General features: G+C 44.9%; 4 protein-coding genes across 6 annotated transcripts; 2 read left to right on the top strand and 2 right to left on the bottom strand.

The window, feature by feature from the left end:
* Window positions 1-3,445: 3,445 nt before the first annotated feature.
* On the bottom strand, window positions 3,446-62,461 carry BZW2 (basic leucine zipper and W2 domains 2). 3 transcript variants are annotated; one of them, XM_075271819.1, is made up of 12 exons: window positions 62,378-62,461; window positions 31,491-31,555; window positions 28,057-28,233; window positions 20,857-20,960; window positions 18,313-18,378; window positions 15,845-15,980; window positions 15,212-15,321; window positions 10,534-10,704; window positions 10,006-10,152; window positions 9,642-9,780; window positions 4,388-4,510; window positions 3,446-3,857 (listed from the first exon to the last, which is right to left on the bottom strand). In XM_075271819.1, exons 2-12 carry the CDS (start codon window positions 31,546-31,548, stop codon window positions 3,829-3,831), a joined length of 1,260 nt encoding a protein of 419 aa, XP_075127920.1. In that variant the 5' UTR covers window positions 31,549-31,555; window positions 62,378-62,461; the 3' UTR covers window positions 3,446-3,828. The 3 variants fall into 3 exon arrangements, with proteins under 3 accessions (XP_075127920.1, XP_075127917.1, XP_075127919.1); XM_075271816.1 differs by lacking the exon at window positions 62,378-62,461 and adding an exon at window positions 37,618-37,807; XM_075271818.1 differs by lacking the exon at window positions 62,378-62,461 and adding an exon at window positions 37,201-37,291.
* A 292-nt stretch (window positions 62,462-62,753) lies between these two features.
* On the top strand, window positions 62,754-85,154 carry ANKMY2 (ankyrin repeat and MYND domain containing 2). The gene is made up of 10 exons (XM_075271815.1): window positions 62,754-62,919; window positions 73,304-73,368; window positions 77,742-77,880; window positions 78,809-78,907; window positions 79,835-79,995; window positions 80,378-80,586; window positions 81,025-81,160; window positions 81,349-81,477; window positions 81,721-81,862; window positions 83,982-85,154. The coding sequence occupies exons 1-10, from the start codon at window positions 62,856-62,858 to the stop codon at window positions 84,161-84,163; spliced, it is 1,326 nt and encodes a 441-aa protein (XP_075127916.1). The 5' UTR covers window positions 62,754-62,855; the 3' UTR covers window positions 84,164-85,154.
* A 4,455-nt stretch (window positions 85,155-89,609) lies between these two features.
* Window positions 89,610-107,759, bottom strand: LRRC72 (leucine rich repeat containing 72). The gene is made up of 10 exons (XM_075272024.1): window positions 107,567-107,759; window positions 106,536-106,611; window positions 106,269-106,382; window positions 101,370-101,439; window positions 100,717-100,798; window positions 97,805-97,918; window positions 94,120-94,209; window positions 91,717-91,869; window positions 90,253-90,283; window positions 89,610-89,783 (listed from the first exon to the last, which is right to left on the bottom strand). The coding sequence occupies exons 1-10, from the start codon at window positions 107,757-107,759 to the stop codon at window positions 89,618-89,620; spliced, it is 1,089 nt and encodes a 362-aa protein (XP_075128125.1). The 3' UTR covers window positions 89,610-89,617.
* Window positions 107,760-111,715: 3,956 nt separating this feature from the next.
* On the top strand, window positions 111,716-121,679 carry SYF2 (SYF2 pre-mRNA splicing factor). The gene is made up of 7 exons (XM_075269900.1): window positions 111,716-111,792; window positions 116,041-116,142; window positions 118,149-118,274; window positions 118,355-118,472; window positions 118,708-118,798; window positions 120,443-120,541; window positions 121,284-121,679. The coding sequence occupies exons 1-7, from the start codon at window positions 111,739-111,741 to the stop codon at window positions 121,447-121,449; spliced, it is 756 nt and encodes a 251-aa protein (XP_075126001.1). The 5' UTR covers window positions 111,716-111,738; the 3' UTR covers window positions 121,450-121,679.
* Window positions 121,680-123,079: the final 1,400 nt, after the last annotated feature.

Below are 123,079 nucleotides of genomic sequence, written 5' to 3'. Positions count from 1 at the left end.
TCCGTATACAGGAAGGGTCTGATCTGGGCTCTGTATACAGGAGGGGTCTGATCTGGCCTCGGCTCCTTATACAGGAAGGGTCTGATCTGGCCTGGGCTCTGTATACAGGAAGGGTCTGATCTGGCCTGGGCTCTGTATACAGGAGGGGTCTGATTTGGCCTGGGCTCTGTATACAGGAGGGGTCTGATCTGGCCTGGGCTCTGTATACAGGAGGGGTCTGATCTGGGCTGGGCTCTGTATACAGGAGCGGTCTGATCTGGCCTGGGCTCTGTATACAGGAAGGGTCTGATCTGGCCTGGGCTCTGTATACAGGAGGGGTCTGATTTGGCCTGGGCTCTGTATACAGGAGGGGTCTGATCTGGCCTGGGCTCTGTATACAGGAGGGGTCTGATCTGGGCTGGGCTCTGTATACAGGAGCGGTCTGATCTGGCCTGGGCTCTGTATACAGGAGGGGTCTGATCTGGCCTGGGCTCTGTATACAGGAGGGGTCTGATCTGGGCTCTGTATACAGGAGGGGTCTGATCTGGCCTGGGCTCTGTATACAGGAGGGGTCTGATCTGGCCTGGGCTCTGTATACAGGAGGGGTCTGATCTGACAATGGCGGAGGTAACATGTCACCCCCAAAATGCTTCCTAATGCTGCACCCCTAAATAATGGACATGACCCCAACCTGCAGCACTTATATCACACCTTGATGTCCTTCAGCAGACCCCAAAGTGAGCTCAGACCAGACAACAGACCACCTCAATATTGATATAAACCCCAACCAGTCCTGTATACAGAGCCCAGGCCAGATCAGACCCCTCCTGTATACAGAGCCCAGGCCAGATCAGACCCCTCCTGTATACAGAGCCCAGATCAGACCCCTCCTGTATACAGAGCCCAGATCAGACCCCTCCTGTATACAGAGCCCAGATCAGAACCCTCCTGTATACAGGAGGGGTCTGATCTGGCCTGGGCTCTGTATACAGGAGGGGTCTGATCTGGCCTGGGCTCTGTATACAGGAGGGGTCTGATCTGGCCTGGGCTCTGTATACAGGAGGGGTCTGATCTGGCCTGGGCTCTGTATACAGGAAGGGTCTGATCTGACCTGGGCTCTGTATACAGGAGGGGTCTGACCTGGGCTCCGTATACAGGAGGAGACTGATCTGGCCTGGGCTCTGTATACAGGAGGGGTCTGATCTGGCCTGGGCTCTGTATACAGGAGGGGTCTGATCTGACCTGGGCTCTGTATACAGGAGGGGTCTCATCTGGCCTGGGCTCTGTATACAGGAAGGGTCTGATCTGGCCTGGGCTCTGTATACAGGAGGGTTCTGATCTGGGCTCTGTATACAGGAGGGGTCTGACCTGGGCTCCGTATACAGGAGGGGTCTGATCTGGCCTGGGCTCTGTATACAGGAGGGGTCTCATCTGGCCTGGGCTCTGTATACAGGAGGGGTCTCATCTGGCCTGGGCTCTGTATACAGGAGGGGTCTCATCTGGCCTGGGCTCTGTATACAGGAGGGGTCTGATCTGGCCTGGGCTCTGTATACAGGAGGGTTCTGATCTGGGCTCTGTATACAGGAGGGGTCTGATCTGGGCTCTGTATACAGGAAGGGTCTGATCTGGCCTGGGCTCTGTATACAGGAAGGGTCTGATCTGGCCTGGGCTCTGTATACAGGAGGGGTCTGATCTGGCCTGGGCTCTGTATACAGGAGGGGTCTGATCTGGCCTGGGCTCTGTATATAGGAGGGGTCTGATCTGGCCTGGGCTCTGTATACAGGAGGGGTCTGATCTGGCCTGGGCTCTGTATACAGGAGGGGTCTGATCTGGCCTGGGCTCTGTATACAGGAGGGGTCTGATCTGGCCTGGGCTCTGTATACAGGAGGGGTCTGATCTGGCCTGGGCTCTGTATACAGGAGGGGTCTGAACTGGGCTCCGTATACAGGAGGGGTCTGATCTGGCCTGGGATCTGTATACAGGAGGGGTCTGACCTGGGCTCTGTATACAGGAGGGGTCTGACCTGGGCTCCGTATACAGGAGGGGTCTGATCTGGACTGGGCTCTGTATACAGGAAGGGTCTGATCTGGCCTGGGCTCTGTATACAGGAGGGGTCTGATCTGGCCTGGGCTCTGTATACAGGAGGGGTCTCATCTGGCCTGGGCTCTGTATACAGGAAGGGTCTGATCTGGCCTGGGCTCTGTATACAGGAGGGTTCTGATCTGGGCTCTGTATACAGGAGGGGTCTGACCTGGGCTCCGTATACAGGAGGGGTCTGATCTGGCCTGGGCTCTGTATACAGGAGGGGTCTCATCTGGCCTGGGCTCTGTATACAGGAGGGGTCTCATCTGGCCTGGGCTCTGTATACAGGAGGGGTCTGATCTGGCCTGGGCTCTGTATACAGGAGGGGTCTGATCTGGCCTGGGCTCTGTATACAGGAGGGTTCTGATCTGGGCTCTGTATACAGGAGGGGTCTGATCTGGGCTCTGTATACAGGAAGGGTCTGATCTGGCCTGGGCTCTGTATACAGGAAGGGTCTGATCTGGCCTGGGCTCTGTATACAGGAGGGGTCTGATCTGGCCTGGGCTCTGTATACAGGAGGGGTCTGATCTGGCCTGGGCTCTGTATATAGGAGGGGTCTGATCTGGCCTGGGCTCTGTATACAGGAGGGGTCTGATCTGGCCTGGGCTCTGTATACAGGAAGGGTCTGATCTGGCCTGGGCTCTGTATACAGGAGGGGTCTGATCTGGCCTGGGCTCTGTATACAGGAGGGGTCTGATCTGGCCTGGGCTCTGTATACAGGAGGGGTCTGATCTGGCCTGGGCTCTGTATACAGGAGGGGTCTGACCTGGGCTCTGTATACAGGAGGGGTCTGAACTGGGCTCCGTATACAGGAGGGGTCTGATCTGGCCTGGGCTCTGTATACAGGAGGGGTCTGATCTGGCCTGGGCTCTGTATACAGGAGGGGTCTGATCTGGCCTGGGCTCTGTATACAGGAGGGGTCTGATCTGGCCTGGGCTCTGTATACAGGAGGGGTCTGATCTGGCCTGGGCTCTGTATACAGGAGGGGTCTGATCTGGCCTGGGCTCTGTATACAGGAGGGGTCTGATCTGGCCTGGGCTCTGTATACAGGACTGGTTGGGGTTTATATCAATATTGAGGTGGTCTGTTGTCTGGTCTGAGCTCACTTTGGGGTCTGCTGAAGGACATCAGGGTGTGATATAAGTGCTGCAGGTTGGGGTCATGTCCATTATTTAGGGGTGCAGCATTAGGAAGCATTTTGGGGGTGACATGTTACCTCCGCCATTGTTTATACCCCGCTTTGCAATCTCCAGGACTTGGCACATTTGCTATGGCCGCCCACAATAACCTTACTTATAGGGCCCAGGCCCTGATGAAGAAGCAGCTCTGTCCTACGGCCCGTACAGACAAGAATGGCGCAATACGGCGCAACAGACTCAACCGCTAAGATAAAAAGCCTTTATTCAAAAGGAAAAAAAAGGGGTTAATCTTATATGACACCCACAAGCCGATACTGAGCTACGAGCACACACTATGGACCTGTACACAAGAGTCGGGGCTGTGCTGTTCATTCGGTGCTTGAAAATACTAACAAGTAGGAGGAGTCCATTGAGAAGCGGCGCCGCCCCCTGAATGGCTCCCGCATGGATGGCTTTGCCTAAGATCACGAGACGGACCAGAGGTAGACGTCCAGGTGAAGGATCTATATGCCTGAGTGCACCAGCTCTAAACCGATTCTCCTACATAATACGGACGAGTTGTAGCTCAGACTCCCGCCGGACGCTACAGTAACGCCTCTCGCCTGCCAAACGCCAACGCCATCGCCCATCAGTTCTCTTCTCCTTCTGACTCCGATTCTAGAAGACAGAGAAAATTGATATTGATTACATTGATCGATCAAATCAGCCTCATCTATAACATTGTATGAGTGCTGCCACCTAGTGGTCACTATTGTTATTTATGGATTATATACTTTCTGCCATACAGCGTGTATATATGTATAGCCAGTATATATTTTACTTATACATATACAGGTATATATGTTTTATCACAGCTTGTCCAGATAATGTATAAAAAGATAATATCTGTGATCGCCACTAGGGGGCAGCAAACACCAACAAAACCCACAATTGTAGACCAATGCGATTCACGGTGTCAGAGACCGCAGTACTATGGCATCTACCCGAGCTGTGCCAAGCGTGCATGTGAATAATGCAATGAGGGAACCGGAATTGTGTCACTTATACTCCAATCACACCCAAAGCTGCATTTACAATACTGTCAGCCTGCTGCATTACACAACTGGAGATGTAGTTCAATGCTTAATGCACTCCATCTCCCACAATGCAGTGCAGCAGGACATGCTCCTAAAGGGATGATCTTTTACCTTCTTCTGCATTTTGCAGCCACTCAACAAATTTTTTCATCTGGTCAAGAAAGACGCTTTTCCCTTTGGCGACGTGCGCCTCCTTATACCACTTCAGGATGGCTTCTTCTCCCAGGACATCAGCTGAAAACAAGGACAACATCCGGTAAGTACAAAGCATCAGGTGACTGAGGAGCGAGGAATATTCTAACATCTGCAGCAAATCCATCTATTATACATGTCTCCACTGGTGAAGCTCAAACTGGTGCAAGCTCCGCCCAATCATAGGAATGAGAGAAGTCTGAACTCCACCCCCTGCACCTGACTGATTGTCTTACACTGGTGCTAAAACTGGGGGGTTGGTTTGAGAAATAGGAGGAGCTTAGTGTAGTGTAAGTGACAAGAGGGAGGAGCAGACGGGAATAATATCATATAGGGAATGAAAGGACACCCAGGAATTTAACATCTGCCCCTTATATAGAGCTGTACTATGTACAAGAATATAACTACTATAATACTGCTCCTATATACAAGAATATAACTACTATAATACTACTTCTATGTACAAGAATATAACTACTATAATACTGCTCCTATGTACAAGAATATAACTACTATAATACTGCCCCCTATGTACAGAATATACCTACTATAATACTACCTCCTATGTACAAGAATATAACTACTATAATACTACTCCTATGTACAAGAATATAACTACTATAATACTACCTCCTATGTACAAGAATATAACTACTATAATACTACTCCTATGTACAAGAATATAACTACTATAATACTACCTCCTATGTACAAGAATATAACTACTATAATACTACCTCCTATGTACAAGAATATAACTACTATAATACTACTCCTATGTACAAGAATATAACTACTATAATACTACCTCCTATGTACAGAATATACCTACTATAATACTACCTCCTATGTACAAGAATATAACTACTATAATACTACTCCTATGTACAAGAATATAACTACTATAATACTACCTCCTATGTACAAGAATATAACTACTATAATACTGCCCCTATGTACAAGAATATAACTACTATAATACTACTCCTATGTACAAGAATATAACTACTATAATACTACCTCCTATATACAAGAATATAACTACTATAATACTACTCCTATGTACAAGAATATAACTACTATAATACTACCTCCTATGTACAGAATATACCTACTATAATACTACCTCCTATGTACAAGAATATAACTACTATAATACTACTCCTATGTACAAGAATATAACTACTATAATACTACCTCCTATGTACAAGAATATAACTACTATAATACTACCTCCTATGTACAAGAATATAACTACTATAATACTACCTCCTATGTACAAGAATATAACTACTATAATACTGCTCCTATGTACAAGAATATAACTACTATAATACTGCCCCCTATGTACAGAATATACCTACTATAATACTACCTCCTATGTACAAGAATATAACTACTATAATACTACTCCTATGTACAAGAATATAACTACTATAATACTACCTCCTATGTACAAGAATATAACTACTATAATACTGCCCCTATGTACAAGAATATAACTACTATAATACTACTCCTATGTACAAGAATATAACTACTATAATACTACCTCCTATATACAAGAATATAACTACTATAATACTACTCCTATGTACAAGAATATAACTACTATAATACTACCTCCTATGTGCAAGAATATAACTACTATAATACTACTCCTATGTACAAGAATATAACTACTATAATACTGCTCCTATGTACAAGAATATAACTACTATAATACTGCTCCTATGTACAAGAATATAACTACTATAATACTACTCCTATGTACAAGAATATAACTACTATAATACTACCTCCTATGTACAAGAATATAACTACTATAATACTACCTCCTATGTACAAGAATATAACTACTATAATACTACCTCCTATGTACAAGAATATAACTACTATAATACTACTCCTATGTACAAGAATATAACCAGTATAATACTACTCCTATGTACAAGAATATAACTACTATAATACTGCTCCTATGTACAAGAATATAACTACTATAATACTGCTCCTATGTACAAGAATATAACTAGTATAATACTGCTCCTATGTACAAGAATATAACTAGTATAATACTGCTCCTATGTACAAGAATATAACTAGTATAATACTGCTCCTATGTACAGAATATACCTACTATAATACTACCTCCTATGTACAAGAATATAACTACTATAATACTACTCCTATGTACAAGAATATAACTACTATAATACTACCTCCTATGTACAAGAATATAACTACTATAATACTACCTCCTATGTACAAGAATATAACTACTATAATACTACCTCCTATGTACAAGAATATAACTACTATAATACTGCTCCTATGTACAGAATATACCTACTATAATACTACCTCCTATGTACAAGAATATAACTACTATAATACTACTCCTATGTACAAGAATATAACTACTATAATACTACCTCCTATGTACAAGAATATAACTACTATAATACTGCCCCTATGTACAAGAATATAACTACTATAATACTACTCCTATGTACAAGAATATAACTACTATAATACTACCTCCTATATACAAGAATATAACTACTATAATACTACTCCTATGTACAAGAATATAACTACTATAATACTACCTCCTATGTACAAGAATATAACTACTATAATACTACTCCTATGTACAAGAATATAACTACTATAATACTACTCCTATGTACAAGAATATAACTACTATAATACTGCTCCTATGTACAAGAATATAACTACTATAATACTACCTCCTATGTACAAGAATATAACTACTATAATACTACTCCTATGTACAAGAATATAACTACTATAATACTACTCCTATGTACAAGAATATAACTACTATAATACTACCTCCTATGTACAAGAATATAACTACTATAATACTGCTCCTATGTACAAGAATATAACTACTATAATACTACCTCCTATGTACAAGAATATAACTACTATAATACTACCTCCTATGTACAAGAATATAACTACTATAATACTACCTCCTATGTACAAGAATATAACTACTATAATACTACCTCCTATGTGCAAGAATATAACTACTATAATACTACTCCTATGTACAAGAATATAACTACTATAATACTGCTCCTATGTACAAGAATATAACTACTATAATACTACTCCTATGTACAAGAATATAACCACTATAATACTACTCCTATGTACAAGAATATAACTACTATAATACTGCTCCTATGTACAAGAATATAACTACTATAATACTACTCCTATGTACAAGAATATAACTAGTATAATACTGCTCCTATGTACAAGAATATAACTAGTATAATACTGCTCCTATGTACAAGAATATAACTAGTATAATACTGCTCCTATGTACAAGAATATAACTACTATAATACTGCCCCCTATGTACAGAATATACCTACTATAATACTACCTCCTATGTACAAGAATATAACTACTATAATACTACTCCTATGTACAAGAATATAACTACTATAATACTACCTCCTATGTACAAGAATATAACTACTATAATACTACCTCCTATGTACAAGAATATAACTACTATAATACTACCTCCTATGTACAAGAATATAACTACTATAATACTACCTCCTATGTACAAGAATATAACTACTATAATACTACCTCCTATGTACAAGAATATAACTACTATAATACTGCTCCTATGTACAAGAATATAACTACTATAATACTGCCCCCTATGTACAGAATATACCTACTATAATACTACCTCCTATGTACAAGAATATAACTACTATAATACTACTCCTATGTACAAGAATATAACTACTATAATACTACCTCCTATGTACAAGAATATAACTACTATAATACTGCCCCTATGTACAAGAATATAACTACTATAATACTGCTCCTATGTACAAGAATATAACTACTATAATACTACCTCCTATGTACAAGAATATAACTACTATAATACTACTCCTATGTACAAGAATATAACTACTATAATACTACCTCCTATGTACAAGAATATAACTACTATAATACTGCCCCTATGTACAAGAATATAACTACTATAATACTACTCCTATGTACAAGAATATAACTACTATAATACTACCTCCTATATACAAGAATATAACTACTATAATACTACTCCTATGTACAAGAATATAACTACTATAATACTACCTCCTATGTACAAGAATATAACTACTATAATACTACTCCTATGTACAAGAATATAACTACTATAATACTACTCCTATGTACAAGAATATAACTACTATAATACTGCTCCTATGTACAAGAATATAACTACTATAATACTACTCCTATGTACAAGAATATAACTACTATAATACTACCTCCTATGTACAAGAATATAACTACTATAATACTGCTCCTATGTACAAGAATATAACTACTATAATACTACCTCCTATGTACAAGAATATAACTACTATAATACTACCCCTATGTACAAGAATATAACTACTATAATACTACCTCCTATGTACAAGAATATAACTACTATAATACTGCTCCTATGTACAAGAATATAACTACTATAATACTACTCCTATGTACAAGAATATAACTACTATAATACTACTCCTATGTACAAGAATATAACTACTATAATACTCCTCCTATGTACATGAATATGAATACTATAATACTGCCCCCTATGTACAGAATATACCTACTATAATACTACTCCTATGTACAAGAATATAACTACTATAATACTACCTCCTATGTACAAGAATATAACTACTATAATACTACCTCCTATGTACAAGAATATAACTACTATAATACTGCTCCTATGTACAAGAATATAACTACTACAATACTACTCCTATGTACAAGAATATAACTACTATAATACTACTTCTATGTACAAGAATATAACTACTATAATACTACTCCTATGTACAAGAATATAACTACTATAATACTACTCCTATGTACAAGAATATAACTATTATAATACTGCCCCCTATGTACAGGAATATAACTACTATAATACTGCCCCCTATGTACAGAATATACCTACTATAATACTACTCCTATGTACAAGAATATAACTACTATAATACTACCTCCTATGTACAAGAATATAACTACTATAATACTGCTCCTATGTACAAGAATATAACTACTATAATACTGCTCCATTTCTTCTCACCTTTATAGAAGAGTACTACGATCTTCTGGAAGGCCTTCATGAAGTGGATGTTGTCGTAACAATATTCTTGAACTTTCTGTAGTAAGACGAGCTCGGATTGGCCCTGGGTGCTGAATACAGCCAGCAGTGGAGCATATTGCTGAAAGATGAAGTGATGAGATGTGACCATTTATCCCATAACTTGATTCCTCGGTTAGAGGTTATTACATTATAGACATATGACAGTCAGATTGAGTCACATGACATAAGAGGAGAGGGGTTGTTACGATGTATCAGTAATGGTTCATTTTGTATTGAGCAGGGGGTGTCACTTTGTAACATAACATAGAATAGGTTTAGGGTGGAGTTCCCTTTAAAGTGCCACCTTCAAGTGCTTCAGAGCCTGCTCCGCCACCAACTCTTCCTTCTTGTTCCACTCCACGGCGTTCATCACGCAGGTCCACAGGAGCCCGATCACAGCAGGCTCAGGTAACTCGTTACGTTTCATCTCCTCCTTCAAGTACAGTACTATCTGGAAACAGCGAGACAATAAAGGGGGAAAGGAATGGGGTGAATGTAGCAAATTATCCACAAAGATTTATGATAATCAAAATGGATTAACGTGTATAGTAATAATAATAATAATGATAATAAATTTTATTTATATAGTGACACCAAGCACAAAATGGCGGCACTATGGTAGTTAACTGAAGTATTATGTAGACACCGAAAGCTCCACGGTAGCATTAAGTGGGCATGTATGGTGGCACAGAACGCACATCTATTGATATCAGAGAATGTATTCTGGTACTTTGTTGTATTTCATAGATAATATTAGTATAATGTGGGCACTTTATGGCGGTATTATGTGAGCAATTCTTTTTCTGTGTGTAAATATTCACCACAATGTTACCTCCTTGATTGGACACTCTTGAGATAAACGCTCTTGTAACTCCTTCTGAAGCTCCTTCCGTGTTCCCAGAGATTGTTGGACCCGCAGGAAATCAGAAAGCTCTTTCAGGTCGGCATCAGTGAAATACTTAGAGAAATGTTCAACCGTCTGCCGATTGGCGGGAAAGAGCTCCTGAGAGGACAACGGTGTAACAATCAGAGAGAGACATCTATATACATATATACATACTACAATATAGCAGGACTATACAGGTAAAACATATATTCTTGTACATAGGAGCAGTATTATAGTAGTTATATTCTTGTACATAGGAGTAGTATTATAGTAGTTATATTCTTGTACATAGGAGTAGTATTATAGTAGTTATATTCTTGTACATAGGAGTAGTATTATAGTAGTCATATTCTTGTACATAGGAGTAGTATTATAGTAGTTATATTCTTGTACATAGGAGCAGTATTATAGTAGTTATATTCTTGTACATAGGAGTAGTATTATAGTAGTTATATTCTTGTACATAGGAGTAGTATTATAGTAGTTATATTCTTGTACATAGGAGTAGTATTATAAAATATCAATCACAGGTTTCGTAAGTGTTTCAACCTACTCAAATCTGACCCCAAGGTAATTAACTTGCAGATCAGAAAAGGGGGAAGCTAAATGACTTTCATCAATATTTACACAGTCCGTATCAGAATGCCGTCTAAACAGACTGCCGTCTCTTTAGTGTTAATTTGCTAGCAGACTGAGCGAAGGGAAGACAAGAGTTAAATAGGGGTTAATCTTCTTGTACACATTTATTGTTGTTATACTGATAAGATGAACAAAGGGATCTGTTGTTATTATACTTGTAGACTGTACGAACGGCCAGTGGGGGTTAAATATAAGTTAATCCCCATGTGCAGATTTTTTTAAAATATTTTACTGATAAACTGAACAAAGGGGTTAGTTCTTTTTGTATTAGTAAACTAAACGAAAGGCAAATAGTGGTTAAATAGGGGTTAATCCTTATGTACATGCCACTCGTTCTAAAACTAAAATCGGTGAAAGGATATATAACACTGACCTGCCAATTTTAAAGGCTGACAGTTGCCACCCTGAGGCTACAATCCGGGGCATCCCAGTGGGGGAACTCACTAGGGCCAAGCGAGCATGTAGTCTGCAAGAAGACTACGAGAAAGAAAAAAGGGAAATAGCAGAAAGGCTAAGTAATAGGGGCTACAAAGAAAGTACACTCAAAAAAGCAATACAAAAAGTAGACACAAAAGAAAGGGGAAGTCTTTTTGTGGAAAAAGAAAAAAATGACTCCTTGAGAGACAAAGTGGTTTTTTCAACTAACTATAGCCCACAGTTTCAGAAAATAAAAAAGATCATAAGAAATAACTTACCGATTTTGGAATTGGACAATTCGGTAAAGAAAATTCTAGATAAAGGTGTCCAGTTTGTCCCCAGAAGGGGCATTTCACTAAAGAATGAGTTATCTCCTAGTTTCCTACAGACCCCAACTACAGCTGGCCAGGTTGGCCACAAAAATGGCTTCTATAAATGTAAAAAACCCAAATGTAAGAGCTGTCCCTTCACCTCCAATGTGGACGTATTAACTAGCTTTGCAACGGAATTTAGAGTACATTATAAATCATCATTGAATTGTAATTCCCGATATGTGATTTATTGTATTAAATGCCTTCAATGCAAAGTTGATTATATTGGGAGCACTACCCGCCCTCTTAAAGTTAGGGTAGCGGAGCACATTAGAGACAGTAAAAAAACAAATATGGAAACAATATCAGGTGTGTCAAAACATTTTGCAAGTGTACATGGAGGTGAAGTGGACACTCTCCGGTTTTGGGGATTAGAAACCATAAAAGAAAACATTAGGGGGGGCAATAGGAAAAAGGTTCTTTTGAAAAAGGAAGCTCTCTGGATCCTTAGGTTTGGGTGCAGGCAGCCAACAGGAATGAATGCAAAATCAGATCTGGCTCTCATTTTTTGAATGTAGAGACTTTGCTGCGTAATAGTTATATGAAGGGTTAGGTTACAATGATCAGAAAATAATTTGCATAAATTAAGAATAGGATCATTTGTCTTCTTTTTATAAAACTGCATAATTACAACATACACAGGGACACTCTTAATGAAGGGATGTCAAATTGATACTGTATAATAATTATATAATTATAAGATCTTATTTACCTTGAGTTGAGGGGTACATTGGATATTGTAGTGGTTAAATTTCAAATTTCCAGCACTGGAACAATGATACAATAATCCAAGCCTTAGTGGTATCATGGAAGGTAGAGATTTAGTAGACTTGATTCTATAGGCTAATAATAGACATGTGACTGTTTTATGAATGGGATAACATCGATGGTTTAGTCTATTTCGAGCCTAGTACTTTGTTGACTTGTAGTAGTCACGTGTTCTCTTTTTGTGAATGAAATAAGTCCTCCTCATAAATCAATCTATCGGGGGTGGACTGACATGTCAGTGCAGAGGAATTGATGTTCTCTGGGAAAGTCTTTGTACTATGAGAAGAGCTAGGTGTGTTTGTTCCCAAACATTGGCAGGTCAGTGTTATATATCCTTTCACCGATTTTAGTTTTAGAACGAGTGGCATGTACATAAGGATTAACCCCTATTTAACCACTATTTGCCTTTCGTTTAGTTTACTAATACAAAAAGAACTAACCCCTTTGTTCAGTTTATCAGTAAAATATTTAAAAAAAATCTGCACATGGGGATTAACTTATATTTAACCCCCACTGGCCGTTCGTACAGTCTACAAGTATAATAACAACAGATCCCTTTGTTCATCTTATCAGTATAACAACAATAAATGTGTACAAGAAGATTAACCCCTATTTAACTCTTGTCTTCCCTTCGCTCAGTCTGCTAGCAAATTAACACTAAAGAGACGGCAGTCTGTTTAGACGGCATTCTGATACGGACTGTGTAAATATTGATGAAAGTCATTTAGCTTCCCCCTTTTCTGATCTGCAAGTTAATTACCTTGGGGTCAGATTTGAGTAGGTTGAAACACTTACGAAACCTGTGATTGATATTTTATGGGATACAACTGTAGGTTGATGCCTAGCAAAGCTAGTTTCATGGTATCATATATTCTTCCATCAATTTGAATATCGTATTTTTCTTTAATGTTTTTTCTTTTGGATGCCTGTTATACAATTGGAAGGGCTTGAGTATCTTAAACCTGGCTGTCAGGGTGTTTTATTATGGGTTGGGGTTATTTACCGGCATTGTAAAAGTTATCGGGTGGAGTTTTTTTACCGACATGTAGAAGGCTGATGGGGATTAGACAATTAAGTGTTCTAAACTGGGTTAAAGTCAGTAGTATATAAGAGATCGAGGCAACACATTGTGTAGGCTGTATTCCGCTATGATTAAGGTACACTAAAAATCTGTCCCGAAACGCGTCAGCGGTTTTTTGGTTTTATTTCCACATTTTTCTATCTTTTTCTCACTATGCTCTGTTGTTAAACCTCTGAATGTATTCACCCACTTGGGGTGAGTCCTTTTAAAAGTATGAAATAAAGTTTTTTCGAGTTTTAACCTCCTCTGAGCTGCAGATCCTTCAAACTTTGTTTGAATCCTTTTTGGAATTTTTTTTTTTTCTTATCGTTTTGCTCCAAGAGGTCAAGGAGAACAGGGTCGTGCACCACAGGAGGACAGGTGAATGGAAGATAGGTGAGCTACTTCTCTATTTTTTCTAAAAGTGTTGTTAGTTATATTCTTGTACATAGGAGTAGTATTATAGTAGTTATATTCTTGTACATAGGAGCAGTATTATAGTAGTTATATTCTTGTACATAGGAGCAGTATTATAGTAGTTATATCCTTCTACATTGGAGCAGTATTATAGTAGTTATATTCTTGTACATAGGAGTAGTATTATAGTAGTTATATTCTTGTACATAGGAGTAGTATTATAGTAGTTATATTCTTGTACATAGGGGGCAGTATTATAGTAGTTATATTCTTGTACATAGGAGGTTGTATTATAGTAGTTATATTCTTGTACATAGGAGTAGTATTATAGTAGTTATATTCTTGTACATAGGAGTAGTATTATAGTAGTTATATTCTTGTACATAGGAGTAGTATTATAGTAGTTATATTCTTGTACATAGGAGCAGTATTATAGTAGTTATATTCTTGTACATAGGAGCAGTATTATAGTAGTTATATTCTTGTACATAGGAGCAGTATTATAGTAGTTATATCCTTCTACATTGGAGCAGTATTATAGTAGTTATATTCTTGTACATAGGAGTAGTATTATAGTAGTTATATTCTTGTACATAGGAGCAGTATTATAGTAGTTATATTCTTGTACATAGGAGTAGTATTATAGTAGTTATATTCTTGTACATAGGAGCAGTATTATAGTAGTTATATACTTGTACATAGGAGTAGTATTATAGTAGTTATATTCTTGTACATAGGAGTAGTATTATAGTAGTTATATTCTTGTACATAGGAGTAGTATTATAGTAGTTATATTCTTGTACATAGGAGCAGTATTATAGTAGTTATATTCTTGTACATAGGAGGAGTATTATAGTAGTTATATTCTTGTACATAGGAGGTAGTATTATAGTAGTTATATTCTTATATATAGGGGCAGTATTATAGTCGGTAGTAATACTTATACACTGACTAGTAATCTTTTATCCAGATTGGCTTTTCTTAAGGATGATGTAACAGAGTTGGCGTCCTTCTCTGACATCCATGCTTTGAAGAGTTTTACGGCAAAAGATGCAGAAATACCTAAGAAAGGGGTGAAGCAAAAACTTTATCAGACATTTTGCACAGCCTTCCTATCTTCCTGTTGCCCATCTAACGCCCATTAACTCTCTACCATCCATGGGTTAGAGGGGTCTCCTACTGTGACTGCCAGGAATATTCGTGGGCAGGCAGACACCGAGTGACAATATGACACAGTATCTAGACTCACTGGAGCTAATATGGCTGACACTTGTAGCTCTCTCAGCTTCTTACTCTCCAACATTTTGCAATGTCTTACAAGACTGCATGTAAGGAGTCATTCTGAGCAATAGGAAGCTTTACTATGTAGAATATTCTAATTTCCAGGAGTCTGGTACAGAGCTGAGAGGTGGACACAGACCTGTACAGTATCAGAATATTCACTGCAGCTTTGGGTGTGACTGGAGTAGGATACTAAAAGTCAGTGCTAGAAATGAGTATTTTAACAGTTACTGAACATTTTCTCCGTACTGAGGTGTCTGGAGGTTTCCGTATACACTTCCAGGGGCCCCGGCTCATACTGTACCTTCTTTTACTATATTTTCGGTAAACAGACTTGTTAAGATGGTGGACGGGAGCGTTCCGCCGGCCAGTAATATCCCAGTGAGCACGGCCAGTTTGGTTTGCTCCGCTTCAGAAAATGCCTTGAGAAACAGAAGGAGCTGCATAAAGAGAGAAAACGAATGTACATTATTATATTAATCCCATGGTGCTCTGTACATTATTCTATTAATCCCATGGTGCTCTGTACATTATTCTATTAATCCCATGGTGCTCTGTACATTATTATATTAATTCCATGGTGCTCTGTACATTATTCTATTAATCCCATGGTGCTCTGTACATTATTCTATTAATCCCATGGTGCTCTGTACATTATTCTATTAATCCCATGGTGCTCTGTACATTATTCTATTAATCCCATGGTGCTCTGTACATTATTATATTAATCCCATGGTGCTGTACATTATTATATTAATTCCATGGTGCTCTGTACATTATTATATTAATCCCATGGTGCTCTGTACATTATTCTATTAATCCCATGGTGCTCTGTACATTATTCTATTAATCCCATGGTGCTCTGTACATTATTATATTAATCCTATGGTGCTGTACATTATTATATTAATTCCATGGTGCTGTACATTATATATTAATTCCATGGCGCTGTACATTACATTAATCCCATGGTGCTGTACATTATTATATTAATCCCATGGTGCTGTACATTATTATATTAATCCCAAGGTGCTCTGTACATTATTATATTAATCCCATTGTGCTGTAAATTACATTAATCCCATGGTGCTGTACATTATTATATTAATCCCATGGTGCTGTACATTTTATATTAATTCCATGGTGCTGTACATTATTATATTAATCCCATTGTGCTGTAAATTACATTAATCCCATGGTGCTGTACATTATTATATTAATCCCATGGTGCGATACATTATTACATTAATTCCATGGTGCTGTACATTATTATATTAATTCCATGGCGCTGTACATTTTATATTAATTCCATGGTGCTGTACATTATTATATTAATCCCATTGTGCTGTACATTATTATATTAATCCCATGGTGCGGTACATTATTATATTAATGTCATGGTGCTGTACATTATTACATTAATCCTATGGTGCTCTGTACATTATTATATTACTCCCATGGTGCTGTACATTATATATTAATTCCATGGTGCTCTGTACATTATTATATTAATCCCATGGTGCTGTTTATTATTATGTTTATCCCATGGTGTTCTGTACATTATTGTATTAATTCCATGGGGCTGTACATTATTATATTAATCCCATGGTGCTCTGTACATTATTATATTAATCCCGTGGTGCTCTGTACATTATTATATTAATTCCATGGTGCTGTACATTACATTAATCCCATGGTGCTGTACATTATTATATTAATCCCATTGTGCGCTGTACATTATTATATTACTCCCATGGTGCTCTGTACATTATTATATTAATTCCATGGTGCTCTGTACATTATTATATTAATTCCATGGTGCTCTGTACATTATTGTATTAATCCCATGGTGCTCTGTACATTATTATATTACTCCCATGGTGCTCTGTACATTATTATATTAATCCCATGGTGCTGTACATTATTATATTACTCCCATGGTGCTGTACATTATTATATTAATCCCATGGTGCTCTGTACATTATTATATTAATCCCATGGTTCTGTACATTTGGGGGGTTACATACAGTGCACAAAATATAGAAACAAACACAATACTAACAATGACCGGCTGATACAGTGGGATAGAGGGCCCTGATTCCAGCTCAGGATTTCATGGAATGGATCCCAAACCCCTCGATGAAGTCTATTTATTAGATCATTTATTAATGTTACAAACGCTGCCAAAAAAATCTAAAAACTAGGGAAGCTGAGGTTGGGGAGAAGGGAAGGGGGGGAGGGTCACTACACACAGTTACATCTATAAAATAAAGAACAGAGGATATTAGTTATATAAAGGAAGAGATTCTCGTCCTCCACAGGACACCAGGACGGCAGCTCTACCTGTATTATTCCCAGTATATCAGCAGTTGATACCACAGCGAGGCCTGGGCGCAGCTGCATGTCACTATACCAATCCCAGCTGGTGATATCTCAGGTAGTACTGCCATCCTGGTGTCATATATAAGATGAGAATGGCTTCTTTCATACAACACCAGAACCTCTGTTCTATGTTGTATAATGTCTGGGATAGAACGGTTTGAAGTGACCCCCTCCAGCCTCAGCTTCCCAGCATTATAAAAAGAGTCCAACAACCCCCCCCCCCCTCCCCCGCTATAGGGACAAAGAAAGGGGAATAATACAGAAGGGATGGAAAAAGGATTTTATGGATCCAAAACCTGCTGATAAAGTCAATTACATAATGTATTCATGTCACTAAGTCAAGTCGTTACAAAGTTTGGTTGCACTGTAAGTCTTCCGGCCACTTCTTACCTTCTTTATTTCGTCTTCAAAGGCTTTTTCCAGATATTTGTATCTTCTGATCAGTTTGCTGAAGATCTAGACAAGACAGTAACAAAGAGAATGGAAGAGTCACCAGGCAACAAAGGGTAAAGAAGTATCCAATACACTTATAGGATCAACCAGAGATGGGCAGAGGCACGGCAATGTGGGCACCGCCATGTTTTACCAGCCAGATGGGCAGCTTGATTCTCTACATACAACAATATTACGGTACATTAATCTGGCACTATATGCTCCATGACGTTTTATAATCTGGCAAAAACCATTCTAATACCAGATTACCAGAGGGGGGAGACATCCGTGTAATGTGCCCGTGCACCAGAGTTATGGGGTACTGCCTTGTCTATGCTCCCTGACCAGCCATTGCAACACAAGAAGGATGGATTTGGTGCTTTATTTCTGCACACACACATAGGTGCCACTAGGGGGCAATGGACAGCTGTGTATGTAGCTACCGCTCTGATCGACCTCACACTCCAAAATCAAAAAGTTCTAATGTTCCCTGATTTGCACCAATTAAAAAAAAAAAAAAATCAGGTCTGTTCACAAAATTCACACATGCAATTCCATGTGATGCGTCCTGGAAAGTGCAAACTTTGCAAAAAGGGTTTTTATTTTGCATGTGATCACAGTGACCAGAGAATTAACTTATTGCGCAAAATTCATAGCATATAAAGACAACGTTTTAATTGTTACGTCACAGAAAGTGTTAATAAACGTCAATCACCGAGACGTCTGTCATCTACTATACAGCCATTGAAAGCTACAACTTGTCCTGCAAAAAACAAGCCCCTATATACAGTCCTATGAAAAAGTTTGGGCACCCCTATTAATCTTAATCATTTTTAGTTCTAAATATTTTGGTGTTTGCAACAGCCATTTCAGTTTGATATATCTAATAACTGATGGACACAGTAATATTTCAGGATTGAAATGAGGTTTATTGTACTAACAGACAATGTGCAATATGCATTAAACCAAAATTTGACCGGTGCAAAAGTATGGGCACCTCAACAGAAAAGTGACATTAATATTTAGTACATCCTCCTTTTGCAAAGATAACAGCCTCTAGTCGCTTCCTGTAGCTTTTAATCAGTTCCTGGATCCTGGATAAAGGTATTTTGGACAAACAATTCAAGTTCAGTTAAGTTAGATGGTCGCCGAGCATGGACAGCCCGCTTCCAATCATCCCACAGATGTTCAATGATATTCAGGTCTGGGGACTGGGATGGCCATTCCAGAACATTGTAATTGTTCCTCTGCATGAATGCCTGAGGATTTGGAGCGGTGTTTTGGATCATTGTCTTGCTGAAATCTCCATCCCCGGCGTAACTTCAACTTCGTCACTGATTCTTGAACATTATTCTCAAGAATCTGCTGATACTGAGTGGAATCCATGCGACTCTCAACTTTACCAAGATTCCCGATGCCGGCATTGGCCACACAGCCCCAAAGCATGATGGAACCTCCACCAAATTTTACAGTGGGTAGCATGTGTTTTACTTGGAATGCTGTTTTTTTGGACGCCATGTATAACGCCTTTTTGTATGACCAAACAACTCAATCTTTGTTTCATCAGTCCACAGGACCTTCTTCCAAAATGAAGCTGGCTTGTCCAAATGTGCTTTTGCATACCTCAGGCAACTCTATTTGTGGCGTACGTGCAGAAACGGCTTCTTTCTCATCACTCTCCCATACAGCTTCTCCTTGTCTGTATTGTTGGCCGATGCACAGTGACACCATCTGCAGCAAGATGATGCTGCAGCTCTTTGGAGGTGGTCTGTGGATTGTCCTTGACTCTTCTCACCATTCTTCTTCTCTGCCTTTCTGATATTTTTCTTGGCCTGCCACTTCTGGGCTTAACAAGAACTGTCCCTGTGCTCTTCCATTTCCTTACTATGTTCCTCACAGTGGAAACTGACAGGTTAAATCTCTGAGACAACGTTTTGTATCCTTCCCCTGAACAACTATGTTGAACAATCTTTGTTTTCAGATCATTTGAGAGCGGGCTGTCCATGTTCGGCGACCATCAAACTTAACTGAACTTGAATTGTTTTGTAGAAAGAAATGGTCCAAAATCCCTTCATCCAGGATCCAGGAACTGATTAAAAGCTACAGGAAGCGACTAGAGGAAAAAGGAGGATCTACTAAATATTAATGTCACTTTTCTGTTGAGGTGCCCATACTTTTGCACCGGTCAAATTTTGGTTTAATGCATATTGCACATTTTCTGTTAGTACAATAAACCTCATTTCAATCCTGAAATATTACTGTGTCCATCAGTTATTAGATATATCAAACTGAAATGGCTGTTGCAAACACCAAAATATTTAGAACTAAAAATGATTACGATTAATAGGGGTGCCCAAACTTTTTCATAGGACTGTAGTTACAATGACAGAAGAACACAAATGGTTTGGTCATGAAGGGGTTGATGAGCCCACATAGGGCAAAAATAGGGCAGGGGACGGGACAATCCTAAAAGAGGGACCCCCTTCAGTACTGAGGCCTTACCTGGGCATAATTTCGCATGGTCTCATAGTCCTCATTTGCTCCAAAAACACAGTGACTGGTCACCTTGGTTTTGTCTCCATCATCGATTCGAGTGCCTCCTGGAGCTACAGAGAAGAGGCGAAGGGTTAAAGGGCAGGTAAAGAAGACCTAAAGGGAACCACCGCTGACTTGTAATTACCACCAAAAGAAGAAGTTACCGGTGTCATAAATAATCCCGCCTGACACCACCTGTCAGTTACACCGCACACACGTAATATACAAGATAAGATTTCCTCTTTCCTGGAGCGATGGATTCATGGACAAGGACTCAGAAATACTGTGAAACCATCTCTAGGACGTGTCAGACTTCTCATCACACACACATTACGGTATGAGCGCCCCCGGCTGTCACGTCTCCGCACTCGCCCCCTCCACGGATCTCTGATCTGTATCTCACAACTCCATCTGCTTCTGACAAGGACATCTCACTCCATCTCTGGAGACACAACCTGCTTCAGTATAATACCCACATAACGTCTGCCGGACCGGAGATACATGTATGTATATATGATGTACAGTGGGGCAAAAAAGTATTTAGCCAGTCACCAATAGTGCAAGTTCCACCACTTACAAAGATGAGAGGCGTCTGTAATTTACATCATAGGTAGACCTCAACTATGAGAGACAAAATGAGAAAACAAATCCAGAAAATCACATTGTTTGATTTTGTAAGAATTTATTTGCAAATTATGGTGGAAAATAAGTATTTGGTCAGTAACAAAATTTCATCTCAATACTTTGTTCTCTCTCCTTTGTTGGCAATGACAGAGGTCAAACGTTTTCTGTAAGTCTTCACAAGGTTGGCACACACTGTTGTTGGTATGTCGGCCCATTCCTCCATGCAGATCTCCTCTAGAGCAGTGATGTTTTGGGGCTGTCGCTTGGCAACACGGACTTTCAACTCCCTCCAAAGGTTTTCTATAGGGTTGAGATCTGGAGACTGGCTAGGCCACTCCAGGACCTTGAAATGCTTCTTACAAAGCCACTCCTTCGTTGCCCTGGCGGTGTGCTTTGGATCATTGTCATGTTGAAAGACCCAGCCACGTTTCATCTTCAATGCCCTTGCTGATGGAAGGAGGTTTGCACTCAAAATCTCACGATACATGGCCCCATTCATTCTTTCATGTACCTGGATCAGTCGTCCTGGCCCCTTTGCAGAGAAACAGCCCCAAAGCATGATGTTTCCACCCCCATGCTTTACAGTAGGCATACCTCCCAACTTTTGAAGAACTGAAAGAGGGACAAAATGTGCGGCGCGCATAGCGCGCCGCGGCAAATTTGGCCCCGCCCACTTTTGTGTTGACTCCGCCCACTCGTTAATTTTTCATGTGCCCGCACACAGTATAATCCTCCTACAGTCACCCGTAAATTATGTCCCCCCTCTATCTCTCCCCCAGTTTCATATACACCCTTCATCTTCCCCCAGTTTCATGTCCCTCTTCCATCTCTGCCCCCAGATTCATGTCCCTCCATCTCTGCCCCCAGATTCATGTCCCTCCATCTCTGCCCCCAGATTCATGTCCTCTCCATCTCTGCCCCCAGATTCATGTCCTCTCCATCTCTGCCCCCAGATTCATGTCCTCTCCATCTCTGCCCCCAGATTCATGTCCACTCCATCTCTGCCCCCAGATTCATGCCCTCTCCATCTCTGCCCCCAGTTTCATGTCCCTCCATCTCTGCCCCCAGATTCATGTCCCACATCTCTGCCCCCAGATTCATGTCCCTCCATCTCTGCCCCCAGATTCATGTCCCTCCATCTCTGCCCCCAGATTCATGTCCCCCATCTCTGCCCCCAGATTCATGTCCCTCCATCTCTGCCCCCAGATTCATGTCCCCTCCATCTCTGCCCCCAGATTCATGTCCCTCCATCTCTGCCCCCAGATTCATGTCCCCACATCTCTGCCCCCAGATTCATGTCCCACATCTCTGCCCCCAGATTCATGTCCCTCCATCTCTTCCCCCCGATTCATGTCCTCTCCATCTCTGCCCCCAGATTCATGTCCCTCCATCTCTTCCCCCAGATTCATGTCCCCCATCGCTGCCCCCAGATTCATGTCCCCCATCTCTGCCCTCAGATTCATGTCCTCTCCATCTCCTCCCCCAGATTCATGTCCCCCATCTCTGCCCCCAGTTTCATGTCCACTCCATCTCTGCCCCCAGATTCATGTCCCTCCATATCTGCCCCCAGATTCATGTCCCCCATCTCTGCCCCCAGATTCATGTCCTCTCCATCTCTGCCCCCAGTGTCATGCCGTCCTCTCCATCTCTGCCCCCAGTGTCATGCCGTCCTCTCCTTCATCTGCCCCCAGATTCACGTTCCACCTCCACATTAAACTTACCTTCTCCTCAGCTCCCTCGCCGCTCTCTGCCCGCCTCTCTCACTGACACATGCAGCTGAAGGAGCTGACACAGGTCAGCTCCTCGCTTCGCCGCTGCCCACCTCTCTCCCTGACACATGCGGCTGAAGCTGCTCGCGTGCTCGCTTCGCCGCTGCGTCTTTCTCTAGCTGACACATGCGGCTGAAGCGAGGAGCTGACCTGTGTCAGCTCCTCGCTTCGCCGCTGCCGCCGGCTCCTGGCTTGTACATTGCGTCTACAAGCCAGGAGCCGGCGGCAGCAGCGAAGCGAGGAGCTGACACAGGTCAGCTCCTCGCTTCAGCCGCATGTGTCAGCGAGAGAGAGACGCAGCGGCGAAGCGAGCACGCGAGCAGCTTCAGCCGCATGTGTCAGGGAGAGAGGCGGGCAGCGGCGAAGCGAGGAGCTGACCTGTGTCAGCTCCTTGCTTCAGCCGCATAGGTGTTCAACTCAGTCGAAATCGGGACATAACTCCCTCCAACCGGGACCGCGGGACATGTCACCCAAATCGTGACTGTCCCGCGGAAATCGGGACGGTTGGGAGGTATGCAGTAGGTATGGTGTTTGATGGATGCAACTCAGTATTCTTTTTCCTCCAAACACGAAAAGTTGTGTTTCTACCAAACAGTTCCCGTTTGGTTTCATCAGACCATAGGACATTCTCCCAATACTCTTCTGGATCATCCAAATGCTCTCTAGCAAACTTCAGACGGGCCCGGACATGTACTGGCTTAAGCAGTGGGACACGTCTGGCACTGCAGGATCTGAGTCCCTGGCGGCGTAGTGTGTTACTGATGGTAGGCTTTGTTACATTGGTCCCAGCTCTCTGCAGTTCATTCACTAGGTCCCCCCGCGTGGTTCTGGGATTTTTGCTCACCGTTCTTGTGATCATTTTGACCCTACGGGGTGAGATTTTGCGTGGAGCCCCAGATGGAGGGAGATTATCAGTGGTCTTGTATGTCTTCCATTTTCTAATTATTGCTCCCACAGTTGATTTCTTCAATCCAAGCTGGTTGCCTATTGCAGATTCAGTCTTCCCAGCCTGGTGCAGGGCTACAATTTTGTTTCTGGTGTCCTTTGACAGCTCTTTGTTCTTCACCATAGTGGAGTTTGGAGTCTGACTTTTTGAGGGTGTGCACAGGTGTCTTTTTATACTGATAACAAGTTTAAACAGGTGCCATTACTACAGGTAATGAGTGGAGGAAAGAGGAGACTCTTAAAGAAGAAGTTACAGGTCTGCGAGAGCCAGAAATCTTGATTGTTTGTAGGTGACCAAATACTTATTTTCCACCATAATTTGCAAATAAATTCTTACAAATCAGACAATGTGATTTTCTGGATTTGTTTTCTCATTTTGTCTCTCATAGTTGAGGTCTACCTATGATGTAAATTACAGACGCCTCTCATCTTTTTAAGTGGAGGAACTTGCATTATTGGTGACTGACTAAATAATTTTTTGCCCCACTGTATAATAGTACCGCAAAATGCTACAAGGTACACACAAAACAGAGACGCATCCCAGACCGCGCCATTAATTCACACAGGACGCCAGAGAATATGAAGTAATATCCAACCGGGAGGACTGAAGAAAATAATATAATCTCTACATAAAACAACAGTGTTCTATAGGCGGCGGTATTAGAGCAGTTCTATTCTTATATATAAAGGGCAATATTATAGTAGTTATATTCTTGTACATGGGAGGTAGTATTATAGTAGTTATATTCTTGTACATAGGAGGTAGTATTATAGTAGTTATATTCTTGTACATAGGAGGTAGTATTATAGTAGTTATATTCTTGTACATAGGAGTAGTATTATAGTAGTTATATTCTTGTACATAGGAGTAGTATTATAGTAGTTATATTCTTGTACATAGGAGCAGTATTATAGTAGTTATATTCTTGTACATAGGAGTAGTATTATAGTAGTTATATTCTTGTACATAGGAGCAGTATTATAGTAGTTATATTCTTGTACATAGGAGTAGTATTATAGTAGTTATATACTTGTACATAGGAGTAGTATTATAGTAGTTATATTCTTGTACATAGGAGTAGTATTATAGTAGTTATATTCTTGTACATAGGAGGTAGTATTATAATAGTTATATTCTTGTACATAGGAGTAGTATTATAGTAGTTAAATTCTTGTACATAGGAGTAGTATTATAGTAGTTATATTCTTGTACATAGGGGGCAGTATTATAGTAGTTATATTCTTGTACATAGGAGGTAGTATTATAGCAGTTATATTCTTGTACATAGGAGTAGTATTATAGTAGTTATATTCTTGTACATAGGAGCAGTATTATAGTAGTTATATTCTTGTACATAGGAGCAGTATTATAGTAGTTATATTCTTGTACATAGGAGGTAGTATTATAGTAGTTATATTGTTGTACATAGGAGGTAGTATTATAGTAGTTATATTCTTGTACATAGGAGCAGTATTATAGTAGTTATATTCTTGTACATAGGAGCAGTATTATAGTAGTTATATTCTTGTACATAGGAGGTAGTATTATAGTAGTTATATTCTTGTACATAGGAGCAGTATTATAGTAGTTATATTCTTGTACATAGGAGCAGTATTATAGTAGTTATATTCTTGTACATAGGAGCAGTATTATAGTAGTTATATTCTTGTACATAGGAGGTAGTATTATAGTAGTTATATTCTTGTACATAGGAGCAGTATTATAGTAGTTATATTCTTGTACATAGGAGCAGTATTATAGTAGTTATATTCTTGTACATAGGAGGTAGTATTATAGTAGTTATATTCTTGTACATAGGAGCAGTATTATAGTAGTTATATTCTTGTACATAGGAGTAGTATTATAGTAGTTATATTCTTGTACATAGGAGGTAGTATTATAATAGTTATATTCTTGTACATAGGAGCAGTATTATAGTAGTTATATTCTTGTACATAGGAGGCAGTATTATAGTAGTTATATTCTTGTACATAGGAGGTAGTATTATAGTAGTTATATTCTTGTACATAGGAGCAGTATTATAGTAGTTATATTCTTGTACATAGGAGCAGTATTATAGTAGTTATATTCTTGTACATAGGAGTAGTATTATAGTAGTTATATTCTTGTACATAGGAGTAGTATTATAGTAGTTGTATTCTTGTACATAGGAGCAGTATTATAGTAGTTATAATCGTGTACATAGGAGGTAGTATTGTAGTAGTTATATTCTTGTACATAGGAGGTAGTATTATAGTAGTTATATTCTTGTACATAGGAGCAGTATTATAGTAGCTATATTCTTGTACATAGGAGCAGTATTATAGTAGTTATATTCTTGTATATAGGAGGTAGTATTATAGTAATTATATTCTTGTACATAGGAGTAGTATTATAGTAGTTATATTCTTGTACATAGGAGCAGTATTATAGTAGCTATATTCTTGTACATAGGAGCAGTATTATAGTAGTTATATTCTTGTATATAGGAGGTAGTATTATAGTAATTATATTCTTGTACATAGGAGTAGTATTATAGTAGTTATATTTTTGTACATAGGAGTAGTATTATAGTAGTTATATTCTTGTACATAGGAGGTAGTATTATAGTAGTTATATTCTTGTACATAGGAGTAGTATTATAGTAGTTATATTCTTGTACATAGGAGGTAGTATTATAGTAGTTATATTCTTGTACATAGGAGTAGTATTATAGTAGTTATATTCTTGTACATAGGAGCAGTATTATAGTAGCTATATTCTTGTACATAGGAGCAGTATTATAGTAGTTATATTCTTGTACATAGGAGGTAGTATTATAGTAGTTATATTCTTGTACATAGGAGTAGTATTATAGTAGTTATATTCTTGTACATAGGAGCAGTATTATAGTAGCTATATTCTTGTACATAGGAGCAGTATTATAGTAGTTATATTCTTGTACATAGGAGGTAGTATTATAGTAGTTATATTCTTGTACATAGGAGTAGTATTATAGTAGTTATATTCTTGTACATAGGAGCAGTATTATAGTAGTTATATTTTTGTACATAGGAGCAGTATTATAGTAGTTATATTCTTGTACATAGGAGCAGTATTATAGTAGTTATATTCTTGTACATAGGAGTAGTATTATAGTAGTTATATTCTTGTATATAGGAGTAGTATTATAGTAGTTATATTCTTGTACATAGGAGGTAGTATTATAGTAGTTATATTCTTGTACATAGGAGTAGTATTATAGTAGTTATATTCTTGTATATAGGAGCAGTATTATAGTAGTTATATTCTTGTACATAGGAGTAGTATTATAGTAGTTATATTCTTGTACATAGGAGTAGTATTATAGTAGTTATATTCTTGTACATAGGAGTAGTATTATAGTAGTTATATTCTTGTATATAGGAGTAGTATTATAGTAGTTATATTCTTGTATATAGGAGCAGTATTATAGTAGTTATATTCTTGTACATAGGAGCAGTATTATAGTAGTTATATTCTTGTACATAGGAGTAGTATTATAGTAGTTATATTCTTGTACATAGGAGGTAGTATTATAGTAGTTATATTCTTGTACATAGGAGGTAGTATTATAGTAGTTATATTCTTGTACATAGGAGGTAGTATTATAGTAGTTATATTCTTGTACATAGGAGCAGTATTATAGTAGTTATATTCTGGTATATTGGGCAGTATTATAGTAGTTTATGGCTTACACACAGTCTGTTGGATGATTATTAATAACTTTCTTCTATCAGTACATCTCTGAACACGTCGCCCCTATAGATCCTGTATATGACATAGATATATATAGGACGAGGTTCTTACCCAGCATGCTCCCAGCTATGAGAATGTCAAACAGTGTATCGGCATAGCGGCGATAGTCCAATCGCGATCCGGTGGTGTCTAGAAATTTGGCTACTGCTTCCAAGTCGCTCCCTGCTTCATTGAGTCCCTGGATGATGGTGTCCCGGAAAACTGTAGGTTCAAATTTCTCTTTTTCATCTGTGAAGTGAAACATGGACAGAGAAGGGTTTGGGGATCACCAGATAGAGATCTATGAGAGGGAGGAACAATATAGGGGACTACAAGGGGTTTGTCTGTAGTCATGGAGACACATGGGCCTGTATGTATAAAATGGCTAAATCACAGAAAACGGAGGAAAAAACAAGAAAGCTTTAAAAACCTCAGAGCAGATCATCAATATCAGGCTGGTGACATCTGACAACCGGCACTGACGCCTATTAGATTTTGAAGGGATGTTGTGTTGAGAACAAGCGCTGCAGCCTAATAACTGCTTATTAGAGCCCCCTCGCCCCACATGAGCCGTCCATCCCCCTCCTCCAAATTCAATTTGTCTTTTAATCCTGCAGACCTCACTTGGCGCACTACAATCAGATCCATCTACAGGATACGGCGGCGGAATTTTTTATCATTATTTTAATTAGTTTTGTGACAATTTCATACAAATAAAATATCATCTAAATGCTAATAACATCGGGGCCGGCGATCAGAAAAGCCAAAAATTATTTCAAAGTAAACCTTAAAAAACCTTAGAGAAAAAAAAAATAAGACGCCCCCCTCCCACCACCACCTTCCATCTGCAGAGCACAGCAGGAGCCGGAACGCTCGCAGCGATGGTAGGAAGATGAAAGCGACGGCCAAATAAATATATAAATGTGAAAAGGATAAAGGACGAGACAAGAGACGCAGGAAAGGAGAAGGTGGCCAAGCTCAGCAATTATAGGATCGATGGGGGCCGCTGTGTACTCTATGGAAATGCAACAAGGTTGTAAGAGGGCGCAATCTATAGAGGACCTGAATCTAGACTAGAGGATGCTCATACGTCTGGCTCTGTCTGTAGGGGGAGAGATATAATAGGTGTCCACCAATACAGACCCCTGATCAGACCCCTAAACTAATACAGACCCCAGACCAGACCCCTAAACTAATACAGACCCCAGACCAGACCCCTAAACTAATACAGACCTCAGACCAGACCTCTAAACTAATTCAGACCCCAGACCAGACCTCTAAACTAATACAGACCCCAGACCAGACCCCTAAACTAATACAGACCTCAGACCAGACCCCTAAACTAATACAGACCCCAGACCAGACCGCTAAACTAATACAGACCCCAGACCCCTAAACTAATACAGACCCCAGACCAGACCTCTAATCTAATACAGACCCCAGACCAGACCCCTAAACTAATACAGACCTCAGACCAGACCCCTAAACTAATACAGACCCCAGACCAGACCCCTAAACTAATACAGACCCCAGACCGGACCCCTAAACTAATAAAGACCCCAGACCAGACTCCTAAACTAATACAGACCCCAGACCCCTAAACTAATACAGACCCCAGACCAGACCCCTAAACTAATACAGACCTCAGACCAGACCTCTAATCTAATACAGACCCCAGACCAGACCCCTAAACTAATACAGACCCCAGACCAGACCTCTAAACTAATACAGACCCCAGACCAGACCCCTAAACTAATACAGACCCCAGACCAGAGCCCTAAGCTAATACAGACCCCAGACCAGACCCCTAAACTAATACAGACCCCAGACCAGACCTCTAAACTAATTCAGACCCCAGACCAGACCTCTAAACTAATACAGACCCCAGACCAGACCCCTAAACTAATACAGACCTCAGACCAGACCCCTAAACTAATACAGACCCCAGACCAGACCGCTAAACTAATACAGACCCCAGACCCCTAAACTAATACAGACCCCAGACCAGACCTCTAATCTAATACAGACCCCAGACCAGACCCCTAAACTAATACAGACCTCAGACCAGACCCCTAAACTAATACAGACCCCAGACCAGACCCCTAAACTAATACAGACCCCAGACCGGACCCCTAAACTAATAAAGACCCCAGACCAGACTCCTAAACTAATACAGACCCCAGACCCCTAAACTAATACAGACCCCAGACCAGACCCCTAAACTAATACAGACCTCAGACCAGACCTCTAATCTAATACAGACCCCAGACCAGACCCCTAAACTAATACAGACCCCAGACCAGACCTCTAAACTAATACAGACCCCAGACCAGACCCCTAAACTAATACAGACCCCAGACCAGAGCCCTAAGCTAATACAGACCCCAGACCAGACCCCTAAACTAATACAGACCCCAGACCAGAGCCCTAAGCTAATACAGACCCCAGACCAGACCCCTAAACTAATACAGACCCCAGAGCAGACCCCTAAACTAATACAGACCCCAGACCAGACCCCTAAACTAATACAGACCCCAGACCAGACCCCTAAACTAATACAGACCCCAGACCGGACCCCTAAACTAATACAGACCCCAGACCAGAGCCCTAAGCTAATACAGACCCCAGATCAGACCCCTAAACTAATACAGACCCCAGACCAGACCCCTAAACTAATACAGACCCCAGACCAGACCCCTAAACTAATACAGACCCCAGACCAGACCCCTAAACTAATACAGACCCCAGACCAGACCCCTAAACTAATACAGATCCCAGACCAGACCCCTAAACTAATACAGACCCCAGACCAGGACTTTATATAAAAATAAAGACCCCCAGACCCTAAATAAAGTGGGCTGCTCATATAGAGTGACTCTGCATTCAGGCTAATAAGAGGAGTCCTGACCTATGACATCTGGACAGGGATTTCCCTCCCATATCTGCCACCACACTCTATAAAGTGAATGCTGCATTTTTCGGGAGCCTTCATACAGAGTTTACGCCCATATCACATTGAAAGCAATAGGTAAAAAAGCCTCCTATTGATTTCAATGGTTGCGCATGTATGCCGGCATAAAAATCAATGGGATCCGTTTTAACGCCACTCACTCTGAACGAGTTTACGTTCAGAATGAGCGGAGCGTAAACTCCGTGTAAAGGCTCTCTTACAATTTTTCCCAGAGAAATCCAGAAGAATAAGGATTTGGAGCCGATTCCTCAAGCACTTCATGACATTTTGATGTTCTCTCTACTAGGCGATTCGGTTCCTCTCTTTCCCCATACATAGTAAGAAGAAATCTCAGCTGTTTGGTGTCACCACTAGAGGGAGCTGTGACAATCGCCGAACTAATAATAGGGACACACAGCGCCTGACTATAGGGACACTATTATACTGTTGGACTTTTAGGAATTAAAAAAAAGTTGTCACAGAAAAATTAAAACATTAGTAATTTCGATACAAATATAGAAAATATTAGAATATATTTGCATGTCGGGCCACTTACCCCTCTTTCTGGTTTTAAACCGCTGGCCTGTTAGCACTGGCTTCTGGTGCTTATTCATAAAATTTCTGTAAATACAGCAAAAAAAAAAAAAAAAAAAAAAAAAAAAGCAAAATAAATTTTATTTTAATAAAATATTAGAAACTTACAATAAAGCCGTAATGTTCATACAATACACATACACTCACCGGCCACTTTATTAGGTACACCTGTCCAACTGCTCGTTAACACTTAATTTCTAATCAGCCAATCACATGGCGGCAACTCAGTGCATTTAGGCATGTAGACATGGTCAAGACAATCTCCTGCAGTTCAAACCGAGCATCAGTATGGGGAAGAAAGGTGATTTGAGTGCCTTTGAACGTGGCATGGTTGTTGGTGCCAGAAGGGCTGGTCTGAGTATTTCAGAAACTGCTGATCTACTGGGATTTTCACGCACAACCATCTCTAGGGTTTACAGAGAATGGTCCGAAAAAGAAAAAACATCCAGTGAGCGGCAGTTCTGTGGGCGGAAATGCGTTGTTGATGCCAGAGGTCAGAGGAGAATGGCCAGACTGGTTCGAGCTGATAGAAAGGCAACAGTGACTCAAATAGCCACCCGTTACAACCAAGGTAGCCAGAAGAGCATCTCTGAACGCCGCACAGTACGTCCAACTTTGAGGCTACAGATGGGCTACAGCAGCAGAAGACCACACCGGGTGCCACTCCTTTCAGCTAAGAACAGGAAACTGAGGCTACAATTTGCACAAGCTCATCGAAATTGGACAATTGAAGATTGGAAAACGTTGCCTGGTCTGATGAGTCTCGATTTCTGCTGCGACATTCGGATGGTAGGGTCAGAATTTGGCGTCAACAACATGAAAGCATGGATCCATCCTGCCTTGTATCAACGGTTCAGGCTGGTGGTGGTGGTGTCATGGTGTGGGGAATATTTTCTTGGCACTCTTTGGGCCCCTTGGTACCAATTGAGCATTGTTGCAACGCCAAAGCCTACCTGAGTATTGTTGCTGACCATGTCCATCCCTTTATGACCACAATGTACCCAACATCTGATGGCTACTTTCAGCAGGATAATGCAATGCCATGTCATAAAGCTGGAATCATCTCAGACTGGTTTCTTGAACATGACAATGAGTTCACTGTACTCCAATGGCCTCCACAGTCACCAGATCTCAATCCAATAGAGGAGCATCTTTGGGATGTGGTGGAACGGGAGATTCGCATCATGGATGTGCAGCCGACAAATCTGCAGCAACTGTGTGATGCCATCATGTCAATATGGACCAAAATCTCTGAGGAATGCTTCCAGCACCTTGTTGTATCTATGTCACGAAGAATTGAGGCAGTTCTGAAGGCAAAAGGGGGTCCAACCCGTTACTAGCATGGTGTACCTAATAAAGTGGCCGGTGAGTGTATAACATAACACACATACATATAGTAATATGGGTTTTGGATCCTAAACATCAGAGAGATCAATTCAGTGCATTAACCAGCAGAGGGTGACAAAGAGCGCAGAAGGAGAAGGCTCCTCCCACAGCATGAGACCTGAGCTCTGACTTGAGACATGAAGGGAGTAAAATTCAAAACAAACAAACAAAAAATTTGTTAAAACTTTTACCAGGTCACTTTGGGATGATTTTTAGACCAGTAAAGTCCATATCAATAGTAACTGGAAGTGCCCTTTAAATGCAGCGGTCAATTAAAGGGGGTCTCTAACCAGATCACAGCATGTCAACCCAGCCTGCGGATAGATCGGTTAGGGTCCCCTAAATCATACAGTGTTGTCCCCTTGTGAATCGCTGCCTTCGTTGCTGAGATATCGCCGTTTTTGTTCTATGCAAATGAGCTCTTTGGGGTAACATGGGGGCCGCCATTGCTCTACAGAGCTCATTTGCATAGACTAAAAGTAGCAATATCTCAGGAACTGGGGCCGCGATTTACAAGGGGACAACGCCATTTGATTCAGGTGAAGCTAACCTATCTATCTGTGGGGCTGGGTTGGTATGTTGGGGTCTGACGGACTCCCCTTAAAGGGGTTTTCCAGGATTCCAAAAACATGGCTGCTTTCTTTCAGAAACATGGACGCATGGTGTGTCTAGTATTGCATCTCTCAGAACCCATGAAATGAACGGCTCTAAGATTCCATATAACACGCTACCTGTTGGCTGGTGTGACACTGTTTTTGGAAGAAAGGGTCAAGATTTGGCAATTTGGATTTCTTGAGTTTAGCACCACTAGGGGGCGCACAGTTCTCCGTTAGATTGGGCCAAAGAGATCCTGCGGCCCACTTTACATCTTTCTTATGGCGCTCTTCCTTCTCTCATAGATCAGAAGAGGGAACAAATTGCAACAAAATTTCAGAATGCCGGACTTAGAATTCTGCTTTGGCGGTGACTGGAGGAGAAGACACAATGTGATTCAAATCGAGTGAAGCAACGCTGCGCCAGTGTAGGTTTTGCTTTAACTATGGCAGGCGCGACAATTTGCTACTTATCACCTCCGCCCGGCAGAGCTTTATTCGTTTCGCGCTTTGTATTCACAGTCATTTGTGTCGAGCTGTCGGTAATCCAAGGACAAGACTATGAGAACGTTAATGAAGAGCGCGGCGAGCTCGCCTCACACTTTAATTCGGGAAGATTACCGCTGGGACAGATAACACCATGTTCAGCCCATTAACCTTGTGTGATGTGACTTGTAGATCTTGTATGGAGGAGACGCCGCCATGAAGGAGATCCGCGATCTGAAGGGCTCACATCTACTGTATACGGACTTGTAAGAGGTTAGACCTCGGCCAGTCCTAGACATCTGATAAAGTAATTGAAGAGGCCGATAGAAGAACCGTGTCCCCTGACTATACCGCGCACCCCTAACTCTGCACTATAGCCACCTGGTGCATCAATACAATGACAAAGGAGCCTGCAATTCTTATACACAGTACTATAAAGCAAACTAGCCAGGAGACACCTACTAAAACAGCCGGAAAATCCTGACCTGGGGTCTGTATTAGTTTAGGGGTCTGGTCTGGTGTCTGTATTAGTTTAGGGGTCTGCTCTGGGGTCTGTATTAGTTTAGGGGTCTGGTCTGGGATCTGTATTAGTTTAGGGGTCTGGTCTGGGGTCTGTATTAGTTTAGGGGTCTGGTCTGGGGTCTGTATTAGTTTAGGGGTCTGGTCTGGGGTCTGTATTAGTTTAGGGGTCTGGTCTGGGGTCTGTATTAGTTTAGGGGTCTGGTCTGGGGTCTGTATTAGTTTAGGGGTCTGGTCTGGGGTCTGTATTAGTTTAGGGGTCTGGTCTGGGGTCTGTATTAGTTTAGAGGTCTGCTCTGGGGTCTGTATTAGTTTAGGGGTCTGGTCTGGGGTCTGTATTAGTTTAGGGGTCTGGTCTGGGGTCTGTATTAGTTTAGGGGTCTGCTCTGGGGTCTGTATTAGTTTAGGGGTCTGGTCTGGGGTCTGTATTAGTTTAGGGGTCTGGTCTGGGGTCTGTATTAGTTTAGGGGTCTGGGGTCTGTATTAGTTTAGGGGTCTGGTCTGGGGTCTGTATTAGTTTAGGGGTCTGGTCTGGGGTCTGTATTAGTTTAGGGGTCTGGTCTGGGGTCTGTATTAGTATAGGAGGTCTGGTCTGGGGTCTGTATTAGTTTACGGGTCTGGTCTGGGGTCTGTATTAGTTTACGGGTCTGGTCTGGGGTCTGTATTAGTTTAGGGGTCTGGTCTGGGGTCTGTATTAGTTTAGGGGTCTGGTCTGGGGTCTGTATTAGTTTAGGGGTCTGGTCTGGGGTCTGTATTAGTTTACGGGTCTGGTCTGGGGTCTGTATTAGTTTACGGGTCTGGTCTGGGGTCTGTATTAGTTTACGGGTCTGGTCTGGGGTCTGTATTAGTTTACGGGTCTGGTCTGGGGTCTGTATTAGTTTAGGGGTCTGGTCTGGGGTCTGTATTAGTTTAGGGGTCTGGTCTGGGGTCTGTATTAGTTTAGGGGTCTGGTCTGGGGTCTGTATTAGTTTAGGGGTCTGGTCTGGGGTCTGTATTAGTTTAGGGGTCTGGTCTGGGGTCTGTATTAGTTTAGGGGTCTGGTCTGGGGTCTGTATTAGTTTAGGGGTCTGGTCTGGGGTCTGTATTAGTTTAGGAGTCTGGTCTGGGGTCTGTATTAGTTTAGGGGTCTGGTCTGGGGTCTGTATTAGTTTAGGGGTCTGGTCTGGGGTCTGTATTAGTTTATGGGTCTGGTCTGGGGTCTGTATTAGTTTATGGGTCTGGTCTGGGGTCTGTATTAGTTTATGGGTCTGGTCTGGGGTCTGTATTAGTTTAGGGGTCTGGTCTGGGGTCTGTATTAGTTTAGGGGTCTGGTCTGGGGTCTGTATTAGTTTAGGGGTCTGGTCTGGGGTCTGTATTAGTTTAGGGGTCTGGTCTGGGGTCTGTATTAGTTTATGGGTCTGGTCTGGGGTCTGTATTAGTTTATGGGTCTGGTCTGGGGTCTGTATTAGTTTAGGGGTCTGGTCTGGGGTCTGTATTAGTTTAGGGGTCTGTATTAGTTTACGGGTCTGGTCTGGGGTCTGTATTAGTTTACGGGTCTGGTCTGGGGTCTGTATTAGTTTAGGGGTCTGGTCTGGGGTCTGTATTAGTTTAGGGCTCTGGTCTGGGGTCTGTATTAGTTTAGGGCTCTGGGGTCTGTATTAGTTTAGGGGTCTGGTCTGGGGTCTGTATTAGTTTAGGGGTCTGTATTAGTTTAGGGGTCTGGTCTGGGGTCTCTATTAGTTTAGGGGTCTGGTCTGGGGTCTGTATTAGTTTAGGGGTCTGGTCTGGGGTCTCTATTAGTTTAGGGGTCTGGTCTGGGGTCTGTATTAGTTTAGGGGTCTGGTCTGGGGTCTGTATTAGTTTAGGGGTCTGGTCTGGGGTCTGTATTAGTTTAGGGGTCTGGTCTGGGGTCTGTATTAGTTTAGGGGTCTGGTCTGGGGTCTGTATTAGTTTAGGGGTCTGGTCTGGGGTCTGTATTAGTTTAGGGGTCTGGTCTGGGGTCTGTATTAGTTTAGGGGTCTGGTCTGGGGTCTGTATTAGTTTAGGGGTCTGCTCTGGGGTCTGTATTAGTTTAGGGGTCTGCTCTGGGGATAGCAGATAGTAAAATGCACCACACCTCCCAAAATGAGAATTCAACATGGACAGAGTTCACACAGATCACCTGATTCTAAGTCTAGATCACCAGAACTAGGAGGAACAACAATCTTTAAGTGTTAAAAATGTAAAAGTCTATAAAATGTCAGGGATGACATATCTGCAGAAGTCTGTGCACCCCTAAATGTTACATATATCCTGACAGTAGATAGCATGATGACTACAGTTATATTGATGTATGTGCAGCTTCATGCAACTTTGTAACAAATACATAATAATAATAATAATAATAAATATACATTTGCACCTAAATTTCACACCCAAGTCGAGGGTTACACACAAAAACAACGTAGAAGTAATAGACCCCGGTGTGAGCAGATTACAAGCACCACAAGTGTCTACACCAACAGCTTGTTCTTTCCAAAACACTGAAACAGAAGCCATGGAATACTTGGCCGTCACCCATAAATGTGCTATATATACTGCACACCGCTAACAGCTATTATGCTGCCAAAACATACACACAGGACATACCATGTATACAGATACAACTTAAAGGGGTGTTCCAGATCCTATTGTTAACCCCTGCTTAAACAACAAACACTGTACACTCACCTCTCCTCTCCGGCAGGGGAACAGGAGACGGTCTCCGTTTGGGTCTTTGGCTGTATTACGCTCATGCAGGCTGAACAGAGAGGCAAGTATACAGGGTTTGTTAATATGAGCCTCTGCAGGGGTTAAATAGGAGCTGGAACCTCCCTTTACTCATAAATACACACAGCACCTCCATGCAACTTTGCTGGAAACAAGAATAACAAGGAGAAATCAAAGAAAAATTCTAATTGGAGAATAAAATGCAATTCGAGCAAACAAAGCAGGTCTAAAATAATATCGGAACGGAAGGGAACATTGCAACATCTTGGTTGTTTATGTATCGCCCTGCCCCCCCTTTGTGTATTTGGTAACTGCTCCTTTTTTGGAGCTCGTTTTGTATACAATGAAGCGGTGCTGAGCTGCAATTCCACATCCTACCTGTAGGCAGGTGTGGCGCCGTTCTCTGAGTAAAGCAGCAGTGTTTTTCCAGTCCTGAACAGCCCCTTTAAATAAATATATATTTGGGTAGATGCTGCTGTTATTTTCATTCCTTTTTCTATAAGAAATTAACAAAATTCCAGATGTTCGGGGTGTAATCCAAGCCCGGGCCGAGCAGGTGGCAGGATGTTCATGTCGTGTCAGGTCCGTCTCCTGCCGTAACATTATTTTAAGCGAGCGGCATCTGCACGCGGCTATATTTAGCTGACATGTCCGTGTCCTCTAATCTGCTCTGGAGTATCAGGGTCAGGCTGTGCGAGGTGCCGATAACTGCAAGGAAAGGAAGGCTTAAGGGGCAGCTCCATCCCAAATGCACAATACTCCCCTATTACCCTACTGGTTGTCCTTACATTGCCTGCGTTGGGGTTTTGAAAGAGAAGCAGTCATTTAGGGGTTAATCTACGTTATCATTCACATAGCACCAAGTCCCGGGGCGACCATGACACCTTTAGTAGCCTGTACCATGATGGTGTGGATTTGTCCCCAGGCACAAGGACCCCCAGGAAGATTCCCCTAACTCACGAGATACCCTACGCTGGCACAGAGGACAGAAAATCCACCGCTCGGCGCTAATTCCCCACCGCACGGTCCCCATAGTGTCCTGTAAACTAGAACATGCTGAGAAAACGGACTGACAACCAAACTGGTTACAAAACAAGGGCTCCCATGGGTTGTCAGTTACCCAGATCCCTGCTCTCTGGCCATATTACATATTACTATATCATTTGCCATTGAGGGCTCTAGAGAAGCAGAGTGACAACCCCTGCAATGACAATAATGCAACATCCAGCTGTAATAAATAGATATCTGTATTTTTTTTGGGAGGGGGATTTCTACAAGGTGGTTTTGGATTTACATAAAGCAGTTGTAGAACTCATCAGTGCAGTGCGCGGTTCTGTCGCTCTCGGCGCCCCTTCACCCCCTCTCAGGTTCCCAAACACTCTCATGGACCTGCAGGCTCATCTGGATATTTTAAGAACCGTTTCCAAGAAGAAATTCTTTTGCACAGACTGGAATCTGCCACTTTGTACATGACGGCCCCTGTGGCCATTATACTGGAGAGGTACGACGCGGTATATACCGGGAAAAGCAATACCCTGCATGACAAACATCGTGTCTGCAGGTCATCACACCCACTGCCAGGACTAGTAGGGAGAAGGGGGGCACTGCCAGGACTAGTACGGAGAAGGGGGGCACTGCCAGGACTAGTACGGAGAAGGGGGGCACTGCCAGGACTAGTAGGGAGAAGGAGGGCACTGCCAGGACTAGTAGGGAGAAGGGGGGCACTGCCAGGACTAGTAGGGAGAAGGAGGGCACTGCCAGGACTAGTAGGGAGAAGGGGGGCACTGCCAGGACTAGTACGGAGAAGGGGGGCACTGCTAGGACTAGTAGGGAGAAGGGGGGCACTGCCAGGAGTAGAGGAGAGAAGGAGGGCACTGCCATGACTAGTAGGGAGAAGGGGGGCACTGCCAGGAGTAGAGGAGAGAAGGAGGGCACTGCCAGGACTAGTAGGGAGAAGGAGGGCACTGCCAGGAGTAGAGGAGAGAAGGAGGGCACTGCCAGGACTAGTACGGAGAAGGGGGGCACTGCCAGGACTAGTAGGGAGAAGGGGGGCACTGCCAGGAGTAGAGGAGAGAAGGAGGGCACTGCCAGGAGTAGTAGGGAGAAGGAGGGCACTGCCAGGACTAGTAGGGAGAAGGAGGGCACTGCCAGGACTAGTAGGGAGAAGGAGGGCACTGCCAGGACTAGTAGGGAGAAGGAGGGCACTGCCAGGACTAGTAGGGAGAAGGAGGGCACTGCCAGGACTAGTAGGGAGAAGGAGGGCACTGCCAGGACTAGTAGGGAGAAGGAGGGCACTGCCAGGACTAGTACGGAGAAGGGGGGCACTGCCAGGACTAGTAGGGAGAAGGGGGGCACTGCCAGGACTAGTACGGAGAAGGGGGGCACTGCCAGGACTAGTAGGGAGAAGGAGGGCACTGCCAGGACTAGTAGGGAGAAGGGGGGCACTGCCAGGACTAGTACGGAGAAGGGGGGCACTGCCAGGACTAGTAGGGAGAAGGAGGGCACTGCCAGGACTAGTACGGAGAAGGGGGGCACTGCCAGGACTAGTAGGGAGAAGGGGGGCACTGCCAGGAGTAGAGGAGAGAAGGAGGGCACTGCCAGGACTAGTACGGAGAAGGGGGTCACTGCCAGGACTAGTAGGGAGAAGGGGGGCACTGCCAGGAGTAGAGGAGAGAAGGAGGGCACTGCCAGGACTAGTACGGAGAAGGGGGGCACTGCCAGGACTAGTAGGGAGAAGGGGGGCACTGCCAGGAGTAGAGGAGAGAAGGAGGGCACTGCCAGGACTAGTAGGGAGAAGGAGGGCACTGCCAGGACTAGTACGGAGAAGGGGGGCACTGCCAGGACTAGTAGGGAGAAGGAGGGCACTGCCAGGACTAGTACGGAGAAGGGGGGCACTGCCAGGACTAGTAGGGAGAAGGAGGGCACTGCCGGCACTAGTAGGGAGAAGGAGGGCACTGCCAGGACTAGTAGGGAGAAGGAGGGCACTGCCAGGACTAGTAGGGAGAAGGAGGGCACTGCCAGGACTAGTACGGAGAAGGGGGGCACTGCCAGGACTAGTAGGGAGAAGGAGGGCACTGCCAGGACTAGTACGGAGAAGGGGGGCACTGCCAGGACTAGTACGGAGAAGGGGGGCACTGCCAGGACTAGTAGGGAGAAGGAGGGCACTGCCAGGACTAGTAGAGAGAAGGAGGGCACTGCCAGGAGTAGAGGAGAGAAGGAGGGCACTGCCAGGAGTAGTAGAGAGAAGGAGGGCACTGCCAGGAGTAGTAGAGAGAAGGAGGGCACTGCCAGGAGTAGAGGAGAGAAGGAGGGCACTGCCAGGACTAGTAGAGAGAAGGAGGGCACTGCCAGGAGTAGAGGAGAGAAGGAGGGCACTGCCAAGAGTAGTAGAGAGAAGGAGGGCACTGCCAAGAGTAGTAGGGAGAAGGAGGGCACTGCCAGGACTAGTAGGGAGAAGGAGGGCACTGCCAGGACTAGTAGGGAGAAGGAGGGCACTGCCAGGACTAGTACGGAGAAGGGGGGCACTGCCAGGACTAGTAGGGAGAAGGAGGGCACTGCCAGGACTAGTACGGAGAAGGGGGGCACTGCCAGGACTAGTAGGGAGAAGGAGGGCACTGCCGGCACTAGTAGGGAGAAGGAGGGCACTGCCAGGACTAGTAGGGAGAAGGAGGGCACTGCCAGGACTAGTAGGGAGAAGGAGGGCACTGCCAGGACTAGTACGGAGAAGGGGGGCACTGCCAGGACTAGTAGGGAGAAGGAGGGCACTGCCAGGACTAGTACGGAGAAGGGGGGCACTGCCAGGACTAGTACGGAGAAGGGGGGCACTGCCAGGACTAGTAGGGAGAAGGAGGGCACTGCCAGGACTAGTAGAGAGAAGGAGGGCACTGCCAGGAGTAGAGGAGAGAAGGAGGGCACTGCCAGGAGTAGTAGAGAGAAGGAGGGCACTGCCAGGAGTAGTAGAGAGAAGGAGGGCACTGCCAGGAGTAGTAGAGAGAAGGAGGGCACTGCCAGGAGTAGAGGAGAGAAGGAGGGCACTGCCAGGACTAGTAGAGAGAAGGAGGGCACTGCCAGGAGTAGAGGAGAGAAGGAGGGCACTGCCAGGACTAGTAGAGAGAAGGAGGGCACTGCCAGGAGTAGAGGAGAGAAGGAGGGCACTGCCAGGAGTAGAGGAGAGAAGGAGGGCACTGCCAAGAGTAGTAGAGAGAAGGAGGGCACTGCCAAGAGTAGTAGGGAGAAGGAGGGCACTGCCAGGACTAGTAGGGAGAAGGAGGGCACTGCCGGCACTAGTAGGGAAAAGGAGGGCACTGCCAGGACTAGTAGGGAGAAGGAGGGCACTGCCAGGACTAGTAGGGAGAAGGAGGGCACTGCCAGGACTAGTAGGGAGAAGGAGGGCACTGCCAGGACTAGAGGGGAGAAGGAAGACACTGCCAGAACTAGAGGGGAGAAGGAGGGAACTGCCTTAGAGAAGGAGGAAAGTGGGAGAACTGACTAGTGGGGGACAAGGAAAGTACTGCTGAAACTAGTGAGAAGGGAAGTAAGGACTGCTGGGACTAATGGGGGGGGGGGGGTTATTGGGGGGGAGAAGAAAAGTTGGTTGTAACTGCCCAGGTATCCTATGACGGCATTACCTATACCTAGAGCTTTTTTACAGGTAGATGGCCCCATTTGTGGTCCTTTCCCCATGTAGCCCATAGTGAACCGTCAGTTGTTACTAAGGGTCAGTTTTACTGGAGAAAGCAATGCTAATAAATATGTACCCCCCTCCCCAGAGCCCGATGGCTTGTACCCCTCACTATGGCAGCCGGTAGACAGTAAACAGCTGCGGGCACCGCGCGGGATCCAACAACACTTGTAACACTGGACACAAACATGGAAATATGGAATCAAAGAGAGAGAAGCTGGCGAGCAGCGCACAAGCAAACACGACATGTGCTGGGGACATCTCCCGGACCACACACTGCGCTCCACGAAACCGCAGCACAAAATTCCACTTGTGTCTCCAATAAACAACGATTTTCCAGTCCATGTTCCCATTAAAACAACAGCAATGCGTCACCCCGAGTCACGTCCAAGAAATATAATGCTGTCATACTGCTGTGTACACAGCGACAGGACCAGATAGGGGCGGATTATCAGATATTCTGGATTATAACTCCATAGTGTATTGCTGCAGCTCTGGAACATACAATTAAAGGGGTTTTCCTACCAACACTCGTCTCCGGCCCACAAGTGTCTGATCCCTGGGACTGACAGAAGAATGGAGGTCCTTGAATTTCCTATGTGATTGGGGTGGTTGTGCACTGGGGCAACCGCTGCTCCATTCACTTCTATGGGACTGAGAGAGTCCAGTGCTCCAATAACCCTATGGATGAGAATTGGTAGGTGATCGATGATCCCATTGGCTGGACCCGCAGATATGTATACCTCTATATACTTCCCAAATCCTGCAGTCCCTAAAACAATCCTGAATTGGAAGTGGTAAAGCTGTCATAGCAAGACGTGGTCAAGAATGGAGCCGAAGGTTGTCACCGCAAAAGCAAACTGGATATGGAAAATCAAGGGTTAAACTACAGCAAAGTCAGGAGTCAAGGCCAGGAGTAGCACTACAGGTGCCAGAAGTAATAACCAACAGGTATGGCAGGTCCAGGAGTAGTACTACAGGTGCCAGAAGTAATAACCAGCATGCAAGGCAGGGCCAGGAGTAGCACTACAGGTACCAGAAGTAATAACCAACAGCAAGGCAGGGCCAGGAGTAGCACTACAGGTACCAGAAGTAATAACCAACAGCAAGGCAGGACCAGGAGTAGCACTACAGGTACCAGAAGTAATAACCAACAGCAAGGCAGGACCAGGAGTAGCACTACAGGTGCCAGAAGTAATAACCAACAGGTATGGCAGGTCCAGGAGTAGCACTACAGGTGCCAGAAGTAATAACCAGCATGCAAGGCAGGGCCAGGAGTAGTACTACAGGTACCTGAAGTAATAACCAATAGCAAGGCAGGGACAGGAGTAGCACTACAGGTACCAGAAGTAATAACCAACAGCAAGGCAGGGCCAGGAGTAGCACTACAGGTACCAGAAGTAATAACCAACAGCAAGGCAGGACCAGGAGTAGCACTACAGGTGCCAGAAGTAATAACCAACAGGTATGGCAGGTCCAGGAGTAGTACTACAGGTGCCAGAAGTAATAACCAGCATGCAAGGCAGGGCCAGGAGTAGCACTACAGGTACCAGAAGTAATAACCAACAGCAAGGCAGGACCAGGAGTAGCACTACAGGTACCAGAAGTAATAACCAACAGCAAGGCAGGACCAGGAGTAGCACTACAGGTAACAGAAGTAATAACCAACAGCAAGGCAGGACCAGGAGTAGCACTACATGTACCAGAAGTAATAACCAACAAGTATGGTAGGGCCAGGAGTAGCACTACAGGTACCAGATGTAATAACCAACAGCAAGGCAGGGCCAGGAGTAGCACTACAGGTACCAGAAGTAATAACCAACAGCAAGGCAGGGCCAGGAGTAGCACTACAGGTACCAGAAGTAATAACCAACAGCAAAGCAGGGCCAGGAGTAACACTACAGGTACCAGAAGTAATAACCAAGAGTAAGGCAGGACCAGGAGTAGTACTACAGGTACCAGATGTAATAACCAACAGCAAGGCAGGACCAGGAGTAGCACTACAGGTACCAGAAGTAATAACCAACAGCAAGGCAGGGACAGGAGTAGCACTACAGGTGCCAGAAGTAATAACCAAGAGTAAGGCAGGACCAGGAGTAGTACTACAGGTACCAGAAGTAATAACCAACAGCAAGGCAGGACCAGGAGTAGCACTACAGGTGCCAGAAGTAATAACCAACAGGTATGGCAGGTCCAGGAGTAGTACTACAGGTGCCAGAAGTAATAACCAACAGCAAGGCAGGGACAGGAGTAGCACTACAGGTACCAGAAGTAATAACCAACAGCAAGGCAGGACCAGGAGTAGCACTACAGGTACCAGAAGTAATAACCAACAGCAAGGCAGGACCAGGAGTAGCACTACAGGTGCCAGAAGTAATAACCAACAGGTATGGCAGGTCCAGGAGTAGCACTACAGGTGCCAGAAGTAATAACCAGCATGCAAGGCAGGGCCAGGAGTAGCACTACAGGTACCTGAAGTAATAACCAACAGCAAGGCAGGGACAGGAGTAGCACTACAGGTACCAGAAGTAATAACCAACAGCAAGGCAGGGCCAGGAGTAACACTACAGGTACCAGAAGTAATAACCAACAGCAAGGCAGGGACAGGAGTAGCACTACAGGTACCAGAAGTAATAACCAACAGCAAGGCAGGACCAGGAGTAGCACTACAGGTGCCAGAAGTAATAACCAACAGGTATGGCAGGTCCAGGAGTAGTACTACAGGTGCCAGAAGTAATAACCAGCATGCAAGGCAGGGCCAGGAGTAGCACTACAGGTACCAGAAGTAATAACCAACAGCAAGGCAGGACCAGGAGTAGCACTACAGGTACCAGAAGTAATAACCAACAGCAAGGCAGGACCAGGAGTAGCACTACAGGTACCAGAAGTAATAACCAACAGCAAGGCAGGACCAGGAGTAGCACTACATGTACCAGAAGTAATAACCAACAAGTATGGTAGGGCCAGGAGTAGCACTACAGGTACCAGATGTAATAACCAACAGCAAGGCAGGGCCAGGAGTAGCACTACAGGTACCAGAAGTAATAACCAACAGCAAGGCAGGACCAGGAGTAGCACTACATGTACCAGAAGTAATAACCAACAAGTATGGTAGGGCCAGGAGTAGTACTACAGGTACCAGAAGTAATAACCAACAGCAAGGCAGGACCAGGAGTAGCACTACATGTACCAGAAGTAATAACCAACAGCAAAGCAGGGCCAGGAGTAACACTACAGGTACCAGAAGTAATAACCAAGAGTAAGGCAGGGCCAGGAGTAGTACTACAGGTACCAGAAGTAATAACCAACAGCAAGACAGGACCAGGAGTAGCACTACAGGTGCCAGAAGTAATAACCAACAGGTATGGCAGGTCCAGGAGTAGTACTACAGGTGCCAGAAGTAATAACCAACAGCAAGGCAGGGCCAGGAGTAGCACTACAGGTACCAGAAGTAATAACCAACAGCAAGGCAGGGACAGGAGTAGCACTACAGGTGCCAGAAGTAATAACCAGCATGCAAGGCAGGGCCAGGAGTAGCACTACAGGTACCAGAAGTAATAACCAACAGCAAGGCAGGGCCAGGAGTAGCACTACAGGTACCAGAAGTAATAACCAACAGCAAGGCAGGACCAGGAGTAGCACTACAGGTACCAGAAGTAATAACCAACAGCAAAGCAGGGCCAGGAGTAACACTACAGGTACCAGAAGTAATAACCAAGAGTAAGGCAGGACCAGGAGTAGCACTACAGGTGCCAGAAGTAATAACCAACAGGTATGGCAGGTCCAGGAGTAGTACTACAGGTGCCAGAAGTAATAACCAACAGCAAGGCAGGGACAGGAGTAGCACTACAGGTACCAGAAGTAATAACCAACAGCAAGGCAGGACCAGGAGTAGCACTACAGGTACCAGAAGTAATAACCAACAGCAAGGCAGGACCAGGAGTAGCACTACAGGTGCCAGAAGTAATAACCAACAGGTATGGCAGGTCCAGGAGTAGTACTACAGGTGCCAGAAGTAATAACTAGCATGCAAGGCAGGGCCAGGAGTAGCACTACAGGTACCAGAAGTAATAACCAACAGCAAGGCAGGGACAGGAGTAGCACTACAGGTACCAGAAGTAATAACCAACAGCAAGGCAGGACCAGGAGTAGCACTACAGGTGCCAGAAGTAATAACCAACAGGTATGGCAGGTCCAGGAGTAGCACTACAGGTGCCAGAAGTAATAACCAGCATGCAAGGCAGGGCCAGGAGTAGCACTACAGGTACCAGAAGTAATAACCAACAGCAAGGCAGGGACAGGAGTAGCACTACAGGTACCAGAAGTAATAACCAACAGCAAGGCAGGACCAGGAGTAGCACTACAGGTACCAGAAGTAATAACCAACAGCAAGGCAGGACCAGGAGTAGCACTACAGGTACCAGAAGTAATAACCAACAGCAAGGCAGGACCAGGAGTAGCACTACATGTACCAGAAGTAATAACCAACAAGTATGGTAGGGCCAGGAGTAGCACTACAGGTACCAGATGTAATAACCAACAGCAAGGCAGGGCCAGGAGTAGCACTACAGGTACCAGAAGTAATAACCAACAGCAAGGCAGGGCCAGGAGTAGCACTACAGGTACCAGAAGTAATAACCAACAGCAAGGCAGGACCAGGAGTAGCACTACAGGTACCAGAAGTAATAACCAACAGCAAGGCAGGACCAGGAGTAGCACTACATGTACCAGAAGTAATAACCAACAAGTATGGTAGGGCCAGGAGTAACACTACAGGTACCAGAAGTAATAACCAAGAGTAAGGAAGGGCCAGGAGTAGCACTACAGGTACCAGATGTAATAACCAACAGCAAGGCAGGGCCAGGAGTAACACTACAGGTACCAGAAGTAATAACCAAGAGTAAGGCAGGGCCAGAAGTAGTACTACAGGTACCAGAAGTAATAACCAACAGCAAGGCAGGGACAGGAGTAGCACTACAGGTACCAGAAGTAATAACCAACAGCAAGGCAGGGACAGGAGTAGCACTACAGGTACCAGAAGTAATAACCAACAGCAAGGCAGGACCAGGAGTAGCACTACAGGTGCCAGAAGTAATAACCAACAGGTATGGCAGGTCCAGGAGTAGCACTACAGGTGCCAGAAGTAATAACCAGCATGCAAGGCAGGGCCAGGAGTAGCACTACAGGTACCAGAAGTAATAACCAACAGCAAGGCAGGACCAGGAGTAGCACTACAGGTACCAGAAGTAATAACCAACAGCAAGGCAGGACCAGGAGTAGCACTACATGTACCAGAAGTAATAACCAACAAGTATGGTAGGGCCAGGAGTAACACTACAGGTACCAGAAGTAATAACCAAGAGTAAGGAAGGGCCAGGAGTAGCACTACAGGTACCAGATGTAATAACCAACAGCAAGGCAGGGCCAGGAGTAGCACTACAGGTACCAGAAGTAATAATCAACAGCAAAGCAGGGCCAGGAGTAACACTACAGGTACCAGAAGTAATAACCAAGAGTAAGGCAGGGCCAGGAGTAGTACTACAGGTACCAGAAGTAATAACCAACAGCAAGGCAGGGCCAGGAGTAGCACTACAGGTACCAGAAGTAATAACCAACAGCAAAGCAGGGCCAGGAGTAACACTACAGGTACCAGAAGTAATAACCAAGAGTAAGGCAGGACCAGGAGTAGTACTACAGGTACCAGATGTAATAACCAACAGCAAGGCAGGACCAGGAGTAGCACTACAGGTACCAGAAGTAATAACCAACAGCAAGGCAGGGACAGGAGTAGTACTACAGATACCAGATGTAATAACCAATAGCAAGGCAGGAACAGGAGTAGATACCTGATACTAAGAGAGGCAGAACCAAATGTGACACCATAAGTATCAGCCATAGTATCCAGGAGTCAATGCAAGAGCATAGCCAGGAATAAGGACCCCCCTCCAGCTCTCCTGAATGGTTAAAGCCCTGCTATGTAATCCGGGGTCTGTGGGGAGCTCTAACCTCCTCTGCTCCCCTGACTGGCCCTATAGAAGCCATTTAGGGTTTGACAAGAAATCACATCGATGCCCTTACAATGGAAGCGCGCCATCCTGCAACTTTCCCACACAAGCACTGGGCAGGCGACATGCGAGGGCCTCTCTTTCGGACAGTCAGAATACGCCGTTCCGATGTGTTTTGCCGGTTCTGCCGCTGTCACATTCGCTGTCATTCAACAACAGAAGGAGCGCTAAAAATTCACTTGAAAAGAAAATCAAATGTTTCATCCAAATCAAGGGAAATCTTTCCTTCTGATGGAAACAGATGGCGGAAAAAAGAGACGTGTTAGATTCCGCACATGAAGGCGACTTTATAGACACCGGCCCTTTATTCTGTGAAGCCTTCTACACTGTACCTGAGCCCATAAGAGCCGAGCCCCGGTTATTAGGAGGGGGCGCTCAATGCGCCTGTCAAAATCCATTCAGTTCTCCATCCAGTCTACACAGAATACGGAATCATTTTGCAATTTTTTTGTATTTCTCCTGAAAAGCACGGAACATGGAATAATAATGCTTAAAAAGATTGTATACCAAGTTTTTATGTTAAACATAGGTCATTTATAGTGACACATTCCCTTTAAGGAGAGCCGGTACCTCCTTAAAACCAGAAATAAGCAATATAACCACCCACTGGTGGTACCAAATCGCTCGGCTTTTCCTATTTAAAAGGTGGTCTTATTTTCTCCGATCCCTGACTTGTGTTGTGGGATGTTTATCTATCGTAGTTGATCATTTTGCTCTTAAAGGGAGTGTCACCAGGCTCCAAGCATATTAACCCAGCCCTGCAGATAGATAGGTTAGGGTCACCTGAACCTAACAGTGTTGTCTCCTTGTGAATCGCTGCCTCCGTTGCGGAGATATCGCTGTTTTTGCGGTATGCAAATGAGCCTGTGGGAAAATGGCGGCCCCCATGTTGCTGCTAAGAGCATTTGCCTATTGATTAAAAAAGGTGATATCTCAGGAACGGAGTCAGCGATTCCCAAGCGGATAACAGCGTTTGGTTCGGGTGACCCTCACCTATCTATCTGCAGGATTAGTTAATGTGCTGGTTCTGGTGCTGGACTCCCTTTAAGGTTTAGTTCAGGTAGATGGCGGCAGTGAAGGGATGTGAGAGGCCTCCTTTGTATTCTATATAATGGTTTTTAAGTGCCGGTGAAAGTTTTTGTCCCTTTAACACAAAACCGCAGCTTCACATTAATGTCACATTGCGGTGGACACAAAACGTCAGGAGGAATTGCAGCCATTTGTCATTTCAGTTGGGCAAAGCCATAAAAATAGCAGAAGCTGCAGGTCAGAGATATCAGGACAACTCCACGTGTGTCATCCCCAAAGTCACAGCCAGGCCGAGGGTGCGGGAAGTGATCGGGAAAACAGAAGATGTCTGAGCAGTGTGACCAGGGACTAATGGTGACAGAATCATTGACGTCTGCAACACAAGAGCAGGACCTACAGAACAGGGATATCTACTGGCACGAATAGAATGCAAGAACTGAAACCATACAACGAGCTCTGCAAGATGAGCGGCCGACAACAGAATACATGTAAAGCTCAACCGTATAAGCCAAAGCTCGGCCAAGTGTCTGAATAGAAACATTCCTGGATACACAAATGCACAAATACACTAGTGCGGAATACAATAAGTATTCCTTATCACAGCAGAGGGATCGCTACAATAGTATCCAATCTACTGTCTGCCATCCCTGTACTGTGACATCACTGTGTGTATTATCCTGTACTGTGACATCACTGTGTGTATTATCCTGTACTGTGACATCACTGTGTGTATTATCCTGTACTGTGACATCACTGTGTGTATTATCCCTGTACTGTGACATCACTGTGTGTATTATCTCTGTACTGTGACATCACTGTGTGTATTATCCTGTACTGTGACATCACTGTGTGTATTATCCTGTACTGTGACATCACTGTGTGTATTATCCTGTACTGTGACATCACTGTGTGTATTATCCTGTACTGTGACATCACTGTGTGTATTATCTCTGTACTGTGACATCACTGTGTGTATTATCCCTGTACTGTGACATCACTGTGTGTATTATCCTGTACTGTGACATCACTGTGTGTATTATCCTGTACTGTGACATCACTGTGTGTATTATCTCTGTACTGTGACATCACTGTGTTTATTATCCCTGTACTGTGACATCACTGTGTGTATTATCCCTGTACTGTGACATCACTGTGTGTATTATCCTGTACTGTGACATCACTGTGTGTATTATCCTGTACTGTGACATCACTGTGTGTATTATCTCTGTACTGTGACATCACTGTGTTTATTATCCCTGTACTGTGACATCACTGTGTGTATTATCCCTGTACTATGACATCACTGTGTGTATTATCCCTGTACTGTGACATCACTGTGTGTATTATCCTGTACTGTGACATCACTGTGTGTATTATCTCTGTACTGTGACATCACTGTGTGTATTATCCTGTACTGTGACATCACTGTGTGTATTATCCTGTACTGTGACATCACTTTGTGTATTATCCTGTACTGTGACATCACTGTGTGTATTATCCTGTACTGTGACATCACTTTGTGTATTATCCTGTACTGTGACATCACTGTGTGTATTATCCTGTACTGTGACATCACTTTGTGTATTATCCCTGTACTGTGACATCACTGTGTGTATTATCCCTGTACTGTGACATCACTGTGTGTATTATCCTGTACTGTGACATCACTGTGTGTATTATCTCTGTACTGTGACATCACTGTGTGTATTATCCTGTACTGTGACATCACTGTGTGTATTATCCTGTACTGTGACATCACTTTGTGTATTATCCTGTACTGTGACATCACTGTGTGTATTATCCTGTACTGTGACATCACTGTGTGTATTATCCTGTACTGTGACATCACTTTGTGTATTATCCCTGTACTGTGACATCACTGTGTGTATTATCCTGTACTGTGACATCACTGTGTGTATTATCCTGTACTGTGACATCACTTTGTGTATTATCCCTGTACTGTGACATCACTGTGTGTATTATCCCTGTACTGTGACATCACTGTGTGTATTATCCCTGTACTGTGACATGCATTGTAGGAGTTGTACTTGTAGACAAGCCGGAGGATATTGCACTTACATTGGAGAGTCCAGTTCTTTGCATAAAGAAGATGTAAAATAACAAAGACAGGGAAGGAATCACTTTCTATTCTTATCTCTGCCGCCTCCATCATTTACTGGTGTAGCATGAAATGACTGGGATTAGTGAACGCGTCAATAGTTTCTCCCGGAGCAGAATCCCCTTGTATAAGAAGGATTTGTTTGCTTTTTCTGTTAATTTACCTCCTGACAACCTCCTCTCTGCTGCGCTGCAATTAAATCTGGATTCTGAATGTTTCTATAAAGACAGGAGGACGGCAATTCTGGCTGCATTATGGAGAGAGAGTCACACACGGGGAAAGAAGGGTCATGTGCTCAGTAGACAAAGGAATGATCTGCATGCGCACGCTGCGAAACGCAGAACAATCTCTGCCTCCACAGAAGTATTTTCGGAAAAAGGTTTGAAAAAAAAAAAAAGTTGATATAATTAGACACTGAAAACCGGAGCTAAAAATTATAAGAACATATATCTGGAGAGAAGGATAAAGTGGTAGAAACATAGCCGTGCCTGCAATACAAAGGAGGAAAATACTATAATACTGCTCCTATGTACAAGAATATAACTACTATAATACTACCTCCTATGTACAAGAATATAACTACTATAATACTGCTCCTATGTACAAGAATATAACTACTATAATACTACTCCTATGTACAAGAATATAACTACTATAATACTGCTCCTATGTACAAGAATATAACTACTATAATACTACTCCTATGTACAAGAATATAACTACTATAATACTACTCCTATGTACAAGAATATAACTACTATAATACTACTCCTATGTACAAGAATATAACTACTATCATACTACTCCTATGTACAAGAATATAACTACTATAATACTGCTCCTATGTACAAGAATATAACTACTATAATACTGCTCCTATGTACAAGAATATAACTACTATATTACTACTCCTATGTACAAGAATATAACTACTATAATACTGCTCCTATGTACAAGAATATAACTACTATAATACTGCTCCTATGTACAAGAATATAACTACTATAATACTACTCCTATGTACAAGAATATAACTACTATAATACTACTCCTATGTACAAGAATATAACTACTATAATACTGCTCCTATGTACAAGAATATAACTACTATAATACTACTCCTATGTACAAGAATATAACTACTATAATACTGCTCCTATGTACAAGAATATAACTACTATAATACTGCTCCTATGTACAAGAATATAACTACTATAATACTACTCCTATGTACAAGAATATAACTACTATAATACTGCTCCTATGTACAAGAATATAACTACTATAATACTACTCCTATGTACAAGAATATAACTACTATAATACTACTCCTATGTACAAGAATATAACTACTATAATACTACCTCCTATGTACAAGAATATAACTACTATAATACTGCTCCTATGTACAAGAATATAACTACTATAATACTACCTCCTATGTACAAGAATATAACTACTATAATACTGCTCCTATGTACAAGAATATAACTACTATAATACTACCTCCTATGTACAAGAATATAACTACTATAATACTACCTCCTATGTACAAGAATATAACTACTATAATACTGCTCCTATGTACAAGAATATAACTACTATAATACTGCTCCTATGTACAAGAATATAACTACTATAATACTGCTCCTATGTACAAGAATATAACTACTATAATACTGCTCCTATGTACAAGAATATAACTACTATAATACTGCTCCTATGTACAAGAATATAACTACTATAATACTGCTCCTATGTACAAGAATATAACTACTATAATACTGCTCCTATGTACAAGAATATAACTACTATAATACTGCTCCTATGTACAAGAATATAACTACTATATTACTGCTCCTATGTACAAGAATATAACTACTATAATACTGCTCCTATGTACAAGAATATAACTACTATAATACTACTCCTATGTACAAGAATATAACTACTATAATACTACTCCTATGTACAAGAATATAACTACTATAATACTACTCCTATGTACAAGAATATAACTACTATAATACTGCTCCTATGTACAAGAATATAACTACTATAATACTACTCCTATGTACAAGAATATAACTACTATAATACTGCTCCTATGTACAAGAATATAACTACTATAATACTGCTCCTATGTACAAGAATATAACTACTATAATACTACTCCTATGTACAAGAATATAACTACTATAATACTGCTCCTATGTACAAGAATATAACTACTATAATACTACTCCTATGTACAAGAATATAACTACTATAATACTACTCCTATGTACAAGAATATAACTACTATAATACTACCTCCTATGTACAAGAATATAACTACTATAATACTGCTCCTATGTACAAGAATATAACTACTATAATACTACCTCCTATGTACAAGAATATAACTACTATAATACTGCTCCTATGTACAAGAATATAACTACTATAATACTACCTCCTATGTACAAGAATATAACTACTATAATACTACCTCCTATGTACAAGAATATAACTACTATAATACTGCTCCTATGTACAAGAATATAACTACTATAATACTGCTCCTATGTACAAGAATATAACTACTATAATACTGCTCCTATGTACAAGAATATAACTACTATAATACTGCTCCTATGTACAAGAATATAACTACTATAATACTGCTCCTATGTACAAGAATATAACTACTATAATACTGCTCCTATGTACAAGAATATAACTACTATAATACTGCTCCTATGTACAAGAATACAACTACTATAATACTGCTCCTATGTACAAGAATATAACTACTATAATACTGCTCCTATGTACAAGAATATAACTACTATAATACTGCTCCTATGTACAAGAATACAACTACTATAATACTACTCGTATGTACAAGAATACAACTACTATAATACTACTCCTATGTACAAGAATATAACTACTATAATACTGCTCCTATGTACAAGAATATAACTACTATAATACTGCTCCTATGTACAAGAATATAACTACTATAATACTACTCCTATGTACAAGAATATAACTACTATAATACTGTTCCTATGTACAAGAATATAACTACTATAATACTGCTCCTTTGTACAAGAATATAACTACTATAATACTGCTCCTTTGTACAAGAATATAACTACTATAATACTACTCCTATGTACAAGAATATAACTACTATAATACTGCTCCTATGTACAAGAATATAACTACTATAATACTACTCCTATGTACAAGAATATAACTACTATAATACTACTCCTATGTACAAGAATATAACTACTATAATACTACTCCTATGTACAAGAATATAACTACTATAATACTACTCCTATGTACAAGAATATAACTACTATAATACTGCCCCCTATGTACACGAATATAACTACTATAATACTGCCCCTATGTACACGAATATAACTACTATAATACTACCTCCTATGTACAAGAATATAACTACTATAATACTACCTCCTATGTACAAGAATATAACTACTATAATACTGCTCCTATGTACAAGAATATAACTACTATAATACTGCTCCTTTGTACAAGAATATAACTACTATAATACTACTCCTATGTACAAGAATATAACTACTATAATACTACTCCTATGTACAAGAATATAACTACTATAATACTACCTCCTATGTACAAGAATATAACTACTATAATACTGCCCCTATGTACAAGAATATAACTACTATAATACTGCTCCTATGTACAAGAATATAACTACTACAATACTACTCCTATGTACAAGAATATAACTACTATAATACTACTCCTATGTACAAGAATATAACTACTATAATACTGCTACTATGTACAAGAATATAACTACTATAATACTACTCCTATGTACAAGAATATAACTACTATAATACTACCCCATATGTACAAGAATATAACTACTATAATACTGCTCCTTTGTACAAGAATATAACTACTATAATACTACTCCTATGTACAAGAATATAACTACTATAATACTACTCCTATGTACAAGAATATAACTACTATAATACTACATACGAACAGAATAAAAATGGAACCTTTCCAAACACATCACCTCTAATATCCATGGGATGAGTGTTATACAGAGGCTGAGCTATAACACCAGACACAAGCATGGGCAGGGGGTTTTGGGAATACAGATATCCCCTCCATAATATAGGTATAAGGTAGGGTGGGAAAAAGCTACAAGTGAGTTTTATTCACCGTCAGTCTGTAGAGATCTTGTTGTAAAACTTCTCCTGATACCCTTATTATATAATCTGCTGATCGGTGGGGGTGCTGGGGCTTCACCAAGCTGATGATTTTCCCTAGTCTCGGACACTCTCTGGCTGTCAGGGCATGTTGGGAGCAATAACCCCAGAACTACAACTCCCAGCATGTCTGGACCGCTCTATGATGGGAACCACTAGACTACACGGACTATGGGATTAGTTCTGAAATATTTCAGAGACAGTGATTAGTAATATGTGACGGATACAGATCTCACCTCTGCGGCGTCAGAGACCCCCCAACCCATGGCCGCAGTGAATGGAGAGGAGACCGTGCATGGGCAGCTCTCAATAATCATATTAATGGCAATTCCAGAACAGACAAGTAAGCGTGTAACCTCCTGACACGCACAGCTCGCACCTTTATATGCTCAATAAGATTTTCAGTAAAACATTTGCACAAACGATATCTTAATCTAGACAGAAGATACAAAATTCAGTCATATAAGCTGGGGGTGTAATAGACTATTAGGGAGCAGATAGGTCCTGAAAAGAGACATCAAAGGGACAAAGAGGGACAAAGGGGGAAAGTAAGAGGTGTCAGAAAGTCTGGGATAAGGGACAAGGAACTACAGAGGTGTATCGGGGCGGAAGGACGGAAATCTGCCCAGATACATCAGGGCGAGAGTATGTACCGGTATGTGCGTATACCGTATATATACCGAGCAGGTTCGTATAACATATATATACAGAGCATGTCCGTATACAGTATATACACAGAGTATGGGTGTATACATACATATACTATATTGTTACATTGTGTTGTCTCCTCTCTTTTGTACACTGCTGTGGGATATATTGGCGCCCTATAAATTAGATACATATATACTGCCTTCATGATCATGTCTATTCTGTATCCATTCCATTACTGACTATATACCTCTATGTGTTACTCTGGGTATCTCTAGCACTACAGCTGCGGCACCTCCTCTTGATGGGGCGTGTGGGGAACCCTGGTAAAAACTTGACACACATAGAAGCCTGTATGGAAGCGGCCATATGATTAGGATAATTAGATTTCCTATATAGTATGATGTTAGATTTGTGTATAATATACTGTATATACCCTAGATGGGGCATGTAGTGTATGCTAGTAAATATATGATACAAATAACAGCCTGTATGGAGAGGTGTATATAGAATTAGCATATATTATGGGGTCATAGCTGTGTGTGTGTATATATATATATATATATATATATATATATATACACATATATATATATATATACACACATATATACATTCTGCATTAATATAATAATCACAAAGAAGAGAAAAAACTGAGGTCCAGGAGGCTCCCCCTGTAGCGTTTATATGTGTGCAGTGCCCTCCCCTATAGCATATATACCTGTGCAGTGCCCTCCCTTATAGTGTATATACCTGTGCAGTGCCCTCCCCTATAGCATATATACCTGTGCAGTGCCCTCCCCTATAGCATATATACCTGTGCAGTGCCCTCCCCTACAGTGTATATACCTGTGCAGTGCCCTCCCCTATAGTGTATATACCTGTGCAGTGCCCTCCCCTGTAGTGTATATACCTGTGCAGTGCCCTCCCCTGTAGTGTATATACCTGTGCAGTGCCCTCCCCCTATAGCGTATATACCTGTGCAGTGCCCTCCCCCTATAGTGTATATACCTGTGCAGTGCCCTCCCCCTATAGTGTATATACCTGTGCAGTGCCCTCCCCTATAGTGTATATACCTGTGCAGTGCCCTCCCCCTATAGTGTATATACCTGTGCAGTGCCCTCCCCCTATAGTGTATATACCTGTGCAGTGCCCTCCCCCTATAGTGTATATACCTGTGCAGTGCCCTCCCCCTATAGTGTATATACCTGTGCAGTGCCCTCACCCTATAGTGTATATACCTGTGCAGTGCATCCATCTCTCTGCAGTGCCCTCCCCCTATAGTGTATATAAATGTGCAGTGCCCTCCCCCTATAGTGTATATACCTGTGCAGTGCCCTCCCCTGTAGTGTATATACCTGTGCAGTGCCCTCCCCCTATAGTGTATATACCTGTGCAGTGCCCTCCCCTATAGTGTATATACCTGTGCAGTGCCCTCCCCCTATAGTGTATATACCTGTGCAGTGCCCTCCCCCTATAGTGTATATACCTGTGCAGTGCCCTCCCCCTATAGTGTATATACCTGTGCAGTGCCCTCCCCCTATAGTGTATATACCTGTGCAGTGCCCTCACCCTATAGTGTATATACCTGTGCAGTGCATCCATCTCTCTGCAGTGCCCTCCCCCTATAGTGTATATAAATGTGCAGTGCCCTCCCCCTATAGTGTATATACCTGTGCAGTGCCCTCCCCTGTAGTGTATATACCTGTGCAGTGCCCTCCCCCTATAGTGTATATACCTGTGCAGTGCCCTCCCCCTATAGTGTATATACCTGTGCAGTGCCCTCCCCCTATAGTGTATATACCTGTGCAGTGCCCTCCCCCTATAGTGTATATACCTGTGCAGTGCCCTCACCCTATAGTGTATATACCTGTGCAGTGCCCTCCCCTATAGTGTATATACCTGTGCATTGCCCTCCCCTATAGTGTATATACCTGTGCAGTGCATCCATCTCTGTGCAGTGCCCTCCCCCTATAGTGTATATACCTGTGCAGTGCCCTCCCCTATAGTGTATATACCTGTGCAGTGCATCCATCTCTGTGCAGTGCCGTCCCCCTATAGTGTATATACCTGTGCAGTGCCCTCCCCCTACAGTGTATATACCTGTGCAGTGCCCTCCCCCTATAGTGTATATAACTGTGCAGTGCCCTCCCCCTATAGTGTATATACCTGTGCAGTGCATCCATCTCTGTGCAGTGCCCTCCCCCTATAGTGTATATACCTGTGCAGTGCATCCATCTCTGTGCAGTGCCCTCCCCCTATAGTGTATATACCTGTTCAGTGCCCTCCCCTATAGTGTATATACCTGTGCAGTGCATCCATCTCTGTGCAGTGCCCTCCCCCTATAGTGTATATACCTGTGCAGTGCCCTCCCCCTACAGTGTATATACCTGTGCAGTGCCCTCCCCCTACAGTGTATATACCTGTGCAGTGCCCTCCCCCTATAGTGTATATACCTGTGCAGTGCATCCATCTCTGTGTAGTGCCCTCCCCCTATAGTGTATATACCTGTGCAGTGCCCTCCCCTATAGTGTATATACCTGTGCAGTGCATCCATCTCTGTGCAGTGCCCTCCCCCTACAGTGTATATACCTGTGCAGTGCCCTCCCCCTACAGTGTATATACCTGTGCAGTGCCCTCCCCCTATAGTGTATATACCTGTGCAGTGCATCCATCTCTGTGCAGTGCCCTCCCCCTATAGTGTATATACCTGTGCAGTGCCCTCCCCTATAGTGTATATACCTGTGCAGTGCATCCATCTCTGTGCAGTGCCCTCCCCCTATAGTGTATATACCTGTGCAGTGCCCTCCCCTATAGTGTATATACCTGTGCAGTGCATCCATCTCTGTGCAGTGCCCTCCCCCTATAGTGTATATACCTGTGCAGTGCCCTCCCCTATAGTGTATATACCTGTGCAGTGCCCTCCCCCTATAGTGTATATACCTGTGCAGTGCCCTCCCCTATAGTGTATATACCTGTGCAGTGCATCCATCTCTGTGCAGTACCCTCCCCCTATAGTGTATATACCTGTGCAGTGCCCTCCCCTATAGTGTATATACCTGTGCAGTGCATCCATCTCTGTGCAGTGCCCTCCCCCTATAGTGTATATACCTGTGCAGTGCCCTCCCCCTACAGTGTATATACCTGTGCAGTGCCCTCCCCCTACAGTGTATATACCTGTGCAGTGCCCTCCCCCTATAGTGTATATACCTGTGCAGTGCCCTCCCCCTATAGTGTATATACCTGTGCAGTGCATCCATCTCTGTGCAGTGCCCTCCCCCTATAGTGTATATACCTGTGCAGTGCCCTCCCCTATAGTGTATATACCTGTGCAGTGCATCCATCTCTGTGCAGTGCCCTCCCCCTACAGTGTATATACCTGTGCAGTGCCCTCCCCCTACAGTGTATATACCTGTGCAGTGCCCTCCCCCTATAGTGTATATACCTGTGCAGTGCCCTCACCCTATAGTGTATATACCTGTGCAGTGCATCCATCTCTGTGCAGTGCCCTCCCCCTATAGTGTATATACCTGTGCAGTGCCCTCCCCTATAGTGTATATACCTGTGCAGTGCATCCATCTCTGTGCAGTGCCCTCCCCCTATAGTGTATATACCTGTGCAGTGCATCCATCTCTGTGCAGTGCCCTCCCCTATAGTGTATATACCTGTGCAGTGCATCCATCTCTGTGCAGTGCCCTCCCCTATAGTGTATATACCTGTGCAGTGCATCCATCTCTGTGCAGTGCCCTCCCCCTATAGTGTATATACCTGTGCAGTGCCCTCCCCTATAGTGTATATACCTGTGCAGTGCATCCATCTCTGTGTAGTGCTCTCCCCCTACAGTGTATATACCTGTGCAGTGCCCTCCCCCTACAGTGTATATACCTGTGCAGTGCCCTCCCCCTATAGTGTATATACCTGTGCAGTGCCCTCCCCCTATAGTGTATATACCGGTGCAGTGCATCCATCTCTGTGCAGTGCCCTCCCCCTATAGTGTATATACCTGTGCAGTGCCCTCCCCTATAGTGTATATACCTGTGCAGTGCATCCATCTCTGTGCAGTGCCCTCCCCCTATAGTGTATATACCTGTGCAGTGCCCTCCCCTATAGTGTATATACCTGTGCAGTGCATCCATCTCTGTGCAGTGCCCTCCCCCTATAGTGTATATACCTGTGCAGTGCCCTCTCCCTATAGTGTATATACCTGTGCAGTGCCCTCCCCCTACAGTATATATACCTGTGCAGTGCCCTCCCCCTATAGTGTATATACCTGTGCAGTGCCCTCCCCTATAGTGTATATACCTGTGCAGTGCATCCATCTCTGTGCAGTGCCCTCCCCCTACAGTGTATATACCTGTGCAGTGCCCTCCCCCTACAGTGTATATACCTGTGCAGTGCCCTCCCCCTATAGTGTATATACCTGTGCAGTGCATCCATCTCTGTGCAGTGCCCTCCCCCTATAGTGTATATACATGTGCAGTGCCCTCCCCTATAGTGTATATACCTGTGCAGTGCATCCATCTCTGTGCAGTGCCCTCCCCCTATAGTGTATATACCTGTGCAGTGCCCTCCCCTATAGTGTATATACCTGTGCAGTGCATCCATCTCTGTGCAGTGCCCTCCCCCTATAGTGTATATACCTGTGCAGTGCCCTCCCCTATAGTGTATATACCTGTGCAGTGCCCTCCCCCTATAGTGTATATACCTGTGCAGTGCCCTCCCCTATAGTGTATATACCTGTGCAGTGCATCCATCTCTGTGCAGTACCCTCCCCCTATAGTGTATATACCTGTGCAGTGCCCTCCCCTATAGTGTATATACCTGTGCAGTGCATCCATCTCTGTGCAGTGCCCTCCCCCTATAGTGTATATACCTGTGCAGTGCCCTCCCCCTACAGTGTATATACCTGTGCAGTGCCCTCCCCCTACAGTGTATATACCTGTGCAGTGCCCTCCCCCTATAGTGTATATACCTGTGCAGTGCCCTCCCCCTATAGTGTATATACCTGTGCAGTGCATCCATCTCTGTGCAGTGCCCTCCCCCTATAGTGTATATACCTGTGCAGTGCCCTCCCCTATAGTGTATATACCTGTGCAGTGCATCCATCTCTGTGCAGTGCCCTCCCCCTACAGTGTATATACCTGTGCAGTGCCCTCCCCCTACAGTGTATATACCTGTGCAGTGCCCTCCCCCTATAGTGTATATACCTGTGCAGTGCCCTCACCCTATAGTGTATATACCTGTGCAGTGCATCCATCTCTGTGCAGTGCCCTCCCCCTATAGTGTATATACCTGTGCAGTGCCCTCCCCTATAGTGTATATACCTGTGCAGTGCATCCATCTCTGTGCAGTGCCCTCCCCCTATAGTGTATATACCTGTGCAGTGCATCCATCTCTGTGCAGTGCCCTCCCCTATAGTGTATATACCTGTGCAGTGCATCCATCTCTGTGCAGTGCCCTCCCCTATAGTGTATATACCTGTGCAGTGCATCCATCTCTGTGCAGTGCCCTCCCCCTATAGTGTATATACCTGTGCAGTGCCCTCCCCTATAGTGTATATACGTGTGCAGTGCATCCATCTCTGTGTAGTGCTCTCCCCCTACAGTGTATATACCTGTGCAGTGCCCTCCCCCTACAGTGTATATACCTGTGCAGTGCCCTCCCCCTATAGTGTATATACCTGTGCAGTGCCCTCCCCCTATAGTGTATATACCGGTGCAGTGCATCCATCTCTGTGCAGTGCCCTCCCCCTATAGTGTATATACCTGTGCAGTGCCCTCCCCTATAGTGTATATACCTGTGCAGTGCATCCATCTCTGTGCAGTGCCCTCCCCCTATAGTGTATATACCTGTGCAGTGCCCTCCCCTATAGTGTATATACCTGTGCAGTGCATCCATCTCTGTGCAGTGCCCTCCCCCTATAGTGTATATACCTGTGCAGTGCCCTCTCCCTATAGTGTATATACCTGTGCAGTGCCCTCCCCCTACAGTATATATACCTGTGCAGTGCCCTCCCCCTATAGTGTATATACCTGTGCAGTGCCCTCCCCTATAGTGTATATACCTGTGCAGTGCATCCATCTCTGTGCAGTGCCCTCCCCCTATAGTGTATATACCTGTGCAGTGCCCTCCCCTACAGTGTATATACCTGTGCAGTGCCCTCCCCTATAGTGTATATACCTGTGCAGTGCATCCATCTCTGTGCAGTGCCCTCTCCCTATAGTGTATATACCTGTGCAGTGCCCTCCCCTATAGTGTGCAGTGCATCCATCTCTGTGCAGCGCCCTCCCCCGGTGGTGTATATGCATACAGTGCCCCTTACCTATGAGCTGCTCTGGCTGCCTCCTTGGCACACACTGGCAGACAATAGGACACTGCTTGAAGGGCAGACTGAGCTCTCCGGGCAGGCAGCGGTACAGGGCTGAGGGCGAGACCAACTCCACCACCGGAGGGGGGACCGTTCCCAGCCAGCTCAACCTATGACTCTGGCTCAGGCACTTTACCTTCGGCTCCTCTAGAAATGATCAGTCCATTTAGTTCTACAATTCTGATATTTCTGCGGGGTTCTGGTGGTGAGGGGGTGTCAGTATTTCGAAGTATTCCGTATTGCTCTCCCCCCGTGAGGCTGCGGAGTGGTAGGTGCTGTGAGCAGGCTCAGGACTGGGCTGGCGGCGGCTGCCAGTACTTATCATGGCCGCCGTCTAGCTGTCATGTCTGCTGCGGAGACTTTATTTGGATACGTCTAGATACCGTGTATCGCAACCGGCGTCTGGTGTGCCCAAGGCCCAGCAACCGTCAGCATGGCCCCCAAGAAAGGAGAGCAGACGGAGGAGGAGAAGCAGCTGGTGGCCGTCATATCTAAAGGTGTGTGTGACGGGGGGGGGGGGGGGTACGGGGACAGGGTATGGGAGGGGGTGACAGGGGGTAGAAGAGCAAGATGATGGGGGGTAGGGGAGCAGGGTGACAGGGGTATGGGAGGGGGTGACAGGGGGTAGAAGAGTAAGATGATGGGGGGTATGGGAGGGGGTGACAGGGGGTATGGGAGGGGGTGACAGGGGGTAGAAGAGCAAGATGATGGGGGGTAGGGGAGCAGGGTGACAGGGGTATGGGAGGGGGTGACAGGGGGTAGAAGAGTAAGATGATGGGGGGTAGGGGAGAGGGTGACAGGGGTATGGGAGGGGGTGACAGGGGGTAGAAGAGTAAGATGATGGGGGGTAGGGGAGGGGGTGACAGGGGGTAGAGGAGTAAGATGATGGGGGGTAGAGGAGTAAGATGATGGGGGGTAGGGGAGCAGGGTGACAGGGGGTAGGGGAGAGGGTGACAGGGGGTAGAGGAGTAAGATGATGGGGGGTAGAGGAGTAAGATGATGGGGGGTAGGGGAGAGGGTGACAGGGGGTATGGGAGGGGGTGACAGGGGGTAGGGGAGCAAGATGATGGGGGGTAGGGGAGAGGGTGACAGGGGGTATGGGAGGGGGTGACAGGGGGTAGAAGAGTAAGATGATGGGGGGTAGGGGAGAGGGTGACAGGGGGTAGAGGAGTAAGATGATGGGGGGTATGGGAGGGGGTGACAGGGGGTATGGGAGGGGGTGACAGGGGGTAGAAGAGTAAGATGATGGGGGGTATGGGAGGGGGTGACAGGGGGTATGGGAGGGGGTGACAGGGGGTAGAAGAGTAAGATGATGGGGGGTAGGGGAGCAGGGTGACAGGGGGTATGGGAGGGGGTGACAGGGGGTAGAAGAGTAAGATGATGGGGGGTAGGGGAGCAGGGTGACAGGGGGTATGGGAGGGGGTGACAGGGGGTAGGGGAGCAAGATGATGGGGGGTAGGGGAGAGGGTGACAGGGGGTAGGGGAGCAAGATGATGGGGGGTAGGGGAGAGGGTGACAGGGGGTAGGGGAGCAAGATGATGGGGGGTAGGGGAGAGGGTGACGGGGGTATGGGAGGGGGTGACAGGGGGTAGAAGAGTAAGATGATGGGGGGTAGGGGAGAGGGTGACAGGGAGTATGGGAGGGGGTGACAGGGGGTATGGGAGGGGGTGACGGGGTAGAAGAGTAAGATGATGGGGGGTAGGGGAGAGGGTGACAGGGGGTATGGGAGGGGGTGACAGGGGGTAGAAGAGTAAGATGATGGGGGGTAGGGGAGAGGGTGACGGGGTATGGGAGGGGGTGACAGGGGGTAGAAGAGTAAGATGATGGGGGGTAGGGGAGAGGGTGACAGGGGGTATGGGAGGGGGTGACAGGGGGTATGGGAGGGGGTGACAGGGGTATGGGAGGGGGTGACAGGGGGTAGAAGAGTAAGATGATGGGGGGTAGGGGAGAGGGTGACAGGGGGTATGGGAGGGGGTGACAGGGGTATGGGAGGGGGTGACAGGGGGTAGGGGAGCAAGATGATGGGGGGTAGGGGAGCAGGGTGACAGGGGTATGGGAGGGGGTGACAGGGGGTAGAGGAGTAAGATGATGGGGGGTAGGGGAGCAGGGTGACAGGGGTATGGGAGGGGGTGACAGGGGGTAGGGGAGCAAGATGACCTGTAGTACTGTCCATGCTCAGCTTCCTAGCTCATGAATACAATGCCAGAACTGCAGTGAAGACTGACATATCGGCAGAGCTGGCCCTCTAGCTCAGGTAGTACCTTCCTCCTGACACTGACATGTTCTGTTCTTTGAGGGCTGGGTGTGAATGTAGCCCAGGGGATGTGAAATCTGCTCCTCACTAATCTGCACTAGACATAATTAAAGAGATAATCTGCAGAGATTATGGCCGGGCAGATAACCCCGCTCCTGCTGGAATTGGGAAGATGGCGGAGTCACTCCTGTCACTAATCTCGGTGTTTGTGAGGATTGTCCTCCAGAGTAATATTTCTATAATTTGGGATTTACGGGGCAGGTGCCAGAAACCCTCCAGTCTTCACAGCTCTGCTTCCACATGGACCTTAAAGGTGAAGCTGCCATATTGTGTTATACCTAGTGCAGGCCTTGAGGGGGCGGAGCGTGACAAGAACATAGCTTAGTTTAAAGGAGTTTTCCAGAATTAGAAAAACATGGCTGACTTTGTTTCCCCAAAAACAGCTCCACAGGTTCAGTGCTGTATGACTAAGCTATGACTAAGAGGTTACACTACCTCTTAGCGGCAGCCAGGGCCGCCATCAGGAATTTTGGGGCCCCATACAGCCTAAGTGTCTGGGCCCCCCCCCCCCTGCCATTTTTGCTTTGCGCGCCGCGGGAAATTTAGCCCCACCCACTGTTATGTTGACTCCGCCCACTCATTAATTTTCTATTTGCCCGCACACTGTATAATCCTCCTACAGTCACCCGTAAATTATATGTCCCCCTCCGTCTCTCCCCTAGCTTCATATACACCCTTCATCTGCCCCCAGATTCATGTCCCCTCCATCTCTGCTCCCAGATTCATGTCCCCCTCTGTCTCTCCCCTAGCTTCATATACACCCTTCATCTGCCCCCAGATTCATGTCCCCTCCATCTCTGCCCACAGATTCCTGTCCCCCCATCTCTATACCTCTTGTTAATTTTTCATGTGCCCGCACACAGTATAATCCTCCTACAGTCACCCGTAAATTATATGTCCCCCCTCTATCTCTCCCCCAGTTTCATATACACCCTTCATCTGCCCCCAGTTTCATGTCCCCCTTCCATCTCTGCCCCTAGATTCATGTCCCCTCCATCTCTGCCCCGTTTCATGTCCCCTCCATCTCTGCCCCAGATTCATGTCCCCCCTCCATCTCTGCCCCAGATTCATGTCCCCCCTCCATCTCTGCCCCCAGATTCATGTCCCCACAGTGTCATGTCGTCCCCTCCTTCATCTGCCCCAGTGTCATGCCGTCCTCTCTTTCATCTGCCCCCAGATTCACGTTCCACCTCCACATTAAACTTACCTTCTCCTCCGCTCCCTCGCCGCTCTCTGCGCGTCTCTCTCGCTGACACATGCGGCTGAAGCGAGGAGCTGACCTGTGTCAGCTCCTCGCTTCGCCGCTGCCGCCTCTCTTGCTGACGCTGACATGTATGCGGCTGAAGCGAGGAGCTGACCTGTGTCAGCTCCTCACTTCGCCGCTGCCGGCTCTCTCGCTGACACATATGCGGCTGAGCTGGGTTCCGGCTCAGCCGCATATGTGTCACCGAGAGAGGCGGCAGCAGCGAAGTGAGGAGCTGACACAGGTCAGCTCCTCGCTTCAGCCGCATATGTGTCAGCGAGACAGGCGGCAGCAGCGAAGCGAGGAGCTGACACAGGTCAGCTCCTCGCTTCAGCCGTGTATGTGCTCAACTCAGATCTGCGTCCTCTGGACGCAGATCTGAGTTGAAACAGGACATACAATGACTGCTGCCGGCGCCAGGGGGCCCGGGCCCCCCCCCATTTTAAAATTTAGTAGTACTGGCCTATCGGCGGCCCTGGCGGCAGCCATGTTTCATGTAGGTCTCGTCTGATGTTTTGTCTTCGTGGACTGGTATGACATATACAAACAAGATTTTTTATATATATATATTCTCTATGCACTTTGGTGTTCACGCTATGTGTTTTTAGCCATTTAGAATAAAAGCCATGTTTTAATTCAGTCATTTTCGGTGCTGGATCTTTTTTCTTATTGTGAATACTGCCTTAATGCCCTGTCCGGAGGGCGGATTCTTGCATCGATACACACACAAATAATTGATTGCAGTGGCTGTGGACAAACTACTCTTTGCATCAGTGCTGTATGGTAGCTCTGCCCCTTTCTGAGGTGTAGTACCACACACAGTCTGTAGAGAAGTGTGGCGCTGTCCTGAGATCTTACTCCACTTTACCATCTATTATTCAAAGCTTCTGTGTGTGGTGCAAAGAAAGATAAACTTCTCTTTTGTGACTTCTTGCCAGGCGTAGCAGTACCTATTATAACAGGTAGTACTGCCTGCCCCTGTACATGATGGAGGCACAGATAGTACTGCCTGCCCCTGTACATGATGGAGACACAGATAGCACTGCCTGCCCCTGTACATGATGGAGACACAGATAGTACTGCCTGCCCCTGTACATGATGGAGGCGCAGATAGTACTGCCTGCCCCTGTACATGATGGAGACACAGATAGCACTGCCTGCCCCTGTACATGATGGAGACACAGATAGTACTGCCTGCCCCTGTACATGATGGAGGCACAGATAGTACTGCCTGCCCCTGTACATGATGGAGGCGCAGATAGCACTGCCTGCCCCTGTACATGATGGAGGCACAGATAGCACTGCCTGCCCCTGTACATGACGGAGGCACAGATAGTACTGCCTGCCCCTGTACATGACGGAGGCACAGATAGTACTGCCTGCCCCTGTACATGATGGAGGCACAGATAGTACTGCCTGCCCCTGTACATGACGGAGGCACAGATAGTACTGCCTGCCCCTGTACATGATGGAGGCACAGATAGCACTGCCTGCCCCTGTACATGATGGAGGCGCAGATAGCACTGCCTGCCCCTGTACATGATGGAGGCGCAGATAGCACTGCCTGCCCCTGTACATGATGGAGGCACAGATAGTACTGCCTCCCTACAGATCTGTCACCAGACGCCCCGCAGACCGTTCCGGATATTGCCTCTGTAATTGCGCTGTGTCTTCATTAAAGGGATTGTACCACTAAAACACTTTTTTTTCTAGTTACCACGTCGGAATAGCCTTTAAAAAGGCTATTCGTCTCTTACCTGTGGAAGTGCTCTCCGCCGCGCCGTTCGTTCAAAATACCGGTATGCTAATTAGTTCTCTCGCAGCGATGGGGGCGTCCCCATTGCAGCTCGAAAACCGACCGCAGCGCCGCCTCTCTGGTCTTCGGTGACCTCCCCTTGTCTCTTCAGCGTCTGTCGGACGCCTGCGCAGTATGCTCTCTGTTCGGCGAAGATTGCCGAACGTACTGCGCATGCGCGAAAGTGCGGTCCCAGCCATGGTGCGGGCGCCACACTTCCGCGCATGCGCTATTCCGACGTGGTAACTAGAAAAAAAAGTGTTTTAGTGGTAGAATCCCTTTAACCGCAGAGCAGTTTTTGTTTGTGGTCCTCCTCCGGTTCTCGCCGCGCTCCTCCCTCGTCCACAGCAGGTCTCCGTTCATATTATACCGAAACATCTTCTCGGTAAGAGGCGGCGACACCATGGCAAAACACATATCTTCTGATACCTCTATGGCTTATGTGCAGATCGCGCTCTCATCATCTGGTGCTAAAGTATCAGCGCAACATTGTCTGAGACCTGATGTGCGGAATATTCTTACGGGTCAGGGATTGTTTCCTGCTCTACTTGTACATGACCTGAATATATCTGCACAGGACGATTCTCTCAAGTGAAATTGTGTCATGTGAACATAGCCCGATACATGCCAGAAGGTGAAGAACCAGCTGTGCGCAGACACTGGACAAGCAGGGAATGCTTGGAGGGTTCAGAATTGTGAATGCAGCTCTGAAGTGTATCATACAGGCTGGAATTTGTACATTGGAAGATCTGTTTTTTTTTTTAATCCGTATTTACTTTGTAGCCTATGAATGTAAAAAAAAGGTCTACTTAGAAACCATCAACAAGCAGGTCAAATGCAGAAGTAGAATCTTATCTGAGTCGGAGGCCCCTGGTGTGTCCTGCAGGTTTGCAGTCAGAAGGCCCTTGGTGTGTCGTGCAGGTTTGCAGTCAGAGGCTCCTGGTGTGTCGTGCAGGTTTGCAGTCAGAGGCCCTTGGTGTGTCGTGCAGGTTTGCAGTCAGAGGCTCCTGGTGTGTCGTGCAGGTTTGCAGTCAGAGGCTCCTGGTGTGTCGTGCAGGTTTGCAGTCAGAGGCTCCTGGTGTGTCGTGCAGGTTTGCAGTCAGAGGCTCCTGGTGTGTCGTGCAGGTTTGCAGTCAGAGGCTCCTGGTGTGTCGTGCAGGTTTGCAGTCAGAGGCTCCTGGTGTGTCGTGCAGGTTTGCAGTCAGAGGCTCCTGGTGTGTCGTGCAGGTTTGCAGTCAGAGGCTCCTGGTGTGTCGTGCAGGTTTGCAGTCAGAGGCTCCTGGTGTGTCGTGCAGGTTTGCAGTCATAGGCTCCTGGTGTGTCGTGCAGGTTTGCAGTCAGAGGCCCTTGGTGTGTCGTGCAGGTTTGCAGTCAGAGGCTCCTGGTGTGTCGTGCAGGTTTGCAGTCAGAGGCTCCTGGTGTGTCGTGCAGGTTTGCAGTCAGAGGCTCCTGGTGTGTCGTGCAGGTTTGCAGTCAGAGGCTCCTGGTGTGTCGTGCAGGTTTGCAGTCAGAGGCTCCTGGTGTGTCGTGCAGGTTTGCAGTCAGAAGGCCCTTGGTGTGTCGTGCAGGTTTGCAGTCAGAGACTCCTGGTGTGTCGTGCAGGTTTGCAGTCAGAGACTCCTGGTGTGTCGTGCAGGTTTGCAGTCAGAAGGCCCTTGGTGTGTCGTGCAGGTTTGCAGTCAGAAGGCCCTTGGTGTGTCGTGCAGGTTTGCAGTCAGAAGGCCCTTGGTGTGTCGTGCAGGTTTGCAGTCAGAGGCTCCTGGTGTGTTCTGCAGGTTTGCAGTCAGAGGCCCTTGCTGTGTCCTGAAGGTTTGCAGTCAGAGGCTCCTGGTGTGTCCTGCAGGTTTGCAGTCAGAGGCCCTTGGTGTGTCGTGCAGGTTTGCAGTCAGAGGCTCCTGGTGTGTTCTGCAGGTTTGCAGTCAGAGGCCCTTGCTGTGTCCTGAAGGTTTGCAGTCAGAGGCTCCTGGTGTGTCGTGCAGGTTTGCAGTCAGAGGCCCTTGGTGTGTCCTGCAGGTTTGCAGTCAGAGACCCTTGCTGTGTCCTGCAGGTTTGCAGTCAGAGGCTCCTGGTGTGTCGTGCAGGTTTGCAGTCAGAGGCTCCTGGTGTGTCGTGCAGGTTTGCAGTCAGAGGCTCCTGGTATGTTGGTCATCGTGGTGGGTCTATCAGCACAAGTTTGTTGATGGCTTCCAGTTTGCTACAAGTAATTTTTGCTGTTCTGCTCCCACATCCCTGCACACCACAGAGGTCACACAGAGATTTTACAGCCCTAACACAGAAAATAAATGTGATATTACAGAGATTACGGTAATATATATATATGTCTTAGCGGGCACGCTGCCCTGGTTACTGCGCTGAATAGACCTGACATTATCTTCTGGCTCACAGTTAATTGCCATTAGTCTTCCCGAGCTGCATCCCCCGGGGATCTCTGTATGTGACGCGCTGCAGCCGCCGCTGTCCTGGGGCTTGTTAGAGACTCCTTCATCTTCCTCATTAGGTAGAATTTATGTGAAACCTTTCAGAAACCTCATAAAAATATCCGAATTATACTCAGATCTACGTCAGGTGTGCAGTGTCCTGTATACAGCCAGTCTATGACACGTGCTAGTTATCTTTTTGAAAGAAGTTTCTGGAAGAGACGGTAAGTCCTACAGGTGACACTCAAATTAGTAGTGTACTGTACATAGTATACTCCAGAGCTGCGCTCACTATTCTGCTGGTACAGTCACTGTGTACATACATTACATTACTTATCCTGTATTATACGCCAGAGCTGCGCTCACTATTCTGCTGGTACAGTCACTGTGTACATACATTACATTACTTATCCTGTATTATACCCCAGAGCTGCGCTCACTATTCTGCTGGTGCAGTCACTATGTACATACATTACATTACTTATCCTGTATTATACCCCAGAGCTGCGCTCACTATTCTGCTGGTGCAGTCACTATGTACATACATTACATTACTTATCCTGTATTATACCCCAGAGCTTCGCTCACTATTCTGCTGGTACAGTCACTGCGTACATACATTACATTACTTATCCTGTATTATACTCCAGAGCTGCGCTCACTATTCTGCTGGTACAGTCACTGTGTACATACATTACATTACTTATCCTGTATTATACTCCAGAGCTGCGCTCACTATTCTGCTGGTACAGTCACTGTGTACATACATTACATTACTTATCCTGTATTATACTCCAGAGCTGCGCTCACTATTCTGCTGGTACAGTCACTGTGTACATACATTACATTACTTATCCTGTATTATACTCCAGAGCTGCGCTCACTATTCTGCTGGTGCAGTCACTGTGTACATACATTACATTACTTATCCTGTATTATACTCCAGAGCTGCGCTCACTATTCTGCTGGTGCAGTCACTGTGTACATACATTACATTACTTATCCTGTATTATACGCCAGAGCTGCGCTCACTATTCTGCTGGTACAGTCACTGTGTACATACATTACATTACTTATCCTGTATTATACCCCAGAGCTGCGCTCACTATTCTGCTGGTGCAGTCACTATGTACATACATTACATTACTTATCCTGTATTATACCCCAGAGCTGCGCTCACTATTCTGCTGGTGCAGTCACTATGTACATACATTACATTACTTATCCTGTATTATACCCCAGAGCTTCGCTCACTATTCTGCTGGTACAGTCACTGCGTACATACATTACATTACTTATCCTGTATTATACTCCAGAGCTGCGCTCACTATTCTGCTGGTGCAGTCACTGCGTACATACATTACATTACTTATCCTGTATTATACTCCAGAGCTGCGCTCACTATTCTGCTGGTACAGTCACTGTGTACATACATTACATTACTTATCCTGTATTATACTCCAGAGCTGCGCTCACTATTCTGCTGGTACAGTCACTGTGTACATACATTACATTACTTATCCTGTATTATACTCCAGAGCTGCGCTCACTATTCTGCTGGTACAGTCACTGTGTACATACATTACATTACTTATCCTGTATTATACTCCAGAGCTGCGCTCACTATTCTGCTGGTGCAGTCACTGTGTACATACATTACATTACTTATCCTGTATTATACTCCAGAGCTGCGCTCACTATTCTGCTGGTACAGTCACTGTGTACATGCATTACTTATCCTGTATTATACTCCAGAGCTGTGCTCACTATTCTGCTGGTGCAGTCACTGTGTACATACATTACATTACTTATCCTGTATTATACCCCAGAGCTGCGCTCACTATTCTGCTGGTGCAGTCACTGTGTACATACATTACTTATCCTGTATTAGACTCCAGAGCTGCGCTCACTATTCTGCTGGTGCAGTCACTGTGTACATACATTACATTACTTATCCTGTATTATACTCCAGAGCTGCGCTCACTATTCTGCTGGTGCAGTCACTGTGTACATACATTACATTACTTATCCTGTATTATACTCCAGAGCTGCGCTCACTATTCTGCTGGTGCAGTCACTGTGTACATACATTACATTACTTATCCTGTATTATACTCCAGAGCTGCGCTCACTATTCTGCTGGTGCAGTCACTGTGTACATACATTACATTACTTATCCTGTATTATACTCCAGAGCTGCGCTCACTATTCTGCTGGTGCAGTCACTGTGTACATACATTACATTACTTATCCTGTATTATACTCCAGAGCTGCGCTCACTATTCTGCTGGTGCAGTCACTGTATACATACATTACTTATCCTGTATTATACTCCAGAGCTGCGCTCACTATTCTGCTGGTACAGTCACCGTGTACATACATTACATTACTTATCCTGTATTATACTCCAGAGCTGCGCACACTATTCTGCTGGTACAGTCACTGTATACATACATTACATTACTTATCCTGTATTATACTCCAGAGCTGTGCTCACTATTCTGCTGGTGCAGTCACTGTGTACATACATTACATTACTTATCCTGTATTATACCCCAGAGCTGCGCTCACTATTCTGCTGGTGCAGTCACTGTGTACATACATTACTTATCCTGTATTAGACTCCAGAGCTGCGCTCACTATTCTGCTGGTGCAGTCACTGTGTACATACATTACATTACTTATCCTGTATTATACTCCAGAGCTGCGCTCACTATTCTGCTGGTGCAGTCACTGTGTACATACATTACATTACTTCTCCTGTATTATACTCCGGAGCTGCGCTCACTATTCTGCTGGTGCAGTCACTGTGTACATACATTACATTACTTATCCTGTATTATACCCCGGAGCTGCACTCACTATTCTGCTGGTGCAGTCACTGTGTACATACATTACTTATCCTGTATTAGACTCCAGAGCTGCGCTCACTATTCTGCTGGTACAGTCACTGTGTACATACATTACATTACTTATCCTGTATTATACTCCAGAGCTGCGCTCACTATTCTGCCGGTACAGTCACTGTGTACATACATTACATTACTTATCCTGTATTATACTCCAGAGCTGCACATCAGATTATTGATCGGCACTTACTTCTTCCTTACAGGCAGTGTACAAGAAGCCGTTGCACTACTTGGGAGTAAAGATGTTCGTGTGAACTGTCTGGATGAGGTAAGCGTTAAGGTCACATGACAGTAAATCCAGACACTGATGAGTTAATCTGTTAAATTATATTATTGCAATCTTGGCAAAGATCAGAATTTTTTAATTACAAATAATAAAATACAAAAATGTCTGAATTTCGGCACTAGCAGTATTACCGCCCTCCATATGTGCAGCAGTGAATATAATGCTGCTGGAAGCTTCCGCTGATACTTGGCCGCTGTCCAGTCAACATTATGGAAACAACAAACCTAATAGGAATTCATTAAAGGAGAAGTCAGGAAATGCTGAATATGTGAGGGGCGGAGCCTCCGCCTACCAGAGATATATCACTGCAATAACTGCTAGTGACTACAGATACAGAACTGTACGAGGTGACAACAGTAATATACAAGGAGGCAATATCTTATACACCGTAATAGTAAGAAGATACAATGTAACAAATAATATCAACAGGGCAAAGGTGAACTGCACAGAGAGTCAGCTAAAGGCAGTAATATAGTAACACTATCATCTGCCTGCGACTTCGTCTGCGGGTTGGTTTTGGCGCTGAGCCACTTATATTTAGCCAGTTGCTGTTGTGGAGGATCCACCTGCTCCCGCGTCTCGGCTCTGCTACATCGCAGAACATGTGCAGCATACTCCGTTGTATGTACATCTCTGCATATGGAGAGCGTACTCGGCTGTGCTACAGCGCTGCCTAAGCTCTGCTACATCTGGCCATTTGGATTATAGGGGTGTTCTTATGTCAGCGTCTGAGCAGCTTCTGTGTTACAAAGGGCTGAATGGATGTTGCTGAAATTTGCCAAAGTTTGATCAGCCTGCTCCCACATCTCGGCTCTGCTACATCGCTGCATATGTGTAGGATACCTAGCTGTATGTACGCAGCGTCGCGTAAGCTCTGCTACATCAGGCAATTGTGATTACAGGGGTTTTGTTATGTGACTGTCTGAGCAGTTTCTGTGTTACAAAGGGCTAAACGGATGTTGCTGAAATGTGCCAAAGTTCTCCCCCTCCCCCATCAGAGGCACAACAACACATTCCCTGTAGTACTCACTGAAACGCTACACCCAATATACTCCTCTTGCCCACACACAGCCTGCATGTTCTGTAATCTCCTGAGCTTCTATGAGACTCCATTTTCATCAGCTTTCACACTGTGCAGCTTCATCCTATATAGCTCCGCTCACTGCCTAGCATGATCCTTTCCTAGAATGGCTCAAGGACCTGTGATGATGTCATCACAGGTCCTTTAGTGTTGTGTGAACCTATATTCCTTCACTGCGGTCGTGTAGTGATGTCATTTACCGGGATAAAAAGTAGCCTATGTTTTAATCGGGGTGTGAAGGATCTCATCTCGCCAAAGCCACCTTGACTCAGCCTCTGGCCTTCCTGACCTTGCCACGGACAAAACTGCGATCACCTTCTTACCTTTACCATCCGCTCTCACCCTGAGAGAGGGACCGGGTCTTATAGGATAATATGAGACGAGTTTTCTAAAGTTTCATATTTATTAACCCAAGAGAGTCGATACTAAACAGCCAACAAACATAGAGGTATATGCTAACGGATACAAGCTTGTATGGTTACAGAAAGGTATGTTACAGTGCAGTAAGATAAGAATAAAAGATTGGAAACAGAAATATACCGGTTGGGTCTCTGGAGTTCACCTCATGATATCCAGGGCACAGTCCTTTAGAGTCCATAAGTAATCCTTAGGTGGTAAGGGTTTGACTCCCCATTGGCAGAATAGTCCAGGGTGCATGGTATCTTCATAGGCAATAGAGACCTTAGTCCAAGAGATTAGCTTCCACAGCATCACAGCACTTCGTGACACATCCCAGCAGTCCAGGAAGAACAACAAGAGCCTGGGGTCTTGTCATGTGTGACAATATATCTCCACTCAGCCCCCTCTCACGATGAGGTCAGCAAGGTGGGCAGTTCTCCCCCTCACCTTGTACCAGTATGACCATATACGGTCATAACTCTTTGAAAGTCTCCTATGGAGTCAGCTTGTCTGCTAAAAGGTGATAGCAAGGCTCTCAGTCCACTGATCCCAGAAACCCCCTGCTAAGAATAATGTAGTTAGCACACTCATGACAATGCTGTGCCCAGGTTGAGACAAAGGGATGAGCCAAGCTCCCTCCAGGGAGGAATTAGGCTTGGACACTATCTCTGGCATCTTGCTAATCCAGGTTGAGTAAATTAACGGGGCAAAAAATGAAATATATCTGAGAAGGCAGTGAAAAAATCCCCATAACTCTGGGCCATTCACCACACGGGGTTCCTATATATGTATGTGGCAAATTTCATGCAAATTCGTTCAGCCATTTTTGCGTGATTGAGGAACAAACATCCAAACCCACAAACTTACACATTTATAATATTAGTAGGATTCTTGTACATAGGAGTAGTATTATAGTAGTTATATTCTTGTACATAGGAGCAGTATTATAGTAGTTATATTCTTGTACATAGGAGCAGTATTATAGTAGTTATATTCTTGTACATAGGAGCAGTATTATAGTAGTTATATTCTTGTACATAGGAGCAGTATTATAGTAGTTATATTCTTGTACATAGGAGGTAGTATTATAGTAGTTATATTCTTGTACATAGGAGGTAGTATTATAGTAGTTATATTCTTGTACATAGGAGCAGTATTATAGTAGTTATATTCTTGTATATAGGAGTAGTATTATAGTAGTTATATTCTTGTACATAGGAGTAGTATTATAGTAGTTATATTCTTGTACATAGGAGTAGTATTATAGTAGTTATATTCTTGTACATAGGAGTAGTATTATAGTAGTTATATTCTTGTACATAGGAGTAGTATTATAGTAGTTATATTCTTGTACATAGGAGTAGTATTATAGTAGTTATATTCTTGTACATAGGAGTAGTATTATAGTAGTTATATTCTTGTACATAGGAGTAGTATTATAGTAGTTATATTCTTGTACATAGGAGTAGTATTATAGTAGTTATATTCTTGTACATAGGAGCAGTATTATAGTAGTTATATTCTTGTACATAGGAGCAGTATTATTAGTCCTCTGACATGCGCCCTGCAGATTTGGATTACAATGTGTCACATTGATTAGCCGCTCAGCAGAAATGTTCCCTGCATTAATTCTCTGGATCTATAACTCTCAGCTCTTACCGGGGTCGATCAATAATGTCGATCATTTGTGGTTGGGTTTAATGAAGGTTTGTTATGTGTGAGACTGAAGAATCTCCTCAGCCCTTAAATACTGGAACCTCCGACATTGAATCCAGGAGAACAAAGAACCAGAACTTTTAGGTCATTTCTAGAAGGACCTGAATGTTTGCGCTGGCTCAGTATTGTCATAGTTCTCTTTACAAACGGGTAGAACGCTTTCCACTATGTCACCTATAGGAGGTCTCAACCCAAAACAAATCTGTGAACCTTCTTGGCTGTCTGTTTTTCTTGTATTTGCGGTTCAGTGTTCCTGGATCTACTATGTTATTGTCACTTAGGCTTTTCTCAGTTATTCGATTGCTATTGTACAGTTACTCCTGGCAGAATTCCATATAAATAAACCAGTATTAGTAGTAATGGATGGGGATGGGGCAGACGGCTCCTTATTGTACTAATGTATAATGTGCTGCAGCTATAATGTGATTATTAGCACCAGAAGGACTTATAGGACGCCATGTATAAGACTTAGAACAGGCTGACCAGTGAGATATGCAGATATGTCAAACTCCGGTTCCCTTTAAAGGACTCGCACTGTGTATCCACTTGTTCTGTTAGCCAATAGTTTAGGAGGGACAGAAAGCCAATATCGTGGTCACGATCGGAATTGGAAACCCGCGGAGATCATTTCATCTGGCGACGGAGAGAAGAAAATCTGCTAAGACTCATAAAAATAAATCCGATTTGTGACAAAAAAAATCCCCAAGTCTGGCGGCCACTTTATTAGAGACATTTGACAATTCACAGTGGACACTCCCTGTATGGACAGTAGGGTCGTGACCCCGGAGCACGGCGTCAAATCCGGTCACAAGATTTCTGTGGATTAGTTTTTGCGTTATTCCACACTTGGTGCGAGAATCCAGCGATCGAGGTGACTTAGAGAGAGGCCTGGTCATGGCTGCCAGGATTTTATACACCGCCATCTAGTGGGGTTTTCTAGTGCAACGCTGTGATGAGCCATACCTGTCCGGTCCGATCTAGGTCTGATGGTACTTGAGTATACCGCCATGAATCGCCGCAGGTGCCACACACTACTAGAATGGGGTCTCTAATAATGTGGCCGCTCATTGGATATATAAGATGTAGTGTATATGCAGCCTTATACACAGAGATGGCGGGTGTTTTTATTATGTAATATTGCACTTTATCTCTTTCCCAGCATGGAATGACCCCCCTGATGCACGCCGCCTACAAGGGCAAGGTGGACATGTGTAAACTGCTGCTACAACATGGTGCCGAAGTGAACTGCAATGAGCACGAGCACGGATACACGGCGCTGATGTTCGCCTGTCTGTCAGGTACTGGGATCGCTCGGCCTGATATGCGGGCACAGTCAGTGGTCAGACCCTTATGTCATACCCATGTTGGGCCAAATGAGTTTTATGGGGTCAACTAGATTCTTAATATTAACAGCGCCACCTGCTTGTTTAGTGGCCATTCTTGGTAACTGCAGCTCAGATTCTCTATTAAGGTTTAATGTCAAATAAAAGTTTTTATCCTCAGTCGATAGGATAGAGGGTAAATACCCGATTGATTGAAATGTTTGACCCCCTGAGACCCGCTCTGATTAGATATTGTTAACTTATCCTCTTCGAAATTCTACTGACACACCTGCATTGAAGCTGCAAACACTAAACGGTAGATTTTTAATCCCGGCCATTTGCAGAGTTTCTCCTTTTCCTTATGCTTTAGATGTATTGGGAACGTTTTAAAGGCCGTTGCAAAAGTCCTCACCCCCTTCCCCTACGGGAATTTCAGGCTTCTAACCTAAACTACCGGAGAGACGTCCACTTTTCTGTTAGATTTGGCGTCTTCCCGCCCACGGATCACTTACCGGATGATTATCCCCGTGTTCTGGCTTCTAATAATTGCGCTGTGAACTTTTGCAGCGGCTCCGAATGCCCCATTATCTGCTTAGTCAGACTCCTTGGCCCTAAATGTCACATGTGGCGACGCTTCGGAGCGCAGCAGCTGGTAATGACACGGTGCCCGCCGCTGCCTACGCCTGTACAATGTCTGTTTGCGGATGTAGATGCATGCTATAGGTTGCAGCGTTAAGAAGTCTGGCACAGCAGAAGGTTTGTTACAGTGGATCAGGTTAGAAAATCATCCGATTGCTGTGATACAATGTAACAAAGTTATCAAGAGTAGATCCGGAATGGGGGGACTGCAAGCCGTAGTCGTGTCAGACAATGGTGGAGGTAGTGACGCAAGTCTGTGTCGTAGGTAAAAAAGATATCGTCTGGATGATGTTGGAGGCCGGGGCCGACACCGACGTGGTCAACTCTGTGGGCAGGACGGCAGCGCAAATGGCCGCCTTTGTAGGTAAAACCTTTCATTCTGTCTCTTTGTATATTTGCGCTACAAACTTCCGGGACTGAAATATTGCGGACCTGTCCCATTGTCCTCTCAATGGGTCAAACTTTGGGTTCCTGACCTAAGTCACTCCCCGTCTTCCATCCCCCTCTCCTGTATTAGGGGGGAGGTGACTTGGGTGGTGGGTGCTGGATCCAATCACATGACCCAGGGTCGACATCATCCTAGAAACCAAAGGACATTACAGGCCCTGGATAACCCCTTTAAGGGTTTGTATCCACAAAACTGAAATGCTGTAAATTTTCTAAATTGGTGCGGATCAGGGTGAAAACCCGCAGCATACATTGGCGCGATGTAGGTTCGGAATCCTTTTCCGCCTCGCGTGGATGAGATTTAGTAAAATGCTACTATGGATTTTCTGCAGGTCAAAAATCAGAAAATTCTGTGTCTGCAGCCGCCACTAGGGGGCGCTGAGAAGATAAGTGTAGCTGTCTTTCCAGATGGGGCGGAGACTGCTAAACCCCTCCCACTTCCTTTGAAATCCTGCCCACTTTTGTTGCCAATTTTGAAAATTTAAAAAAATGTAGTCAAATGTCTCATTACCTGGAATGATTCCTCCTATAGATCCCTTACACATGGCTATAGGGGTACTCGGGTATGACCCCCCCCCCCCCCCTCCCTCTCCTCCATCACCAACCACATCCCTTAGGAGAGCAGGGCCCCCAGATTAGGGGGGCCCCAGGATGAAACTCTTCCTTTACAAGTGATGAGGCACCAAGTCTGGGTCGTCCCGTTCATCGATTGAGGAGGGTCGCACGAACACCCCTGCTACAGGCAACACAATAGTGACCTGAAAGACCCCATTATCCCCCCCCCCCCCCCGATACAGGACTTGTGTCTTTGGGCCTCTCCTTCTATCCCGTCTTTACCCTCCAGGCCAGCACGACTGTGTCACTGTCATCAACAACTTCTTTCCACGTGAAAAGTTGGATTATTACACCAAACCGCAAGGGTTAAGCAAAGAAGCCAAGTTACCCGTGAAACTGGCCGGGCCGCTGCACAAGATCATCACAACCACCAATCTCCACCCCGTCAAGGTAACGCTCCCCTCTAGGGTTCTATAGAATACCAGAATTCTGCTCAGTGGGTGCGGCATTGTTATTATACAGTGTCCGGGGCCCCTCCCAGTTGCCTGCACATGTATATTATATATAGTGTGATCTGGTTTGGGGTCTTTTTTTTTTTTTTTTCCTTCCTGAGGGCGGGTTCTTCCTAGACTGACTTCTCTCTGAGCCAATCAGATTTTTTTTCCCTGTTGTTCCCCTCTCAGAGCATCTGCAGCTGCATCCCCCTCCTCCTCCGCCATGTTTTCTGTTTACTGTAGTATCCTAGATAGATTTTTTATTTTTTTTCTATTGGTAATGAGTTTGTTTAGCATTTTTGTAAAAGAAACCAATTCGGGTCTAATCTTCCCTCCAGATAGTTTTCCTGATAAAAGAAAACCCTCTGCTGCTGGAGACGGAAGCTCTGAAGAAATGCAGCGTGGTGCTGGATCTGATCTGCGAGAGGTGCATGAAGCAGCGGGACATGAACGAGATCCTGGCCATGAAGATGCATTACCTCAGCTGTATCTTCCAGAAGTGCGGCAGCCATCTGCAGGAGAACACACTGGACGCCCTCATCAAAAGGTACAGATGGGAGGGTCCGACTACACACGGTATGGCTGTAGTCTGTTACTGTGGAGACACAAGTCTGTATCAGACTATTTGCAACATTGTTTCATTTTTGCATTTCCAACGCAGCAACAAATAAAACTAGTGCTCCTTACTGCTAGGGTGGAGAATCCAAGATGGAGGGCTATAGTGTTACCTTGTACAATAGGTATAGCACTATGGCGCCACATTTGTTTTCTTCACCTTTTATCTGTGTCTTATTTATAGCCTGTAAACCCCCTTTAAATATCCCTTCAGATGCAGCAGAGGGCTCGGTGTTATTTGTAAGCTGTTCTCGGGCAGTGTGGATATACCTTGTTACTTACATACATATCCCCTATCTATTACCTGTACGGTATATTCCGTGACTTTCTTGCCGTACCGATGACGATCCTCTCCTGTCTTCTCCTTTAGCTTACTGAAGGGTCGAGAAAGCGACTGTTTTCCTGTTTACCAAGAAAAGTTCATCAGGGAAAGTATCCGGAAATTTCCATATTGTGAAGCCACGCTGCTCCAGCAACTGGTCCGAAGCATCGCCCCTGTGGAAATGGTAAGGAGTGGGATATAACATGGTATAAGTAAGGAAATGCGTCCTATAGAGTGTCATAGCTGTCACCTGGTCACACAGAAGCTCCTCCCTGTTGACCAATCGCAATCGTAGACTTGTCACGACCCTATAGTGAGTGTTGACTGGACCATTTTCAGAGTGTTTTGCTTTGATTCTTCCCGTTTCCTCAGGGCTCTGACCCCACAGCCTTCTCCGTGCTGACGCAGGCCATTACCGGCCAGGTGGGCTTTGTGGATGCCGAATTCTGCACCACATGTGGAGAGAAGGGCGCGGATAAGCGCTGCTCTGTCTGCAAGCTGGTGAGTCTCCATGTCTATTAAAGGGGTTGTCTATGGATGAGCTATCCTTACCTTGTACCGTGTACTTTGCACAATGCTGCCACCTACTGTACTTACAATGCAATTACCTCTAACACTGTAATGAACTGTAACCTTTACCTCTTCACCTGTTATGGAACTACAACTCCCAGCATGCTCTGACATTGCTGGGAGTTGGCAGCACACGTTGCAGACCTCTGACCGTCCCGAATCCTGGTCTTTCAGGTCATCTACTGCGACCAGAACTGTCAGAAGCTTCACTGGTTCACCCATAAAAAAGTCTGCAAAATCTTAAAGGAGAAGCGAGAAAAACAAGAGCTGGAGGCGGCCAAAGAGAAGAAGAGGCAGGAGAAGCTAGCGGAGAAAGGTCAGAGGGGAGAAACGATATACGGTATTATAGCGGCCAGAAGTCAGACCCTCACTGATCATATAATAATATGCTAATGATATGGCATCACGTACTGCAATGAGCGTATCCCTTTAAATGCCAACCTTTGATGCGGCAGCCTTTGTTCGGCGCCCCCCCCTCCTGTCTTATCACGATTTCTTTTCTTGACGCCGCAGCGGGAGGAGCGCTCAGCATCTCCCATCATCACACAGCACCGATACTCATCTCTATTTCACTGGCACTGGGACGGCGTGTAAGAACAAGATTGTGTGATGGCTGCTTAGCGGGAGAAGGCTTTGTAGCTGCCACTCAAGTGCTGAGATTGGAGGACGGCGGGAAATTCTTCATTGTCCTCCATTACCCAGCGATAGTCCCTGTAATTGTCACCTCCAGCTTATAATAGAGCGGCGGGAACCCTCCATACAGAAAGATAGCACTGTAATATATACTGTATAGGCTGTACACAGGGACTGTAAGGGACATTTGTAAGCTTCTTCAGAATATAACTACTATAATACTGCTCCTATGTACAAGAATATAACTACTATATTACTACCTCCTATGTACAAGAATATAACTACTATAATACTGCTCATATGTACAAGAATATAACTACTATAATACTACCTCCTATGTACAAGAATATAACTACTATAATACTACTCCTATGTACAAGAATATAACTACTATAATACTGCTCCTATGTATAAGAATATAACTACTATAATACTACTCCTATGTACAAGAATATAACTACTATAATACTACTCCTATGTACAAGAATATAACTACTATAATACTGCTCCTATGTACAAGAATATAACTACTATAATACTACTCCTATGTACAAGAATATAACTACTATAATACTGCTCCTATGTACAAGAATATAACTACTATAATACTACTCCTATGTACAGAGAATATAACTACTATAATACTACTCCTATGTACAAGAATATAACTACTATAATACTACTCCTATGTACAAGAATATAACTACTATAATACTGCCCCTATGTACAAGAATATAACTACTATAATACTGCTCCTATGTACAAGAATATAACTACTATAATACTACTCCTATGTACAAGAATATAACTACTATAATACTACTCCTATGTACAAGAATATAACTACTATAATACTACTCCTATGTACAAGAATATAACTACTATAATACTACTCCTATGTACAAGAATATAACTACTATAATACTGCTCCTATGTACAAGAATATAACTACTATATTACTACCTCCTATGTACAAGAATATAACTACTATAATACTACCTCCTATGTACAAGAATATAACTACTATAATACTACTCCTATGTACAAGAATATAACTACTATAATACTGCTCCTATGTACAAGAATATAACTACTATAATACTACTCCTATGTACAAGAATATAACTACTATAATACTGCCCCTATGTACAAGAATATAACTACTATAATACTGCTCCTATGTACAAGAATATAACTACTATATTACTACCTCCTATGTACAAGAATATAACTACTATAATACTACCTCCTATGTACAAGAATATAACTACTATAATACTACTCCTATGTACAAGAATATAACTACTATAATACTGCTCCTATGTACAAGAATATAACTACTATAATACTGCCCCTATGTACAGGAATATAACTACTATAATACTGCCCCTATGTACAAGAATATAACTACTATAATACTGCCCCTATGTACAGGAATATAACTACTATAATACTGCCCCTATGTACAAGAATATAACTACTATAATACTGCCCCTATGTACAAGAATATAACTACTATAATACTACTCCTATGTACAAGAATATAACTACTATAATACTGCTCCTATGTACAAGAATATAACTACTATAATACTGCCCCTATGTACAGGAATATAACTACTATAATACTGCCCCTATGTACAAGAATATAACTACTATAATACTGAGACTATAACTACTTCTACTGTATTTCTTATGCTGCTCTAATTTCACCCACAAGGTGGCGTCCTCCTACAAGGATAGATATGTTGTACTTTATGGAATGTGAAGCAGATACAAGTCGGTATTATTTATTTTTGCAGAGCTTACATCCGCTGATCCAGGTTCTGTGCAGGATAAAGTTGAAGGTGAAACTGAATCCAAAGAAGAACATCTGGAGGCGCCCACAGAGGACAAGGTGACAGACGAGACTGTGACTGCACCAGCCAAAGAAACCTCCACAGACCCAGCCCAGCCGGACCCACAGGACGGAGCAGGACAATGATCGGACCGCGGCTTTATTCTGCAGTGTGGTCGTGCAGCGTAACTCCTTCTGCTGTAGAACTACAAGTACCAGCTTAATGTTAGTTCTGTAGTGGGGGAGGGGGGGGCCTACCAGTGGTTTGTGAACTGATGACCAGACCCTCTGGGCCAGCACCAGAACCCCCCACATTCAATGGCAACCTCCGAAAACCGTATACAGCTGTGTATCGCACATCATGTGACCAATTAGGACCAGCGGTCTGTTACGCCTGTGGTGACATTTTCTACCTGTACAACATTATTGGACATTTTTGGGTATATCTTTCTCTGGGAAAGCTGGGTGAGGGCCAGTAAGCCTGACTTTCCTTTCCCTATGGTGGTTGGCACTCGGCTTTCTCACTTCCTGAATGGCTGCTGTCATTATGTTGCACTATGCTTGCAGGACACGTCTGTTAGGCACATTCCCCATTTAGAAATCCAGAAAAGCTGGGTGATTGTCCCGGTGGGAGCTGTAGTAGTATTCATATTAATCGTCACCCAGCTTTCTAAGGGACACACAGAATTATAAAAGTAGAAAAGCTGGGTGCTGACTGATCTGACTTAATCACAGCTCCCATGGTGGTTATGACTCAGCTTTCCTAGAATCCTGCATCAGTACGTTCCTGTAACGATAGCGCGCACATTCAGTGGGGGGTGCAATCTTGTGTATTGGAGGACACCCAGCTTTCCTAGTCTCTTGAATTAACCTATTGCTGAATAACTAGACGGTTTCCTTTGGGATACAAGTAAAGCTGGGTGCCGACCACTGTGGGAGTTGTAGTTGCGGCTATAATGCACCAGCAGATGCAGGTGGGCGGAGATCACCAGGTGGCGCTCTTCTCAGTGCCGCTGGTGTACACTGTCACCGCTAATCACATTGTTACCAGGACAGGAGATTTCTGGATTCTGTATGAAGGCACTAAATGTAAGGAAATAAAGATATTCTATTACTGTGATGGCTGCCTGGGAAGATCATGGGGTCACGGATAAACCACGCCCTCCTGTGTCTGGGTAAAGATCCGATAACGAAATATATGAAATATCACACTGCCCCCTGTGGTGGGTAGTTTTAGGCAGTAGGCACTGCCCCTATGTCCACATCCTCTCCTGTGAGAGCTAGTATTAGGCACCACCCCTTGTGTCCACCTGACTTCCTGTGTATTAGGCACCACCCCTTGTGTCCCCCTGACTCCCTGTGTATTAGGCACCACCCCTTGTGTCCCCCTGACTTCCTGTGTATTAGGCACCACCCCTTGTGTCCCCCTGACTTCCTGTGTATTAGGCACCACCCCTTGTGTCCCCCTGACTTCCTGTGTATTAGGCACCACCCCTTGTGTCCCCCTGACTTCCTGTGTATTAGGCACCACCCCTTGTGTCCCCCTGACTTCCTGTGTATTAGGCACCACCCCTTGTGTCCCCCTGACTCCCTGTGTATTAGGCACCACCCCTTGTGTCCCCCTGACTTCCTGTGACTTGCTGTGTATTAGGCACCACACCTACGTCAACACCCTCTCCTGTGAGGATTAGTATTAGGTACCACCCCTTCTGTCCACCTGACTTCCTGTAACTGTTAGTATTAGGCATTTCCCCTATGTCCACACCCTCTCCTGTTTGTAATAGGCACCACCCCTTGTGTCCCCCTGACTTCCTGTGTATTAGGCACCACCCCTTGTGTCCCCCTGACTCCCTGTGTATTAGGCACCACCCCTTGTGTCCCCCTGACTTCCTGTGTATTAGGCACCACCCCTTGTGTCCCCCTGACTTCCTGTGTATTAGGCACCACCCCTTGTGTCCCCCTGACTTCCTGTGTATTAGGCACCACCCCTTGTGTCCCCCTGACTTCCTGTGACTTGCTGTGTATTAGACACCACCCCTACGTCCACACCCTCTCCTGTGAGGATTAGTATTAGGCACCACCCCTTGTGTCCCCCTGACTCCCTGTGTATTAGGCACCACCCCTTGTGTCCCCCTGACTCCCTGTGTATTAGGCACCACCCCTTGTGTCCCCCTGACTCCCTGTGTATTAGGCACCACCCCTTGTGTCCCCCTGACTCCCTGTGTATTAGACACCACCCCTACGTCCACACCCTCTCCTGTGAGGATTTGTATTAGGTACCACCCCTTATGTCCACCTGACTTCCTGTAACAGTTTGTAATAGGCTTCTCCTCCTGAGTCCACACCCTCTCCTGTAACGGTAAGTATTAGGTACCAACTCGTGATGGTTAGTATTAGGCACCGCCCTTATGTCCACACCTTCTCCTGTGACCGTTTAGAATTAGGCACCACTCCTTGTGTCTCCTTGACTTCCTGTGACCATTAGGCACCACCCTTATGGCCACACCCTCTTTTCTTTGTAATAAGCACCACCCCTTGTGTCTCCCTGACTTCCTGTGGCTTAGTATTAGGCACCGCCCCTATGTTCTCACCCTCTCCTATGAGAGTTAGTATTAGGCACCACCTCTTCTGTCCACCTGACTTCCTGTAACAGTTTGTATTAGGCTCCTCCTCTTCCTGAGTCCACACCCTCTCCTGTAACGGTAAGTATTAGGCTCCTCCTCCTGTGGCTGTTAGTATTGGGCACAATCTCCTGCTTCCATTATATTTGGGTTTGCACTAAGTATTGGTGTCTTTACTTCCTACTAGGACCCCCCTGTAACAATATGGGCGGAGTCAGAGGATGTGACCGCACAGCTAATGTGTCTAGAACCAAGACATCAGCCCTTTGTAAATACAGTCTGTGGCTTCAGAGCTGAAATCTGCCGGCTCAGTACTTGCTCTGGTGATTTGCATTCTGGGAAGTTCCGTTCCGTTTGCTTGCTACTAGTGAATCTCTTGTTTCTATCCTCAGTCTGAAACACTCTACAGACCTAATCTTTCTTACTGCTGAGGGTTTGTTACACTGTGCACAATCCTCTGTACAGTAAAAGGCTCTTTGTACCCGATCCCAAGCGATCATGACTCTAAACAATACCCCTCCCCCTATCATAGTATGTGAGAACAGGGTCTCTAAACTAGACTTCCCCTCTAGGACATGACTGTCTTAGGTAATGGGAAAATATTGACGCCTTGAACTTTGGTGTTGATGAGACCCCCGGAATAGATTGTGTATACCAAGGAGCCGAAGATATAAAAGAGTGGACCCGTCACACTGGAGAAGACGACTATGCAGGGAAGAGTCACAGCGAAGAAGAAAAGCAGCAGCAAGATGGCAGGTGACCAAACATAAGACAAGACGCACCAAGTCATCTGGTCACAAGGAGAACAAAACCGCCCTGACATCTGATAACATTCTGCACAGTCTTCTGGTTCTCCATCAGTGACACAGCTTTCCCGCTTATACACAACAGATGTCATGTGCAGGTTACGTAAATGTTTTTGTGCGCTAAGATCAGGTAGACGGGAGATCGCTGCACCGAGGAGACCCCCAAACCAAAGCAATGTCAGAATGTGCAAAGGCTGATTTGTTGATAGAACAAAGAACCTGTTTATCATCTCTACAAACTGATGTGTGTGAGCAACGTGTGTCATATATACGGTTATATCCCAGAGAGCGGCCGACAAGAACCAGAGCCCGACACAGTCACGTAATACCGAGCTCATAAATTATATACTTGTACATAGGAGTAGTATTATAGTAGTTATATTCTTGTACATAGGAGCGGTATTATAGTAGTTATATTCTTGTACATAGGAGTAGTATTATAGTAGTTATATTCTTGTACATAGGAGTAGTATTATAGTAGCTATATTCTTGTACATAGGAGTAGTATTATAGTAGTTATATTCTTGTACATAGGAGCAGTATTATAGTAGTTATATTCTTGTACATAGTAGTATTATAGTAGTTATATTCTTGTACATAGTAGTATTATAGTAGTTATATTCTTGTACATAGGAGTAGTATTATAGTAGTTATATTCTTGTACATAGGAGCAGTATTATAGTAGTTATATTCTTGTACATAGTAGTATTATAGTAGTTATATTCTTGTACATAGGGGCAGTATTATAGTAGTTATATTCTTGTACATAGTAGGTAGTATTATAGTAGTTATATTCTTGTACATAGGAGGTAGTATTATAGTAGTTATATTCTTGTACATAGTAGTATTATAGTAGTTATATTCTTGTACATAGTAGTATTATAGTAGTTATATTCTTGTACATAGGAGCGGTATTATAGTAGTTATATTCTTGTACATAGGGGCAGTATTATAGTAGTTATATTCTTGTACATAGTAGGTAGTATTATAGTAGTTATATTCTTGTACATAGGAGGTAGTATTATAGTAGTTATATTCTTGTACATAGGAGTAGTATTATAGTAGTTATATTCTTGTACATAGGAGTAGTATTATAGTAGTTATATTCTTGTACATAAGAGCAGTATTATAGTAGTTATATTCTTGTACATAGGAGCAGTATTATAGTAGTTATATTCTTGTACATAGGAGGTAGTATTATAGTAGTTATATTCTTGTACATAGGAGCAGTATTATAGTAGTTATATTCTTGTACATAGGAGCAGTATTATAGTAGTTATATTCTTGTACATAGGAGTAGTATTATAGTAGTTATATTCTTGTACATAGGAGTAGTATTATAGTAGTTGTATTTCTGTGGCTGCCCTCTCCCTATAAATGTCTTCCACCTTGACCTGAGGAGAAGGCTAAAGCCAAGCATGTGATCCATTTTCCACTCTAAGGGTGCATGCACACTACGTAACGCCGGGCGTGTATGAGAGCCGTACACGCCGGCGTTACAGCAGGGCTGCCGAACACTTCCCATTCACTTCAATGGGAGCGCTCATAAACGCCGCTGTTACGAGCGCTCCCATTGAAGTGAATGGGAAGTGTTCGGCAGTCTGTTGTAATGCCGGCGTGTACGGCTCTCATACACGCCCGGCGTTACTCAGTGTGCATGCACCCTAAGGGTCCATTCACGCAGAGTAAACGCGTGCTCATTTTGGCAAAATACACGTGTAAAAAAAAAAAAAAAAGTCAAAATACATGTGTATAATGTCATTGAAGTCAATGTGTATTTTGCCAAAATGAGCGTGCGTTTACTCTGCGTGAATGGACCCTTAGGCTTGACGTGAAGGTAAATTTCTAGACATGGAATGTAATATTCTGTATATTTATTATTTTTCATGTATCAGGGATGATTAACAGAGCGGCGATGATAATAGGAGTTGTGGTTGGAGTTGCTCTCTAATTCACAGGTCCCATTTTCCCCTTTATTATAGTGTAATATTGAGTCCTGGGGCTATGGGTGGGGGTTATTGGCTTCTTAGGCAGGTGCAGTAATCCTGGAATTCAGCAACTCTAATGTGAAGGGACTTGAGTTGTTACACAGCCCTCCAGTCTCAGCAGCCCGGATGGTGATCCCACGGTTACATCTTCTCCTGCGATTTCCATTCCCCTTATCAATCTAATGCTCATCGAAACTCAACCGTTATTAACCGCGGCGCTTCCATGGACATCTCCGAGGAGCGTTTACGTCTGGATAGTGGGATCTTATTCCAGTCGAACAAAGTGAATTGCATAATAGATCTCTGGTAGCCTCTAAGTAGAGACTTATCATCCAGGGTAATGGCGGTATTCCTATGGAGAGAGTTGAGAGAGATTATATGTATCTCGGCAGTGATGACGTTCCAGCATAGACCTGTGACCACAGCTGAAGTGATCGGTCACTGTCCATGTTGTTTACATGATTGTCAATGGGATCGCACATGGAAACAGTGTGTGTCCGTTCTCTGCAACAGTTTAATGTCCATTGCTGTCGTCTTATGATGGAAGACAGCAATGGACATTACCAAGGGTACTGCGAATGCCGCCTTAACACGAACGTTCTGTCGTCTCCTCCATTACTGCACGTGAAATGGTTTCCAGCCCTGGTGCCTTCAGTTTTGTCGGCCACAGTTAACCCTATAAATACTGAGAACACATTCTTCCTACGTTTGCTGCATTTTTGGCTGTCAGTGTACACACCCCCGTACACCTTATGCCCACGGTCTTGGGTTGGGTTCAGCCATTGATGAAATCCTGTCAGGTTACAGCGCAGTTTTCTTACCTGTCTGAATTGCTTGTAATGACCCGATGTCCTGCAGAGACAGAAGTGATTATCGGAACAGAGAGCCAGAGATTTAACCCTAAAACTGCTGCACATGTTAAAAATGTCTCCCCTTTTCCCAACGTTGGAGGAGTAGAACTAGTTTCCTCCCCTCTCTGTTTAGGGCTACTTCACACAGGGCAAGAGGGGTTGGATTTGGGCGCGGAGTCCTCCTCATAATCCGCCACCTCACAATGGAGGTCTATGTAGACGGCTAGCGATCTTTTTTCTGCTAGCGGTTTGTTCCCAATAGCGGAAATAAGAAGCGAGCCGCCCTTTCTTCAGGTCGATTCTGCGGCTGATTCAGCCGTGGCGTCCACCTTGCGACAGCACCCTCCGGACTAGACCCATTCATTTGGGCCTAATCTGGAGCGGAATCATCCGCGACGGGATATGCACATGCGAAATCCCCGTGTGCACTAGCCCTTAGTCACAAGCTAGCTACCTCCCCTCTCTATTTAGTCACCGGTTAGCTACTTCTTCTCTCCCTTATTTCACCAGCTAGCTACGTTCCCTCTCTCTTATGACACTGGCTAGCTGAGTCCTCTCTTGCTTATGTCATGGGCTAGCTACCTCTCCTCTCCCTTAGGTCACTGGCTAGTTGAATCCTCTCAATCTTAGGTGAGAAGGGAGGTAGCTAGCCCATGATCTAATTCCCCGGACACATCTGAAGGACATGCTCGCACACTACTGGCAGAGTGTCAGTCAAGGACTTTCTTACTTGCACATGGTCCATCCTGCTTCTTACAAGTATCTACCTGACCCTGCACAGAATCCACAGATGCACCAAATAACGAACTGCTAAATGTTATAGGATTACTTTATGATGGGCCAATATGAGAGGCCATGGAGCTCTACCCAACAGGGGAAGGACAGTCAGATCTGAGATTAAACTCAGGGCGGGTTCACACCAGCGCCCGGTCTCCAGTTTCCGTCTTCTGCCCCGCGAAACTGGACAGAAGAGAGAAACCCGGCAGTCAACTTTCAAACCCATTCAATGGAATGGGTTTGCAGCGGTGGAGTGTGCATCTTCTGCCTGTCTGCAGGGAAACGGGTTTTTTTTAGCAGGACATGCAGGACTTTGTGTCCAGTTAAAAAAAAAAACGGTTTCCCCGCGGGCAGGCAGAAGACGCACCCGGGTGGTCACCTCTGCAAACCCACTGAAGTGAATGGGTTTGAAACTTGACCGCATGGTTTCTGTTTCCTGTCCAGTTTCATGGGGCAGAAGATGGAAACCGGCAGGATTGGCTAAACTGGAGACCGGGCGCAGGTGTGAACCCGCCCTCAGCAATAAATCCTCAGATCTCCATAAATGAACGGCTTTGCTCTGCTCCATCCGCTGCAGTGATATTTCATGACTTGTGGTCCAGGCTGGACATACATATTGTTATTGTATACATGCAGAATATCCCTAAATCCACTTACTGACGGCTGATCTGTGGCCCGGAGAGCTCTGACCTGCCGCTCTATTACCGAGGACCGAGACTGTTCTTCTCCCAAAACCCAGAGACTGTAGGACGGCCGTTCTGTGGGGGTGAAAGAGCTGGAAAGATTCTTCTCTTTCCTTCTGTGAGACATCTGCAACGAGAGACATTAACACTACAGTAATATCATACCTATCTTCTATCTATCTATCTATCTATCTATCTATCTATCTATCTATCTATCTATCTATCTATCGTGTTGGCCAAAACTATTGCCCCCCCCTGCAGTTCTGTCAGATAATCCTCGCTGTCCCCCAGATAATGATTACAAGCACAAACTCTTTGGTAATATCTTCATTTATTTTGCTTGCAATGAAAAAAAGTCCCATCATTGATCATTTTACACAAAACTCCAGAACTGGTGCGGACAGAAGTATTGGCGCCCTCAGCCTAATACTTGGTCGCACAACCTTTAGACACAATAACTGCGCACAACCGCTTCCGCTAACCAGCAATGAGTTTCTTACAAGGCTCTGCTGGAATCTTAGACCCTTCTTCTTTGGCTCCTGCTCGCGGTCCCCCCTGAGATGTGAAGGGGGCCTTCTCCAAACTGCCACCAAGAGATCTCTCCCCCTCCCCCACAGGTGTTCTATGGGATTCAGGGCTGGACTCATTGCTGCCACTTTACAAGTCTCCAGGGCTTTCTCTCACCACCATTTTCTAGTGCTGACCTGAAGTGTGTTTTGGGTCCTTGTCCTGCTGGAAGAGCCCTGACCTCTGAGGGAGACCCCGCTTTCTCACACTGGGCCCTACATGATGCTGCACAATGTGTTGGTCGTCTTCAGACTTCATAATGCCATGCACACGGTCAAGCAGTCCAGTGCCAGAGGCAGCAAAGCAACCCCAAACCATCAGGGACCTCCGCCATGTCTGACAGTAGGGGGCGTCGTCTTCTCTTTTTCCCTGTAATCTCTATGTTGAGGCCTTTTCCTACTTTTGTCTCCTCTGACCAGAGAACATTCTTCCAGAACGGTTTTGGCTTTCTCAGGTAAGTTTTGGCAAACTCCAGCCTGGCTTCTGTCTGTGGGTAAGAAGTGGGGTCTTCCTGGGTCTCCTACCATACAGTCCCTTCTCATTCAGACGCTGACGCTGGATAGTACGGGGTGACACTGTTGTACCCTCGGACTGCAGGGCAGCTTGGACTTGTTTGGATGTTAGTCGAGGTTCTTTATCCGCCATCCGCACAATCTTGCGGTGAAATCTCTGGTCAATGTTTCTTCTCCGTCCACATCTAGGGAGGTTAGCCACAGCGCCATGGGCTTTACACTTCTTGATGACACTGCGCACGGTAGACACAGGAACATTCAGGGCTTTGGAGATGGACTTGTAGCCTTGAGATTGCTCAGGCTTCCTCACAATTTTGCTTCTCAAGTCCTCAGACAGTTCTTTGGTCTTCTTTCTTTTCTCCATGCTCAATGTGGTCACACAAGGACACAGGACAGAGGTGGAGTCAACTTTAATCCATTTCATCTGGCTGCAAGTGTGATTTAGTTATTGCCACCACCTGTTAGGTGCCTCAGGTAAGTAACAGGTGCTGTTAATTACACAAATTACAGAAGCATCACATGATTTTTCAAACAGCGCCAATACTTTTGTCCACCCCTTTTTTATGTTTGCTGTGGAATTATATCCAATTTGGCTTTTTGACAATTCTTTTTGTGGTTTGTGAAGACAAATTAAATGAAGATAATACCAAAGAATTTGTGATTGCAATCATTATCTGGAAGAGTTGCAGGGGTGCCAATACTTTTGGCCAACTATCTATCTATCTATCTATTTATCTACCTCCTATCTATCTATCTATCTATCTATCTATCTATCTATCTATCTATCTCCTCCTGCAACTTCACTGAGCTTGGGCCCACTCTTCTCTTTTAGGATTGAATGGATATTAGGGGTTCACATACTTTTGGCCATATAATGCAGATGGAGTGATCTCTTTGCCTTGTGCCCACATTATATATTTTTAGCTTCTTTTGTGCTTGTGTAATTTTACTAAAATATCCCGTTTATATAAGTCTATGCCCCCCTTTATACCGCCACGTCTTGCAGGGCCGGTGCTCTCGCCTTGGATGGACACAGATGTAAATCTGCTGCCACACAAGATTAAACAACATGAAGCAGCCGCCCGGGATTCTGCAGATTTTCTGCATTCTGATTTCACAAATCCCCTGTAATTTGTGACTGCACTTTGTCACTTGTTTCGGGAGACGGCGGGAGAGACGTGAGCTGTGGTCGGCGGTCTGTTTCCATTTACACACATGTGGGGTTTGTTGTGTTGTGGATTTACATCTAGGAAAAACTGTGCGGCAGGAATTAGGAGCAGGCACGAGGGTGCGCTTACATTCACGATCCAGCAGCTGCACTGAAGGAAGGTGGTGGATGACGGTATGGCGGTAACTGGCGTCTTGTTCCAGCGGGTTATGGAATAGATCTACACAGGATAAGACAGAGATATAAGATGGAGGAGAAGTGATCATCGTTTATGGGTAATGTATTATATGGTGGAATATGCCGCCTGTAGGTGCCCATTATAGAAAAAGAAATGCACACCATGTGGTATACACTTTCTACCGTATAGAACAGCGTCATCTACTATGGTATTCCATATAGCAAACACAGGTGTGGCGACATGTACCAGACCGGGGAATAATAAAGTGCCAACCATTGGGCATATAGAAGGAGAAAGAGCCCTATATATTTATAGTATGTGATGGGTAACCTCTCCACTCCTCTAGACCACCAGGGAAGAAGACTGTAACCTCACCACTCCTCTAGACCACCAGGGAAGAAGACTGTAACCTCTCCACTCCTCTAGACCACCAAGGGAAGAAGACGGTAACCTCACCACTCCTCTAGACCACCAGGGAAGAAGACTGTAACCTCTCCACTCCTCTAGACAACCAGGGAAGAAGACTGTAACCTCTCCACTCCTCTAGACCATCAGGGAAGAAGACTGTAACCTCTCCACTCCTCTAGACCATCAGGGAAGAAGACGGTAACCTCTTCACCCTTCTAGGCCACCAGGGAAGAAGACAGTAATCTCTCCACTCCTCTAGACCACCAGGGAAGAAGACTGTAACCTCTCCACTCCTCTAGACCACCAGGGAAGAAGACTGTAACCTCTCCACTCCTCTAGACCACCAGGGAAGAAGACTGTAACCTCTCCACTCCTCTAGACCACCAGGGAAGAAGACTGTAACCTCTCCACTCCTCTAGACCATCAGGGAAGAAGACTGTAACCTCTTCACTCTAGACCACCAGGGAAGAAGACAATAACCTCTCCACTCCTCTAGACCGCCAGGGAAGAAGACTGTAACCTCTCCACTCCTCTAGACAACCAGGGAAGAAGACTGTAACCTCTCCACTCCTCTAGACCACCAGGGAAGAAGACTGTAACCTCTCCACTCCTCTAGACGACCAGGGAAGAAGACTGTAACCTCTCCACTCCTCTAGACCACCAGGGAAGAAGACTGTAACCTCTCCACTCCTCTAGACAACCAGGGAAGAAGACTGTAACCTCTCCACTCCTCTAGACCATCAGGGAAGAAGACTGTAACCTCTCCACTCCTCTAGACGACCAGGGAAGAAGACTGTAACCTCTCCACTCCTCTAGACCACCAGGGAAGAAGACTGTAACCTCTCCACTCCTCTAGACAACCAGGGAAGAAGACTGTAACCTCTCCACTCCTCTAGACCACCAGGGAAGAAGACTGTAACCTCTCCACTCCTCTAGACGACCAGGGAAGAAGACTGTAACCTCTCCACTCCTCTAGACCACCAGGGAAGAAGACTGTAACCTCTCCACTCCTCTAGACCATCAGGGAAGAAGACGGTAACCTCTTCACCCTTCTAGGTCACCAGGGAAGAAGACAGTAATCTCTCCACTCCTCTAGACCACCAGGGAAGAAGACTGTAACCTCTCCACTCCTCTAGACCATCAGGGAAGAAGACTGTAACCTCTTCACTCTAGACCACCAGGGAAGAAGACAATAACCTCTCCACTCCTCTAGACAACCAGGGAAGAAGACTGTAACCTCTCCACTCCTCTAGACCACCAGGGAAGAAGACTGTAACCTCTCCACTCCTCTAGACGACCAGGGAAGAAGACTGTAACCTCTCCACTCCTCTAGACCACCAGGGAAGAAGACTGTAACCTCTCCACTCCTCTAGACAACCAGGGAAGAAGACTGTAACCTCTCCACTCCTCTAGACCATCAGGGAAGAAGACTGTAACCTCTCCACTCCTCTAGACGACCAGGGAAGAAGACTGTAACCTCTCCACTCCTCTAGACCACCAGGGAAGAAGACTGTAACCTCTCCACTCCTCTAGACAACCAGGGAAGAAGACTGTAACCTCTCCACTCCTCTAGACCACCAGGGAAGAAGACTGTAACCTCTCCACTCCTCTAGACGACCAGGGAAGAAGACTGTAACCTCTCCACTCCTCTAGACCACCAGGGAAGAAGACTGTAACCTCTCCACTCCTCTAGACCATCAGGGAAGAAGACGGTAACCTCTTCACCCTTCTAGGTCACCAGGGAAGAAGACAGTAATCTCTCCACTCCTCTAGACCACCAGGGAAGAAGACTGTAACCTCTCCACTCCTCTAGACAACCAGGGAAGAAGACTGTAACCTCTCCACTCCTCTAGACCATCAGGGAAGAAGACGGTAACCTCTCCACTCCTCTAGACCATCAGGGAAGAAGACTGTAACCTCTTCACTCTAGACCACCAGGGAAGAAGACAGTAATCTCTCCACTCCTCTAGACCACCAGGGAAGAAGACAATAACCTCTCCACTCCTCTAGAACACCAGGGAAGAAGACAGTAACCTCTCCACTGCTCTAAATCCTGAAGGAAGAAGAAAGCAACTTCTCTACTCCTCTAGACCACAAGAGAAGAAGACAGTAACTTAGACCACAAGGGAAGAAAATAATATCCTTTCCACTCTTCTAGGCCACCAGGGAAGAAAACGGTGACCTCTCCACTCCTGTAAATCATGTGAATCAGGAAGTAATCTCTCCTCTACTCTATATTGCCAGTAAATAAAACAATAAATCCCTTACTATCCTAGACTGCTAAAGAAACAGAAAGTCGCCTCTCCTCTACCCTAGACTGCCATGGAACAAGACGTAACTCCACTATTCAAGACCTCCAGACAAGAGGACAGTAACCTCTCCACTCCTCTAGATTACCAGGGACACAGGCAGTAACCTCTCCACTCCTCTAGATCAAAAGGGAAGCAGGCAGTAACCTCTTCTCTACCCTAGACCACCAGGGATGCAGGAAATAACATCTCCTCTATCCTAATTCACCAAGGGATCTGGTATTAACCCCTCAACTACTTTAGATAACTATGCAATGTGCCATTACCTCTCAACCACCTGGACCACCAGGAAAGCTGGTATTAACCCCTCCACTACCCTAGACCACCAGGGAAGCTAGTCATAATTCCTAAACTACCATAGACCACCAGAAATCCTGCCAATAGCCCCTCCATTGCCGTAAATAGCCAGGGACGCTAGCTATACACCCTCCACTACCTTTAACAACAAAGGAAGGTGACATTAACCCTTCCATGACACCAGACCATCAGAATAGATTGCATCAGCTCCTCCAGTATCCCTACAGAATGCGAACTGGAATAAATGACAACCATGTATCCAATACTATGACTATTAAAGAGCAGCACAGTGTGAGTGCCCCCTAGAGACCAGAGAAACAGCATCTAGTCACTACCTGTAAGCCATATAAAGGTCACTGCAACCGGAGCCATCCTGAATATATCCTGTAGGAACTCAATCTATAGGATCAGGGCTGGGACCATCAGACTATACGCCAGTTACTATATAATCATCCCCAAAGCTACGGAGTGTAAGCTACGTACTGAGCGCAGCTCTGCAGAATGGAAGGCGTCCAATGGTGTTTATGCAAATTAAAAAAGGAAAAGTCCGCAACGCCTCCTGATCCAAAGATACAGATACGTAAATGTGTGTCTGAGAGTTAGGTCTGCGGAGCGGCAATTACTTAGGACACGGAGATTTGTCATTGCTTTCAGCTCCCTCGTGGTTGTCTCCAGATCTGTCAGATGATTGTCATTCAGCATCAGTGTATGGAGGGAAGTCAGATGTCTCAGAGATCCTGGAAGAAGAGATTACCGAGAATAGCGCCATCTATAGGGCAAGGTACACAAGACATCAATATGTGCAAGAACTCTATCACATCATCACATGAGGGGGGTAGTTTACTATAATGAGTGCAGCTCTGGAGTATAATACAGGATAAGTAATGTAATGTATGTACACAGTAACTGCACCAGCAGAATAGTGAGCGCAGCTCTGGAGTATAATACAGGATAAGTAATGTAATGTATGTACACAGTGACTGCACCAGCAGAATAGTGAGCGCAGCTCTGGAGAATAATACAGGATAAGTAATGTAATGTATGTACACAGTGACTGCACCAGCAGAATAGTGAGCGCAGCTCTGGAGAATAATACAGGATAAGTAATGTAATGTATGTACACAGTGACTGTACCAGCAGAATAGTGAGCGCAGCTCTGGAGTATAATACAGGATAAGTAATGTAATGTATGTACACAGTGACTGCACCAGCAGAATAGTGAGCGCAGCTCTGGAGAATAATACAGGATAAGTAATGTAATGTATGTACACAGTGACTGTACCAGCAGAATAGTGAGCGCAGCTCTGGAGAATAATACAGGATAAGTAATGTAATGTATGTACACAGTGACTGCACCAGCAGAATAGTGAGCGCAGCTCTGGAGAATAATACAGGATAAGTAATGTAATGTATGTACACAGTGACTGTACCAGCAGAATAGTGAGCGCAGCTCTGGAGTATAATACAGGATAAGTAATGTAATGTATGTACACAGTGACTGCACCAGCAGAATAGTGAGCGCAGCTCTGGGGTATAATACAGGATAAGTAATGTAATGTATGTACACAGTGACTGCACCAGCAGAATAGTGAGCGCAGCTCTGGAGAATAATACAGGATAAGTAATGTAATGTATGTACACAGTGACTGTACCAGCAGAATAGTGAGCGCAGCTCTGGAGTATAATACAGGATAAGTAATGTAATGTATGTACACAGTGACTGCACCAGCAGAATAGTGAGCGCAGCTCTGGGGTATAATACAGGATAAGTAATGTAATGTATGTACACAGTGACTGCACCAGCAGAATAGTGAGCGCAGCTCTGGAGTATAATACAGGATAAGTAATGTAATGTATGTACACAGTGACTGTACCAGCAGAATAGTGAGTGCAGCTCTGGAGTATAATACAGGATAAGTAATGTAATGTATGTACACAGTGACTGTACCAGCAGAATAGTGAGCGCAGCTCTGGAGTATAATACAGGATAAGTAATGTAATGTATGTATACAGTGACTGCACCAGCAGAATAGTGAGCGCAGCTCTGGAGTATAATACAGGGTAAGTAATGTAATGTATGTACACAGTGACTGTACCAGCAGAATAGTGAGTGCAGCTCTGCAGTATAATACAGGATAAGTAATGTAATGTATGTACACAGTGACTGTACCAGCAGAATAGTGAGCGCAGCTCTGGAGTATAATACAGGAGAAGTAATGTAATGTATGTACACAGTGACTGTACCAGCAGAATAGTGAGCGCAGCTCTGGGGTATAATACAGGATAAGTAATGTAATGTATGTACACAGTGACTGCACCAGCAGAATAGTGAGCGCAGCTCTGGAGTATAATACAGGATAAGTAATGTAATGTATGTACACAGTGACTGTACCAGCAGAATAGTGAGCGCAGCTCTGGAGTATAATACAGGATAAGTAATGTAATGTACGTACACAGTGACTGTACCAGCAGAATAGTGAGCGCAGCTCTGGAGTATAATACAGGATAAGTAATGTAATGTACGTACACAGTGACTGCACCAGCAGAATAGTGAGCGCAGCTCTGGAGTATAATACAGGATAAGTAATGTAATGTATGTACACAGTGACTGCACCAGCAGAATACTGAGCGCAGCTCTGGAGTATAATACAGGATAAGTAATGTAATGTATGTACACAGTGACTGCACCAGCAGAATAGTGAGCGCAGCTCTGGGGTATAATACAGGATAAGTAATGTAATGTATGTACACAGTGACTGTACCAGCAGAATAGTGAGCGCAGCTCTGGAGTATAATACAGGATAAGTAATGTAATGTAAGTACACAGTACCTGTACCAACAGAATAGTCAGCGCAGCTCTGGAGTATAATACAGGATAAGTAATGTAATGTATGTACACAGTGACTGTACCAGCAGAATAGTGAGTGCAGCTCTGGAGTATAATACAGGATAAGTAATGTAATGTAAGTACACAGTACCTGTACCAACAGAATAGTCAGCGCAGCTCTGGAGTATAATACAGGATAAGTAATGTAATGTATGTACACAGTGACTGTACCAGCAGAATAGTGAGTGCAGCTCTGGAGTATAATACAGGATAAGTAATGTAATGTATGTACACAGTGACTGCACCAGCAGAATAGTGAGCGCAGCTCTGGGGTATAATACAGGATAAGTAATGTAATGTATGTACACAGTGACTGTACCAGCAGAATAGTGAGTGCAGCTCTGGGGTATAATACAGGATAAGTAATGTAATGTATGTACACAGTGACTGCACCAGCAGAATAGTGAGCGCAGCTCTGGAGTATAATACAGGATGTAACTCAGGATCAGTAATGTCATGTACTGTATGTATTTTAGTCCATTTTAGTCCACTCAGCGCCCTGCACTAGGCACAACACTGTAGTATTCCCTTTGATGTGTGACACTGCCCACTACTGACCTCTCCCTATATACACAGTATACATACACATATTCTGCATCCTTTAGCTATACACGCCCTGTGGTATAACCAGTCACTTTATTACCTTACCTGTAATATCACAGAGTTCATTGCCATTCAGATATAACTCCGTCAGTCGGAAATTTTTGCCTAGGAAATTTACCTTCGATATCTGAAATAAACATTAAAATTTCAGAAGAACAAAGCAGATTCATTGACTGGAGATGTAAAGGTGAAATCCTGAATCACTGATCAGACCCATCAATCTATAATGGCTTATGGCACTGAGCGCTGCTGCTTCTTCCTACTAACCAGTATAATTGTATCCTCACCCCAAGAAGGTCAAGTGTTATTGCCATCAGGGGGGTCAATATATGGTGGGAGGCGATATAAGCAGAGACTAATATGATTTGGAGCTAAGCAGCTAAGTCATGTGACACAGACCAGGTGATATGGATATACTGCACTCGAACTATAGCTTTGTATATAGGGTTGTCATGTATGGCTGATGACTAATGCTCAGAGCTATCAGGACTTGGAGCTGCACATTGATGGCTGTGTTCACATCAGCGTCAGGGTATCAGTCCTTGTGTTCTGGCGCAGGACCAACAGGACCAAAAAACAGTCCATCTTTTCACGTACAACATTGGATCCTAAGAAGTATGGACACGGAGCTGTAAGAATAAGGATGGCGGGCCGGACGTAGGATGTTACCGTCACGTGTTTTTCTTCGCTGTTATTACCTGGTTATGGTTCAGCCACAAATATTTTAATAATCGAAACCGGGATAAGTCTGGGACGTCCGTCAGTCCTCTGCAGAGAGATGAGACAGACAGAATGTGAATAGTTAATATTAGGTGATGTAACTGGTTAATAATGAACATATTGTTACGACACGTGCTCAATGTCCGCCAGGTGGGGGACTGACCACTGAGCACGCCCACTATACATTCTGGTAGGTATCTGGGAATCCACCAAACCCAGATTCCCCCATACAACTGCCAGAAAGTGAGATTCATCACTGCAGCTGTAGAGTGCAGTGATAGCGTGCTTTACCCCACTCCAGCTCCCACCTGGCATTGTGCACTACCCTATAGACATGTCAGGTACATTCAGCACAGCCAGTGGCGCAACTACCGGGATAGCAGGGGTAGTGGGTGACAAAGGGCCTGGGACATTAGGGGCCGGCGACAACCGCCACTGCTGTGGGGTTTTTTTTTTCTTAATAGGCCGTTACAGGCCCTATTTACTTACCGATCCTGGCAGTGGCCGGGATCGGTAAGTGACGCCACGGACCCCACAAACATCATTATTATACTTGGGGGTCTTTTCAGATCCCCGAGTATAATGATCGGAGGTCTAGGGGAGGTAAGGGAACATAAAAACTGTGTTACTTACCTCTCCGGGCAGGGGCCACTATGGGGCATAATACTGTGTGCAGGGGCCACTATGGGACATAATACTGTGTGCAGGGGCCACTATGGGACATAATACTGTGTGCAGGGGCCACTATGGGACATAATACTGTGTGCAGGGGCCACTATGGGACATAATACTGTGTGCAGGGGCCACTATGGGACATAATACTATGTGCAGGGGCCACTATGGGACATAATACTGTGTGCAGGGGCCACTATGGGGCATAATACTGTGTGCAGGGGCCACTATGGGGGATAATACTGTGTGCAGGGGCCACTATGGGACATAATACTGTGTGCAGGGGCCACTATGGGGTATAATACTGTGTGCAGGGGCCACTATGGGGCATAATACTGTGTGCAGGGGCCACTATGGGACATAATACTGTGTGCAGGGGCCACTATGGGACATAATACTGTGTGCAGGGGCCACTATGGGACATAATACTGTGTGCAGGGGCCACTATGGGACATAATACTGTGTGCAGGGGCCACTATGGGGCATAATACTGTGTGCAGGGGCCACTATGGGGCATAATACTGTGTGCAGGGGCCACTATGGGGACATAATACTGTGTGCAGGGGCCACTATGGGACATAATACTGTGTGCAGGGGCCACTATGGGACATAATACTGTGTGCAGGAGCCACTATGGGGCATAATACTGTGTGCAGGGGCCACTATGGGACATAATACTGTGTGCAGGGGCCACTATGGGGCATAATACTGTGTGCAGGGGCCACTATGGGACATAATACTGTGTACTGGGGCCACTATGGGGGATAATACTGTGTGCAGGGGCCATAATACTGTGTGCAGGGGACACTATGGGGACATAATACTGTGTGCAGGGGCCACTATGGGGCATAATACTGTGTGCAGGGGCCACTATGGGACATAATACTGTGTGCAGGGGCCACTATGGGACATAATACTGTGTGCAGGGGCCACTATGGGACATAATACTGTGTGCAGGGGCCACTATGGGGCATAATACTGTGTGCAGGGGCCACTATGGGGGATAATACTGTGTGCAGGGGCCACTATGGGACATAATACTGTGTGCAGGGGCCACTATGGGGGATAATACTGTGTGCAGGGGCCACTATGGGACATAATACTGTGTGCAGGGGCCACTATGGGGCATAATACTGTGTGTAGGGGCCACTATGGGACATAATACTGTGTGCAGGGGCCACTATGGGGCATAATACTGTGTGCAGGGGCCACTATGGGGGATAATACTGTGTGCAGGGGTCACTATGGGGGATAATACTGTGTGCAGGGACCACTATGGGACATAATACTGTGTGCAGGGGTCACTATGGGGGATAATACTGTGTGCAGGGGCCACTATGGGACATAATACTGTGTGCAGGGGCCACTATGGGACATAATACTGTGTGCAGGGGCCACTATGGGGCATAATACTGTGTGCAGGGGCCACTATGGGACATAATACTGTGTGCAGGGGCCACTATGGGACATAATACTGTGTGCAGGGGCCACTATGGGGTATAATACTGTGTGCAGGGGCCACTATGGGACATAATACTGTGTGCAGGGGCCACTATGGGGCATAATACTGTGTGCAGGGGCCACTATGGGGCATAATACTGTGTGCAGGGGCCACTATGGGGACATAATACTGTGTGCAGGGGCCACTATGGGACATAATACTGTGTGCAGGGGCCACTATGGGACATAATACTGTGTGCAGGAGCCACTATGGGACATAATACTGTGTGCAGGGGCCACTATGGGGCATAATACTGTGTGCAGGGGCCACTATGGGACATAATACTGTGTGCAGGGGCCACTATGGGGCATAATACTGTGTGCAGGAGCCACTATGGGGACATAATACTGTGTGCAGGGGCCACTATGGGACATAATACTGTGTGCAGGGGCCACTATGGGACATAATACTGTGTGCAGGAGCCACTATGGGACATAATACTGTGTGCAGGGGCCACTATGGGGCATGATACTGTGTACTGGGGCCACTATGGGGGATAATACTGTGTGCAGGGGCCATAATACTGTGTGCAGGGGCCACTATGGGACATAATACTGTGTACTGGGGCCACTATGGGGGATAATACTGTGTGCAGGGGCCATAATACTGTGTGCAGGGGACACTATGGGGACATAATACTGTGTGCAGGGGCCACTATGGGGCATAATACTGTGTGCAGGGGCCACTATGGGGACATAATACTGTGTGCAGGTGCCACTATGGGGCATAATACTGTGTGCAGGGGCCACTATGGGGCATAATACTGTGTGCAGGGGACACTATGGGGACATAATACTGTGTGCAGGGGCCACTATGGGGCATAATACTGTGTGCAGGGGCCACTATGGGACATAATACTGTGTGCAGGGGCCACTATGGGACATAATACTGTGTGCAGGGGCCACTATGGGACATAATACTGTGTGCAGGGGCCACTATGGGGCATAATACTGTGTGCAGGGGCCACTATGGGGGATAATACTGTGTGCAGGGGCCACTATGGGACATAATACTGTGTGCAGGGGCCACTATGGGGGATAATACTGTGTGCAGGGGCCACTATGGGACATAATACTGTGTGCAGGGGCCACTATGGGGCATAATACTGTGTGTAGGGGCCACTATGGGACATAATACTGTGTGCAGGGGCCACTATGGGGCATAATACTGTGTGCAGGGGCCACTATGGGACATAATACTGTGTGCAGGGGCCACTATGGGGCATAATACTGTGTGCAGGGGCCACTATGGGACATAATACTGTGTGCAGGGGCCACTATGGGACATAATACTGTGTGCAGGGGCCACTATGGGGTATAATACTGTGTGCAGGGGCCACTATGGGACATAATACTGTGTGCAGGGGCCACTATGGGGCATAATACTGTGTGCAGGGGCCACTATGGGGACATAATACTGTGTGCAGGGGCCACTATGGGACATAATACTGTGTGCAGGGGCCACTATGGGACATAATACTGTGTGCAGGAGCCACTATGGGACATAATACTGTGTGCAGGGGCCACTATGGGGCATAATACTGTGTGCAGGGGCCACTATGGGACATAATACTGTGTACTGGGGCCACTATGGGGGATAATACTGTGTGCAGGGGCCATAATACTGTGTGCAGGGGACACTATGGGGACATAATACTGTGTGCAGGGGCCACTATGGGGCATAATACTGTGTGCAGGGGCCACTATGGGGACATAATACTGTGTGCAGGGGCCACTATGGGGGATAATACTGTGTGCAGGGGCCACTATGGGACATAATACTGTGTGCAGGGGCCACTATGGGGACATAATACTGTGTGCAGGGGCCACTATGGGGCATAATACTGTGTGCAGGGGCCACTATGGGACATAATACTGTGTACTGGGGCCACTATGGGGGATAATACTGTGTGCAGGGGCCATAATACTGTGTGCAGGGGCCACTATGGGGACATAATACTGTGTGCAGGGGCCACTATGGGACATAATACTGTGTGCAGGGGCCACTATGGGGGATAATACTGTGTGCAGGGGCCACTATGGGGACATAATACTGTATGCAGGGGCCACTATGGGACATAATACTGTGTGCAGGGGCCACTATGGGGCATAATACTGTGTGCAGGGGCCACTATGGGGACATAATACTGTGTGCAGGAGCCACTATGGGGACATAATACTGTGTGCAGGGGCCACTATGGGGACATAATACTGTGTGCAGGGGCCACTATGGGGCATAATACTGTGTGCAGGGGCCACTATGGGACATAATACTGTGTGCAGGGGCCACTATGGGGCATTATACTGTGTGCAGGGGCCACTATGGGGGATAATACTGTGTGCAGGGGCCATAATACTGTGTGCAGGGGCCACTATGGGGACATAATACTGTGTGCAGGGGCCACTATGGGGGATAATACTGTGTGCAGGGGCCACTATGGGGCATAATACTGTGTGCAGGGGCCACTATGGGGTATAAAAGAGAGCTCAGGAATGTGCAGAGGGAGGGTGTTCGGTCAGGGTCTTTGGCGTTTGGTGGGCGTCAGTCGTGGGGGCACACGTGGCCATGTGGGCCCTGCCGTTCCTAGTTACGCCACTGAGCACAGCCCATACTCTGTGTGCCTATGGCCATTACATCCTTGCACATACTAGCTGTATAGTAATGACAGAGGACAGGTGATGTGCCCGCGCTCTGTGGTACTCACCTTCTCCCCAGGTAGAGCTCAGACACATCACGGTCCGTCTTGTAGCCACATCTGTGGATCTGTTCTTCTATGATCTGTATACATACAGGGAACCGGTCAGTATTCTCCATATACCTGTTAAAGGGCTATTTCAAGTTTATCCATTGATTACTTATCCTTGCAATAGATTATCATTATGTGATTTGTGGGGGTCTGAGTCCTGGGACCCGACACATCAGCTATGTGAGGAGACCTCTGAGGACAGTCCGGAGGTGCAGGATTTCAAACCTATGACTCTTTTCTTCTAAAAGAGTGCCACACCTGTCCACAGGTGGTGTGTGGTATTGCAGTTCTAGTCTGTCCACTGCAAAGAGCAATTCTTATGATATTATTATTAGCTAGAATAGATTATTATCCTATTAATATGAAAGTTTGTGAGTTTGGATGTTTGTGGGTTTGTGTGTTTGGATGTTTGTTCCTCAATCACGCAAAACCTGCTCCACCGATTTGGCTCAAAGTTTCCACAAACATAGTTACTACACAGAATTGCGCAATAGGCTTCTCTTCGTCACAATAGCGCACATATGTTTGTGCCAGGACCCCCACAAAACCCAAACTCACATCTCCATCTCTGCAATCTCACACACTTTCAAGCATAGCAAACCACAACACTTCCTATTGCCCTCTACAGCCTCGCCCCTAACCCCACACAATCACATATACATTACCACTTTGCCCCTCACCTTAACAATACTGCAGGAGGCTACTTCTTCCATGTTCTGGAGCAGCCATGTTTGCCGACCCTCCACCCCTTGCACGCTCCGCGACACCGCCCACCCAGCCACTCCACTGTGTTGCCATGCGCATGTTACCCACCTACAGAACGTGTTCCTGCACGCCACCATTTTGCGCCTCCAATGTAGGCCGCAGCACCCGACATACTGTCTCCAGCCAGCTACACTCCCCAACGGCACTGAGACCACCCTGCTGTTTCGTTTTCACCATCCATCCACGTTCCCAAGCTCTACACGCCACACTGGTATGTTCGGCTCCACAGCCGCAATCACTCCTTCTCCTCTACACTCCGCTGTACACTTTGAACACACCATACACACGTTTCGGCCCATAACATCTGAACAATCTGCCGTCTCCATCAATTCCACCCCCCCCAAACACCAGACATTCACTTAAACCTGACTTCAGCCCTTGCCTACATACGCCGTACTACTACGGCCCATGCCGGCTGGCTTTTTATACCAAGCGCCCGCCATACACGCCTCTGTCACTACTGGCTCTCAGTTAACTTTTTGCCGACATACGCCGTTGTACTACGGCACATGCCGGCGGGTTTACTATGGCAGCTGTCCGGCCGCCATAGCCCTCCCATTGCCTAATATTCCATGCTCTTGGCAAGCCACCGTCATGTCCACGGTTGCTGGCCACAGCAATCGTGGACATGACTCTTTTGGCAGCGTAATGTCCCCGATTGCTGCCCACAGCAATCGTGGACATTGCTCTGTCCTACCACATACCTCTACGGCGCCTCCAGTCTGTCCCCCGCTGCGCATACCTCTCCTCCTCTTCATGTACAACACCTACCCTCTGCTACCCTGCCGGCGGCGTCTGGGTGCTATAGCAGCTGGCAGGTCTCACACGCCTCCCTGTCAGCTCACTCCTGTCAGCCTTCTGCACGCTACGCCACCTAGCCTGCAATACCACTGCTGCTATTATGCAATGCATTGCATTACTCATCACACTCCCTGCTACCCCTCGGGGGTCTAACAAAAAATACAACTTGAAAAAAAAATAAAAAAATTCCAAATTCAACTCACCTCCCTTTCTCTAGAAGACATTAAAAAGTACTTACCGTTTTTTTCGGACTATAACACGCCCTTTTTTCCCCCCACATTTGGGGGGAAAAGAAGGGTGCGTGTTATAGTCCGAATGTGGCTGCCCATACAGACCCCGCATCTGATGTTATAGAAAGGCGGATGCCGGGGAGGGTTAGATGCCGGCCTGCGATATGGCTACGCCCCTGCCCTGCAGGAAGCCAGCAACGGCAGGAGTGATGCTGTTATTCCGCTCCTCCGCCCCCCGGAATATCAGCATCGCGCCTGCCGTTTCTGGCTTCCTGCAGGGCAGGAGCGTAGCGATGCTGCAGGCCCCGGTACCTGTACTGCCATCTAACCCTCCCCGCCATCCGCCTTTCTATTACAGCGGATGCTGGGTCTGTATTGGTGGCCCCTTCTCCCAAAAGTGAAAACCTCCACCCCTCACCCGGGCCAGGCCCCACCGGACCCATACCTGTAAAGTTGCAGGCCAGCTCCTGCGCGGCGATATCGCAGGAGCCGACCTGTTCTGGTGATAGCCACCAGCCTAATGAGGCTCCCAGGCCTGTCACTGCTATATTAACATTGCGGCTGGTCCATGACCATCCGTAATACTAATATACAGAATGTCCCATACACGGCAATACAGTTGTATTGCCGTCTATGGGACTTGCAATCAAATGACTGCCCCACTTCTACAATCACCGCAGACGAAGTCACAGGTACCAGCTAGTTACTTATATCTGTATTTCCCTCCTGTATTCTCCCCTCATACAATTCTCATTATATTATTATTGTCTGTAATATATCATTACTAGCTGGTACCCGCGACTTCGTCTGCGGTGATTGTAGCAGTGGGTATATACAGGCGCGGGTAAGGTTTTCGTACTGTGTATAAGGTATGGGATATGAAATGTAACTTTGTATCTTGTTTTTGCTGTAATTCAGAGAATACGTGAGACTTTTGTGTTGCAGTTACTTTGTATTAGAGCTGCTATATATACGGTGTTGTGAGAAACTTTACATAGTGACTTTGGGACAGAAGTATTTGAAGTTAACCCTTTCCCGCCGATGGCATTTTTTGATTTTCGTTTTTGACTCCCCTCCTTCTAAACCCCATAACTTTTTTATTTCTCCACTCCCAGAGTCATATGAGGTCTTAATTTTTCCTGGGGCAAATTTTTCTTCCTGATGCCGCCATTAATTATTCTGTATAATGTACTGGGAAGCAGGGAAAAAATTCAGAATGGGGGGATTTCAAGAAAAAATGCATTTCTGAGACTTTCTTACGGGCTTTGGTTTTATGGCGTTCACTGTGCAACCAAAATGACCTGTCCCCTGTATTCTGTGTTTCGTTACGATTCCGGGGATACCAAATTTATATGGTTTTATTTACATTTTGACCCCTTAAAAAATCCGAAACTGTGTTAAAAATTTTTTTTTTGAAAAGTCGCCATATTCCGACAGCGTAACTTTTTTATACGTGCGTGTACGGGGATGTATAGGGCGTCTTTTTTTGCGGTGTCGGGTGTACTTTGTATTTCTACCATTTTCGGGAAATGTTATTGCTTTGATCACTTTTTATTCAAATTTTTATCTGAATCAAAACAGTGAAAAAACGGTGGTTTGGCACTTTTGACCATTTTTCCCGCTACGGCGTTTACCGAACAGGAAACATATTTGTATAGCTTTGTAGAGCGGGCGATTTTGGACGTGGGGATACCTAACATGTATGTGTTTCACAGTTTTTAACTACTTTTATATGTGTTCTAGGGAAAGGGGGGTGATTTGAATTTTTAATCCTTTTTATTTGTTTTTATATTTTTTTTACTTTTTGAAACTTTTTTTTTGCATTTATTAGACCGCCTAGGGGTAATGACATGGGTGGGGGGTGTCGCGGATTGTCAGAGCGGTGGGGGTCGGCAAACATGGCTGCTCCAAAGCGTTAAAGAGCGCCTCCTGGAGTATCGGTAAGGTGAGGGGCAAAGTGGTAGAGTATATGTATATGTGATTGTGTGGGGTTAGGGGTGAGGCTGAAGAGGGCAATATGAATTTTGTGGCTTGCTATGGTCCAAAGTGTGTGAGATTGCAGAGATGGTGGTGTGAGTTTGGGGTTTGTGGGGGTCCTGGCACAAACGTATGTGCGCTATTGTGACGAAAAGTAGCCTATTGCGCAATCGAGTGTAGTGACTATGTTTGTGGAAACTTTCAGCCAAATCGGTGGAGCGGGTTTTGCGTGATTGAGGAACAAACATCCAAACGTCCAAACTCAAAAACTTTCACATTTATAATATTAATAGGATTTAGAATAGGATCTATATTTTTATTATTACTATTATATTATTATTATTCTCTCTTTTTTTCCTTCTGCCTTCTCTCCTCTCCAATTCTTATTATATCATTATCTACATTATACATATACAAAATTATAATTATTACTATGTTGAGGCTTTAGAAATCCAGTAATTCTTCTGCTGAAACGCGTCGCCATTTTATCTTTTTATGTCATTTGTTTGTACTTTGGCAGCGATTGTTTTAAGGTCCTTTATTTTCTTCATTTTGATTAAGGGAGCGTTCACACTATCGTCGGTGTCCGACATGTAGTGTCCGCTCAAAATCTGTCACGGACACTAGGAGCGGACACTAGCTGTGTCCGTGACACCTGTCATTCACTTTAATGGGCATTGGGTGCGTTCTTTTGCACTCCGTGCCCGTCCTTCCCTGTCCGCAAGAGAAGATGTCCGACTTCTCAGGGTTTTTCTGTCCGCTTGAGAAGTCGGACATCTTCTCTTGCGGACAGGGAAGGACGGGCACGGAGTGCAAAAGAACGCACCCGATGCCCATTCAAGTGAATGACAGGTGTCACGGACACAGCTAGTGTCCGCTCCTAGTGTCCGTGACAGATTTTGAGCGGACACTAGGAGCGGACACTACATGTCGGACACCGACGGTAGTGTGAACGCTCCCTTAATCAGTATATTTTGGTACATTTTCCTTCGGGTGATTAACCGCGGACGGCCGCCATTACACAGCGACCAGGAGGGATAACTGAGGATCATTATCAGAGTTCTCAGCAGGTCAGGCCAAACCTACCAAGTTGTGTCCGTCTATACTTGTATGTGTTGCTGTGATTTCTGCCCTAGGGGGCGCACTCACTTATTCTTTTGTCATTTAGAGATGATATTATGGTTATCTATATTATTATTATTAATTATTATTATTATGTATATTTTCTCTATATATTCTCCTCATACAATTCTCATTATATTATATCTATATTTGTTATATTATTATTTCATTGTATTATCCAGATTATTATCTATATTTATCTATTTATATTATTATCTTAATGACATGATATCATTATTATTATTATTATTATCATCTCTATGTTTCTCCTCATACAATTCCCCTTATATTATTATTCTCTCTATTTTCTTATACAATTCTCCTTCTATTATTCTCTATATTATATCATTATTCTCCCCTCAGACTGTTCTCATGACTTTTCCTATTTCCCTGTAGAACACACTCACCGCGGCCGCCATCTTAGCTTTTCTCGTTGCTAGGAGATGCAGGGGCGGGACTATAGGAGAAGCCGGATATACGTCACACGCAGGCGCGCCCGTCACTGCTGCTTAACGTAGTGAGGGCGGAAGTTTATGTACAGAAACAAGATGGCGACCGAGGCGAAAGAAGTGGAAGAGAGAGAGGAGGTGAGATATACAGCAGGGGGGATGGAAGGGTATACGGGGGTGGACGGTATATACAGCGGGGAGGAGATGTAGTATATGGGGGTGTACAGTATATACAGGAGATGTGGTATATGGGGGTGTACAGTATATACAGGGGGAGGAGACGTAGTATATGGGGGTGTACAGTATAGACAGGAGATGTGGTATATGGGGGTGTACAGTATATACAGGAGATGTGGTATATGGGGGTGTACAGTATATACAGGAGATGTGGTATATGGGGGTGTACAGTATATACAGGGGGAGGAGACGTAGTATATGGGGGTGTACAGTATAGACAGGAGATGTGGTATATGGGGGTGTACAGTATATACAGGAGATGTGGTATATGGGGGTGTACAGTATATACAGGAGATGTGGTATATGGGGGTGTACAGTATATACAGGGGGAGGAGACGTAGTATATGGGGGTGTACAGTATATACAGGAGATGTGGTATATGGGGGTGTACAGTATATACAGGGGGAGGAGACGTAGTATATGGGGGTGTACAGTATAGACAGGAGATGTGGTATATGGGGGTGTACAGTATAGACAGGGGAGGAGACGTAGTATATGGGGGTGTACAGTATAGACAGGGGAGGAGACGTAGTATATGGGGGTGTACAGTATAGACAGGAGATGTGGTATATGGGGGTGTACAGTATATACAGGGGGAGGAGACGTAGTATATGGGGGTGTACAGTATAGACAGGAGATGTAGTATATGGGGGTGTACAGTATATACAGGGGGAGGAGACGTAGTATATGGGGGTGTACAGTATATACAGGAGATGTGGTATATGGGGGTGTACAGTATAGACAGGGGAGGAGACGTAGTATATGGGGGTGTACAGTATAGACAGGAGATGTAGTATATGGGGGTGTACAGTATAGACAGGAGATGTGGTATATGGGGGTGTACAGTATATACAGGAGATGTGGTATATGGGGGTGTACAGTATATACAGGAGACGTAGTATATGGGGGTGTACAGTATAGACAGGGGAGGAGACGTAGTATATGGGGGTGTACAGTATAGACAGGAGATGTAGTATATGGGGGTGTACAGTATATACAGGGGGAGGAGACGTAGTATATGGGGGTGTACAGTATAGACAGGAGATGTGGTATATGGGGGTGTACAGTATATACAGGAGATGTGGTATATGGGGGTGTACAGTATATACAGGAGATGTGGTATATGGGGGTGTACAGTATATACAGGAGATGTGGTATATGGGGGTGTACAGTATATACAGGAGATGTAGTATATGGGGGTGTACAGTATATACAGGGGGAGGAGACGTAGTATATGGGGGTGTACAGTATAGACAGGAGATGTGGTATATGGGGGTGTACAGTATAGACAGGGGAGGAGACGTAGTATATGGGGGTGTACAGTATAGACAGGAGATGTGGTATATGGGGGTGTACAGTATATACAGGGGGAGGAGACGTAGTATATGGGGGTGTACAGTATAGACAGGAGATGTAGTATATGGGGGTGTACAGTATATACAGGGGGAGGAGACGTAGTATATGGGGGTGTACAGTATATACAGGAGATGTGGTATATGGGGGTGTACAGTATAGACAGGGGAGGAGATGTAGTATATGGGGGTGTACAGTATAGACAGGAGATGTAGTATATGGGGGTGTACAGTATATACAGGGGGAGGAGACGTAGTATATGGGGGTGTACAGTATAGACAGGAGATGTGGTATATGGGGGTGTACAGTATATACAGGAGATGTGGTATATGGGGGTGTACAGTATATACAGGAGATGTGGTATATGGGGGTGTACAGTATATACAGGAGATGTGGTATATGGGGGTGTACAGTATATACAGGAGATGTGGTATATGGGGGTGTACAGTATATACAGGAGATGTGGTATATGGGGGTGTACAGTATATACAGGAGATGTGGTATATGGGGGTGTACAGTATATACAGGAGATGTGGTATATGGGGGTGTACAGTATAGACAGGGGAGGAGACGTAGTATATGGGGGTGTACAGTATATACAGGGGGAGGAGACGTAGTATATGGGGGTGTACAGTATAGACAGGAGATGTAGTATATGGGGGTGTACAGTATATACAGGGGGAGGAGACGTAGTATATGGGGGTGTACAGTATAGACAGGAGATGTGGTATATGGGGGTGTACAGTATATACAGGAGATGTGGTGTATGGGGGTGTACAGTATATACAGGAGATGTGGTATATGGGGGTGTACAGTATATACAGGAGATGTGGTATATGGGGTGTACAGTATAGACAGGAGATGTGGTATATGGGGGTGTACAGTATATACAGGAGATGTGGTATATGGGGGTGTACAGTATATACAGGAGATGTGGTATATGGGGTGTACAGTATAGACAGGAGATGTGGTATATGGGGTGTACAGTATAGACAGGAGATGTGGTATATGGGGGTGTACAGTATAGACAGGAGATGTGGTATATGGGGGTGTACAGTATATACAGGGGGAGGAGACGTAGTATATGGGGGTGTACAGTATAGACGGGAGGAGACGTAGTATATGGGGGTGTACAGTATAGACAGGAGATGTGGTATATGGGGGTGTACAGTATATACAGGAGATGTGGTATATGGGGGTGTACAGTATATACAGGAGATGTGGTATATGGGGGTGTACAGTATATACAGGGGGAGGAGACGTAGTATATGGGGGTGTACAGTATAGACAGGAGATGTGGTATATGGGGGTGTACAGTATAGACAGGAGATGTGGTATATGGGGGTGTACAGTATATACAGGGGGAGGAGACGTAGTATATGGGGGTGTACAGTATATACAGGAGATGTGGTATATGGGGGTGTACAGTATAGACAGGAGATGTGGTATATGGGGGTGTACAGTATATACAGGGGGAGGAGACGTAGTATATGGGGGTGTACAGTATAGACAGGAGATGTGGTATATGGGGGTGTACAGTATATACAGGAGATGTGGTATATGGGGGTGTACAGTATATACAGGAGATGTGGTATATGGGGGTGTACAGTATATACAGGAGATGTGGTATATGGGGTGTACAGTATAGACAGGAGATGTGGTATATGGGGTGTACAGTATAGACAGGAGATGTGGTATATGGGGGTGTACAGTATAGACAGGGGAGGAGACGTAGTATATGGGGGTGTACAGTATAGACAGGAGATGTGGTATATGGGGGTGTACAGTATATACAGGAGATGTGGTATATGGGGGTGTACAGTATATACAGGAGATGTGGTATATGGGGGTGTACAGTATATACAGGAGATGTGGTATATGGGGGTGTACAGTATATACAGGAGATGTGGTATATGGGGGTGTACAGTATATACAGGAGATGTGGTATATGGGGGTGTACAGTATATACAGGAGATGTGGTATATGGGGGTGTACAGTATATACAGGAGATGTGGTATATGGGGGTGTACAGTATATACAGGGGGAGGAGACGTAGTATATGGGGGTGTACAGTATAGACAGGGGAGGAGACGTAGTATATGGGGGTGTACAGTATAGACAGGAGATGTGGTATATGGGGGTGTACAGTATATACAGGGGGAGGAGACGTAGTATATGGGGGTGTACAGTATAGACAGGAGATGTGGTATATGGGGGTGTACAGTATATACAGGAGATGTGGTATATGGGGGTGTACAGTATATACAGGAGATGTGGTATATGGGGGTGTACAGTATATACAGGGGGAGGAGACGTAGTATATGGGGGTGGACGGGGGAGGGGGTCCCGGGGTCATTGCTGGCTGTGGCGGACTATAACTGCCAGCAGGCCCTGATTCCCTGGCCATGTAGGTGAGATAAGATCAGACAGGCCGCCAGTGATGTATTCGGCCTTTGTCCTAGATGACTCTATGCTGTATAATGCAGGGTGGCCCTTGTAGTACATCGGTGGGGTGTGGAAGGAGTGTAATCTAACCTGTCACTGATCAGAAGGCTTTATTGGGTTATTCTGGGACTTGTAGTTCTTTAGATTGTCTTGTTGAGCTCCCCTGGGACTTGTAGTTCACCAGTGCGGCCTATGGGGTTATACTGGGATCTGTTACACTTCCTGTCAGTCCTCCCATTGGCAGACACTACAGCCCATCTCTCCTCAGCTTGGAATGGCTGATAACAGGGAGTGATAGCGACCCCCTGTACGTCTTACACACAATAACTCCCATGTCTGGACTCTTTGCAGGAGTCTCCGGAGGACGAGGAGCCGTCTACATCAGCGGAAGACCTGGCGGCACAGAAGCGAGAGGAACGCCTGAGAAAATTCCGAGAACTGCACCTGAAAAGGGTAAAAGGCGACATCAGTCCTCCACCTACATAGTATATATAATATATACTGGGCCAGCTACATGGTATAGATAATATATACTGGGCCGGCTACATAGTATATATAATATATACTGGGCCGGCTACATGGTATAGATAATATATACTGGGCCGGCTACATGGTATAGATAATATATACTGGGCCGGCTACATAGTATAGATAATATATACTGGTCCGGCTACATAGTATAGATAATATATACTGGGCCAGCTACATGGTATAGATAATATATACTGGGCCAGCTACATGGTATAGATAATATATACTGGGCCGGCTACATAGTATAGATAATATATACTGGTCCGGCTACATAATATAGATAATATATACTGGGCCGGCTACATAGTATAGATAATATATACTGGGCCAGCTACATGGTATAGATAATATATACTGGGCCAGCTACATGGTATAGATAATATATACTGGGCCAGCTACATGGTATAGATAATATATACTGGGCCAGCTACATGGTATAGATAATATATACTGGGCCAGCTACATGGTATAGATAATATATACTGGGCCAGCTACATGGTATAGATAATATATACTGGGCCAGCTACATAGTATAGATAATATATACTGGTCCGGCTACATAGTATAGATAATATATACTGGGCCGGCTACATAGTATAGATAATATATACTGGTCCGGCTACATAGTATAGATAATATATACTGGGCCAGCTACATGGTATAGATAATATATACTGGGCCAGCTACATGGTATAGATAATATATACTGGGCCAGCTACATGGTATAGATAATATATACTGGTCCGGCTACATAGTATAGATAATATATACTGGGCCGGCTACATGGTATAGATAATATATACTGGGCCAGCTACATGGTATAGATAATATATACTGGGCCAGCTACATGGTATAGATAATATATACTGGGCCGGCTACATGGTATAGATAATATATACTGGGCCGGCTACATGGTATAGATAATATATACTGGGCCAGCTACATGGTATAGATAATATATACTGGGCCAGCTACATGGTATAGATAATATATACTGGGCCGGCTACATAGTATAGATAATATATACCGGGCCGGCTACATAGTGTATATAATATATACCGGGCCGGCTACATAGTGTACATAATATATACCGGGCCGGCTACATAGTGTACATAATATATACCGGGCCGGCTACATAATGTGTATAATATATACCGGTCCGGCTACATAGTATAGATAATATATACCGGGCCGGCTACATAGTATAGATAATATATACCGGGCCGGCTACATAGTGTATATAATATATACCGGGCCGGCTACATAGTGTATATAATATATACCGGGCCGGCTGCATAATGTGTATAATATATACTGGGCCGGTTACATAGTGTATATAATATATACCGGGCCGGCTACATAGTGTACATAATATATACCGGGCCGGCTACATAATGTGTATAATATATACTGGGCCGGTTACATAGTATAGATAATATATACTGGGCCGGCTACATAGTGTATATAATATATACCGGGCCGGCTACATAGTGTATATAATATATACCGGGCCGGCTACATAATGTGTATAATATATACTGGGCGGGCTCGGGGTGACTATGGACCTGCCGTATAGTGGAAGTTACTTATATAAAGGGGTTTTCTGAGACTATTTCTTATGATGAGCTTTGGATTGGTTTTCAGTTGGGGATCAGACTGCAGTGACCCCATGCGGATCAGCAGCATTAACCCTTCCTGACCATCGCCTCTGCTTCACTGGCCTTGTGACGTCACACTCATTGATCACATGGTCTGATCACAGCTCAGTCTCATTCAAGGGGGACTGATCTCTAGAGATAAATGTGAAATCGGTTGCAGCCTCCATGGGGAGGGATCACTACATTTAGGTGACCCATTCTGAGACCCAGTGTGGCTCTTTAGGGGTTAACCTTCGCAGTGACCCTTCCTTATGTCTGGTCACTTTACAGAACGAGGCGCGGAAGCTGAATCACCAGGAGGTGGTGGAGGAAGACAAGAGGCAGAAGCTGCCCAGCAACTGGGAGGCCCGCAAGGCTCGTCTGGAGTGGGAGCTGAAGGAGGAGGAGAAGAAGAGGGTAAGTAGGACGGCAGCGTGGACATGGCGGCCCCGTCACATCCTGCCCAGGTACTTACCGCCGTCTCTGCTGCGTCCTAGGAATGTGCCGCTAATGGTGTGGACTATCAGAGGGCGAAGCTGCTGGAGATCAGCGCCGATGATGCAGAGCGCTGGGAGAGGAAGAGGAAGAAGAAGAACCCCGACATGGGATTCTCAGGTGGGTCATATCACATACAGGCCAGGCTCAGCCCTGCTCAGTGACCCCTAGGGGCCTGGGGGGGTATTACTAGTCATTTAGCCCACCCTGAGCCCCTGGATATATCCTGTCTGTACAGAGAGAGCTGCAGACTCTTTATACACAGTGTGGCCCTCTATAACAGCGGCCCCTGATATCCCGCCCATATACCAGGGGCTTCTACAGTCTTACATGAACCATCAATTCTGCTTCACAGATTATGCGGCAGCACAACTGCGCCAATACCAGAGGCTGACCAAACAGATCAGACCGGACATGGAGGAGTACGAGAGGGAGCGAGAGAAACAGTAAGTACAGAGCAATGTGAGAACAGAGAAACTGAGGGAGCCTGGATTATCCAGAGCTGAACTCACTATTCTGCTGTTGGAGATAAGTAATGTAATGTATGTACACAGTGACTGCAGCAGCAGAATAGTGAGCGCAGCTCTGGAGTATAATACAGGATAAGTAATGTAATGTATGTACACAGTGACTGTACCAGCAGAATAGTGAGCGCAGCTCTGGAGTATAATACAGGATAAGTAATGTATGTACACAGTGACTGTACCAGCAGAATAGTGAGCGCAGCTCTGGAGTATAATACAGGATAAGTAATGTAATGTATGTACACAGTGACTGTACCAGCAGAATAGTGAGCGCAGCTCTGGAGTATAATACAGGATAAGTAATGTAATGTATGTACACAGTGACTGCACCAGCAGAATAGTGAGCGCAGCTCTGGGGTATAATACAGGATAAGTAATGTAATGTATGTACACGGTGACTGTACCAGCAGAATAGTGAGCGCAGCTCTGGAGTATAAGGCTGTATTCACACTGAGTAACGCTGGCGTTTTTTGTGCTTATTTTTGCACATAGCGCCGCGTTAACGCCGGTCAATGCCACCGTAAAATAGTGTGGCGCTACGCGGCGTTAACGCGGCGCTATGTGCAAAAATAAACACAAAAAACGCCAGCGTTACTCAGTGTGAATACAGCCTAATACGGGATAAGTAATGTAATATATGTACACAGTGACTGTACCAGCAGAATAGTGAGTGCAGCTCTGGAGTATAATATAGGATAAGTAATGTAATGTATGTACACAGTGACTGTCCCAGAAGAATAGTGAGCGCAGCTCTGGTGTATAATACAGGATAAGTAATGTAATGTATGTACACAGTGACTGCACCAGCAGAATAGTGAGCGCAGCTCTGGAGTATAATACAGGATAAGTAATGTAATGTATGTACACAGTGACTGTACCAGCAGAATAGCGAGCGCAGCTCTGGAGTATAATACTGGATAAGTAATGTAATGTATGTACACAGTGACTGCACCAGCAGAATAGTGAGCGCAGCTCTGGAGTATAATACAGGATAAGTAATGTAATGTATGTACACAGTGACTGCACCAACAGAATAGTGAGCGCAGCTCTGGAGTATAATACAGGATAAGTAATGTAATGTATGTACACAGTGACTGTACCAGCAGAATAGTGAGTGCAGCTCTGGAGTATAATACAGGATAAGTAATGTAATGTATGTACACAGTGACTGCACCAGCATAATAGTGAGCGCAGCTCTGGAGTATAATACAGGATAAGTAATGTAATGTATGTACACAGTGACTGCACCAGCAGAATAGTGAGCGCAGCTCTGGAGTATAATACAGGATAAGTAATGTAATGTATGTACACAGTGACTGTACCAGCAGAATACTGAGCGCAGCTCTGGAGTATAATACAGGATAAGTAATGTAATGTATGTACACAGTGACTGTACCAGCAGAATAGTGAGTGCAGCTCTGGAGTATAATACAGGATGAAATGTATTTCCTATATATAATGTTTTGTATGTACCAATGATACGTAATTTTGGAATTCTAATCCCAGGCTTTCATGTTTCTTTGTGTTCTGTATATATGACATTGTTCTCTTTGTCCCTTATTACAGTGGTGAACTCTTTTACCCCACATCTGACTCCCTGTATCACGGCACGCACGTCCCATCCAAGGAAGGGGTTGACAGAATGGTCACTGACCTGGAGAAACAGTAAGTTCTTATAGTTATTACTGTTCTGTCCTGTAGACTCTGCAGGCTCCGTGTATCTATCATTGTTCCCTCCGCTTTATCCTAGTGCACCGCACAATATTAAAGGGGTTTTCTGGCCCCAGATTGAGTCTTTATATTGATGATGTAGCCACATGATAGGCCATCAGTATATGATCTATCAGACACCCTGACCCCACACGGATCTGTAGTTACTCCGGTCTCTGGATGCCAGAAGCTGCTAGTGGACAGGGAGAGTGTGCAGCTCCTATACAAGTAATAGGGCCGGGGCTGCTGTGACAGGCCTATTACCAGGACGGGGGCACTCCCCATCCTCTAGTGTCTCATCAGCTGATCTGTAGGGTTCAGACGTCTTAGGTCATATACTGATGGCCTTTCCTTAGGCTGGATCATCAATATGGAAACTGGATTTGGGGCCGGAAACCCCTTTTAACCTCACTGCGCAGTAATGGATGGGAGGATCCTATATGTGCAGCTTGTGTCCGGGTAGATCCTAGACATACCTGGCCGTGTCTGCTGGTATTATGTAGTCTGAGCTTCACCTAACTGAGAAGAATTGACCTACATCCTAATAACTGGTACCGTTGTTTCCTCCTTCCTGCAGTCACCACTAGGGGGCGCTCACTGCTTAGACATTTCTACATCTCTCATTGAATTCGCTGCAGCAGATCCCAGTGAATCTGTAATCTCCTTCATAAGTTTTTTTTTTTTTTTCGTGTTGCAGAATTGAGAAGCGCGAGAAATACAGCCGCCGCCGTGCGTACAACGACGATGCCGATATCGACTACATCAACGAGAGGAATGCCAAATTCAACAAGAAGGCGGAGAGGTTTTATGGGAAGTACACGGCCGAGATCAAACAGAACCTGGAGAGAGGCACTGCTGTCTAGTAGGGTCCCCCCTGGCGCCGTCTCGAAGACGTCTCGGACTTGTCTTGTGTTTTATATATTTTCTATATTCTGCTTTGTACATACGGAAATGACTATAATAAATGTGATCCCAGAAAGTGAGTGGACGTGTTCAGAGCCTGCGAGATCCCGGCGTCCTGCTACACGCAGGAATATTGTAGGTCAGTCATAATGCCCTGTACCAGCAGGTGGCGCACGCACTTCAGGGGCATCGCTTGTAGAGATAGAGCTTGCCATGATTTCTATCCCTTGTGATGACTGGTGGGTGATGGCCTCACTTTCCAAAAATTGCTGTGGCCGGGACGAATTGTAATTTGTAATGATCTCATTCAATATTCTGTACAGGGGAAGTGGTAAAAATCATTCAGACCGGGGTGGAATTAAAGAAAAACTGCAGTTGCACAACTTTCTTACAGGTTTTGTTTTTATGGCGATACCAAATTTTCTTTTTTTATTGTGGGGCCAGATGTAGTTTTTAAAAATATTTTTTTTTTTTTTTTTTACGGCTTTCCCACTCTTAAGTCCATGGGAAAATTTCAGGTTTTTTGTTGGTAAAATTAACATGTGGTTAACACCCCCCCCCCCGCCTCATATTTCACCTGTGGTCTCAGTGCTGGAGGTTTTTCCACTTACTACAGAGGATAAAGGGTCTCTAGGACCTCCGGCAGTATCTTTGTCAGTCCTATAGAAGTGCATGGGGGTGGTGGTGGTCTGTTCCATTATAGAGGGGACTCTGGGACCCCTTCGGATAGTGGATAAGTATCTTTGGTAGGAGAATCCTTTTAAATGGATCCCATCATTGGATACCCTTTTTTTCTGACTAACACGTAGGAATAGCCTTAAGAAAGTCTATTCTTCTCCTACCTTTAGATGTCTTCTCTGCGCCGCCGTTCGGTAGATATCCCGGTTTTCTTCAATATGCAAATGAGTTCTCTTGCAGCACTGGGGGCAGTCCTCAGCGCTCAAACAGCACTGGGGGCGTCCCCAGTGCTGCGAGAGAAATCTCCATCAACGCCTCCATCTTATTTTGAAACGCCCTCTCCCTGTGTCTTCTTCCATCCTGGGTTTCAATCCTCTAAGCCTCGGGCAGAGCCGACTGCACATGCCAGCGGCCACAATAAAATGGCCGCTTAATCAGTAAGCTGTGTAAGAGGCCATTTTCTTGTGGCTTGAGCATGCGCAATCGGCTCTGCCCGAGGCCTAGAAGATTGAAACCCAGGGACGGAAGAAGACACAGAGAGAGGGAGTTCCAGAAGAAGATGGAGGCGTCACTGGAGAGTTCTCTCGCAGCATTGGGGACGCCCCCAGTGCTGCGAGAGAACTAATTTGCATACCGAAGGAAACCTGGATTTCTGCCGAACGGCGGTGCAAGGAAGACATCTAAACGCTAAGAGAAGAATAGACATTCTTAAGGCTATTCCTACGTGTTTAGTCAGGAAAAAAAAGGGTGTCCAAAGATGGGATCCCTTTAAGGTCTAGTTCACATGCAGTGGAAAGTTTTCTTGCATAGTCCACATGTGGTATATTTGACGGGGTCTTTCTCTGGGCTCTTATGGCACATGGTGTCCGGTACTGGTGCCTGTATATAGATGTGCAGGCTACACAGGGGAGG

This window comes from Leptodactylus fuscus, chromosome 4 (genome assembly GCF_031893055.1).
Source record: "Leptodactylus fuscus isolate aLepFus1 chromosome 4, aLepFus1.hap2, whole genome shotgun sequence".
In the NCBI taxonomy this organism is placed as follows: domain Eukaryota; kingdom Metazoa; phylum Chordata; class Amphibia; order Anura; family Leptodactylidae; genus Leptodactylus; species Leptodactylus fuscus.
Note: the sequence above shows the minus strand (reverse complement) of the source record. Positions and strands in the feature narration are given on the sequence as shown.

Bases quoted from the DNA above. Each gene is read 5' to 3' on its own strand.
- LRRC72 (XM_075272024.1), bottom strand. From the start codon at position 107,759: ATGTCCACGATTGCTGTGGGCAGCAATCGGGGACATTACGCTGCCAAA. The intron at 106,612-107,566 runs GTATGTCGGCAA...TGCTCTTTGCAG, and splicing joins ATGTGCCGTAGTACAACGGC to TGGACAGACTAGAACTGCAA. The intron at 94,210-97,804 runs GTAATTGCCGCT...TATCCTGTGTAG, and splicing joins GACAAATCTCCGTGTCCTAA to ATCTATTCCATAACCCGCTG.
- BZW2 (XM_075271816.1), bottom strand. From the start codon at position 37,727: ATGAAAATAACAGCAGCATCTACCCAAATATATATTTATTTAAAGGGG. The intron at 28,234-31,490 runs GTAAGTGGCCCG...TTCACTTCACAG, and splicing joins GTTTAAAACCAGAAAGAGGG to ATGAAAAAGAGAAATTTGAA. The intron at 10,153-10,533 runs GTAACATTGTGG...CGCTGTTTCCAG, and splicing joins AAGAGTGTCCAATCAAGGAG to ATAGTACTGTACTTGAAGGA.
- SYF2 (XM_075269900.1), top strand. From the start codon at position 111,739: ATGTACAGAAACAAGATGGCGACCGAGGCGAAAGAAGTGGAAGAGAGA. The intron at 116,143-118,148 runs GTAAAAGGCGAC...GTCACTTTACAG, and splicing joins GAGAACTGCACCTGAAAAGG to AACGAGGCGCGGAAGCTGAA. The intron at 118,275-118,354 runs GTAAGTAGGACG...GCTGCGTCCTAG, and splicing joins AGGAGGAGGAGAAGAAGAGG to GAATGTGCCGCTAATGGTGT.
- ANKMY2 (XM_075271815.1), top strand. From the start codon at position 62,856: ATGGCCCCCAAGAAAGGAGAGCAGACGGAGGAGGAGAAGCAGCTGGTG. The intron at 62,920-73,303 runs GTGTGTGTGACG...TCTTCCTTACAG, and splicing joins GGTGGCCGTCATATCTAAAG to GCAGTGTACAAGAAGCCGTT. The intron at 80,587-81,024 runs GTACAGATGGGA...CTTCTCCTTTAG, and splicing joins CTGGACGCCCTCATCAAAAG to CTTACTGAAGGGTCGAGAAA.